Here is a 139,743-nt window from a genome sequence, read left to right on the forward strand (position 1 = left end):
TGTCCACGGTTCTAAATTTCTGGCTTTGTATACGTAAAAAACTGAACCAAGCGAATTATGAATACGAAATCATTATCTGAATGTTTTACATTTCAAGAAGTTTCGCAAATAACGAAATAATAACAATCTGATGGTGCAAAGTCAAAACTATATGATGGATATGGCAACACATTCCAACCATAGCCTGCCGAGCTAATTTTTAGCCGGAGTACACCAGAGTAGTATCGTTGGGGTTGCCGACATTTGGATGTCATGGTGGGATACAATCATACTTTTTCTCGATCTGTGCAGCTTTCTGGTCGGCTTTTTTCTTGATTGCTTCAGTTTGGTTAGTTGTTGGAATGTCATAGGCATTCGCAATCTGGAACTAGGTTCGTATTGGTTTTGCGGGGTAAAAAATGTCCAACAAAATGTCTCCCGACGATCTTTTTTCGATGACATTTTAAATCTAGACTTTTTCAGTCGCCCAGTTATCAATCGTATTGCAAAAATGCGCATTTTCGTTACGTATCATATAGCAAATCGCACGATTTACTTGTGTTAGTGTGAGAAATTTCTTTATAATTCTAGGGAAACCTTAAAACATTGTTTTCTACATAACAAGTATATTTTAAACACTTTTCAATTGCAAGTTACTAGTATATCATCCAAGCTCTCTGTATCTCACGTGTTTGGTGCTATACCAGTACCGGCACTTGACACAGTCGATTACTCTGTGGGCGTTGTGATTCGGTCTACATCGAAACGGGCTTCGCCTGGCACAGTACTTCAGAAAGCGTATTGCTTCATATCCTTGTCCTTCTTACACTGGGACCTTTGAGTGAAAAATAGACTGAAATTTGACGAAATTTAGCAAACCAATGTTGTATACTATCGTTTCTTTTAAGGCTTTTTGTCACTATACACAGCATATAACTTTTTTTGAGCTTGCGTTGCGTTTTTTCTTTTGCGAAAATAAAAAAGAAAATATGACGAAAATGCTCGTTTTTTTTCCCATTTTTCAACCGAACAATTTTTCAGCCAAACAAAAACTACACAACCGATCGATATCGAATTTTTTTATTGAATGCTAATTGAAATACCAACTATCAAACAGCAATATGGGTTTGACTTTTTGGATACGTAGATATACCTAAAAATTCGACTATCGTCATTTGTCAGTAAAATCCGCAATTACTTAGTTGCCAACCGAATACATACTGACACTAATAATGCATTTAGTGAATACTTACAGACAATCAACGACTATTCACTGTTTCAGATTTAGAGAGAATAGCACTTAAGCCACAAATCTCTTCACAATGAATGATCATATTTTCAAGTTCAAGCACTTACCGAGCTGAAAAAACTGAAGCGATGTATAAGGATGAAGACATAGGTTGACACCACCCACGATAGCTGGCATCACATTCTCCATTTCGTATCATTCTGTAAGCTTCTGCAATAGCGAAGTGGCTTGAACTGCAGGCTGTGTCCACGGTATAAGATGGTGCGGTAAGGCCGAGCCAGTGAGAAATGCTGTTCGCCAACCAGTATTTACTGCAGCCAATAATTGGGTATCCAGCTGCCTAATTGGAAGTAAATTACGTTCATATTAGTCTTTATCTCTTATTTCTTTACTTTCCTTACCCCCTACATGTATATGTTCGTGCTTATGTATATGTAAAATTAAACTTTTTATTAGTTATAATACAAAAGAGTCTCAAACAATGTGTGTGTCAATGTGAATTAACTGTTTTCATAGCCTCGTCTAATCGTGTAACACTATCTAGTGTTTAATGTTTGCAACGTTCTTATCATTTCTCTATATTGGATATTTAATAAGTTCCGGCATGATCAAATATTTCGGAACTAAGACCACAGTTACCGTTATAATATTTCAAGAAATATATATTTGAAAGAGAACGGTACAACATTTATTTGTAATATTATTACGTTTATTTGTAATATTATTATTCCGAAAAGTTTCTTTTCCGTAATATTCGGCTGTTTAAAAACTGCTTTCATATCCTTAATATCATAAAGTATTATACTTCAGTCTTGTAATAAAGGATCTCGTTGGTCGCTTCAGAGTAACATGATCCTATGAAGACACCAGTTTTTGTCCCTCGCAATTCTTTAGGATTTACTCCAGCGTCGATAATCGCTTCGTAGGTGTGCTCGAGCAACATCCTGCACATGGGATCGGTAACATGCGCCTCCTCAGGTGAAATATCAAAGTATTGCGCGTCGAACTTGTCTGCATTATTAACTTTCCCCATTCGAGTTGGCATATCATAATAAACTATAAAAATTCCAAACGTTCATGTTCTGTACTAAGAATATAATCTGCTGAATTTCGATTATTTTTTCTTTTTGCCTTTTGCGTAGTATGTATTATAATTCGTGTGGTTACCATTACTCCACCGTCGATTGTCGTCCGAACCGAAATCCACTTTGTTCAAGAGATTTTCTTGCAACTCCTTCATATTGTTTGTTTCAGGAAACCGACCAGCGATACCGGAAATCACAATTTCTTCACTCGGAGGAACTTTTACATATGAGTTATATCTTCCGCTAGCCTCCATACTTTCGTCCCACTAACAGATCTTTTCGTACAGAAGACGGAGTGCAAAATGTTTTCTACTTCTTCGGACAGAAACAAATATAACGATCAAAAGAGGTGTTGAGTGAATCTACCATCTACAATCTACAAGCAATCTTCCCGCGTGAAAGAATTTTATTTAACCCATTTGCATCACAGCTCTAAATACGCAACTAACTTCAGAAATCTGAAACGTTCAACTGACAGTCGGCCTGTATCTTCGCGTATTAACGCACATCATTGACGAAGAGTGAACGTCGTCGTGAACGTATTGTTCCGCGGTTGCTGATAAGTGAACGTCGTGGCTCGCGGAATATTCCGCAGCTAGTAATAAGTGACGATCATTATGCGCGGATTATTCCGCTTGCGGATGCAAATGGGTTAATCAGAGACACGGTCGTATCTCGCGCCAAGTTCATGCGCAGCAACGGCGAGGCGGATGTATTTATACGCGACGTGTCTAAATTGGGAAATATCGCCGATATCGGATTTCAATAACGGCTGAATGGATTGATTTCACATTAAGCTTAATCGATAGCTTGGGGACGAATTATATAATGAAAGTAGTTTTATTTTTGCGCTACGTATCCTAGGATCAGAATTATTACGATGCACAGTGAAAAATGTGAAACTTCTTAATAAAAAACGTTGTCGTCGTCGGAATTGTCCTTTTCCAATTTCTAACACAAGAAGGTACGTACTAGTAACGCTTGCAGTCGATAACGCGCGAAGAGTGTGTACACCAAATCGCGTTTCAATCGTTTATTGAGTGTTATAGCGCAATAGTGTAAACTTTAACATTAGTAAACTTTAGCGCAATAGTGTAAACTTTAACATTAGTAAACTTTAACATTAGAAGGACCGGATTTGACGATTCCTTTAGAAAGATCGTAAGAGCCAATTTGGCTCCAAGCATACCTTTTCGTAAATTACAAATAGAAAGAAATTAAACATATAGGTAATTATAAAATTTAAAGTTTTAACAGTAATATCATTAACTTATTGAACAAAAAATTGTTAGTTATATTGAATTTTTTTTAGTCTTTAGTGAAAAACTAAACGTGAAGTACAACGCCGTTATGTACTACAGAAAAGGCATTTGTACATAATTTTCTTCGTACATTTACCGCATACAAATTTTTTACGCGAATAACATTTTCCAACTTTATGGTTTATTTTGCAGTTTTTTATCTGACAAAATGGTCGTTTGCCTGAAGCATCGTCGGATTCAGTTTCTTCTCCAGTTGTATTAAAATTTTAGGACTTTCGTCTTTGGGCAACATATGGCGCATTTAACTCTTCCGCGAGATTTTGTAAAAAGATTCTTCTTGATTTGTTTTATACATAACTTCTTTGTATATAATCCATGCATTTATAACAACAAAATCCAAACTATTATAACCAATATTATAAAAAATATGAACTGGCCAACGGCGAGATGTTATATATACATATCTATGTGTACATATGTATGTATTATATAATTGTTTTTCAAGCGAACAAATAGATAGATACATATGAAAATATTGATTTATCTATTTAAAGTCATAAAACATAAATAAATCCATAAAACATGTGAGAATGCAACATTAGATATAAGAGAGCCAAATTGGTTCCAACGGTCCTTCTAGATAATGTTCGTGCCTATTAACATTAGATAATCCATGCACTTATAGCAACAAAATATTGTAAAATCTCTGAACTGGCCAACGGCGAGATGTATATCTATGTGTACATATGTATCTATATAATTGTTTTTCAAACGAACAAATTGATAGGTGCACATAAAAATATTTATTTATCTATTTAAAATCATAAAACTTATAAATAAACTCATAAAACATGTGAGAATGCAATATCAAATGTAAGAGAATCAAACTGGCTCTAACAGTCTTTTTAGGTAAACAATTAAATAAAAATTTAACCATCTTACATAATTGAAAAGTTTTTATACCAAGATTAAGAATATGATAAATGATGAAAAGTCACAAAAGGATATCACGTGGAGACAAAGTTGAAAAAAGTTATAGCAGTTTGAATTTCGCGAGAAGCCAAATTAGCTGCCTCGGTCTTACTAGTGTTAATGCAATGGGAATGTAATTTGCAATGGGAAGTTTTACCACACCCGGCATATTCTCCAGATATTACCCCATCGGATTTTTACTCACTTCGTTCTATGTAGCTCAGTCTTTTTGGCACACGATTTCGCAATGTTGATAAAATGCAACAATTAGTCCATAAATTTATTCATTCTAAGAACAGACTTCATTTATCGTGGCATTCACCTTTTGCCTGAAAGATGGCAAAAAGTAATAAATAATGCTGGAAAATATTTGGTTAAAGATACTATATCATTTATGATAATACTAAATAAAGAACATTATCAAAAACTATGAAAATTTTTGCATTACCCTTGATAAGATGACGAGAAACGTGTAAAAAAGCTTCAGCTGATTGCACGCTTCTACGTATGAAAAAAAAACGTTCGAATACGCAGTGTAAAAATAGAAGGACACATGGAACAATTATTGGAAATAAAGTAATAATAAAATAGTATTAATGATATGATAAAATATTCGTTTGTTTATTCATCGCGTGCAATCAATAGAAGCACTCATATAACTCGCGTTACCAAAATCGAAAAACGTTTGTAGTTCTTAACATTGTAGTTGATTTTTTAGCTTGTGTTTACTAAGGACTTTTTACTCGCAAGGGGAATATCAGAAGTGGACCGTGTTTCTCAAATGCGATTTTTTGCAATAGATAATCTTTCATGTTTACGATAAAAATCTCAAACATTAGCTTCAGATTTCTTTTTTACAAATTGCAAAAAATATAAAAATATAGATGTCATCGAATCGACTAATCGCTTGGCAGCGCGATAGATTTTAAGGAAAGCAGGAAAGAAATGAAGTAGCAAAATGTTACAAGTATTATTTCTGTTTTTAATACTCTGTATAACGGAAGTCTATTACAAGTCAGTCTTTTAGGCTTTTATATTTTATATAGACATTTTTATTACGATAATTTATTTGATATAATCAAGCGTATATACTTACGATGAATATTGTTTTCAACGATGATATCAGAAGACGTGAAAAGCCAACCGATATGATTATAAAACCATTGTCACGAAACACTCGCGACAGAATGTTCTTAAACTCATATTGCACGCACATCTTATATACGTTCTTAAAAACATAGCGTCATGACAGAAATTGAAGAAGTGCATTAGAAAAGGTTAAAGGTGCGATATTCCTTTATGAACTCATTGTCTATTCGATTCTGCGAAAATGTTTAGTTAATGAGTCTAACGTACTTTGTACTACATCTTAATTTATAACATGACGAATTAAAAAAGTTCTGAATATATTTAAATAACTAATTCTACTCTATCTACTTTGCGCGATTAAAACAAAGTACAAAGTTTAATTTCCGCAATACCTTTTTTTTATCACGGTGGGGAAATCCGCCATTACTATCTGACATTAAGGCTATAATCGAACTAAATCCATCCCAATCGGTACGAGAGATTGCTACGACATTGAATACATCCCACACAAGCGTAGAAAAGCATTTGCGCCAGCTGGGATACATTTCTCGGCTTAATGTTTGGGTGCCGCATTAATTAACCGAGACTAACTTGATCACACGCATATCCATTTGCGATTCTCTACGGAAATGCCAAGAAAACGATCCAATTTTTGAAACGAATAGTGATGGGTAACGAAAAATGGGTCGTCTACGATAATGTAATACGTAAAAGATCATGGGGGCACAGCAACGAGCCACCGCAAGCAACCTCGAAAACGGGATTGCATCCGAAGAAAATAATGCTCTTCGTATGGTGGGATTTCAAGGCTGTTATTTATTATGAACTGTTACCGTCAGGCAAAGCAATTGATTCAACTGTATACTGTTCGCAATTGACGAAATTGAACCAAGCAATCCGCACAAAACGTCCAGAATTGGCAAATCGCAAGGGTGTCGTCTTCCACCACGACAATGTCAAACCTCATACGTCTATACCACTCGGAACAAATTGCTTCAGCTTGGCTGGGATGTTTTGCCTCATCCTCCGTATTCACCAGATCTTGCCCCTTCCGATTATCATTTATTCCGGTCGCTGCAGAACTTTGTGAACGGGAAAATCTTCAAGGATGAAGAGGCCGTTAAAAACCACCTGGATTGGTTTTTCGCCGATAAGCCTCAAATGTTTTATGAACGCGGCATAATGAAGTTGGTGGAAAGATGACTAGAGGTCATCGATAAAGTTGGCCAATATACAATTGATTAAAATTTATCTTGTGTATCAAAAAATTGTGTTTTATTCTATTCTAAAAAACCGAACGAACTTATTTGCCAATCCAATATTAAATAAGTTTAAGCTCGATATAGATCTTGGTGCAGTCTCCTCTCTTTCTCCCTCTCCCTCTCTCCCTCTCTCCCTCTCTCTCTCTTCCTTCCCTCCCTCCTCCCCTTTCTCTCTCTCTCTCTCTCTCTCTCTCTCTCTCTCTCTCTCTCTCTCTCTCTCTCTCTCTCTCTCTCTCTCTCTCTCTATTCTAGCATTCTCAAATTTATGTGATATTTTTATCCTGCTATTATGCACTATACGTATTGAATTTTCGAACTAAAAGCGTCCCGACAAAACCTTGTCTGAATTTCGAAAACGAATCACCCATCGATGTTTCTCTAACTTTGTTCACAGGACTTGTATTAAAGTGTGATATAATCACTAACCATTACGGATCGTTCAATATATGTATAAATATCTAAATGCTTATAACATTATAACAAGCGTTAATTTTATAATTTACTATTATTCGGCTCAAACAGTTAAACAAGTGATGTTTAAGTTCTGAATTTGTTGTTTCTACGTTCTAAAAGAAAAGGGAAAATGTAATTTGATAGATACGTCCTGAGGAGGAGGAGGAACGTAACTGGATGCTTGCTTTCGCCAGCTCCGATGTACTAGGAAGTCTGCGGTGCAGATCAAATATCGAAATGACTCCTTTATCTGGCATGGACGTACGTCGCTGGTCCTTTATTTAAGTCAGGGGACCGAATCCCTTTACCTGGGATAGGATCGTGAGCAACAGTTGAGAGAAGTGGGCTAGAGAGCTGATTTTTAAATCAATTATGGAAAATGAACAATTAACAAAATTTATTAAAATTACGGTAACAAACAGAATGGGAATAAAACTACAGAGATTTATCAACGGCGCGATTTACAAGATACAATTTACAAGGACGCGATTTAATTTCATATCGAATAAGGAAAATTGTATGTGTGCATTATACGTATATGTGTGTGAGGGATATACTCAGGAGGCAAAGAAGAGAGGAAGAAGAAGTAAGAAAAAGGGAGAAAAGTGGATCCAAAGAAGATTAAAACGGAAATATAAATAAGAGTGTAAAAAATAAAACTTATTGCTGCTTCTATGGTATTTGTTGGAGATGAAGAGAGTAATTGCTGCGGGTCTGTGGGGGTGGATGACCCAAGTTCTGCGCCGAGAATCAGGGGCTCGTTTCAGCTGGATTACTCACAATGGTCCAATAGTACGCGAGAGCGTTACACAGAATAATCAATGACTGGAGAAACACTAATCTGTCTAAGCCACTAGTAGGCTAAATTGTTAGAGAGACCCTGAAGGAGTGCTGAAGAGGAGCTTCTGATCTGTCTTGGCTGCTGGTCTGACGGAAAGTGACATAGCCTTTTTTTTACTCAAATCGTCACCTCAGTTGAGAGGATAGGATTTTGGAAGTTGATCAGGGATCTAAGGTTTATATCCAAATATGGTCATAGGACTTTGTTGCAATGATTTTTTGAAGTGGGATTTCAATAGTGCGTTGCAGTATCTCAAAAATAAATATTGTAAGAGATGGGATACATGTGACAGTAAAAAGATTTCAAAGTTTCGTTAGGTTTAGTTAGAGTTGGTGCGCAATAAAATTTATGAAGGGACGCGGAAAAGGCATGAATTCTTGAAAATCAAAGGCTAGTCACGTCATGTAACAGTATGAGAGATTGACCGGTCGGTCCATCTTCAAAGAAAATTGTTGTTCTGAAGAAGGAAGTTATTAAAAATTTTGGAAGGGAAACGCCTGGCTAAAATAACTCGGTAGAACTTCTGGAGGAAATTAGAGAAACTCAGCAATTACGCTTCCAGAAGGAAGGACAAAAAAAGAGAAATCGGTATATAACGTTATCTCTCATCCCACTCATTCCTCATGCTTGAGGAATCGTGGGAACGTGTTTGTTAAGTAAGAACATTTGAACGTATAATGAGTAATATAAAATTAATTCGCTTTACTTATAAAAAGAATTTAGAGTACGCGGAGTCCGCAGGACGTAACAGATAAAAGAATTACCTATTTCTCTTCTATACTGTCTCTGTCTACATCGCATAAAAGTATCGCGGAAATTGAAATTTGTACATTCAGTCGCATAAAGTAGATAGAACAGAATTAGTTATTTTAATATATTCAGAACTTTTCTGGTTTGTCACGTTATAAATCAAGGTGTGATGTACGTTAGACTCATTAATTAAACATTTTCACAGAATCGAATAGACAATGAGCTCATAAATGAATATCACACCTTTAAACTTTTCTAATGCACTTCTTCAACTTCCGTCATGACGCTATGTTTTTAAGAACGTTATACAGGGTGCACGATTTATCTGAAGACATTGAAATATCTCGAGAACTATGCATTGGATAAAAAAAAGTGGTTAATGAAAGTTGTTAGTCTCGAAGGGGGACATCCAATGATACCAAACTCGACCTCCTACCCCACCCCCTGGGGGTGGGGGTTGGGGACAACTTTGAAATCTTAAATGGAAACCCTCATTTTTTATTGCAAATACGGATTCTACGCCACAAAATACGTAAATTTTGTCCGAAACTTTTTTTTGATTCGTGATAGATGGCGCTATAATCGCAAAAAATTATATTTTCTGCAATTCTCCAGAAATGATCATTGGGTTGAGAAATAAAAAATACCTGTTCAATATTTTTAAAGAACATAATAAAAGTTATTCCCCCCCATCCTCTCGGGGTAGGGTGGGTGGTAACGTTCAAATCTGCATGGCGGTTGCCCAGCGCATAACTCAATAGCAGCACGGGAAGTATTAGACCGTGATTACAATGGTCGGTGGATTGGCAGAGGTGGCTCGATTAATTGGCCTGCTAGGTCGCCTGATTTGACATCGCCGGATTTCTTTCTGTGGGGTTACCTAAAAGATAAGGTTTATCAACAAGTGCCAACAACTCGTGAAAACATGGTAGAACGCATAAGAAACGCTTGCGCTGAAACTCGCGCAGATATGCTTCTATCCTGTGTACAGTCATTTGAAAAAAGGACAATAAGTGTATTGAAGTTGAAGGTAAAAATTTCGAACACTTACTCTAATTAATTGAACAGTGAGAGGCAAGGGGACTCACATTAAAAAAGCACCTGAAGGGAACATAAAACTACTACGTCCTCGTCGTTGTTCCTGTGTAGCGCTAAAAGTAGTTTCTCGGAAAAATTCAACGCTATCTATCACGAATGAAAAAAATTGTTTCAATAAAAATTTCACGTACAATCTAATTCTGCAATGAAAAATGTGGGTCCCCATTTGAGATTTGAACGTTATCACCCACCCTACCCCGAGAGGATGGGGGGGGGGAATAACTTTTATTATGTTCTTTAAAAATATTGAACAGGTATTTTTTATTTCTCAATCCAATGATCATTTCTGGAGAATTGCGGAAAATATAATTTTTTTGCGATTACAGCGCCATCTATCACGAATAAAAAAAAAAGTTTCGAACAAAATTTACGTATTTTGTAGCGTAGAATCCGCATCTGCAATAAAAAATGGGGGTTTCCATTTAAGATTTCAAAGTTGCCCCCAACCCCCACCTCCAGGGGGTGGGGTGGGAGGTCGAGTTTAGTATCATTGAATGTCCCCCTTCGAGACTAACAACTTTTATTAACCACTTTTTTTTATCCAATGCATAGTTCTCGAGATATTTCAATGTCTTCAGATAAATCGTGCACCCTGTATATCAACTAAAGCTTTGGAACGTTTTGCTGTCAACCGATTTCTTATCTCTGAGTGTACGTATCCCCAATATGAAAACAAACGTTCTAATTCTGCGGTTGATGCCGGTATGTCGAATAATTTAATTGCCAGTTTAGATAAATGAGGGACATGGTTTTTTGATGTGGACCAAAATATATGTGGATCTTTTATATTCTTAGTAAATATTTTTTCAAAAAATCCTGTTTTAGCCTGGAATGTTTCTAATTCTTTTACACCTATTTCATTTGAATGTACTTTAATAAAATTAATTGCCCATTCACGTTGATCATATGATAATCTTTGGCCTTGATACACTGGATGTAAGAAGTTAGCTGCAAAACAAATGGGTTTTGTCGCTTTTTGTATGCGAGCTTCTAGAAGTGTGTTATAATTATCATTATTAGTAGAAAGATTTAGCGTTAGCCAATGCTCAACTGCATCAGCAATATTCGATGATGATCTTTGACATTTGTTTACCAATTCACAAACTGGATCGAATATCAAAATATAATCCTGTAGATTTGTTTCAAATTCTGAACTCTGAAGCAATGCATCACTTTCGTTGTTCGTGTTAAACTCGTTTCGTGTTAAACTTTATTTGCTTCTCTTGTACGACTGTTCGCATAATATCTAAATTTTTCAATGCACATTTGAACGAATCACGATGACTACACCAGCGTGTTTCACATGCTAAAACAATTTTTGATCCACCCCTCTTTATTAGTTCGACTTCTAAATTCGGATTTTTAATTTCTTTTAATAAAGCATTAACTTTAATTGCGAAGCTCTTCTGTACTACAGATTTAGCTAAAAGATTGGCACTGTGACTATTGCAAGTGGTATGCCATAAGTCAATAGACTTTCCCATGGCAATCATTGACGAGACATTATCAGAAACAACAGCGTATATAGTCGTGCCATACAAGTCCATAGCTTCCATAGTCCATAGTTCAGTTACTTCGTTAACTATCTTTTTTAAAGCTATTGCAGTTTCTTGGAGGCCAGAAAAGTCGTAGGACTCTAGAAAAACTTGTTGCTTTTTGCTCGCATTGTATAAAACGCAAACAATATTTTTTGTATTGGCAGGGGAATTTTTCCAGCCATCAATTAAAAGTACTGATTCTGTATTCTTCAAAGACTCTTTTCTAGCGGCCATCATCTTTGTATGAAATTTATCCAAGATACTTGTAGATAAAGTCTTCCTTGTCGGCAGTTTATAAGTCGGATTTAAAATAGATATAAAATTTTTAAAATGTACCGATTCTATGACAGAAAACGATATATTACAACCGAAAAAAAATTTGGCCAATGCTTCGTCAATAGTATTGAGGCCGTCGTTAGAAGATTTTTGCACATTATCCGACGCAGTCTGAGCTGAATCGTTGAGTGATGAGTGCATTTACAAAAAGGCATAAACATATTTCATTTGAAATTTAATATTTAGATTGTAGTTAAAGCCTAATTTGAAATATATGAGTTGACTTACATTAGTTGTATTGCTCTTGGTGACTTTCCGTTTTTTAGCCTTATTATTACTTGCTTGTTTATTATCATTACAAACCATCCTGAAAGTTAAAATATTTCATATATTTTTTGGTTTAAGTATAACTAAACATAAGAGATGATTCAAATAGTTTTGAAATGTAAAAATAGGGGAGACCGGGATTAAATGATACACGGGACACGTTGTTATATTTAACATTATTGCAAAACGACAAAAGATAATAGTGCATAAAAATATAGTATTTTCGCAAAAACATTGCGGTGATGTTGCAAGTTATTTCAGGCTACATATTTTTGTATTCCATTTGTTAGTTTCGTGTAAAACAATCACAGAAAAAAATTGTATCAACCAGCCCCGGTCTCCTCTACAATAAAAATATAATACAATTTTAAATATAATATAATTATATACAGGATATATACAAACCTATGCTTCTGTAATCTCTCACCATCACTTTTTATAACCGTTTGGCATATGAGACAAAGCACAAACATTTGCCCATGATCATGAAAAACATGAAATTGGGAATATAGTTCTTCGCTGTCTCCCATTTTTTAATTTCTTTCTATATCCAGATGATATCTGGATATGGTAATGAATCTAATTCGCGGTAAATAGGATTGTAGAGTTAGGGCGGATTCACATTTTGGCAGAAAAGCGGAAAGCAGAAAGGCAGCAGCCAATCAGAACTCGCGCTGGTAATATAGTAAAAGAAAGCAGAAACCAGCGCGAGTTCTGATTGGGCGCGTTCAGCGAAAAAAGCGCTCAGTGAACAATTAGCGATTATTGGTCCTTACTTTTAGATCTCGAAATCTAGACTAATTACGTCGACGAATTCCTCAACTGTTGTGCAATTATTGAGTTCGTTGAACGCACCCATTGACTGCTGCCTTTCTGCTTTCCGCTTTTCTTCCAAGGTATGAATTCGCCCTTAGAATGGGCATCACATGGGTTTTCTGCGTTTTCTGCGTTTTCTGCATGTTTTCTGCGTATTCTGCGCGTTTTCTGCATTTTATGCGTATTATGCGCAGAATTGTGCATAATACCTCCCTGCCGCGCATATTACCCAACCCTGATGCGCAGGCGTGCTCCGCAGACGGAGCAGTGACTTTCATACTTCTCGAGTCGGGATGCGTTCCGAAAGTTGCAAAAAACGGGTACTTACTATTATGTCCGCGAGTGTATGGTCGCGGACATAAAGGTTGTCACTTTTTTCTTAATGACTTTCGGGACGCATCCCGACTCGAGAAAGATGAGAGCTGCTCAGCACGCCTGCGCAGTAACTCACAACGAAATGCGAGAAATATATGTGGTATGACATAAGTATGTCAACAATCATTGCGTTCAGCGGAGAAAACCGCTCAGTGAGCGATTAGTGACTAAAAAGATACGATTTCACTTAAAATTTAATATACATACCTGTTTAAGACCTTGCAAAAGACGCATTCCCACTTGAGTGATTTGCACTATGTATCTATCCCTCCGCTGCTGATTTTTCAAAATGTAAGAATTGGGCGCTTTCACGACACTCAACGGTTGAGCAACTGTTGAATAATTTGTCAACGTTATTGGTCTGAATGTAAGGATCTAACAGTAAGGACCAATAGTCACTAATCGCTCATTGAGCGGTTTTCTCCACTAAACGCAATGATTGTCATACTTATTGGATTGACATACTTATGTCATACCACGTATATTTCATTTCTCGCCTTTCGTTGTGAGTTACTGCGCAGTACCGCGATTCTGTAACTCGTTATTGGAGTTAACGACACTTTCGTTATCGTTGCGCAGTTTTTGTATACCGTAGAAAAGCTGCGCAACAATAACGAAACTGTCGTTAACTCCAATAACGAGTTACAGAATCGCAGCACAGGCGTGCTACGCAGGCGGAGCAGCAGCTCTCATCTTTCTCGAGTCGGGATGCGTCCCGAAAGTCATTAAAAAAAAAGTGACAACCTTCCCCTAACAGCACAGATGTTCAGAGGACGTCCAGAGTACGTTTTAAGGACGTCCTGGGGACGTTTCTTCATCCTCAGGACGTCCATAGGACGTCCCCAGGAGATTATGTGCTGTCTAGGTTATGTCCGCGACCGTACGCAAATTCAGAAAGCTCCTTAAATTACCCGTATTCAAGTTAGCATAAAAGTACACACTCCGAACAAGTGCGCCTAATAACAAAAAGTTACTAAGCACTGGGACGGAGCAAATACATGTCAATCAAATTCGCCATTAATTTGCAACGGTTTGCGACAATTCAAACGCAAACGGAACTGAGAATAGCTGTAGTTGGTAACGCTAGTTCCGAAAGTTTCGGTACGCTAAAATTTTTGCCTAATAGAATACTAATGATTCGTATTGAACTGTATCGGAAGTTCAGTTCAGTTCAGTTCAATATATGGCTTCGGACAAATTGAGGTACGTCCACACGCCATTTTCCAGCTGTATCGGAAGTCCGATATTGCTCTTGAAATATCGATACACAGTAATATTGAAAAGAAAAATATCGATATTTAGATCCAAAAGTATCGATATTTTAAAATATCGATACTGTATCGTCCATCCCTAGTTTGTATGCACTTTCTCAGAGGGGACGTCGAGAAATACGTCGCTTGTCGGAATCCAGCGACAGTCCAATGACTGCTCTCAGGTTTCTGTATGCGTGCATTCGATTGTGTGAATGGCATCGAAGCATCTATTGTATGCACCGAGTCATCTATTGAAAAAGAAAAAGAATTCGTGCACTCTGAAGACAAAAGTACAACTTAGTTCAGTTAAAAAGAACAGACCCATCCATTGAAAATATCCACCTTTATGGCTATGCGTGTATATATAAAACGTGCAGTGTACATATAAAATATCACTTCTAATTGGGAAATTACGTTTCAAAACAAATACACGATGACGTTACACGTATGTTATTATTGTGGGACTTGTTATTTCTCATTATATGTCATGTGTTATGTTACCTTTTAGTATATCATTTGCAAAAGTTTGATCTAAATTGCGTTTTTTATTTTTACATTAGGTTATATAAATATATTGTTACAGATATTAAATAGGCTGTTGGCCACTACTAATCACTATAGGAAACCTCCCGGTAGAGGACTTTTCTATTGGCTAACAATAATATTCAATAAGTATTGAGTGATATTTTTATACCTTGTTATAGACATGTTGATTGTAATGTTACTAGTTTGCTATACATAATGTGCAAGGTAATTATTATTTTCAGTGTTGACAGAAAAAGAGTTAAGTTAGTTGGTCCAGACCGTGCCTGTGCTGAATGGCTTTTAAGGAATGGTGCCAGTGTCCGATGGAAAGGTTTCACAGAATATCTAAGTGATTATAATAATTTGCCTACAGAAGATACTCGATGCTATATACAAGGTGTAGATGCTACAGATTCTGGAATTACTGATGTAGGATTTCCACATTTTGGTTAGTATCTTAACAAAAAATTATACTTTATTTTTTAATAATATATTGCAAAGAAGCATACAATTATAAAGTTATATGTATGATGATTCAATTTGAGATAATATGTTAATGAAAATCTTTATTAGTTAAAAGTTTATTCAAATATTTGGCATTAACTAAAAGTATAAATTATATTTTATACTATATAACTAAGATTATCAGAAATTATTCTGTTTTCCCACTGCTTACTTAAAATTTACTTATATATAATGTTTAATTTTCTGTAGATTATAATATAGGTATATTATAAAAAGATCTTGCAATATATATATTTGTAAAACTTTGCAGAGGGTTGCAAATATATCGATGAGATAAAACTTATACGTTGTGTTTATATAAATAACACTGCTTTACCATTATTGTCAATAGTAAAGAATACTTTAACTACTCTTGAGATCAGAGATTGCAAGAGTGTAACCGATGATGGAGTGCGCAGCTTAAAGAATTTGAAGTATATATTTTATATCAATTTTACGATATACTTATAGGTTATTTTCTACATTTTCTCATATAAAAATATACTATAGTTGGATATTAAATTTTGTATTTGTTTTCTAGAAATCTGAAGATGTTGAAGCTAGCTGGTATGCCATATTTGGATGATAAAACCTTGCTCAGGAAAGAACTTGAAGAAGCCTTACCAAATTGTGTAATAGAATTGAAATAGATTATATAAAGAATAAATTATATACATGTATTCTAATAGTATTTATATAAAATAGTCTAAATAATCTAAAATAAAATGTCTAGATTTCTTATTACTAGAAAAAGGTATGTATTATTAAGTATTTAAAGTTAAAGTGTTATTTATATTTTTTTTTTCATATTATAACTATTATGCTATAAATCATGATATTTTAGCAATTAATCTGTGATAATTTTATAATCCGTTATATCCATTATTTTTTATGTAAGTTTTGAAACAATTCTCTAATTACAATTATCCAGTAATCTCTACCTATTTACTTGTTTATATTGTAATAATTTTTTTTTTAAATACATTTTTTCACATGCATAAAATTGCATTCAAATATTTTTAATATTTAAATAATTATAAAGTAATGTCAAAAAATATTACAGTTAAAAACGTCACATTTAATTTAAAAGAAAAAAAATAAGTGATAGAACATTGACGAGAGATGATCATGGATTATTATTATATATGAATAAAACATACATTTTTTATGGCTAGTATATGCATTCCTAAGCGCAGTTATATTACTTTTTTTAGCAAATTGTCCAAATTACATAGCAATTTAAAATACTTGTACAACACATTTTATATAAAGAATGTCCCATTTTAATTATGCATCCCGATTAACATCGCAGAAAGTGGTCGGATGAAAAAATGTTTTAGACAATAGTTGTTTAGTTTGAAGGGGGACATAAGACAGTGATATATCATTTTGTTTATAAGCACCATTTTTGAGATCGAGAAGATCACTTTTTTTAAATGGAAACCCCTATTTTTCATTATATTATCTTTTTTTACCAATCCTTTTTACCAACAAATTTCCACAACTTTTTTCTATCTTGCATATTTTCAAAGTTATTCAAGTGGCCTGTTTTAGATGCCTCACCCTATGTGTATAATACTTACATCATAGTAGCAAATATTTACAGTTTATAATATCATCCCGTTACAGTTTAAAGTGTCAACAATTACTTCGACACTCATATGTAAATAAATTTATATCCGTTATCAGTCTCATTCGAACTACCACCCGGTGAATGTTAAATTTGTATTTAATTATCTTTACGTCAGGTAAAGATGCCAATTTTTGTGCTATACTTCTAAGTTAATATTATAAATATAATATATTTGTAAATGTGTCAACAATTATACAGGCATATTATAATGAGTGCAAGTAAAAAATTGTATACTTATAAGTTAACTAGATCGGTAGCAGAGAATAGTTACGATCAGTTTTTCAATCCGAACATTTGTCATGTCTGCAAATCGCTAAACGGAGGCAAATTAATACCATGTTATCGGTGCTTCATGATCTTTTACTATAACGACGAGCACATGAAGATACATGAAAAAACACACCTGCCGGTATGCACAGTTAAAGGTAATAATAAAGGATCTGGACTGGGACACTAAGTGTTACAGCAACTAAGTGTTACATTTCGAAGAATGGATAGCATCGCAGAAGGAACTTACGCAACTGATTCAACTGGAGATATCACGTTATTTAGAACCATACGAAGTAGAGATGTGCTTGTACGCAAAATCATGTATCATTTGTCACCAACAAGTCAATCTGCAAACTTGCAACACCTGCTATTCCGCCAACTATTGTAATGATCATAAACGAAGCTTTCAAAAGCAACACATGTTTTGCTGCAAGAAGTTGTTGATATTTCTGAATATAAATATCGCGAGGGTATATAATAGAATTTGTGATTCATTTCTAGACAATTTGAAGCTCCCCTATTTTGTTGATATGGGCATCCTTTTAATGACATGGTTGCATTTGTCGATAAATACACGACCACAATAGCTATAAAAAATAAAGATTATTGTGTAAATGATGCCTTCTCTTGGAACATGGAAAATTACGTATATACGGATTATATCAGATCCGTTAACACTATACTATGCATGGAAGAAATTCAATTTATTACATTTACTAAAGAATGTTGAAGAATTTACCGTCCATATTATAGACGCAAGTATCGTAGATGTAAAAAGCTTAAAAGCTTGAGAACTTCTCCTACATCTCTTTCATAATATAAAGAAACTGTATGTTGTAATGATCAAGCCAGAAATAATCTTCGAGTCAAGTGAATACGACAACCTCTGTAACAAATGCTCCATACATTGTCAGAAGTTTTATGTTCAAAACGAACCTGCTTCATATCACGATTATATAATTATGAATTACATAAGCAACTCAATGAAAGATTAAAACTGATGCAATATATGATTGCGGTACAGTTTGATAACTTTATTATAAATTACACATAGATACTTGTAAGGTTAATCAAGAATTTCTAAAGAAAACCTCGTATTAAACGGCAAATAAATGTTTTCTTCCTTTTTTCTCCAAAAATATGCAATATTCTTCAATAAATATATAATACGTGCGATAGTTTAATGTTTATTGCGCATTTGATGTTAGAATTTTACTAGCGATCGTTAAATACGATCGCACAGCGCAGACAGGTTTATCTATTTTTTATATTGTTTTATTCTTTACAAAAGAAGAAGAAATTGTATCTATTATTATAATGCTTTTAGAGTCTAACTGTTTGTCTGTCCGAATTAATTATTTCACAATTATTTATTTCATTGCATATGTATGTTGCGTGCTCAATATTTGTGAGCATACATATGTATTTAAAGGAAAATCATAACAATATATTTAACAATATATTTATATAAAACAATATATTTATATAAAACATTGTTATTTTTTTATGTAATTAATAAACGTTATTTTTAAAGCTATCACCGACTTAACATGCCTCTTAAAATCGTATGCAGAATTTTGTTATCTCTGCTGAGGTACCGAACTTCCAATATTATTTGTGTACTTATATTACAAATCAGGCACTTATACGTCACAATTATAACAATAAATGTATCGTTGCGATGTATCGTTGAGTAGTAAACTGCTCAAATTTACCGAATTCGATATGAAAAATTTGTTACGATCAGTTTTTCAATTCGAATATTCGTTACATTTGCAAACAGCGAAATGAAGACAAACTAATACCACGTTATCGATGCTGCATGATTTTTTATTATTACAGATCAGCATAAAGCGACACATCAAGAAGAGCGCCTGCATATTTACAAAAAAAATTATAGAAAAATCAAAGTGGAACTCCAGCCGTCTTGTTAACTGAGAAAAGTAGGAAGTATCGTAGAAAATATTTATATAGCTAATCCAAATAGGTATAGCACGTAATTTAAAGTTGCGAATTATAGTTGTTTGTGCACGCAAAATCGCGTTTTATTTGTCGCCGACAGATTAATCCGCAACTCTGCAACAACTATTGTGATGATCATTAGGTGAATCTTAAAGCACAACCTGTTGCATAGACATTGCTGGTCTATAGATGCTGAACATAAATTGCTGACCACCAATTGCTCACCACCGACAATCGCATCTATAGCTCATATTGAGAGAAATTAACACTCATAGAATTTCCTAAGAAACCTTTCGATAATACGATTTATTTTTTTTGCAATATATGTAAGAGACGTAAACCAATATGAATTCTGCTTTTCTACTTTTAATTAACTTTTAGAAAGTGGAATATCATAAAATAGAGGAATACGGTTTAAAAAAAGTAAATAAATACTTATATACCATGAAATATATAAGTATTCGTAATATAATCGTATAAGTAAGTATTCGTTCTTAGGCTCCACTCTTAATTATACAATACTTACGTTTTTGCTGAATCCTCCGTTACAATCATAGTATCGGATATCTCATATATTGTTATTTCAGCATCTGTTATAATGGATACTCGTTCTCGTGGCAATGAGCAGCATGCAATTAAAGGTTTATTTTTGTAACTTATAATGTTAAAATAATTTGTAAATCCAGCGTTAAATCGATGCGAACTATCTTATTACGAAATCTCACGACTTAATTTTCCTTAATAAAATTTTTATTTTCCTCTTCGTTCGTTGACACACTGGTTTTTTTCCTTTGTTTTATTCACTTCAAAGTCATAGGCAAATTAAAAAAATGTCAATATCCCTTGTCACGAATTGTTCTAATAAATTTTATTATTAATTTATTACATACTTATCGGGGTGAAAGATCACCTACATATCTTTCATATAATAGTATATCGTATCTTTCATATACAGTTTTCCATAAAAATGAGATTATCGAACATACGGTGTTGAATTAAAAAAATTTTTATATTTCCTCATTTATCACATAATATCTGTTTTATTTTAAGATCATGAGACATATTTTACATTCAGCTGTTCTTTTATAATGTGATTACCAATTCGTCCGAAAATAAATCAATACTAATAATTTTGGAAAAAGATTTACAATTTATTCTAACAGCTATTTTTACGGCTCAATAGAAAAATGAAGAAATACACGAGATTGTGGTATTTTGCAAACGCAGTGCAAATGTTCACATTATCTCTTTTCGTTCTGGAAGAAATTATTTATATTTTCCTTCTTGCAACTATATTCCGACGGGCATTGCTCAGCACTTCCATACTCGATTGCTTTCCGCAACTCGGTGATCGTCTTATCATAATCGTGTTCCACGGGCAAGCTTCTGTGGAAATACAAGATTTGCATATCAAGCTTCGCCGTTTTGACAGCAGTATGCCAAAGCTTTAACGCGTAACTTATTTACACGCAAAACTGGCTGTTTCTGTTTTTCACCGCATTACTTTTCCAATATGATCTTGCACGAATACTTTTTTCCATACGTACTGTGGCATCAATTTCATAGTTTGCAATAGCATCTCCGCCGCTCCGAGATATTCCGTCGCGACGTACGGCTCTTCGCAAGCTGCTCTGTATAAGCAGGTATCTCCGATTAGATATCCAAGAGCCAGCGCAATCTCACCCTCCGACACGATGTTCTCTGGAATTGACGAAGAAACTTTTATAACTGCGACCCTCGTAACTTAACCACAGCCGCACTCATATTCGTCAGGCTCCTACTTTACGGCGCAACCGAGACATTGGACGATCGGACGTAATGCAATGGCAATGAGACGATTATTATTAACGTTCTTTGTTCCGTTATATCGTCGCGATTGCGTCGAACTGAGAAGAAATGAAAGACAACAAGAAATATCGACCCTCAAAAAGTCAGATGATTAGCGGTTACGACATTTTCATCTCAAGAAATTTTGTATTCAATGGAAAAATGAACCTCCTGAGAACTGCTGAAAAACCGCTTCTCGTATCGAACATACGTCGCAAAGCTCATCAAAGAAAGAAGTGCAACGTTTAATCATCTGATTATACACGGTGGGTCGACTGGACGCATTGCTATTGATTGTGAAATTCTCAATTGGATTTTGAATTGGAACTATTAACTATACTGTTTATTTTATTTCTGTGTTCTTTCGTGAAGACATTTTTTTAACTTTATTGGCATTGAATGACATTAACAAAGATTAATTTGAAAAATAGATTTTATTTAATAGAGATAAAAAAAGATGAATTTTTTTCCTTTTTTCTTTAGGAGACCGTATTAAAGTATAAAAGAGTTATAAAATATCAACGTTTTTAAATAATTAGGATTGTTCAAAGCAAAAACTCAAAAACTGAAATGCAGTGCAATTGATTCTGATGATGTGTCGATGTGTTAACAAAAAACGTGTTTTACAGTTGTTGAAATTACCATCCTGTAGCTCACGACCCTTGTAACCGTGATTTCCTAGATAGCTGGCGCCGAATACGACCGCTTTAAGTACCAGAAGTAGCAGTAGATTCGATAGATTTAAATTGAGCACCTGTAAAGTCATTATTATTCTTTAAGGGTTAATTTCACTTATCTTTGCAGTAAGACAATCAAAAACTTTCATTAAAATTGCTGTAGAAAAAATTTACACTTCTAAAGATCTTATTAACATTTTTACAAGAAAAATTGAAATAATTTATTAATATTTTTAATGCAACGAGGAACTAATCGACGACAATATATTAAAATTCAGAGAGAAAAAGTAAGCAAAAACGATATATGTACTTATAAATAATATATAATTATATATAATATAATTAGGATATATAATATATAATTCTGATCACCTGGCTGCTGGACGTCGATCTTTGCACGAACTCCTTTGCTATCTCAGCCAACATGGAGCCACCGTACTTCTTATCACTGGTCTCCTTAAAAGCATCTCGACTCTCGGTATTGCGGGCGCGCACGACGCATATTGCCAATGCGACGACCACAAACACTCTCGCGTTAATTAACATTCTTTTTTATTATTACGCAAACGTGCGTAATCAGCGAAGCAAAGAGATCTCAATGAATCTCAATAATATAGTTCAGATCATTTTCTGCGATTTGTCGCGTGAATGAATCGTAGGCAAATTAATCTCTCTCTCTCTTTCTCTCTCTGCTTCTCTCACGAGATATCGAATCTCTTGCAAACCTGGTAAAAGCCTGGTAAAAGGGTAATGTCTTTCGCGAAGTAACACTCAGCGAAGCTCGAACAATCGCTGCACGTTGCCGGAATGTTCCAAGTCGAAGTAATGTTCCAATGTCACAACATGCTTTTATACGAAAGCGCGTCTCTCTCTCTCTCTCTCTCTCTCTCTCTCTCTCTCTCTCTGTCTCTCTCTCTCTCTCTGTCTCTCTCTCTCCCGCGACAAAGCGTGAAGCCGTTCGTTTTATCTATGTCCATCTGAGTCGGCGGTCGGCAGTTGTCATCCTTTGCTTTTCACCATTGTGACGATAGACCACGCAACCATTAATGACACTCATTAGTCCGGCTCCCCGTCGCGGTGCCCTCCGCCGGACTTTCTTCGCGGGTTGACGGAAATAAGCGGTGAAAGCGCGCCGCTTGCGAACTTTTACCCGATTCGCGAATGAAAATTGCCGACGCGTCGGCGGAATCGAACGACGCGCTCACGCGAACTCGTTCGAGAGCTCCTTCGTTTACGAGGACCCTCATTATCGGCGCCACTTCCGTTCCGCGAAGCGTGGTTCCATCGCAGAAAAGAGAAGTTCGCACGACACACCGCTCCGCGACGACACTTTCCACTTCATCCTCGCTGAGCGTCGAGCGTCCGGAACGTCGAGGGCGAGTTTCCTCGAGCGAAATTCTGGCCAATGTGGCTAAACAGCGAAGTAAACGATCGCACGAGTGATCTCGCGAAACTGCGGATTATCGATCGCGGCGCTAGTAGACTCGCCCGTGCTTCCCTCTCTCTCTTCCTCCCATCATCGAAATTTTATTTTAATATATTCGCGAAACGCGAGCGCGAAGCCCCCGTCCGGAACGCTGTCTTCCACAGTCGTAGTAGGCGGAATACTTGATCAGCCCGTAACCGAGAGTCGTCCTAATCGCAGGTCTATAGACTACCTCATCAAATATGGATCGCGGGGGTGCACTTGCGCGAGCAATTTGTTCGCGTGGATGAAGCTGCTCGAATATGCACGCGCCGGCTCGACCGGGCGGAAAAACAAGCCGACGAAAAGGAAAAAAGGGAAGCGAGGGAAAAACGTGCTCGCCGAGTTTCCGCTGCATACCTAATGTGGGAGCCGACTACTGAGACCTCATTAAATAGTTGCTGCGCCCCGTCGCTCTATTTTCGTTTCGCCTTGTCTTCGTCATGCCCCCGTCTCCACCTTCCGCGTAACGCGCATCTCCTACATTATTTATTCGGCGCGATCTTCCGAGCAGCCGCGGAAATTAAACGTCTTACCGCGAAAAAAAACTTTTTTTTCTCTTTTTTTTTTTTTACGATACTAGGAGTCGTTATGAGATAATTGTATTTGGATCGATTGTACGCCGATGCTTAACGACGGTAACTGGGAATTTTAGATTGCGAAACACAAATGCGATGATAAAAGATGCGATGATACTCTTCATTTCATATGTCTCGAAAATATATTTTGCCTTTATAACAATCGATGAAATCGATCCTCCTGTCGGATAATCGATGCAGATGTCGAACTTATTTCGATCGAGGTTTTAGCCTTCGGTCGAGAACAATTTATTTCACCGCGTAGATGCACGACATATAAGCCACGGACCTCTTCAGGATCTAAAATCGATACGCCAATTCGTTTTCACCTTTCGAACTAGATTCTTGAAAATTACACGTGCAAGAACACATTGTTTCTGATTGACACGATGAGATTTCCCATATTAGTCGAGATATTAATGAGATATCAAAAGGAATCGATTTTCTATCAGACAATTGATAATTCCTCCCTCCTTCCTTGCTCTCTCGCCGCGACTGTTTTAATAATTCATGACGTCAAAAGCAAAAAATATGCCAAATTTTTGTAAGGGAGAAAAGTAAATTAAAATGAAAAGATATATTTATGAAATGATATTTGCGATCGATCGAACAAATTTATTTCTGTCCTTTGTTCTGATAATCAATTTATAACTAGAAAATTAATATGATATATAATCTACCTTCTAACTACACAATTTTGTAACATTAGTTTTACAATTATTTATCGATCAGTAATCGAAGTAAAAGGAAAATTTTCGGAGTATTTTACAAATCTGCTCGATTGGTCGCGTGTCATTTAAGAATATGATTTTTTACTTGATTATATTTTATAGAAATTTTGGGCGTATATTTTCTCATACCCGATCTCTTCAATCAATATTACCATAACGAATAAATAAATAAAAAGTGTTAAGAATGCGTGTTTATAGGTAAAAAAGAAACATACGAACAGATTTAAGATAACACAGAAAGGGAAATGGTGAGATTTCATCTAGATCGCAATATGTCATAATTACCTCGCTGTAAAGCTCTCGATTGAAAGAACAGAACCCGCCGGCGCTGATGTGCAATGGCGACCGAGTTCGACACATGATGATCATCAACGATCTCGCTTCGTGCGGCGACAGATTGTACCAATTGCAATCATACGCAGCATACCCAATTTTCGTGCTCTGAAAGAATTACATAACATTCCCATTTTTTTGACATTTCATTGAGACAAATTTTGAACTTCATTCAAATGTGTACGTGATTTCTCACTTAGCAAGCTATTCATCACCATTTATTTCTTTTCTAATATTTCTAATTATTCGTTGTAAGATTTCATCAATTCATCGATTTCAATGAATTAAAGTATGAATAAAGTATGTTGTAAATTTGTAAGGTCATTGAGTCAAGGTTTATTGAAAAAGTTATCAAGGAAAAAAACTTAAAACTGTAAAAGTCGGCATTCTTTAACGATTTATATATGAAAGGAAAAAAGGATCTCTCAGGATCTACAATTGAAGTGGAAATCGATAGAAATCCGTACGCTATTATTATCACGCGCCATATTGAACCAAAACGTTTGAGCATTTATTTGTTCAGCTGATTTAAACATGAAGCATAACAATATTTGCGCGATGATAAACCCCAGTCGATTTTCAATTTGGATTATATATGTTTAGAACTAGTTCGACTGCTTGATACCACAGAGACAACATACAAAATATCATATATCAGGAGAGAGAAATCGTGTAACGACGTATCTCAGTCTCGTTTGTTAGCATGCAAAGCGTTACGTGTATCGCCTTAATAGGAAAGCGTGTTTAATGACTGCATTATTTCATACCACGGCCAGCCGTCGCGTCGTGACAAACCGATTTCACTTTCTAGAAAAGCGTTCAGCATTTTCAGACCTATATGATTTGTCGTTTGAGACAAGACGGTTTCGCCTAGTGTAGTCCATATAAATCGGACTGTTTTTACATGCGAGTACCGAGTATCCGATTCGAATTCGTGCGGATACTACTCGAATATTCGAATATTATCCGAAACAAGATCGTGGTACTTCAAGTACTCGGATAAGTCGCAAGATAACCCGGCAGTATACGGGGAATTTTATTGACGTTATTAGTTTTTAAGAACATGCTGATCGATAGTGATCCGAATCGATAATCGTGAGATATCGATATTCTCGTTCCATTACCTCAATAAGTAGCCTCTCGCCGATGTAACAATATAAGTATAACTGCAGCAATATGTAGATCACGTAAAACACCAGGAAGATGAATTGAAAGATGACGAGTTCATTCGCTTCATCGATTACCGACTGTGAAACAGCGAAGAGTCGTGTGAGCATGTCGATTCGTCTCTTTTCTCCCTTCACCCGTCTCTTCCATTTCGGTCACAACTTAATTGTTCTTTCTTCGTAACTCACCGTCAGCGCCTGAAGACACTGGACGCAAACTTGCAATGAGCATCCCAACATTTGCATGAGCAACATCTTGTTGAAGGAGTCTTCAATCGTTCCTGCAAACCTTATGGAAGATACTATGGCGGAGACAATAAAAAATACCTTAGCTTTAAGTCTTGTACTTGTTCGCGAGGAACATAAGATATACCGCTAATTATTAGCGTATTGTTAACCTTTCCGGTACGAGCGTCGATTACAGTCGACAGACATGAAACGCCACTTCTCGAGCCTTTCACTTTACTTAAGCTTCGTAAAGCATCCCATATCCAATAAGAAACTTCGAGTTTTTAGCGATACATTTCCTTATTGGATATAGAATCGTAAAACTCATCGAAGAAAAGCATCGCACAATCTCGAGTCATCCGACTCACATTTTAATTTTGAAGATGTTAGCTGAACGTTCAAAGCAGACAATTTCATTGCGTCTAAAATAATGTTTTGCAACAAAAGTATCTGCCGCAACGAAAAGGTCAAAAGCTTCCCCACTTAACTTTTCCGCTATTGCAGGTTGATCCATAAGTTTATGCGGATTTTTAGACGAAATTGGAATGAATTTTATTTTTGTTAAAAACAAGACAATTTTAATCGACAATACACTGAGAAAAAATTGCATTAAAATTAAACAAATATTTGTTCGAATACAACTGTGAGTGGATTTATTCAAATTAAGCGACTAATTTCTAAAATGAAATGAAAGAGGTTCTGAATGTAAACTTTTTCCTTGAATTTTAGAAAATAATTGCTTAATTTAAGTAAATGTATTCACAGTCGTATTCGAACAAATATTTGTTTAATTTTAATACAATTTTTTCTCAGTGTACATGTACAATTCTGTTGGACAATCTTTTACTACCTTTCACGCAGTTTCATAATTTCCTTCTCGTAAAATTCTTCTGCTTGTCCAATGAAGAAACGTCCCAAGTGATTATTCACATCTAAAGAAGTGAAATTTATACCGTCAGAGAATTTCGTAATGTGCGAAACAGATGACGTAAAACGTCCTAGCCAAATTCTGTCAGTTTTTGTCGGACCTACAACGACATTTGAGGTCTTGCATTGTCTTGCGTGCTGGAAGACGATACCTTTCTGATTGGTTAATTTGTTTTCTGGCAATTTTCGTCTTCAACGTATCCAATTAGGTGCAGTATTTATCCAAGTTTGGTTGTTGGGTAGCAATTCATAATATATAAATTCCTTTTTGGTGCCACCAAATGGAAAACATGATATTTTTGGATACAAACTTGGCTTAGAAACAGATGATAAAAGTTTACTTCGCTTATTCTATGACCGTTTTCATTAACGTAAAAAATTAACTTCTCGCCTCCCGTCGTCACCATTAGTTTAAAAACCGGTTCGGTTTCCTTGCACCTGCAAAGTGAATTGCAGACGAATATGATCCATTAAATGTCGTTCCGTCAAATGGTGCAGCATGCAACAACAACAACTTTTTCACCATTCCGATTTAATTTAAGTATCTCGAAACTATTGATTGATCAATGTTCAACTTCACCGCAACGTTCCCAGTTGTGACGTGTCGATCAGAATCGATTCAAGTGATTATTTGCTGGAGATCCATGGTTATCGACCACCTACCAGAGCAAGAAGCATCTCGGACACCCGCTTTGAAATTTCGGAAACCACTTCTGGCTCTTCTCCCCTTTACGACTTCGCAGTAAAAAGCACAAAGCATCGGGAAAACTCATTACTGCCTTCCTACATTTTCAAGCCGCAACGGAAACAACTATACTTTTAACTGCAGTTGTTACCGTCTTTTAAACACTATCACTCGAAATAAAAAACTGGCAAAAATCACCAAAGCATAACCGACTGTGTGGAACTATTCTGCCGATAACAACATGCGGATACCAACTGGACAAAAATCCACACGAAATTATGAATCAACCCAATACTTGTCCCGATCCCCGATCGCATTCTTCCTCACCTGTTTAGATATTCGTGCTTCCTCACGATATTCCCTAATTTCCCTCGAAATTCCGCCCTCCTGACGGCCTGTAGGCCCGTCAGTTCCCGGCGCAGATTCGACAGCTGGCCGCACGTGTGGAGCACCAGCATGGCGATGAAGGTATCCACCGCCGTGTATGTGTTCGCCGCGTACATAGTGGCCACGAACTGTGCCAGAAAGGTCAGCTCGTAGGAAGGGCTGTTGGTCCAATTGTAAGGGAAGTACGCGGGGAAGAACAATTGGCGGCCGTTATGCCGGATCATGAAGAATCGCAACGTGATGTACATCACCACCACAAACTGAACCAACAGCACGCTGTTTCTGGACAGACTTCTGCTGGTGCACGCGATATCTAACATCGTACTGCGGTCTTGCTTACTCACGATCGTGTTCCAATCCCTCGACATGCTCGTCACGAGTGACTTCAGGGCTGTCATGGAATGTTGAGGAAGATTGAAGCGGCAATTTTACACGTTTATATAGCCGATTTCCTCGACTCGCGATTTCTTTACTCTGGTAATCGCTACTCGAGAGATCAAGTCGCTTCGCTGTGGCCGAAAGTATGGAATACGTTTTCGATAGACGGTACTCCATATTTACGGCTGAGATGGGACAGAATTTTACATGAAGAAAAAAAAGCGAGGCTTGAAGTTTGAAGCGAGAATTGAAATTTTATCGTCGTAACAACTAGGATATTTACGTCTACCCTTAGACCAGAACGCAACGGTCTTCAGTAGCGAGATTGTGATCGTTATGTTCGCCATGGACAGGTTTTCTAGCATCAGGTCGAAATCGCCCCAGATGAAAAACAAATTGATCGACTGAGGCACACATATGAAGCAGAGCATCGATATAACAGGAGCTAACACTCTGTAACTCGAAGCTTGGCTGAAGTTCCTTTCCTCCGGCCAGAGTCCCATGAACGTCATGGTATGGCGATTCCAGCCGTACGAGTAGTCCAAGTCTATCTTTTTTTGAACAAATGCCAAATGTTAGCTCTCGCGATGTCCTAGCGCTGCACCGGTATATCTGAACGTTAGGTAATCCATAGACAAAAACGATGTATCTATGCTGAGAGAACAACCGACCTCGATTGATATCCATGAAAGTTGTCACGACAGCAACGTTCAAGTAACTGGCAGAATCCAATTCTCGAAGCGCATGCGATCCTCCGTGACGCATGCTCGTCGAGTGTACAGGGTGTCTGACGATCGCACACAAAGCTCTCGTGTATGTGTAAATTGGAGCAAACTGAATAAAAATTTATTCTATCATTTTGCAAACAACCACGTGAAATTTTGAATTACTAATTAAAGAATATTTATGAATGATTGCGTATAATTATGTACCAATCTTCTTTAATTAATAACTCGGAGTTTTACATATTTTTTTTCTTTTTCGCAAGGTAACTTTTTTTGTTTGCTTTGATCTATACGTACATGAGTATTTTCTTCATGGTATTTTCATTTACATGACATTTTCAGACACTTTGTATATTGTGCGCTTTGAGAAGTATTGTTGTGTAAATTTGTGTGTACCAATATCATTTCGAATGTATCTTTCAAACGTAACGCGAAATAAGATTTGATAATGCTTCTATTGTAACGTTCTATTATAACTATTATAACGATTGTAATATAATTTTTATTAAGTTATTATAATGCAATAGTTATAATAAATAATAAAAATAATGTAATTTGCACAAGCATATACGAAGCAATAAAAATCCTTGAGCAAAAAAATCAAAAGAAGAAACGTATTTGCTCATTGTGATAATATGATGGGTTACCAGAATCATTATTCAAGAATAGATTAAAGATCATTCTTGTTGCTAATTAATGAATGCTAATGACCAGAAAGTTGCAACACCCTTCAACTTGATGGGTTTTCAAAGTAGGTGAAAATCGTGCGTGAAAAGTTACAAGAACAATTTCCTTTTCGAAAATACTTCGAAGAGATGCATCGCAACTTTTTCTCGCTGATTATGCAAACAAAAAGAGTAACAATTTATCATTCTATACTATAGCCTATATTTTATCGAGAATGATTTTATAGTGAGAAGGTTCCCTCTATCGGAGAAGTCAACAAGTGAAAGCCAACAGCGCACGGGACTCACGCGGTCACTGCGTGTGTTTTGCGACTATCGACCGACGTTAAAAAAAGAAAAAGAAAAACAATATTCATCAAATTTCTGACAACATATTGTTATTATTGCCGCGTTAATTGCGTTGCAGATACGCTAATACACTAATGCCATCTCTTGGATTCGTCTGGGACATACATATCGATCGAGAAATATTATTATTACTACGTAACACAGTTTAACGGCAGTGCATCTCGTCAATCCTAGATGCAACTTGTAACATTATTACTGTTCGGTCACTTTGTCGTTCATCGCCAATAGCACCGATACATAACCGGCAGACGTTTTCAAGATCTGAAAAGAAACCGGATGAGACTTTTGGAAAAATTAAATGATATTTATAAGTGTAAGTAAATTACAGATTAAATTGAAAGGAAAGAAAGAGAGAAAAATCCTAAAAAGCGTCGATATTTTGAACATTTTTTTATTTATTAACACACCGACTGCCACGTTGATTATCATCGATTATTTCAAAACTCAATCAAAGTTAAAGTAATCAGAGTTGCGAAATAGTAAAGAACTTGTTTTCGTCCAGTTTGATCGGCTGTATTTGCACACAAACGGCTGTACGTATTGCTCTAGACACCCGGTATATTAATCGCGCTTTAAAAGAAGAAAACGCAAGCTGACACAACCAAAGAAAGAACAGACTTAATTATTAAGCAAAGTGTCTTCGAATAAAACTTACGGTACTAAACAGTTCGAAGGAGAACGGGCTGAACTTTCCCGCCGTTAATTTGAACGATGTATTCGCTCGCATTATGATGATTGTCAAGGAGATCGCCTTCCTCGGCGGTAAGTCATACCACTCGCAATCGAACGCTGATTGCGCCACGTTTGTGCTCTGTATAAAAAAAAGGATCAGGATGAGCGCGGGAGAACAGTGAGAGACAGAAAAATCGAGCGATTATCCGCCGCTGATTCTCGCGAGAATGGAGCTTTCGTCGATGACAATTCTCGCAAGCCCGTAGCAAAGTTGTGGAGGAGCGAGACGTCGGCGCGCGCCTTTTGAAATTTTCTCAAGGCAGGATTCAATCTTGAAGAGAACGTCCGAAGAGAACGATTCGATTCCGAAGATGGATCAAAGCTCGCGAGACATTGGATACGTTCAGCAGAGAAAGCTGCTTTGTAACTGTTGTAAAATTCGTTAATCTAATTGGTGCATGTTTTTAGATTCAGCCAAATTTAAGAGCACACGCCAATTAGATTCACGAATTTTACAACAGTTGCAAAGCAGCTTTCTCTCTGTTGAACGCAACCATTGTTCGCACCAAAGAGACATCGTTCGTGCACTTACTTCAGCGAGAAGCTGCTCGCCGATATAACAGTAAAAGAAGAAGTGTATCGTCGTGTACAGTACTTGTATAACGAAGTACATCAAATCAGCCACCCCCTGGTCTCGGTTCTACAATCACAAAGTGTCACGACACACGTGTACTGAAGCGGACATCCAGACACGGATATTCTCCAAAGATCAAGCGATTTATTCTGTCTGACTCACTGTAATCAAGCGGTACACACTTATACAGAACGTCACTGTGCCGACCAACGTTTGCGCGAGCAGAGCGATATTGAAGTAATCCTCGACGACGGTAGCATACCTTGAATCAAGTCATAGGTAACGGACTCAACTCGTCCTCGACTGTCGAGTTCGTCGAGTTCACTATCTCTACGGTAATGCATGTTACAGTACGCATCGGTATAACGCAGCTTTACGAATTATCGCAAAAAGTGATATAGAAAAGAAAGAAATATGATTTTAGCGTGATTCCCATCGCGATATGTTCTCCCTGCAGGACTGTGCGCAACAAGAAAGATTCGATGTCGCCAACCTGTGAAGCTCTTCGTGCCTGTGTACGATCAAGCCCAGTCTCTCTTGAAAGTTGACGAAGTCGTCGTGCCGGGTCGCGTCCACCAGGTTCCTCATGTTAATGTTCAGCACCGCCAATTGGCCGCACAGGTGCAGCGTCAGCATCGCCAAGAACGTGTCGAAGCACGAGTAACCGTTAGCTACGATGATCGCGCCTATGGTCTCGCCGAGCCACGTGAGCTCGAAATTCGGGCTCTTATTGCAGTTGTAGGGGAAGATCGTCGGAAACGGCATACCGTACAGTTTCACCTCGAATGAGTGCTGCATATTGTTCCAAACCGACATCGTGGTGAAGGTGATCAGCAAGAGGTACGTGAATGTAGAGCTCAGAATGGATATCCAGCGGCTTCTCTTGGCGCTTATCAGCATCGCTTGCCTCTCCACTTTCGGTATCGGCCGCGTCCAGTCGTCCAGTATCTGACGAACCAGCAGCGTCAGAGCTTGGGACAGATCTCTGTTCGATACACTTCGGCCTGCCGCTTACAACAATCCGCGATATTTGTGTGACATTGAGATTAACCCCTCGACTGGCAAATTGAACTTTTCAAAAGTGTTCAGACTGGCGAAAAACGGATTTTTAAAAGTTAAGCAGTGTCATAAAACTTTTGTGTCTAGATATTTTTGAGCTCACTATTTACGAGTGAAGACAAAATTTTTCAGATTCAAAATGGTGGACCCAAATAAAATCGTAATTTATCTCAGCAAGATAAAACTGGATGTGTTATGACAAAAGATAAACACTGAAAACATACAAAATTTTTATCTATAAAATCTACAAAATATCGAAATAACGAGTAAACAAAGCTTATAACGACAAGTTATATAATATGTGGATAACATTTCATTTTAGCCGTCTACATTGGTTTGAGAACTCGCCATTTCGAGATTTTATTTAAAAAATTCTTCATTCAAGAGCGATTTTGAAAACCTCAACGTACGATATTTCAAAATTTTTCTAAAACTTCAACATTTTTTCGATTTTAGCTCAGCTATATTGTATTCATCATCTTGAATTTTGAATTAAAAAATTCACCATTGAATAGAGAGAACCGGAGAATCTTGAAACACTCAATTTTAAAGATGTTGAACTACCAGAATTACTAAGACGCACTTTTACGTTTCCGCCAATCAAGGGACTGCTTTGACTAGAAGGACACGAAATTAAAACGCATGCAAATACCTTCCCCGTGATATCGCAAGAACAGCTGTTTGACGAAAGCCAAGAAAGTCGGCACGTTCACCGACAGATTATGTATCACTTCGTTCAGATTTGTGGGCACGATGAACAAGTGCGCGTTCATTGGCAGGCACACGAACAGCAACGCGATGGTGGACGTCGACCAAAAGATCAGCTTCGAGAGGTGCTGCTTTGCTCGTGAAGTCTTGGTCGGCTCGGGCCAGACGCCTAACATCCACATATTGTACTTGTTCCAACCCAACTCGATCTTCATCAAATCCATCCTCGGCGAATCAGAGCTCAAAGCTCAATTTCAACGACCTGTCGCGATCCTCGATCTTGTAGCTTCGCGTTTTGACTGCCAACGATCACTTCATCACTGAGTGTACATCAATATACATATGCTTGATATGATATATTAGCTTCCGGTATTAATTATTTCTGACGTCAATGACAAGAACGGGAAAAGAAAAATAGCGAGAAAATCAGCAGGACAGAGTTGCGAATGTTGGAACGTTGGAACGTTTAAGCGAGGGTTGCTGAAGCCCGATCTTCCTCGGCAAAACGGCAAACGCGCAAGCGCCAGAAACGTCGACGAATATCGCGAAGATAAACTTCGCCGACTATGCGCTCGGTAAAAAAAAGCAACGGACAGGTAGCTCAACGTTGTTGTTTTTTTCTTTTTTAGGTACCGCCGCAACCTCGTCGTTTCGACGACTGACCGTTCCCTTCGAAATCGCCCCAAAGGGTTGCTCATTATGCATGCTCGTCGACGATACGAGAAAGAACGCCAAGATCGCTAGCGGTAAAGTTTCAATCGTCGATCCAGCCCGGCGGAATAATTTAGACACTGCACATGCGGACGAGAGGGCCGTGTCCTCCGGCTGTAGCGATTGCGTTCTCTGAGGAAACAAGCGACTGAAATCCCTGAATCGGCGAGGCGACCTCTCGTGTGTTGTTTGCATCCGCATTTATTGCATTTATAACAGCGTGATGTTGACGTACATTTCGAGGAAAATATCTAAGCGCATCTGGAAAACATCCAACACGTTGCGACATGCGGCGGATCAAAACTGCTCAACCACGACAATCATGCGTGACGATCGTCGTCGTAATCACGATCGATATTATCCGGCTGGAGTTACTCTTTGCTATTGGTTACGGTCAGCAGCACCGACAGGTAACCGAGTGAGCTTCTCACGATCTAGAATGAGATGATAAAATTCGATGCGACGAAAAGAAAGGAAGCGAAATATTAAGTGCGTGAATTAATTCGGTCCGTTTTTTTTCTTCCAAAAAAAGACTTTAGTATGAAAAAACATAAAAAAGTACACTAATCAAAGTATTTGCCATCGCTTGCTATTATTTTTTCCCATCTGTCTGGCAATTGTTGCATTCCGTGACGGAAAAACGACTCGTCCTTCGAAGCGATGCATTCATTGAGCCATTTCTCTATTTCTTCATAATTGTTGAAGTGCTGGTCCGAAAGCCCGTGTGCCATCGATCCGAACAAGTGATAATCGGATGGAGCAATGTCTGGTGAATACGGCGGGTGAGATAAAACGTCCCAGCCAAGTGCTTCCAAGGTGGCCTTCACAATCTTTCCAACATGTGGCCGAGTGTTATCGTGCTGGAAGATCACTTTGTCGTGTCTCTTTGCATATTCCGGCCGCTTATTCTTCAATGCGTTGTTTAAACGGATCAATTGTTGTTGATAAAATTCGGCAGTGATGGTTTGGCTCTGTTTTAAGTTTTAAGTTCATGATACACTACACCCTTCTAGTCCCTCCATATACAGAGCATTACTTTCTTGCCGTGAATATTCCGCTTTGTGGTATCGATGTGGATGGTTTTCCTGGGTCGCTAATGGATTTCCTTCGTTTGGGATTATCGAAATATATCCACTTTTCGTCTCCAGTCACAATACGATGCAAAAAACCTTTTGTTTTTTGCCTGGCAAACAAGATTTCAGACATGACTTTTCGCCTCTCGATGCCTCTTTCTTTCAGTTCTTTCGTATGGCACCCATCTTCCTTCTTTGTAAATCTTTCCCATGGCTGCCAAACGCACAGAAATTGTTGATCGATCAACATTCAACAATTGCGCGAGCTCATGTTGCGATTGACACGGATCTTCATCGATTAGCGCCTGCAATTCCTCGTCCTCGAACTTCTTTTGCTGACCCGGACGAGGTTTGTCATCGACACTGGAATCATCATTTTTGAAACGTCGAAACCATTCTCTGCATGATTTATCGGTGGGAGCACTTTCATCATAAGCTTCTACGAGCATTCGATGAGCTTCAACGGCTGTTTTCTTCAAATGAAAACAGAAAATGAGAACTTCCCGAAAATGATGCTTTTTTGGCTCGAATTTCGACATTTTCGAATCAGATAAACACAATGTTATTGTTACAAATCCAAACATTTATCAACTGAATATTACTGCCAGATATCAAAACTAAAAAATAAAGCCTTTTGCAGACATTAGAGGTTATAAAGTTATATAGTACAGCAATTGACCACCAGATGGACCGAATTAATTCACACACCTAATATAATACAATACAAAAAGTGTGTTGGAGCGCACGACGCTTACGATATCTTGCTATCGGAAAATTAATTGAGAAAATGTACTAAAAGCGACGTTTTTCAAAATTGATCAAAAGCTTGACAAGTAAGTTTTACAAATTTATGATTTTCGGAGGAGGACGTCGAGATGTGGTTTAACGGACTGTTTGCACGTCACGATCGTGAAAATTGCACGCGATCGTTTTTGTTTTTATAAATTTTGACTCGGTATTTACCTTACTGAACATCTGCAAGGAGAACACGCCGAATTTCCCGGCGGTTAAACAAAGCGGCATCGTCGATCTGTGCATGATCAGCAAAAGGTTTCTCGCTTCCTTCCCTGGTACATTGAACCAGTTGGATTCGTACGCGGAGAATCCTATCTCGGTGCTCTTAAATGTCACAATCGAATCAATTATAAAGTATACAATTTTTCGATTTTCTATGGATCTTTCTCGAATCACCGAATCAGTATAAATCGGTCACACTTTGTGACAAAGCAACTCTTCCGCGCAACGATGAGAATTTCTCAATTGACGAGTCATTTGTTTCCGTGGAAAATGCAGTAAAGTTAACTTCAATTAAAGAACCAAATCGATTTCTTTATGATCGATTCAGTGTTCAATATTTAACGCATAAATATTAACAAATCAGTATCCTTGTTTAAAAAAACAAAAATAATATCGCAATTATTAATTGGTAAATTAAAGAAATTATTACATTCTGGATTTATGTTTTCATCTCGCGTAGGTATGTGCGTTGTTTGTTCCGTTACGTTCTATTATCGCACTAAATCGATCGATAATTATCATGTTCATATACACACGCACGAGGAAAGGCGACTAAAAATATTGATCCTCGAAAGACTTGCATAGAAGATATCGCTTGAACGCGTCGCGCTTGCGAACTTCATCCGATTTCGATTGATTATTATTGATCTCACTCTTCGTCGTTCGATATTATTTAACGAAACGTTCTTTAAGCCTTAGTCTATCATCGTGATATTAATTGAATTAAATACTCGATTTATTCTATTCTGAAGAAGAATAAGTAAACTTTTGTTGCTCTTTAAAAAAACTTTTGAGAAAGAATAAAAGTTGTGAAATATATTAATCTTCACAAATAATTACAATCCCTCAAAAGTGAAAGTGAGAAACTAAAATTGAGTTCAGTAGACTCTGATGATCGAGGATCGAATTTTTTTATTCGATTTTTCTTTTTTACCCGCGATGAGCGGTGCAAGATCGCATTACTCAAATAAATAAATAGAAAATAGCATTACTCAAATGTACGATATACTACTTGTGCATCTTACCTGCACGAGCAACATCTCGCCGATGTAACAATAAACGTACAAGTGAATTAAAATGAAGGCTACAAACATGGCTAGAAAGATTAACTGGAAGGTTAATGATTCGTCTCTGCCGTTGATTATTATCTGAAATATTTCTGCTATTAATTGTACTATTCTGCTTCGCTACGACAAAGCAGATGGAAAGCTGATAATTAGAGAATAAAAGAACACAAGGCTAACACTTGTAAAAGATCCGTACGACTGGAGAAAAAAATATTTATTCCTTCATATCGCTCATAAGATATCTAATTAACAATAGGCAGAAAATTTAATTCAAATACAACTAATTAAAAAAATAAGAGGGCCAATGCGGATCGAACGACGGATGCGATAAGAAAAATACTAAAGTATCAAAATGCGATGATAAGTGTAAAAAGCGAACTATGAAAACTGAAGGTGCCTCAAATTTTCACTCACATTAAAGACCTGGAAACCTTGAAAGCACAACTGAACGGTACATGAAAATATTTGCATCAAGAGCACCATATTGAAGGAATCCTCGATCGTTTTCGCAAACCTTAAATCATTGACATATTCGCTGATCAGTGATGAGAAGGGCGGTGACGGCACAAACAAAGGGCAAGAAACATCCGTTTTTGCTCCGTCAGTCTGAAATTACGAACCAATTCAGATGCTCGTGCCTCTTCACGATTTGCGCCAGCTCGTCCCTGAACTCCTCGACCGTTTTCACTCCGTCGGCGATGTTCTTCAGTCTCTCTCGCAGAGAGAGAAACTGACCGCAGACGTGAAGCACCAGCATGGAAATGAAACTGACGGTGCCGGTGTAGGACGCAGTACTGCTGTAGGCCGACAGGATCTGACCCAAGCAGACCAGCTCGAAAATCGGGCTTCGACTGACGTCGAAAGGAAAATAGGCCGTGTATATCAAGGGACGGGCAGGGTCGTTCCGCTGCAACCTGACGATGACTGAAATTCTAAGCACGATGTAAAGAGTCACCATGGTCTGCGTAAGTACCGTGCACCAGATGGATATTTTCCGGGCGACCGATGCACTCCTCAGCATGACCACCTTCTCGTACAACGTCTTCGACGCATGCCAATCTTGGTAGAAGAAGTCGACCAACGGCTTCAGGGCTTCGGGAAAATATTTCATTTTGCATGTCTGGATGAAAACACGGGCTTTCTTATTGCCTTCGAAAACACCAATTTCTCCCCGAACCACTCAACCTGATTCGATCGCCATGGTCTCGTTTCTGATCCCACACATCCCGGTGCTTGATGAATATTAAGCAATAAAATAAGAAATAACTCACATAATCCTATAATATAAATCCTAACAGGTAGCTGAAACTGCTCAGAAAATAAACACGGAATCTAAAAACTAGTAGCTGACAGCTAACGACTAAGGACTAATAAATAACAACTAATAACTAATAAAAAATTAGCGAATAAGTAATAATAACTAATAAAACTCGAGATGATACATTGCAAAATTATGTATAAACGGTGACGAAACCTTTTCGACGAAGACCTCTTCTCTGGTATTCCATTATTATCCAGATCTTACGAAACATCGCTATATTTGCTAATAATACTCTTCACCTTCGTACCTTTTCTGTGATGCCACATGGTGAAGGCTTTCATGAAGGCGTTCGTGACCGGAATGTTCGCGGTCGCCAAGTTCTCAGTCATCATTTCAGCGTTGCCCCAAATGAAAAAGAGATTCACCGATTGCGGTATACATATGAAACCCAACATGAGGAAGCTGGCTATGAGAAATCGACATCTGGAGAGCCCGCCACTTTGGCCAGGACCCTGCAGCGGGTCAGGCCAAATGCCGACGAGGCCCAAATTCAACCGATTCCATCCGATCGCGAAACTCAAGTCTACGCAAATGGAACTTGCTTAAAGATTCGGTAAAGAAAAGTAAGTTTTCGATATACGCATGACGTATGTATCGTGAGAACTGACGTATGTCTCGATTTCAGATATATAAAATATACAGGATGTTCAGAAAAAGAGTTCCAAACTTAAAGGGTAAATAGTACTCATTGTACTAACAATAAGTGAAAATATATATCTGGCAAACATAGGCCGAAAAATTAACCCTTTTATAAGTGTTACAAATGTTCCTCGGCCTTGGTGACGCAAATTATTCGTGTGCGTTCCATCGATCACATACACGAACGAGTATTCTCACCATTTATTACTTCGGCGTTTACAAAAGATACTGTCTGCGTGACAGCATTTGAATAGAACATTCTTCGAAAGATGAATTGGACGAGGTGGACCAGTTGCATGTGTGTAGAAATGAAAGGAGGACACCATTTATTAAACAAAACAATAACAAAATATATTTGTTCGTAAAAACGTTTGTAATGGTAACGTAATTCTAATGGCTTGATTTTTTTACCTATGTTTACCAAATACTTTTTACTCAATATGATGAGTGCTACCTATTCTAAAAGTTTAGAACTTTTTTTTCGAACACTCTATACATAACCGCGAAAAATTACAGTTTCGTATAATTTCGCAAAACGATTTACACGAAGCGCATAAGCACAGCTATAAGTCCGTTCTCCACCGCGCGTACCTTGATCAGCATTCATTGATACTTAACGGATGTCGACGGCGCAACGACTGACATAATAATTTTGCCGTCGTTTTTCCATTCCCCTTCTCTCAGGATCACGCATGCTCCGATGCGGAAAGTGAAGTTACCCTGCGTGTGCTCTAAAGTTAAGCCGCAGGAAGATGCCACTTTGTGCGACGACGCTTCTGAATCGATCTGTCGGCTGAAAACTTATTTATGCCTGCTCGACAAAGTGCGTGAAATTCTGATCGCGCGCAAGTAAACGCACATCGACAGACGAACGTTATCGTTTGATCGCTTAATAACGAAGCGACATAATTTGGGTAAAGAAATTACGTTGTCGTTAAGCGGAGATAAATAAATAGCTTGTATTCTCGCACAGGAAGTGTATATTTGTTAAAGTAAAGAATGTTACGCGTATATAAAAACAACTTATTCGTTAATCGTGAAAGTCGCTTGACAATCATTGTGCTTGACAGATATTCGTGTTCGCATTGTTTCCATTTTGAATTATATCCATCAATCTCTCATTGCCAGCAAAGCAGATCCCATTGACCTCTTCACCACCTAAAAGGAGTTAAATTCACCAAGTGAAATAATTTTTATTGTCGTACACTGTAATAATGGCAGAGACAGTCACGTCGAATGTAACGTAAAACGCAAGCTTGATGTGTTCTTCGTACAAGTAACAACTTAACGAGTCGTACATACAAATAACTTGCGTTATCAAAATCGAAAAACATTTGTAACTCTTGGAGAGGTCGATATTTCGACTTGTGCTCAGTGAGCTCTTTTATTTAGTACTTTCAATGAGTACTATCTACCTTGTAAGAGTATAGGGCCTTTTTTTGAACACCTTGTACATTTAAATAGCTACCTTTGTTAAGAAATTATGTCAATTATGAAGCACACGCGAAGATCAAAAGCGAGAGAATATACGCGCGAGCTGTTTCACTTACCGTGAAAATCTGAAATATTTCGAAACACAGCTGAAAAGTAGCGGCTACTATGTGCACAAACAGTGCACCGCACTGTAGCAGTTATCGATTGTCTTTTCGTATTCCTTCAAAATTCCTACATTATTCGCATGCCGTACAATACCGACTTATTAGGTATATCCGAATAAAAATTCAATAGAGTGTCGTTAATTGCCAGCCAGCGATATAACTATCACTTTCGCTGCCTTAAGATTTTTGTGAAATAAGCTTAATTAATAAACGTAAGCTTAATTGGAATCTACACTGAATTTTAACATGCTAGTGTAGTGTAATATAATATGATATAATAACTAGATTATATATTATTGGACAAAATTTTAGGATAAATTATATTGAGTACAAAATTTTTGGATTTCGTGATAAAAAAAGCAATTTTATTAAAAACTATTCATTTATTTTACCAAGTAATCGCCATTACTTTCTGTTATATCTGGCATATGATAAACAACAATATAAAGTGCAAATTACACCTTGTACATAATTAATATATTCGTCAGTTATATAAATGTAATATTTCATTTATATTTCATTTGTTTTCCCTATTATTCTGTAGAAAATATATTGAATAAAAAGTGTATTTTAAACGATTGACAAAACAAAAATTGAACTATCCTTTGTGTTTTTCAGCTTTATATTTTTCAGCTACGTGAGTGAAGCGAAATATATGGTAAATTTTTGTGATTAACAATGAGATATCAAGGAAATAGCAAAGACGGGCTCCACATTTCTTTGGATGAACGCCGCACGTGGAGTAAATTATTCGACAATTTGCATATATTTTACCCTGATTAATGTCACCGCGAATAACAATTTGTGATGACCGTTTTTCATCGAGATCAAAGAATTTACTTAACATATTTTTGTAATCGCACATAAATATCTTCTCATTGCATAATTATTTGACGGCGCAATTATGAAACTTTAATCGGACATCGCGATGTGAAATTTTCTTTCTATTTTCACTTTTTTTCAAAATTTGTTCTACTTTTGTCAACACACATTGAAGTTCACGGAAATAATCGTTTGATTGATTGTGAATCGCTCCTCACGACCACGCCGAATAGTGATTTCGCGCTTGCTCGGTGCATGAAGGGTTCAACCCCCACTTTTACCTACCCCTTTTACGTACGAGTAGATAGCCGATAGAATACCGCACGATCGTCATACGTTTGATTAGCTATCGCGAGGGAAACATTTGTTCTCTGGCCGTGGCCGTAATCTCATGTAATAAATGTTATGTAATAAAAGTTAAACATATGTGAATATATAACTTGAATAACTGTATATAATGAAATTTAAACATGTATAAATATAAAATTCGAATAAAATATATTTTTGAGAAATAATAAAAACTATATAATAATAATAATGTTTCTATAAAATTTACAGTACAATATATTATATCTTGTAAAAGTAAACTTTAATATACAATTCTATAGCCATGCAACTGCATGCAATTAAGTAAAATTTTATTAAAAAATTCAGCTGAATCTGTTGACTGATCGATTATTAATATAAACATCAATTACATCAAACTATTATACATCAGATTCGGACAAAAATTTCTCGGACAATTGTCGTCGCGCGTTGGAGAGATGATTTCGAAAAAGGTTAATGCTATATTACATATAAGTGCTATGTATATTACATATATGATAAATGGAAACCTGAAAAATCTGATATGATTTTAGTCAATAAATAATATCGCCTAATTGATTAATTGGCCATACATCTATTTTTACTGTTAGAAAATTGTTACTTACTTTTACCGTGATACCAGGTAACGACCAGTTTGCAAAATGCCATAAAGCTAAAATTAGCAGCGGCAATGTGTTGCATCCATAAGGTCAAGTTACCCAAAAGACGTACCACGTTCATAAATTGCGGTAGGAACACGAAAATGCTCAAGAGGCACGCTGCAGTCATGAATCTTAAATTGAGCCGACGAAAATCATTCAAAGAGGCACCTGGATCAGGCCCTATGCCTAGTAATCGCAGGACTTGGCGACACAAGGCGAAAGTGTGGTGCAAATCTAGTAGAGGTAAATTTCAGGAAAAAGCATCATCTCTCGTTATATCAATATAAAATTATACACGTATAGATAAATATTAATGTCAACGAGTAACGGAATATGAGTCCAAATATAATATACCATTATTTCAAAATAAAGTTTGAAATATTTCAATATTTCACGTATTTTTCTAACTATATTATTTCTCGCCGCGCGGATATCATTGTTATTATTTTTATGTAAAACTTTCGAAATTAGTTTTAGGGAAAAAAGGTTACTACGTTGATTATTTCTTCATTTTTCGGAGTGATACACAGTTCTTGATTTAATTGTACTGGATGAAAACAAAGATCGATTCGTTCATGATAGCATTTCGGATAGCTTATTTCTCGCGACGTATCGAACTTTGCTACGCAAAAACATTTCAGTGAATCTCTACCTCGAGTAAAAGCGAACATTTTTTGTTAGTGTACAAAGCTAGAATAAACTTCGGTACCAATTTGTGGAAACTTTCGTGGAAACATAAAGTTCTGTGACGGACCTATGGATTTATCGATGTAAAACATGATTCTTGCAAGTTTGACAACAAGGTTTGACAACAAAATGATAAAATAAAATTTCCTCCTTATGTAACATAACCATTAGTTATATAATGTTTATTTACATTTCTTTATTGAAATCAAACAACGTTTGATAACATTAAATATGATTTCTTAGAAATATTGCATTAAAATACTTCTCAAGCAAGTAATACAAATGAATTACACAAAGCAACTTTCCGTTAACAACGAAATATTAAGAAAACATGATGCAAATTTAGCAGAGGAAAAAAATACTAAGAACTGAAAATACATAAAACCTTTAGTGCCGTAAAGAACAGCACGTTTGACGAAGTGTCAAATATTCGATACTTGATATTGTATTCTTTTGATTTGCTCTCTGCGTTTGATATTACGTGACAGAAATTTATAATAATTTACAGATTGATCTTTCTTACGAGATTCGAAAAATTAGTGAAAACCTTGGGAAAAAAATTTCAGTTATAACACTCTATGACGTTACATAAACTGCGTTGCATTACGTAAGAATTTCACTATACGATTACGCAATTTTAAACAGAATGTCGCGGTAGATAACTTTCTCGTTCTTTTGTTCCAAAGAATCTTGTTCTACCTTCGTTGACACTCATTGAAGTTCGCGTAGCGGAAATTATTGTTTGACTGAGTCGTACCTCGCGAACATGTCAAACCGCCGTGATTTTGCGCTTGCTCAGTACTGCGAGAGAATTCACAATAGCTACCAACTGTGAATATCTTTTGTAAACCCTTTCGGATGACAATCGATAATAAGATACACGTCACGCAATTGTCATATGTTAAATCAGTTCTTGCGAACATCGAGCTCGCTCTTCTAATGTAAGTAAAACATTCACTCGATGAGGATACTCGTTCACTAACATCAAATATTATCCTTCTGAGTCAACTTGTTTCAGCGATAAGGCGAGAAGAAAAGAATTAAATAGTCTTATGTTTTTTTAAGGATAGACAATTTATATTGGAACAGAAAGGAGTCATATCGTCAGTACAAGTCATGTAGCATACAAAGAGTGCGTACAAATAAATTTATTCATTTAACGTAGGAAGAAAGTGGTCAATTACGTCGAATTATTACGTTATCATCATTATTCCCTCTAATCACTCATTGATAGAAACGCAGACAGGTACCCCATTGACGATTTCACCGTCTGCAACAAAGAGTAAATTTTTGTTTTTAATCTCGCATAAATTCAGAACGACAGACAAACGCATCCGATATCTTACCGTTCCGAACATCTCTAATGAAAAAATACCGAATTTTCCAACTGTCAGTTTCAGTGGAATCTTAGATCGATATACGATAAACATCAAATCTTTTGCATCTCTCGATGGTATGTCGTACCATTTGCATTCGTATACGCCGTACGCTATATTGGTACTCTAAAAATGAAATTTTCGCGTCACACAAGTCGCTATTGAGAAATAGAGCTCGCTGCTTACCTCCGTCAAAAGTCTTTCAGCTGAGTAGCAGTAAAAATATAAATGCGTCAAAACGATCGTGACATAAAATACAAGAAAAGCCATTTTTATGATGGAGACGTTCGCATTTTTATCCGTAATTATCTGGAAGTAATATAATTTCGATCTCGGTGGGTGCACATTAAATATTAAACGGTCTCATGGAGATTTAGCACAATTATCTCTCTACTATAATATTTTAATATTAAAATATATCATATTTTAACACTTCTATACGTACAGCTATAATTTTTATCTATACTTTACTATAACTTTATATGTTTTGTACCATATTTTTTATACCATAATTTTTGATACTTTAAAATTTGAATTATACAGGGTGTCCCATTTAACCTGACAAATAGTAATATCTGGAAAACTACATGTCGGATCAAGAAAAGTGGGTAATGAAATTTATTCGTCTCGAAGGGGGACATCCAATGATATTAAACTCGACCTCCCACCCCACTTCAGGAGGTGGGGGTGGGAGGTAACTTTGAAATCTTAAATGGGAACCCCCATTTTTTTATTGCAGATTCGGATTCTACTCCACAAAATACATAAGTTTCGTTCGAAACTTTTTTTTTATTCGTGATAGATGGCGCTGTAATCGCAAAACATTAAATTTTCTGCAATTCTCCAGAAATGATCATTGGATTGAAAAATAAAAAAATACCTGTTCAATATTTTTAAAAATATTTTTAAAAAACATAATAACAGTTATTCCCTTTCATCCCTTCAGGGTAGGGTGGGTGGTAACGTTCAAATCTCAAATGAGAACCCACATTTTTCATTGCAGAATTAGATTTTACGTGAAGTTTTTATGGAAACAATTTTCTTCATTCATGATAGATAGCGTTGAATTTTTCCGAGAAACTACCCCGATGGTGAGAGGCGAGGGGACTTACCTAAAACAAGCACCCCGATGGTGAGAGGCGAGGGGATTCACCTAAAACAAGCACCCCGAAGGGAACAGAAAGCTACTACGTCCTCGTCGTTGTTCCTGGGTAAAGCTAAAAGTAGTTTCTCGGAAAAATTCAACGCTATCTATCATTATATTCACGTGACAATACGTCGTTAAGATATATAAAAATTAAATTTACCGTGAATATCTGAAAAGTTTCAAAGCACAGTTGAAAAGTGGCAGCTATCATATGTATGAATAACACCGTACTGTAGCAGTTATTGATCCTTTCAACGCTCCTTGAAAATTCATATAACTGATTTTTCAACGCTATTCATTTTTTCATTCGACTATGAAACATCGACTATGCCGTCGAGAGTCGACAGCCGCTCAACGCTCATATTCCCTTATCTTATTATTAATAACATGACTTCCGAAATGATATCAGTGATATCCCAAGTAATCCTCCACTTTTTTCAATAGCAATATTTTTATTATTTATGTTAATATGTAATTATTTCATTGCAGAAGCAGCACATGAAAATGACTCTTACATAAGTACTCTCGTGGCTGTCACTCTCGGTCGTTAGGCAATGTTGAGCGTTAATCAGTCAAAATCGTAATATAGTAAATTATCTTAAAACAATCAACAAGTTATTAATCAATTGTCATATATGTAATTATGAATAATTTAATCGATTGATGAAATTTTTCATTGATCAGTGTAAAACCAATCCGATCGAAGTAATCGATTGAAGCAATCATTCGATTTAATCATCATTTATTCTCCGTTAATCTTTATCATTTCAGTCAATCAACATTTCAACCGTTCAGTGCCCAACATTGCCGTTGGACAACTTTACGTGGCAAGTACGCGCTGTACCGAGATGATCAAGTCACACACCGAAGTTCACCGATGTACCTAATGAGATGCTCGTGCCGTACGACGATCGCGGTCAGGCTTCTCCGAAACCTCGAAGAAGATATAGATTTCTCAGCTAATTTATCGATCGTTTTGTTAAGCGTCGTCCGTAAATTAATCAGCTGTGAGCACACGTGCAACACGAGTATCGAGACGAAGCTGTCGACACTGGAATTCACAATGGCCGTAAATGCGCCGCAAGACATTTGTATGAAAAAGGTAATTTCGTAGTTTGGACTTTTCTCGTAGTCATAGGGATAAGCGAAATGATAGATAAGCTTCCGTTCAGGCTGATGTAAGGTTCGGTGAAACTTTATGAGGTTGAAGATTACGTAAAACATGACCGTGATCATACAGCTCATGTAACATCTGAGAGACAGACTTCTTCCGCGCCTCGCGATCTTCAACATCGTATTTCGTTGCCAGGTTTCCTTCGAAGTCGCCCAGTCGACCGTGATTGATGTTATCAGCGTACGAAGTGCTTTCAGATAGAAAAGTGATGCATTAGGTCAGTCATAAATTCGGCTCGACTTTTATTAAATAACATATATATAGTATATCTATATAGATAAAGATGCTGATTTTTTACAATTTGCTGACAATTAGAGAGTCCGACCGAAAGAACTTTCTTTGAATACCGGCCGAAACCGAAAACAAATATTTCGTGTGTGTCAATTTGAGCTGTTATTTGAGAAGTCAAGGTCGAAAGCATTCATGGGAATCCTAAAAAGGCCACGTAAACATGCGCGGGTATATATACTGTATGTTTTTCTTTCATAAAAGCATGATTTAATTATTGAAATAATAATTTTATACATATTTTCACAAACCCAATATTACAAATTATCCGCTCTTCCTTCTACAAACTCATATACTCATGAAAGCGAGAATAATATTATTTATTTTGCTCTGTAATAAGTTATAATTTAAGCAATTCATGTCGCATAAAGCATAAAGTATACTAATACAATATCGCTCTAAAAAAATAAAAAAAATAAAATAAGTACACTTTTATCTGACGAGTTTTAGAGATGTTATATTTGTAAAGAAATGATATATTAAACATTAGACGAGGAAAGATGAGTTATAAAAAATGTTAACCGTAAGTGAAACTGGGGCTAAATGTATGTGCGTGGATGTATGTATGTTACAAAATTCCAAAGTCGATCACGATAACATAAGCCAGTATTGTATCACACGTAAATTAAAGAAAAATCTGATGTTCCACATTATTTTACGGAATAAACAACATCGGTTAATTAATTAATGAATTAGATATCTATTTAATTTATTGATAGAAAGGCAATGATTACTTACTTTCATTGTAATATCGCGCGACAACTAGCTTGCAACATGCCAAAAAGCTGTAATTAGCGCTGGCGATATGTTGTATCACTAAATTCATGTTACCCCAAGAATGTATCACATTCGAGAATTGCGGTACACACACGTACATGATCAAGATACACACTATGATTATGAATCTTAACTTCGACCGACGAAAGTCACTCAAAGAGGCATCTGGATCGGGCCATACGCCTGCTAATCGCAAGAATTGACGACACAAGGAGAAAGTGTGATGTAAATCTATCAGAGATAAATGTCAGAAAAAAGCATCATCTTGTTATATCGATATGGAGCTACACTCGTTCAAATAAAATGAATGTCAATGTAACGAAATATAAGACCAAATATAATATCATTATTTTAAGATAAGGATTGAAACATTTCAATGTTTCAAGTATTTTTCTAATTACATTGCTTTTCATCGTACGGATATTATCGTTATTGTCGTGCAAAATTTTTAAAGTTAATTTTAGAAAAAAAGATTACTACATTGATTATTTCTTCATTTTTCGAAATATTACACAATTCTTGATTTAATTGCACTGAATGATGACAAAGACCGATTCGTTCACATATGGTTCACATATTTCAAACGTTTATTTCTCCCAATTTATTTCTCCCAACGTGCTTCGAACTTTGCGAACGCAAAAACTCTTCAGTGAATCTCTATCTCGAATAAAAGCGAATATTTTTTTGCTAGTATACAAAGCTGAAATAAACTTCGATACCGACAATTGTGGAAACTTTTGTAGATGCATAAAGTTCCATAACCGATCTATAGTCCACTTGTAATGAAACACGATTTTCGCATAGTTTATGGCGAAGCTATAAGATCAAATTCTCTCTTTATTCAACATAAACATTAATTTTCATACGACATTCATCTACGTTTGCCTTTTTAAAGAGGCGGTTGATGCTTGATAGCTAATATTAAATAAATAAAGAAAAAAAAATCGTTTGAAAATATCACATTCCAATACTTTTCAAGCAAGTAATAATAATAAATGACATAAAGTAATTTTATTTTATAACAAAATACGAATAAAATACTGAAAACGCGCGAGAAACATTTTCGGCCGCAAGGAACAACGAGTCGTATGAACAAAAAGATATTCAATAAATATTTTTTTTTATTTCGGTTTACTATTACGGTTATAGACACACCGCTTGAAAATAATTTATAATAATTATAATCATAGGTTGATCTTTATCGAGATCCATCGAGGGGAAAAAATTTCCGTTACATATATAATACACTCCGTGATGTCGTGTAAACTGCATTGCTTTGCATCGTATAAGAATTTCGCGGCACTATTATGTAATTTTAACGGTACGTCACGGTAAACAACTTCCTCGCTTTTTAGTTTTAAAGAGACTTATTCTACCTTCCTTGACATTCATTGAAACTCACGAAAGGGGAATTATTGTTTGACTGAGTCGCTACTTGCGATCATGTCAAACAGCCGTGATTTTGCGCTTGCTCAGTACTAACAGGATTTACAATGGCTACCATCTGTGAGTACCTTTGTAAACCTCTTCGGATAATAATCGATGCATGGCATGCAATCGTCATACGTTAAGCCAGTTGTTGCGAACTCGCCGAGCTCGTTCTTCGAATGTAAGTAAAACGTTCACTCGATAAAGATACTCGTTCATTAATATCAAATATTATCCTTCCGAGTCAACTTGTTTCAACGGTAAGGCGAGAAGAAAAGAATTAAATAGTCTTGCGTTTTTTTAAGGATAGACAATTTATACTGGAACAGAAAGGAGTCGTATTGTCAGTACAAATCATGTAGCAAACAAAGAGTGCATACAAACAAATTTATTCATTTAACGTAGGAAGAATGTGGTCAATTATGTCGAATTATTACGTTATTATCATTATTCTCTCTAATCGCTCTCTAATCGCTCATTGACAGAAACGCAGATAGGTATCCCATTGACGATTTCACCGTCTGCAACAAAGAGTAAATGTATTTTTAATTTTGCGTAAAGAACGCGTAAAGAATCTCGCGTTTAGAACGACGAACAAATGACATATCCGATATCTTACAGTTCCAAACATCTCTAATGAAAAAGTACTGAATTTCCCAATTGTCAGTTTAAGCGGAATTTTAGATCGATGCGCGATGAACATCAAATCCTTCGCGTCTCTCGATGGTATGTCGTACCATTTGCATTCGTACACGCCGTATGCCATATTGGTACTCTAAAAATGAAATTTTCGCATTACACAAGTCGCCATTGAAGAGTACAACTTGTCGTTTACCTCCGCCAAGAGTGTTTCAGCTGAGTAGCAGTAAAAATATAAGTGCGTCAAAACAACTGTGACATAAAACACGAGAAAAGCCATTTTTATGATAGAGACGTTCGCGCTTTTATCCGTAATTATCTGGAAGTAACATAATTTCGATTTCGGTGGATGTACATAAACATTAAACGGTTTCGTAGAAATCTAGCGCAATTATTATCTTAGTATAACATTTTAATATTAGAATATACAATTTTTTAAATATCTCTATACATATAGCCATAATTTTTATCTATACTTTGCTATAACTTTATATCTTTTATACCATATTTTTTATATTATAATCTTTAATACTTTAAAATTTAAACTTTATAATTCCAACATTCTTAAAAATCTACAATTTTAATACTTATCTATGTTTTTTTTTATAATATGTCATTAAAATATATAAAAATTAAATTTACCGTGAATATCTGAAAAGTTTCAAAGCATAATTGAAAAGTAGCAGCTATCATATGTATAAATAATACCGTGCTGTAGCAGTCATTGATCCTTTCAACGTTCCTTGAAAATTCATATAAGTCATTTTTTAAAGGTATTCATTTATTCGGTACAGATCTCGACTGCGCCGTAAAGAGTCGAGAGCCGCGCAGCGCTCACTTTCCCTTATTCTATTATTAATAAAGTGATTTCCGAAATAATATCAGTGATATCCCAAAATAATCCTCCACTTTTTACCAATAGTAATAGAATTTTTTATTATTTATGGTAATGTGTAATTATTTTATTGCAGAAGGTGCAGCACATGAAAATGCCTGCTACATAAGTACTTTCTGTGACTGTCGCTCTCGGCGGTTGGACAATGTTGGGCCTTAATTGATCAAAATCGTAGTATAGCAAATTTTCCTAAAACAATCGATGAGTCATTAATGAATTGTCTTATATGCAATTATGAATAATTTAATCGACTGATGAAATTTTTCGTTAATCAATGTAGGACCAATCTGATCAAAGTAATCGTTTGAAGCCAATCGTTCAATTAATCATCATTTATTCTCTGTTAATCTTTATCTTTATATCTTTATATTTCAGTTAACCAATATTTCAACTATTCAGTACCCAACATTGCCGTTGGACAACTTTACGTGGCAAGTACGCGCTGTACCGAGATGATCAAGTCACGCCGAAGTTCGCCGACGTACCTGATGAGATGCTCGTGCCGTACGACGATCGCGATCAGGCTTCTTCGAAACTTCGAAGAAGATATAGATTTTTCAGCTAATCTATTGATCGTTTCGTTGAGCGTTGTTCGTAAATTAATCAGCTGTGCGCACACGTGCAATACGAGAATCGAGACGAAGCTGTCAACACTGGAATTCACAATGGCCGTAAAGGCGCCGCCAGACATTTGTATGAAAAAGGTAATTTCGTAGTTTGGACTTTTCTCATAGTCATAGGGATAAGCGAATTGATAGATAAGCTTCCGTTCAGGCTGATGTAAGGTTCGATGGAACTTTATGAGGTTGAAGATTACGTAAAACATGACTGTGATCGTACAACTCATGTAACATCTGAGAGATAGGCTTCTCCCGCGCCTCGCAATCTTCAACATCGTATTTCGTTGCCAAGTTTCCTTCGAAGTCGCCCAGTCGGCCGTGATCGATGTTACCAGCGTACGAAGCGCTTTCAAATAAAAAATGACGCTTTGGATCAGTCATAAATTCGGCTCGACTTTTATTAAATAACATATTATGTATTATATAGTACACCTATAGACAGAGATACTGATTTTTCACGATCTGCTGACAATTAGAGTCCGATCGAAAGAACCTTCTTTGAATATCGACCGAAACCGAAAACAAATATTTCGTGATGTGTCAATTTGGGCTGAAGACGAAAACGAAAGACGAAGACGAAGTCGAAAACTTTCATGGGGATCCTGGAAAGGCCACGTAATCACGCGCGCGCATATATATATACCGTATGTTTTTCTTTCATAAATTTCATGATTTAATTCTCTTTTTCTGCAAATACATATACTCACGAAAGCACGAATAATGTTATTTATGTTCTGTAATAAATTATAATTTCAGCAATTTACATCGCATAAAGCATAAAGTATACTAATAGAGCAATATCGTTCTAAGAAAATAAAAAAAAATAGGATAAATACTTACAATTTTATCTAATGAGTTTTCGAAATGTTATATTCGTAAAGAGATGATATATTAAACATTAGGCGAATAAAGATGAGTTATAAAAAATGTTAAACTGAGACCGGGGCTAAATGTGTGTGCATGAATGTTACAACATTTCAAAGTCACAATAAGATAACTCAGTATTGTATCATAAGTAAATTAAAGCAAAATCTGATGTCTCACATGATTTTACGGAATAAACAACATCGATTAATTAATTAATGAATTAGATATCTATTTAATTTACTGACAGAAAGGCAATGATTACTTACTTTCATTGTAATATCGAGCGACAACTAGCTTGCAACATGCCAAAAAGCTGTAATTAGCGCTGGCGATGTGTTGCATCACTAAATCCATGTTACCCCAAGAACGTATCACATTCATGAATTGCGGTACACACACATAAATACTCATGATAAACACTGTAATTATGAATCTTATCTTCGACCGACGAAAGTCACTCAAAAGGGCGTCTGGATCAGGCCATACGCCTACTAATCGCAGGAATTGACGGCACAAAGGGAAAGTGTGATGCAAATCTAGCAAAAATAAATGTGAGACAAAAACATCACCTTGTTATATCGATATGGAGCTACACTCGTTTAATTAAAATGAATGCCAGTATAACGAAATATAAGTCTAAATATAATATCATTATTTTAAAATAAGGATTGAAATATTTCAATGTTTCAAGTATTTTTCTAATTACATTGTTTCTCGTCGTACGGATATCATCGTTATTGTCATGCAAAATTTTTAAAGTTAATTTTAGAAAAAAAGGATTACTACATTGATTATTTCTTCATTTTTCGAAATATTACACAATTCTTGATTTAATTGCACTGAATGATGACAAAGACCGATTTGTTCACATATGGTTCACATATTTCAAACGTTTATTTCTCTCCACATGTCGAACTTTGCGAACGCAAAAACTCTTCAATGAATCTCTATCTCGAATAAAAGCGAATATTTTTTGCTAATGTACAAAACTGAAATAAACTTCGATACCGACAATTATGAAAACTTTTGTGAATGTATAAAGTTTCATAACAGATCTATAGTCTGCTTGCAATGAAACACGATTTTCGCATGGTCGTACGGCGAAGCTATAAGATCAAATGCTCTCTTTATTCAACGTAAACATTAATTTTTTACTTTTATCTATGTTTGGTTTTCTAAAATGACGGAACATAATTGATAAATAATATTAAATAATTACATGAAACATAATCGTTTGAAAATATCACGTTCCAATGCTTTTCAAGCAAATATTACTAAATGATATAAAATATTTTATTTTATAACAAAATACCAATACAATGCTGAAAATGTGCGAGAAACATTTTCGGCCGCAAAGAACAATGTATCGTGTAAAGAAAGATATTCGATAATTGATATTTTGGAAATTTTGGTTTGCTATTATGGTTGCGAACATCGAGTGAAAATAATTTATAATAATTTACAGGTTAATCTTCATCGAGACTAATATCGAGAGAAAAGAAATTCCCGTTATATATATAATACACTTTGTGATGTCATGTAAACTGTATTTGTTTTGTATTGCATAAGAATTTCACGGCATGATTATGTGATTTTAACGGACGTCACGATAAACAACTTTCTCTCTCTTTAGTTCTGAAGAAACTTGTTCTACCTTCGTTGACACTCATTTCATCGTTGACACTCGTTGAAGCTCACGAAAGGGGAATTATTATTTGACTGAGTCGCTACTTGCGATCATGTCAAACAGCCGTGATTTTGCGCTTGCTCAGTGCCAACAGGATTTACAATGGCTACCATCTGTGAGCACCTTTGTAAACCTCTTCGAATAATAATCGATACATTACATGCAATCGTCATACGTTAAGTCAGTTTTTACGAACACTTAGCTTTTGCGTGTCCACTCTTCGAATATAAGCGAACTGCTCATTTAATGTCGCTGCTCATTCATTAATATCGACTCTCATCATAAAATATTGTCAAAAATTATAAGAGATATCGATTAGACGAAAAACGTGTAAGTGGATCATGTTTTTATAGTGAAAATTTGACTTACTGCTAATTATTTTAACTAATCACTAATTATTCTTATTCTTCGATAATATGGTTTTAAACCGTTTTCTTATGTTTGGTAATAACACACTAATAGAAAAATATAGTTGAATTAACTATAATCTCACTATATTTTATAGTTCATTTTGGTGTCAACCATATTTTTATAGTTCGTGGAACCTGCAAAATATAGTAGAATAAACACAAATATATAGCCAATGATTGTCTTAAATAATTGTTTAGTTACTTTTACCACATATATAGTAATTTCTCATTCACAAATATAGTGAGATTTAATATTCATATAGTTTGTCATTCATATTCATATTCATCTGTCATCATTTAGCAAATATTCGGGTAATATTGACTATATAAAAGAGTTACTTTACCTACCATTTTATATTTGTATCCATACAATAATTTTAGTTTAACTTACTATAATTCTTAATAAAAATATTATATGGTTGGTTATACTATGCCTATATCGTAATTATTACCGATATTACGATAATACTTACTATAAATATGATATTTCGGACTATAATTTAGTTACTATATCATTATAGTTCCAAATATCATATACTTTTCTCTCAGTGCATAGGACAAACCATGAATGGTCAAAGAGGAGAACAGTTCTCGTTGTTTAGAAATAAATAATTTACATTGTTCTACAGAAATGTGTATTTCTTTTATTAGAACAATATCGTATACAGTGCATATAAATGAAACTGTTTATTTAATTGTAAATAAATGGTGGTTAGTCGTATGCGGAATTAATATGAAATCACCTCTAATATTATTTCTTCTAATTGTTTATCGCCAGCAACATTGATAAATATCCCATTGACGTTTTCACTGTCTAAACAGACCAAAATAATTATGACACAATCCATTTTCCGTGTATGATAATAACAAACTCAATCACAAACTATCAGTTGCATCGATTTTAACCAACATAATTTGACAATGGTGTATAATTAAGAAAATTCATATATAATATGATAATTACATACAAAGATGTAAGAGCGAATGTACTTTTTCTAATTTAAAGAAATAGATATATTTGTGTATATAAAAAGCAAATTTGAAAAAGAGTGTGTATTTTTCTCGCAAGTATCTTACCATTCCAAACGTCTCAATCGAAAAGGTGCTAAATTTCCCAGCTGTCAGTCTGAGTGGAATTATAGATCGACACACGATGAACATTAAATCTTTCGCGTCTCTCGATGGTATGTCGTACCACTTGCATTCGTACACGCCATACGCCACAGCGATACTCTAAAAATAGTAAATAATAAAAAAATATGTATATCGCGTCGTTTAATTCATCATTCCTTACCTCCGATAAAAGTTTCTCAGCTGAGTAGCAATATATGTATATGTGTGTCAACACGAACATAACGTAAAACATAAGATATACCATTCCAATAGTCAAACCATCCGAATTCTCGTCCGTTATTTTCTGAAAATAATTTCTACCATTTCATTCGATACTCGCACTTAGTATATGGAAAATTTTGTAAAAATATCGTAAAGGCAGGTGTCACTTTGTAAAAGTACAAATATGAGATAATTTTTGGAAGAAACAATTCTGTTAGAGTCTAACCGAATTTCTCGTAATTGGAAAAAATAGTTCCCAGACTCGGGAAAACTTAATTGTCGAAACAGAAAGATTCCTTCAGAAAACGTGTTTCTATTTACAATTAGTCAATAGTCCTCAATTATATCGGCTGAATTTTAAGACGGCCGAATATGGGTCTGATTGCGGTGCAACTTTTCTCCTGGCCTGTATTCAGTTACCCAGACGGAGATTGTTTTCCCGCATGCAGTAATGCATAAAATTTGAATATAAGACGTGCGGATTCACTTACCGTATAAACTTGAAAAGTTTGGAAACACAGTTGAAAAGTAGTGGCTATCATATGCACCAGTAAAACCAAGCTGTAGCAGTTATCAATGATCTTAGCGTTCCTTAAAAATGCGTATGATCCTTTGTGTTAATCCTTCATGTTATATCACATTCTGAGATCTCTACAACATACCTGATGAGACTCTCATGTCGTAGAACGATCGCGGTAATGCCCTCCTTATACTTAGCGGAAGGTATAGATTTTTCGGCTAGCTTCTCGACCAAGTTGTTAAGTGTCGTTCGTAGATTAATCAGCTGCGCGCAAACGTGCAGCAAGAGCAGAGAAACGAAGGTGTCTACAGTAGAGTTGATAAATGCTGCGCATATGCCGGCGCAAATTTGAATGAAATAAGTAATCACGTAGTATGGAACCTTTTGCATATCATAAGGATAATCGAACTGATAGACCAACTTCCGTTCGGACAGACATATGTTTCGGTAGAATTTCAAAAGGTTGAAATAGACGTAAAAGATGGCCACGCATATGAAACTCATGTAACAGCTGAAAGATATGTTTCTCCCAGTTCTTGCAACTTTCAACATCGTATTACGTTCCCAGTTTCGCTTTGAAGTCACCCAGTCGGTCTTCAACGATGTCATTAGCGTTCGCAGGGCTTTCAGATCAAACGTGGTATTTCAATAAAAACATCAATTTCCGAACCATGTATGTAAATATGTCCCGTATTTACATGAAAAAATCTATATAAATATTTAAACCAAGTCGTGTTTGTATAATAAATTTTTGTTCAAAGCGAAAGGCCACATGAAGTGTCTCAATTAGAGTCGTGGTTCCCGATAAATAAAAATGATTGGTAATTTATTTATATGATTTCACTGCGAGAGATTGCCACTGAGAGAGAAATAGTGAAGAAGGGAGAAATTGTTTGAAAAAAATTGATCACTTACTTTCACCGTGATACCGGGTGACGATCAGCTTGCAACATGCTAAAAAGCTGTAATTAGCGCTGGCGATGTGTTGTATCATTAGATTCACGTTGCCCCAAGAATGTATTGCATTCGACAATTGCGGTACGTACACATATATGCACACAATACACACTGAAATCATGATTCTTATCTTGGGCCGACGAAAGTCACTCAAAGGGACATCAGGATCAGGCCATGCGCCTACTAATCGTAAGAATCGGCGACACACGGCGAAAGTGCGATATAAATCTATTAGAGGTAATTTTCAGAAAAAGCATCATCTCGTTCTATCGATATAGAGTTATACACTCTATGTAGATAAATATTAATGCAAACGGAATATGATTTCAAACATAATATCATTATTTCAAAACGGGGATTGAAATATTTCAATGTTTCAAGTATTATCCTAATTACATTATTTCTCATCGTGTGAATATCATCGTTAACGTTATATAAAACTTTCCAAGTTAATCTTAGAGAAAAAATTTACTACGTTGATTGTTCCTTCACTTCTTGAAGTACTATACAATTCTTGATTTAATTACACTGGATGGTAACAAAGGCTGATTCGTTTACACACGATAGGATTTCAAACGTTTATTTCTCCCGACATGTCGAACTTTGCCATGCAAAAACACTTGGACCTCTGTCTCGACTAAAAGCGAATATTTTTTGCTAGTGTACAAAGCTGAAATAAACTTTGAAGCCAACTTGTGCAAACTTTTGTGGATACATAAAGTTCTGTAACAGATCTATAGTTCGCTTACAATGAAACATTATTTTCGCGTGGTTTCGCGACGAAGCTATAAGATCAAATTCTCCCTTTGTTCAACACAAACATTAATTTTTGTGCGACATTTATCTACCTTTGCTCTTTTAAAATGGCGAAGCATAATTGATAAATAATATTAAATAATTACACTAAACATAATCGAAAATATCGCATTTCAATGCTTTTCAAACATAATAATAATAAATGACATAAAGTAATTTTATTTTATAACAAAATACAAATAAAATACTGAAGACGCGCGAGAGAGAGGAACATTTTCGGCCGCAGAGAATAACGGGTCATGTGAAGAATATTCGATAATTGATGTTTTCTTTTAATTTTGGTTTACTATTACGACTGTGTGAACATCGCGTGAAGATAATATAATAATAATTTATAGATGCATCTTCATCGATATCCATATCAAGGGAAAAAAACTTTCGTTATATAATACACTTTGTGATGTCATGTAAACTGCATTGCTTTGCATCGCATAAGAATTTCGCGGCGCTATTATGTAATTTTAACGGAATGTCACGGTAAACAACTTTCTCGCTCTTTAGTTCTGAAGAAACTTGTTCTACCTTCGTTGATACTCATTGAAGTTCACGAAAAGGGAATTATTGTTTGACTGAGTTGCTACTTGCGATCGTGTCAAACAGCCGTGATTTTGCGCTTGCTCAGTTCGGACCGGTATTGCTACCATCTGTGAGTACCTCTGTAAACCCTTTCGGATAGCAATCGATAACAAGATGCACGACATGCAATCATCATACGTTAAGTCAATTGTTGCGAACGCAGCGCCTTTTTCTTCAAATGTAAGTAAACTTATTCGATGGAGCTACTCGTTCATTCATATCTACTCTTACCCTTCATTATTGGCTGTTGTCAAATATTAGAGAGGATATCGCTCAGTCGAAAACATAGCAAATTGATCACATCCTTTTATTAAAAATTTCACTCATTGCTCACTGCTAATTATTTTAACTAATCGCTAATTATTCTCATTCTTCAGTAATATGCATTTTAATTATTCCTTACGTTTGGTAATAATATCGAATAGACGTGACGATCAAAGGTAGAATAAACAATTCTCGTTCTTCTTTGAAATAAATATTTTATATTTTTCTACAGAAATGTATATTTCTTATATAGGAACTGTATGGCATATAGTGGATATAAATAAAGTTATTAATCTAAATTGTTAACTTAATCATAAACGGTGGTGGTTAGTCGTATGCGGAATTAGTATAAAATCACTTCTAATATAAAATCATTTTCTCTAATTGTTTATCGCTAGTAACATTGATAGATATCCCATTGATGTCTTCACTGTCTAAACAGATTAAAATAATTGTGATACAATTTCATTTCTCGTATATAATGATAAATAGTCACAAACTATCGCTTGTATCAATTTTAATGAAAATAACTTGATAATTGTATATAATTGAGTAAATTATACGATAATCAAGTATAATTTAAAAAAAAATGTCGCGGAGAATGTTATCCTTTTTCTAATCTAAAGAAGTGAATATATTTTAGGTGCATAAATATGTTCGGTGTCTTATAGGCATATTCTTGATGTTTATTTACAAAAAACCATGTAAATTTTCGAAATAGTCCCCATTATTTTTTAAACACATCTCCCATCTTTCGGGGAGCTAGCGAATTCCGTTTTGATAAAGAGATGATGGTTTTCATTCAATAAAATCAATTATGCTTTTCTCGACCTTCTTGGGAAATTTTAAGTGAGAAACTATCAGGTGATGTTGCAGCGACCGGAACAGATAATCCGAGGAACAAAGCGTGGTGAATAAGTTGCACGATGGTGAGGTAATTTCCAGGGTTGCTTTTGTTGCACGAGGCCGTATTGTTGTGCAACAAAATCATTGCATGATTCCATTGATAAAAGGTCTTTTGCGTTCAATTATGTCAATTAATAATTTGTTGTACAGAAAGTAACGCTCAGAAGTAATCGTTCCACCGGATTTGAGCAACTCATAATAAAGACCACCTTTGAAACCTCATCAAATATGGATTGAATATAAAGACACCGAACTTATTCGTACATCTAATATTTGTGTAAAAATTGAATATAAAGCAGAATGTGAATTCCTCTCGCAGATATCTTACCATTCCAAACATCTCAATGGAAAAGATACCAAACTTCCCAGCTGTCAGTTTTAATGGAATCATAGATCGATATACGATAAACATTAAATCCCTCGCGTCTCTCGATGGTATATCGTACCACTTGCATTCGTATGCACCATATGCTATTGCGGTACTCTGGAAATAGTAAATAATAAAAAATACACAATGATAATAATATGATGTATTGTAATAATAATAGAAAAAAATAAATCGCATCGATTAATTCGTCATTCCCTACCTCTATTAAAAGTCTTTCAGCTGCATAGCAATACACGTATGCGTCTAACAATAAGAGCGTGACATAGCATATAAGGAAAGCTATTTTAATTGTCGACCTCTCCGAATTCTTGTCTATCATTCCCTGAAAATAACGTCTCCCATCTCGATCGATGCACTTAATATGTGATTAATTTTGTAAAAATATATAAAGGTAAGTTTAATTTTGTAAAGATAAATGAAATAACGGAGGAAACGATTCTGTCAAAATGTAACTGAATTTCCAGTTAGCCAAAAAAAAATATTTCTCCGACTTAGAAGAACCCAATTGTGGAAAGAGTAAGATTCCTAAAAGGAATGTTTCTATTCAATCAATATCTATCCGCTACCTTCACCGAATTTTAAAGTGGTCGAATGTACTTGTGAATGCGGTTTTAATCGCGATGACGGATGTTTCTGTTCACCGAGTTTTCGCCTGACGTCTATTCAATTATACAAACAAAAATTCTTTTTCCGCGTGTAGTAATGCATAAAGATTGAATGTAAGACGTGTGGATTCACTTACCGTGTAAACCTGAAAACTTTCGAAACACAGCTGAAAAGTAGCGGCCATCATTTGCACCAACAAAACCGTGCTGTAGCAATTATCGATCGTTTTAGCGTTCCTTAAAAATGCGTATGATTCGATGATCCCTCACGGAGTGTTAAATCACACTCCGAAATCTCTACAACATACCTGATGAGACTCTCGTGTCGTAGGACGATGGCGGTAATGCCTTCCTTAAACTTTGCGGAAGGTATCGATTTTTCGGCTAGCTTCTCGACCAAGTCGTTGAGCGCCGTTCGTAAATTTATCAGCTGCGCACAAACGTGAAGCAAAAGCAGCGCGACAAAGATATCGACGGTGGAGTTGATCATTGCCACGTACATACCGCCCGAAATTTGAATGAAATAAGTAATCACATAGTATGAAGTTTTCTGCATGTCATAAGGATAATCGAACTGATAGATTAACTTCCGTTCAGACTGAGATATGTTTCGGTAGAATTTCAAGAGGTTGATATATACGTAAAGACTGATCGCGCATATGAGACTCGTGTAACAGCTGAATGATATGCTTCTGCCAGTTCTTGCTAATTTCAGCATCGTATTACGTTCCCAGTTTCGCTTTGCAGTGATCCAGTCGGTTCTATACGATGTCATTAGCGTCCGCAAGGCTTTCAGATTAAACGTGGTATTTCAATAAGAATATCAATTTCCGAAACATTTATGTAAATATGTCACATATTTATGTAAAAAGAATTTATATAATTTTTATAATTTGATAAATGTTCAAACTAAGTCGTGTTTACACAAAAAAGTTTTTTTCGAAGCGAAGAGGCACACGAAGTGTCTCATCGAGTCGTGATTCCCGATAAATAGGAATGATTGGTAATTTATTTGTATAATTTCATTGCTATTGCGAGTGAAAGAGTGGAAAAAAGAGAAAAATTAGTTACTTACTTTCACCGTGATACCGGGTGACGATCAGCTTGCAACATGCCAAAAAGCTGAAGTTAACACTGGCGATGTATTGTATCATTAATTCCACATTACCCCAAGAACGTATTGCATTCATGAACTGCGGTACGTATACGTACATGATCAAAATACACACTGTAACTATAAATCTTAAATTGGGCCGACCAAAGTCACTCAAAGGAGCATCTGGATCGGGCCATACGCCTACTAATCGCATCAATTGGCGGCACAAAGGGAAAGTATGATGCAAATCTGGCAGAGATAAATGTCAGGAAAAAGTATCATTCTGTTATGTCGATATGGAGCTACATTCACGTAAATAAAATTAACGCCGGTATATAATTACTTATATTACTTTATAGTAATATGAATCCAAACATAATATCATTATTTCAAAATGAGGATTAAAATATTTCAATGTTTTAAGTATTTTTCTAATTATATTATTTTTTATCATGTAGATATCATCGTTATCGCTAAAATTCAATTTCAAAATTAATTTTAGAATATCGAAGTTACTATGTTTATTATTTCTTCATTTTACGAAGTCTTACACAGTTCTTGATTTAATCGCATTGGATGAAAACAAAGACCGATCTGTTCACGGTAGCACTTTAAACGTTAGCTTATTTCTCGCTACTTGTCGAACTATACCGCGCAAAAACACTTCAGTTTTTCTACCTCGAATAAGAGCGAATATTTTTTGTACACAAAGCTGGAATGAACTTCGATGCCAACTTGTGGAAACTTTCATCATGGAAGCATAAAGTTCCATAACAAATCTATAGTCAACGTGCAATGAGATACGAGTTTTGCGTGATTTATGACGAAGCTATAAGAGAGATCAAATCCTCTCTTTATACAACACAAACATTATTTTTCGTACGACATTTATCTACGTTTGACTTCTTAAACAGACGAAAAATAATTAATAAATAATATTAAATAATTATCCAAAACACGATCGTCTCAAAATAGTTCGTTTCAATATTTTACAAGCAATTAATAACAAGTTACGTAAAGTAAATGTCGTTTCTAGCAAAATATTAATACTATAGAAGACGCGCGAGGAACATTTTCGGCCGCAAAAAATAACGTGTCGTGTAAAGAATATGCGATAACTGATTTTTTTTAAATTTTAGTTTACTTTTACGGTTGTTGACTTCGCGTAAAAATAATTTATAATCATTATTTATAAGTTGATTTGCTTCAAAATCCATAATAAGGGAAAAATATTTCTGTTACATATATAATATATTCCGTGATGTCATGTAAACTATATTGCTTTGCATTACGTAAGAATTTTACGGCATTCTTATGTAATTTTAACAGGACTTCACGGTAAACAACTTTCTCGCACTTTAGTTTTAAAACGACTTGTTCTACCTTCGTTGACACTCATTGAAGTTCACGAAAGGAGAATTATTGTTTGACTGAGTTGCTACTTACTATTGTGTCCAGCAGCCGTAATTTGCGCTTGCTCAGTTCGAACAGGTGTTACAATGGCTACCATCTATGAGTACCTCTGCGAACCCTTTCGGATAATAGTCGGTAATAAGATGCACGACATGTAATCGTCATGCGTTAAGCCAGTTATTGCGAGCACGACGCATTTTTCTTTCGATGTAAGCAAACAAATTCGATGCTCGTTCATTCACATTTACTCATTATTGGCTGTTGTCAAATATTATTGAAAATGTCGTTTAGGCGAGAATGTGGCAAATCGGTCACATTTTTTATTGAAAATTTCACTCAGCTGTAATTATTCTAACTAATCGCAAAATTATTCTCATTCTTCAATAATATGCTTTTTAATTGTTCCCTTACATTTGATAATAATATCGAACAAAGCTGACGATCAGAAGGGAAAATAAAGTCTTGTCGATTTTCGAAAGAAATAATTCATATTTATCTACAGAAATGTACATTTTTTATATAGAAACTATATCGCATACAGTGTATATAAATAAAATTATCTTAATCATAAACGAGTGGTGGTTAGTCATATGAGAGGTTAATATGAAATCACTTCTAATAATATTTCCTCTAATTCTTTATCGCCAGCAACATTGATAAATATCCCATTGACGTCTTCACCATCTAAACAGACCGAGATAATTATGACACAAATTAAAGTATGATAATGATAAATAATCATAAACCATCACCTATGTTCGTTTTAATCAAAACAATGTGTAATAATTGGATAAATTGGTCAATTATCAAGTGTAATTAAGGATATAGAAAAAATAAAAGTTGGCCTTTTTCTAATTTAAAGAAATGGACATATTTGTATAAAAATTAAATGTGGAACTGTATATGTATTTTTCTCGCAGATACTTTACCGTTCCAAACATTTCAATCGAAAAGGTACTAAACTTCCCAGCTGTCAGTCTGAGTGGAATCATAGATCGATACACGATAAACATTAAATCTCTCGCGTCTCTCGATGGTATGTCGTACCACTTGCATTCGTATACGCCATATGCCATTGCAGTACTCTAAAAATAGCAAATAATAAAAAATATATATATAATATTTATACATATATCGCATCGTTTAGTTCATTCCTTACCTCTGTTAAAAGTTTCTCAGCTGAGTAACAATACATGTATAACTGTATCAACAAGAGCATGACGTAAAATACGAGAAAACCCATTTTAGAGCCAGTAGTACCATCTGAATTATTGTGCGTTATTTTCTGGAAATAAAATCGATCGAAATGAGAGATGCATTTGGCATAATAGCTAATTTGTCATAATAACTAATTTTATTAAAAACTTTATTTGATATTTTCATAAAAATATCGTAAGAGCAAGTGCAGTGTTTTGTAGAGCTAAATGAAAGAAACAATTTTTGGTAGAAACATTTTTGTTAGAGTCTAACCGGATTTCTCCTGTCTGGAGAAAATAGATTCTAGACTCGAGAAAACTCAATTGTAAACACAGAAATGTTCCCCCGCAAAATGTTTCTATATTCAACCAGTTGCTCTCAGCTGTCTCGATCAAAATTCAAAGTGACCGAATGCTCGTAGGAGCGGTTTTGATTGCTAATGATGACGAAGGTTTTTGTTTACCGAATGTTCGCCTGGCCTCTATTCAATTACACGGACAAAAATTGTTTCCCCGCATACAGTAATGCATAAAGATTAAATGTAAGACGTTTGGATTCACTTACCGTATAAACTTCAAAACTTTCAAAACACAGCTGAAAAGTAGCGACCATCATGTGTACCAACAAAACCATGCTGTAGCAATTATCGATCATCTTAGCGTTCCTTGAAAATGCGTATAATTCGATAATCCCTCACGGTATTAAATCGCAATCCGAAATTTCTATAACGAACCTGATGAGACTCTCGTGTCGTAGGACGATGGCGGTAATGCCCTCCTTAAACTTTGTGGATGGTATAGATTTCTCGGCTAGCTTCTCGACCAAGTTGTTGAGCATCGTTCGTAGATTAATCAGCTGCGCGCAAACGTGCAGCAAGAGCAGCGAGACGAAGGTGTCTACAGTGGAGTTGGTATATGCCGCGCACAGGCCAGCACACATTTGAGTGAAGTAAGTAATTACGTAGTATGGACTTTTTTGTATGTCATAAGGATAATCGAACGGATAAACCAACTTCCGTTCGGACAAACATATATTTCGGTAAAATTTCAAGAGGTGCATATATACGTAAACACTGGTCGCGCATATGACACTCATATAACAACAGAAAGATATGCTTCTGCCAGTTCTTGCTACTTTCAACATCGTATTACGTTCCCAGTTTCGCTTTGATGTCATCCAGTCGGTCCTGAACGATGTCATTAGCGTTCGCAAGGCTTTCAAATCAAACGTGGTATTTCAATAAAAACATCATTTCCGAACCATGTAAATATGCCCCATAATTACATAAAAAGAATTTACACAAATGTTCAAACTAAGTTATGTTTACACAAAAAAAATTTTGTTCGAAGCGAAAAGCGTCTCATCGAGTCGTGATTCCCGATAAATAGGAATGATTGTTAATTTATTTGTATAATTTCATTGCTACTGCGAGTGAAAGAGTGGAAAAAAAAGAAAAATTAGTTACTTACTTTCACCGTGATACCGAGTGACGACCAGCTTGCAACATGCTAAAAAGCTGTAGTTAGCACTGGCGGTGTAATGTATCACTAAATCCATATTACCCCAAGAACGTATCGCATTCATGAGTTGCGGTACGTAAACGTACATGCTCAAGATACACATTGTAATAAAAAATCTTAAGTAGGGCCGAAAGTCGCTCAAAGGAGTATCTGGATCGGGCCATACGCCTACTAATCGCAGGAATTGGCGGCACAAGGAGAAAGTATGATGCAAATCTAGCAAAGGTAAATGTGAGAAAAAAGCATCATTTTGTTATGTTAATGTGGAGCTACACTCGTGTAAATAAAATTAATTCCGATATGTAACGGAATATGAAAACAGACATAATATCGTTATTTCAAAATAAGGATTGAAATATTTCAATGTATCAAATATTTTTCTAATTATATTATTTCTCATCGTTATCACTATGTAAAACTTTCAATTAATTTTAGACAAACAAAGTTACTACGTTGATTATTTCCCTATTCTTCGAAGTACTACGCAATTCTTGATTTAATCGCACTGGATGAAAACAAAGACCGATCCGTTCACGGTAACATTTCAAACGGTAGCTTATTTCTCGCTAGTTGTCGAACTATACCACACCAAAACACTTCAGTGAATCTCTACCTCGAATAAGAGCGAATATTTTTTGCTAGTATACAAAGCCGAAATAAACTTCGATGCCAACTTGTGGAAACTTTCATCATGGAAGCATAAAGTTCCATAACAAATCTATAGTCAACGTGCAATGAGATACGAGTTTTGCGTGATTTATGACGAAGCTATAAGAGAGATCAAATCCTCTCTTTATTCAACACAAACATTAATTTTCGTACGACATTTGTCTACGTTTGACTTTTTTAAACAGACGGAAGATAATTGATGAATAATACTAAATAATTAGACAAAACATAATCGTTGGAAAATATTGCGTTTCAATAATTTTCAAGCAAGTAAAAACAAGTTATGTAAAATAATTTTTGTTCCTAGCAAAATATCAATAAAATACTGAAGACGCGCGAAAAAAATTTTCGGCCGCAAAGAATAACGGATCGTGTGAAGAAAGAGATACTTTTTTAATTTGGTTTATTATTACGGTTATGGACATCGCGTGAAAATAATTTATAATAATTTATGGCTCCATCTTCATCGAGACCCAAATCGAGGGAGAAAATGTTCCGTTATATAATACACTCCGTGATGTCATGTAAACCAGATTGCTTTGCATTTCGTATGAATTTCATAGCATTATCATGTAAATTCAACAGAAAGTCATTTACCGTTCAACAGAACGGTAAATAACTTTCTCACTTCTTAGTTTTAAAGAGATTTGTTCTACCTTCGTTGACACTCATTGAAGTTCACGAAAGAAGAATTATTGTTTGACTGACTTGCTACTTGCAATCGTGTCCAGCAGCCGAGATTTTGCGCTTGCTCAGTTCGGACAGTTGTTACAATGGCTACCATCTGTGAGTACCTCTGTAAACCCTTTCGAATAACAATCGATAACAAAATGCATGACACACAATCGTCATACGTTAAGTCAGTTATTGCGAGTACGACGCCTTTTTTGGATGTAAATAAACACATTCGATGAAGCTGCTCATTCATTCATATTTATTCTTACCCTTCATTATTATCTGTCGTCAAATATTATAAAGACTGCCGCTTAGGCGAAAATGTGGCAAATCGATCACAGTTTTTTATTGAAAATGTGACTCACTGCTAATTCACTGCTAATTATTCTAACTAATCACAAAATTATTTTCATTCTTCTATAATATGCTTTTTAATTGTTCCCTTAAGTTTGGTAATAATATCGGACAAACCTGATGATCAAAAGGTAAAATTAACAATTCTCGTCGTTTTTCGTAATAGATAATTTATATTTTTCTATTGAAATGTATATTTCTTATATAGGAACTATATTGCATACAGTAGATGTAAATAAAATTAACTTAATCATAAACGAATGGTGGCTAGCTATATGCGGAATTAGCATGAAATCACTTCTAATATTATTTCCTCTAATTGTTTATCGCCATCAACATTGATAAATATCCCATTGACGTCTTCACCGTCTAAACACACCAAGATAGTTATGTCACAAATTCAATTTCCGCATATGATAATGATAAATATTTACAAACGATCACCTGTATCCGTTTTACTTAAAGCAAATTAACAATTACATAATTAAGTAAATTATTTAATAATCAAATATAATTAAGAATATAGAAAAAATAAAAGTTGTTTTCCTTATAATCTAAAGGAGTGGGTATATTTATGTAAAAATTAAATATGGAATTATATGTGTATTTTTCTCTCAGATACTTTACCGTCCCAAACATTTCAATCGAAAAGGTACTAAATTTCCCAGCCGTCAGTCTGAGTGAAATCATAGATCGATATACGATAAACATTAAATCTTTCGCGTCTCTCGATGGTATGTCGTACCACTTGCATTCATACACGCCATACGCTACTGCGGTACTCTAAAAATAATAAATAATAAAAGTAAATGCATATATCGCATCGTTTAGTACGTCATTCCTTACCTCTGTTAAGAGTTTCTCAGCTGAGTAACAATACGCGTACAAGTGTATCAACAAGAGTATGACATAAAACATGAGGAAAGCCATTTTAACAGTAGAGCTATCCGGATTCTTGTCCGTTATTCTCTGGAAATAAAATCTCTCATTTCGATCGATGCACTTAGCATAATAACTAATCCCGTAAAAATATCGCAAAAGCAAGTGTAATTTTGTAAAGCTAAAGGAAAGGAACAATTTTTGGAAGAAACATTATTGTTAAAGTCTAACCGGATTTCTCTAGAAAGAATAGTTCAAGACTAGAATATAGTTTCTAGACTCGGAGAAACTCAATTGTGGAAACAGAAAGATTCCCCCCCGCGAAATGTTTCTATTCAATCCTATGCCCTCTGCTATCTCGACCGAATTTCAAAGTGGCCGAGTGTTCGTACGAGTGCTGCGGTTTTGATTGCCGTAATGGTGACGAAGTTTGTGTTCACCGAGTTTTCGCCTGGCCTCTATTCAATTACACAGACAGAGATTGTTTTACCGCGTGCAGTAATGCAGTAAAAATTGAATGTAAGATGCGCGGTTTCACTTACCATGTAAACCTGAAAACTTTGGAAACACAGCTGAAAAGTAGCGGCCGTCATGTGCACCAGTAAAACTGTGCTGTAGCAGTTATCGATTGCCTTAGCGTTCCTTGAAAATGCGTATGATTCGATGATCCCTCACGGTGTTAAATCACACTCCGAAATCTCTACAACGTACCTGATGAGACTCTCGTGTCGTAGGACGGTCGCGCTAATATCCTCCTTATACTTAGCGGAACATATAGATTTCTCGGCTAGCTTCTCGACCAAGTTGTTGAGCGCCGTTCGTAGATTAATTAGCTGCGCGCAAACGTGCAGCAAGAGCATCGAGACGAAGGTGTCGACGGTAGAGTTGATCATTGCCGCGTACGTGCCGGCCGAAATTTGAACAAGATAGGTAATCACGTAGTATGTAGTCTTCTGCATGTCATAGGGATAATCGAACTGGTAGACCAACTTCCGTTCGGACTGAGATATGTTTCGGTACAATTTCAAGAGATTGAAAGAGATATAAAAGATGGTCGTGCATATGAGACTTATGTAACAGCTGAAAGATATGTTTCTGCCACTTCTTGCTACTTTCAACATCGTATTACGTTCCCAATTTCGTTTTGAAGTCATCCAGTCGGTCTTGAACGATGTCATTAGCGTTCGCAGAGCTTTCAGATCAGACGTGGTGTTTCAATAAAAATATCAATGTCCGTACCATACACGTATATAAATATGTCCCATATTGACGTAAAAAATATTTACATAAATGTTCAAGTCGTGTTTACATAAAAAATTTTTGTTAGAAGAGACGAGACGCAGAAGCATCTCGATAATCAGAAATAATCGCTAATTTATTCGTATAGTTTTGTTGTCACTAAGAGAGAAACGGTGAAAGACAAAGAGAGAAAGAGTAAAAGACTTACTTTCACCATGATACCGGGTGACGACCAGCTTGCAGAATGCCATAAGACTGAAGTTCGCTGAAGCGACTTGCTCCACCATTAAAGTCATATTACCCCACACACGAAATGTATTCGTTATTTGCGGTATGAACATATAAAAGCTTATAATGCACACAACAAATATGTATCTCAAGTTCGGCCGACGGAATTCACTCAAGGGAACATATGGATCGGGCCACACACCTAGGAATCGCAGGCACTGGCGACTGAGGGTGAACGCGTAACTCAAATCTGACAAAGTTGAATTATTAGAAAGAAGAATTATTTATCTATTTGTATTGTTTCAGGTTTTCATTCTCGGGTGAGGAGACATTAATGTCGATAAATAACAGAGAAAGTGCAAGAGTGGTGTGATTATTCTAAAACCGGTGCTGTCCGGCACGCCGTTCGAAGTTGAGACTGTCTTTTACCAAGTCTATTTTTGTCTGCACAATTACGTTCTTTAATCGGACATACAGTTGTAAAATTGGAAACTAAAATTTCTCAAATTAATCTTCCGAAAAAAAGATTGTCGTGTTTAGTTATTTCTTCACTTTTCTAGGAATTGCAGAGTGTTATTTTTAGTCACTGTCGAAAAGGGACAGAAACAAAGAACGATTCATGCCACACGGGCACAGTTTAGCTTATTTCCCGCAACATGTCGAACTTTGCCATGCAAAAACGATTTAGTTAACCTTTACGTCGAAAGCGAATATTTTTTTGCTAGCACGCGAAACTGAAATAAACTTTTCTGCGGCAACTCTTGCGGGCTGTCGTGGAGATACACAGTTCTACGGCAGATCTATAGACCGTTTATAATGTATTGTTTATAATAGTATACTTTTATGAACTTTTACAGCAATGTATTAGGAGAAAATTACCCTTTTTACTCAATAATCGTAATCGCCAATTGCACGAAGATAATTTTTATTTGTATTTTCTTAATTGGAGGATATTTAACAAATAATACATTAAATAACACGAGAAATTGTTCGCTTAACAAATGTTTTTCTCTGTGTATGTGTGTGTGTGTGTGTGTGTGTGTGTGTAATATGTTTAAGTAATGAAAGAAAGAAATTTTTATGATTAATACAAATATGATAGTATCTGAGTGTTGCTTGAATGCATCTTTTCTGATTCTGGATGTGCAATTGACTTAATAAAAGAAAGGGTAACAGTCAGGTAACAGTCAAATAAGTCAATATCACGTAATGTAACGTAAAATTTTGCGGTATGAGCTGATTTGAAGTGTCAGAATTTTATGACTGACAACATATTAAGAAAAATACCGGAAACGAGACATATTTCCTCATGCAAAGAATAGCACGTCACATTGGAAGCAAACAATCCGTTAATTTATATCGTTTTTATTTATCGTTTTTTATCGTTTTTATTTATCGTTTTTATTTATCGTATTATATCGTTTTTATCAAGCGAATCGTAATTTTTAATTATTTATCTTAACCGACGTTCAAATCAAAAAGAACAATACCAATTTCTATCAACACACGTGATTTCTCTCTCACAAATAGACGCGTAATCCTTGTATCGCATTGCGTTACGGAACTACACATACTTCACGATGCGATTGAGCGAGATTCTAATTGAATCTCGCGGCGGGAACTTTCTCGCTTTCTTTTATTTTATTTATTTATTTATTTTTTTCGAATAGATTCTACCTTCATTAGCACTCATCGCACGGTTCGCGGAGCGGAAATTATTGTTTGACTGTCGCCCGTCACAATCAATTCAAACGGCGCTTGCTCAATGCAAGAAGAGGGCTCAATCGCTACCATCTGTCTGCACGTTTGCAAACCCTTTCGAATAACAATCGATAACGAAACGAGCGGCGCGCAATCGCCAAACCAGAGAACGTTAAATCAAATTTTACGGATATGTAGCCTGCTGTTGATCAAGCCAACTGATTCGATGAAGATACCCGTTCCTTAATATCGACCGACGACACTTCATGGCTGCTATCCAGAGCCAGAAGAGATGTCATTGATGAAGCGACGACACTCGTCAGAGACCGCTTAAAGACCACAAAAGACGTATTTTTGCACTCGCAAAAAAGCATGTCACCTCTCTCTCAATATTGACTCCAGGCGTCTGTTAAGACGAATTATCAACGCTATTGTACGATAAGTTGACATAATCAAATATAAAAATGTTAAAGTAAAGTAAAAGTGAGATAAAATAAAAACAAAAAGGACAACGCGTACGCAGTTTCAACAATTAAAAATTGTATGTAGCTTCATTGTAACAAGAATTACACCCAACGGCCACGAAAAAGCCACGTGTGTTATCTCATCGTCGTCTCTTTTTCATCCGATATCGGTCGATCTCGAGATGCGAATCGATATGCTTACGTCGACGATTGGCCGAAAGCGACTGTCATCGCGGAGCTTGCGTGTCTTGATCGCGCATCTCGATGGTTTGATCGTCAAGGAGAAATTAAAGCACGAAATGACATATGACGTAAATATTACGGTATAGAAAACGTTGAATTAATGAATAGAGATATGTAACGGCGCTGTCGAGCGTATCTCTGGCTGGCTGAAAGTCCGCAAAGAAATAACGTAAATAATATATCTGCATATACAACAAAAATAACACAAATATACTGAGAAGACTAAAAGCACTGAGAAGATTAAGAAGATCGATCCATGCAATATCGCTGCAGATCAGTTTTGCAAAAAAAAGAGAAAAAAAAGAAAATATCGGAAAAAGGAATATAACATCAATGTGATTTTTACCACAATATTTTTCCCGCGTGGTAATGATAAATTACGCTCGCTGAAAATTTATTTTTACATAAACAATTCTCTTTCACTGTGCAATTATAATTGCTAATACCGAGCATTTTTCTTAACGTAACTAACGAGTGCAAGTAACAGTCTTCGACTCGAGGATAAACAGAATTCCCTGACTTTTATTCTTATCGATTTCCAAAAGGGATGCACCGCGCGAAGAATGATAGAGCATTTAAGAAAGATTCAGGGGTCAACGTGGCGCACGGTAGGGCACGTCGGAAAGAAATGTCTGGCGTCTCTCTCACAAAAATATGATTTATTACTTACAGACACGATGCCGTACGTGCGTACAAAAGGACACAAATAAATATACCTCCTCTAGCCAGCGCGCTGGGGCGGCTTCGCCTGTGGATTAATAAGCTTCGCGTAATAATACTTCAATCGCTCCTAATTTCCAGCGTCAAGTCGAATTGCATGTACACTTGGCTGCAAAACGGTCTCGACGCAATCTAGTGTGAGATGCTCGTCGGACCACCGCGATTGAGAGACGCCGCGACTGCAACTGCGAGGATTCGGCTAAAGGACATGAGCATTTTTATTGTGCTTTCATCGATACCACGCAAAGGTACAATAAGTTTACGCGGTATTTTAATATTTACACCGTGTAAAACGCCGCCCCGGCTGCTCTCGCAACCGATCCAGCGCGCGAACGCGTCAACAGCATCTCTCAATTGCGACAATCCGCAGTGCGATCTCGTCTGGGGAAACCATGTGCAAACCGTCCTGGGGCCGAGTGTAACTCATACAGGCGCAAGATACACCTGATGGGGAAACGTCGGAACTCGACGTTGTTCAAGAATAGCACAAAGTGAAGCATTCGGCGGAAGCGTTCACCGACGATCGTGCGAAACGGCGAACTCGAGACTTGCGAGCGTACCGACTGGCCTCCCGCCGAAATTCTCACTTTCTCCCCTAAACTCTACGCTTAATCGTCTAAGTAACACGAGTGCATATTAAATAAGGTCGCCTCGATGGCAAGTATGTACAGTATCGGCCAGACGCCGACTCGACGAGGACGTGCTGTGGTCGCGAAATCGTGGCGCGAAATCGAAATGCGCTCGCTCGGATTTCGAGCGGAAGTCTTTCGTCTTGACTCGATCGTCTCAACATCTATGAAACACTTATGCCTGAATAGCTAAGTTGTAGAAATCGAAAGCTTACGCGAGCCGACCGAAGGGCTGAGACGCGGCTGCGAGCGCGTAGTGTAATTAGTGAAGAGCGGAGCTCGTCATTCGCGAAGAGGCAACGGTCACTTCGATTCTAATTCGGATCTCCTTCGGTATCATTCAAAACGATAAGACATTTAAAACATTTAAAACGATAAGAACGTCTCAATTTATGACAATTATTTATGTTTTCTTTGATAAATCAGTCAATATGAGTTCATATTTACCCAAAAACATGTGTTTTTGCGCTCTACATTTTATATATTGTCACAAAATATAACAAGTTTCGAATAAAGTCCAAAGCCATGGTAAAAAAACCCAGATATCTTGAAAATTGATAATTAATGTCCATTAATTATTTTAGTTTCTTCAAAACTAAGCTGCGAAAAACAATATCAACTGCTACATCGCTAAAAATATGATCCTCCAGTTATTTCTGGGAAAATATTATGAATAAATTCAGATAAATTAGAACGCTAAATGTTCAAAATCTCCGACGAAATCAATTTTGTGTACTTAACATTGTGAATTTATTAATTCATTTCCCTGATAGAGTCGCTCGGTCGTTAATTGGAACGTTCACGTTTCTGCTGAAAGCCGCGCGAAAGACGAGTCGATATTATCTTAAAATATCCGTTCGACCCTGAGGATTCGAATTAGTTTCGAAATCTTTATTGCCTTGTGTGACGAAGCGTTATATTGTTTATCAATTCGCATCACGTACTTGTAGCTGCATCTCACACTCTCATTGGCCCGCCTAAACCTCCGATCGCCTTCCTCCCTCGTTCAGTTTAAATTGAATAGCGCGACGGCATCTAGAAGAAGATGTTCCCCGGTCTCGCCTGCGGACACAGGAAGCTGGAACAGTCGTGTCTCCTGATGGCGTGCATGACCTCCTCGAAGTGGCTGGACACGTGAACGGCTGCCCCCGGCTGGATCCTGCAAGCGCAAGCGCCGGCGATTAGCTGGCGGAAGGATTAGTCCGGGCGGGTCGTTGGAAAGCCGGAGACACACTTCGACGAATGATCGATACCGTACGCGGCTAATTGCTAATTATGTGTTCACTGGCTCGTGAATTCTTTAATCCTCCGGCATTCCTCAGCGCGTCCCATTAACGATTTCTCGCTCCGATTAACTCGCTTTCTTTAGGGCGTACCTAAAGACCCGCGACTCGCTAAGAGAGCCGTTGCTCGACGTTAGAGAAGCGTTAGATCGCGACTCTCATCAGATTATGACGTTAATAGAGAGGCGTAGGCAGAAAGAGGGAGAGGGAGAGGACGCGTAGAACCGGAATCTGGAAGTAGTATACTGATACACTCGATATATTCGAGGCTTCGGTTCAACATTCGACATTCGAAGCAAAAGCTCAAAGCTTCGAGTCTTCGAACTCTACTCGAAGATTTGAAATATATCCAAGATGTTTTAGAAAACTAATTTTTACACAAGAACGCAAAGAACAGGATTCTACGCAGATAGTATCGTTCGGACATTCGAATGTTCACCCTTCGACTACCTCGTTCTTCGAATCCAACGCCTCGAGGCCTCGAAGAAGAACCGAAGATTCAAATATAATTCACACCTCGAGCGGGACCAGCTTTCAGTCTGGCTCGACTAACCGACTGGCGCTGATAAAAGCTCGGTGGGGCGGCCGGAGTGAACCGGAATCGCGTACGATTAAAAGAGAGAACGGGAAAGGCTGTGCGCTGTGCGCGCTAAGTGAATTATCACGTCGGCCGCGCGCGCGAGTTCCCCCCCCCTCCGTTTTCCTTTTTCCAGCAGCGCGTTTGTTTTTCATCCCGATCCCCACCCCCGCTCTTTTTCTTCAGCTCTTTCTTCTTCTAGCGCTCTTGTGGGTAGCGCGATAGCAGGCAAGCTATGCGCAGCGTGTGCATGCACAGTGAAACTGTGCTAAGAGGTAAAAGTCGAATCAGTCAGTAGGACGTCGCCGGCGAAAGCTGGAAGAAAGTTATCCGCGTTTAGCTATAGTTCCGTCCGACCGGCTGTTATCGCGCGTTGCCGACTCGCGGGATGGCCGATAGTCGAGACGAAACAGAGAGAAGATCTCGGCTGGTCCCTCGGCCGAAGCTGACGAGACCAGCCAGCCTGGGACGGCCCGGACGAGATACTCACAGTCTCAGTAGCGCCGCCATCTTCTTCTCCATGAGCACCACGGCGTCGGGGCCCCGCTGGATCATCGTGTCGCAGAATATCCTCTTGGCGCAAGGTGTATTCGTCCAGTCGCCTTGCACGTGAGCGACCTCGGCTACCTCCGCGTTCTCCAGATTCTGCAGCGCGTCCTCCAGCTCCTGATCGCTCTCAATGCTTCGCTTTCGCCGCCTGCTGCCCGCGTCGGTCGTCCCGCTCGACCCCTCCGCGACCTCTCCGCTATTCGCCTCCGCGAGATCACGGTCGAGAATGCGCGATGCGTCTCCCAGCGTGGGAAGAGCGTCGCTGGTCTCTTGGCCTGCGGCTCGTCGACTTCCGTCGTCTTCCGTCAACGAGATCATCAAGGTCGCGTCTCGCGAGTCGCTGACGACGTTCCCAGCGACCGTCGCGCTGTTGCCCGACTTGTCCTGCCGATCCGACGGGTTCAAGCCAAAGTTCTCCGATGGGGTCTTCGTCGAACCGCCTTCGAAGACCAGGATCGTGTTCTTATTCGCAATCCGTTCGTTCTTCGTCTTCGGGAACAAGAACTCGGTGATATCGATGCGTCCCTCGGCTGGCATGTCAATCTCCACGATCTCGCTGATGGGGTCGGCGCCTTTCCGCTGGAAACGCTTGCTACGTACAAGGTTCCTCATATCGGCCTCCTTCTTGAAGATTTTCAGGTAGTCGAGGCTCCTCCTCCTGCGCCCGCCGGTCTCCACGTAGTCCTTCTCGTCCACCAGCTGCTTGCTCTCTCGGTTCTCCACCCGCTCGGAGTTCTGCCTGTCCTCCTCGAGGACCAAAAAGACTCCATCGCTCTCCGCCGAACTCGCGCCTTCGTCTGTCTTGTCGTCGTGAGGTGGGACATTCCGCAGCACGTAGAGCGTCCCGGGCGCGGCTTCGTTCAACTTTGCGTTTCCGTCTGCGGCGACGAGCCTCAGGTTGTCCCCGGCCGCTTCCAAGGCTCGTTTGTGCTCGAGATCGAACTCGTCCGCGTTGGAGCGCTTCAGCACGTCCACGTCAAGGTATCGGCCGACCGCCACCGCGCCTATGCCAAGCGCGGCGCCGGAAGCGACCAGACCAAGAGCCGGTATGAGGATGCTGGTGCCCGAGGCGACCGTGCCGATCTTGTCCTGTGCCTCTTTGCCCTTGGACAGGCCGAGATTCTGCGAGATCTTGTGGGTGGCCTCCACCAGCGGGTCGATCACCGGCCTGGTGAACTGCGAGACCCGCTCGACGCCGGTGGAGAACTGGTTCTTTAGATTCTCGGAGATCTTCACCCAGAAGGGCGGCTCGTTCGGCCGCTTGAGACCGTAGAAGTGCTGGTTCGGGTAGTAGTTCTTCGTGGTGTAGCTGTCCACGATGTTCTTGTCGTTCAGCACGTACTTCTTCTTGTGGCGCTGCTCGGTGAAGGAGTGCTGGTTCTCCGGGAAGTTATCCGGCCGGCGTTTCTCGTTCTTCACGATCTTGGCCGGCTGCACGCCCAGCTCGGGGTGGGCATACTGAAGGACTGGCGCTCGTGCGCCCGGCTTCAAGGTCATGGGCGCGATCGTCTGGCTAGGCGGGGTGTAGCGCTGGGAGATGGGGTAGTTGGCGACGCTGTCCGGGTGCAACATCCGCTTGTGAACGCTCGCGCGATATTGGTCGTTGCGCGTTTCGTACACCTCGGCCTTCAGCGCCTCGTTCTTGTAGTTTCTCGGGTCCCACTCGAAGTATACGTTGCGGCCCTCTTCGTCGTAGTTGCGGCCGTACCTAGTGCGCAGAAAAAAGCGAAATCACGTTTGTCCTACGAGGAAACATGTGGAAGTGATTGTGACGGGCATTGAATATATTGTAAAATAAATAAGATATATTTATTTTATACATATTCTTTTTCAAATAAGTAAACACGAAAAACGCATTTTTTATGTTTATTTCTTCACACGTTGAAAGCTTGAAGCAACTCCTTGAAGGAAATCTAATAAGATTGGTTTTCATTGAATGTCTTCGAAATCGAGAGAGACGAGATAAGATATACGAAAAAAAATTCCAGACTTTTTGATGTTTGAAGTTTCCGATAATGAAAAGCATTTATATCTCGCAAAAAAGTTTTATATCTCTTTTTGAAAAATTTACATTTCAAATTAACATATTGAATACCATAATAAATACTATAAAACATATTAGATACCATAAAAACAAATGTGTAATTTAAAAATGTGTGAAATAAGAATATAAAATATATATTAACCCTTTGCACTCGGTATGCCAGCGCAGCTGGCATGAACACTTATTGCGGCAACTCGAAATGCCAGCTGTGCTGGCATGGAAAAGTTTTAAAGATAGAGAGCAATAAAACAATAAAAAGAAATTAAAAGAAATAAAGATCCTTTTTATAGTTTTTTTAGAAATTTAATAATTATATTCGTAATTATCGAGTTGATACCATAGAAAATCTTTGGAACATTTTCTTATTGATATCTCCTCATGCATATCTCATAGTTTCGAAGCTATTCGCTCACAATGAAGTTTATCAAACGTCCTTCTCGAGGACTTTCCTCCATCCTTAACCTCTCATTTTCTCCACCCTCGTCACCCTCATCTTCAGTAAATCTGCAACACGCCAAATCTCATCAAGACTAACGTGTGAGCACTTTGACAATGACAAAATATTAATTTCGACCCACTCGTGCTTGTCCAATCGTCTCCCACCTCACCTTCGATTGACGTCCTTGAAGAATTTCTCGAAGCGCAGCTTCTTCTCCAGGTTGTCATTGGAATACGGGATCCCGACGGTGGCTTCGGTGGCGGGCGTCGGGCTGCCCTCGGCTACCAGTTTGTTGTTGATAACCCGGGCGTTCCTCCAGGTCTGTATCTTGTCTATGGGCTCGTCGGGCACCCTCGTGCCATGAATAACCGGCGTGCCGTCGCTGTCCAACGATAAGGTGGATCTCTTCGGTACCGTCTTCACGTTGATCTCCGACCTGATGACCACCTCCGGCGGCACGGCCTTGCCATCGCGGTTCTTCGACAGGTTCGCACCGATGTTCGTTCTCGTCAGTGGCCGGGACTGCCGTGGCACGTATGTGTAATAAAGTGCCCGCTCGTTCTTGTCGTCACGATCCTCAAGCTCAAGGTTCCTCTGGCTCCGATCCTGGAAGTGCCTGGCGAACAGGATTCCGCCAGTGAATCCGGCCTCGTTGAACCTGTCGTAGTTAAGGCTCTCTTCGCCCGCGGTCTCCGGGCTCGTCTGCAACGGCTTCCAATTTCGATACTCCTCCACCTCCTTATCCTGTCCCTCCTTCGGCTGTTCCTGCTTCAAAACTCTGCCGTCCGCGTCCAGAGGCGTCCAATTTCCGTAGTCGATCAGGCTGACAGGTCGATCAGGTTGATTTCTGTCGAGTTTTACATCCTTCGCTCCCGAGGACTTGGAGAACGTCGCTTTGATCTGCTCCACCTGCGCCTCCTCGAGCCTCCTGGCTTCGTTCTTCTTCTCGGCGTCGCTTTTGTCGTCATCGGGCCTCGTGGAGTTGCTATTGGTCTCCGCAGTGCCGTTGGATTCTTCCTGAGGGAGTTGCGGCGTCGGTTTGGAATCATCGAAGCTGACTGACGACTTATCTCGCCGCTTCACGATCAAGGTGGCGAGGGTGCCCTCGCTCGTGCGAACTTTCAGCTCCTCCGTCTCGCCCGGCAGACTTCGGGAGACCTTCAGCATCGTCCGGGTGTAGCTCGGCCTAGGTAACTCGCCATCGCACGCGCCAAACGCCGTGATTGCGAGAAGCAGCAGCGAGACCGCCTGAAACCGAGGCGAATTGAGATCCATCTGGACATTTCGAGGAACTTCCAAGCAAGCATTCCCGAGTCCGGCCGAGGGCGGCTAACTTTCGTCGTCGACACGAGGCGACACGCGTCGTAACTCTTGCGCGTGCACATGCATCCGATGTTGCGTACGTACGTGATTGCGCCTGGACGATCGAAGCGCGGCGTAGGCGCCCGGCATGCGGAATGAGCTTGAAAAGGTTTTCGAAAGTTGGCCTTACGAGTTTCTAGAAATACGCAACTCGCCCGCGATCGCGCAAGCATTTGCATTCGCGACGTGCGAAAGGATATGCAATGCGAACCAACGGTAGGAGGGGATAATGGAGCAAAAGATGAGAGCGAAGAAATGTTGCGCATACAGCGAAAATATCCGGAAGAAATCAATTCAATAGACGACGCGATGCACAATCAAAATGTAGCAACTGTAAGCCGGAGCCAACGTTTTAGATCGGGACATGTAAGTAAACTAAGAACACGAAGAATTCCTCGGGTCTAATTTATTGCAAGCCAATTTACAGCAAACGATTCGCCTTGCAATTTTGGTAAATCCGTGACACTTGTAAGTAGCTGGATATCGATACGTGTAAAATTGCTGTCAGCAGACGGATGAAAGATTATTTCGAGATATCGAGTCACTTTATCAATGACATGTGAACACTGAATGGCTATGGTTGACACCCGTAGCGAAGAGGTTAAACAGAGAGAAAGGTCGCGTGATACGCGATGAAAAAGTTAAAATAAGCGAACCTACAAAAGGCGACGTAAAGTCGAGGAACGCCGAATAAAACAAGAAGCAAGCGCCTCGGACTGATGCATCGTGCATTGCGACATACGTTCTCGCTCTTCAAATTTTATAAACTCGTGACGTCCCTATGCTCCGTCTCTGTGCATGTGTCCGCGCTTACACGACCAATTGACATTTCAATTCTGTTCATTCACGTCGAGAAGAGAGTCCAAATTGCCATCGGAACGTTTACGAGCATACCTCCGTCCAACGTTAGCCTCCATTTATTTTTACACCACGACGACAGAAAAATCCCAAGCATTCAATTAAACGGGAATTAACGTCGCGAGGAATAACGAGAGGAAACGTCAGTCGTAACATCAGCCGAAGGCTTATACATTCTCAGTTTATTCGCATGCCTCCCTCCACCTAACGCTGGCCGTTAGAGGTCAACGCATAATCACTTCCAGGCGACCAAAAATCGCTAGGAAAACGACAACGCGACGCGCCGCGCCGCGCGACGGCGCGGATTTTCGCCGAGAGCGGCACGCTATCCGTGACGACGAGCGAATCGGCCGTGTCATCGGAGCGGCGGCAACGCCGGCGGCGCTCGCGCGACGAGAGAAATTTAATAGCTCGTGGAAATTGTCGGCATTCTTTCCCGCGATTAGAAAATAGCAATGCAGTAACCGAGGCGACGGGTTACTTTCTATTACCAAAGTGACGATCAGTCCTGATGGGAATTACGCGCGCGCCTCTCCCACGTGCGCGCGCTCGCGGACGCCACGCCGACGCGAGCGATCCTCGCGCGTCGTGCGAATTCTCGAATTATGCACGCGCGATTAGCGTGCACTTTCGTGCGTAACTTTGAACATCGGAGCGCCCAAGGCGCCTATTAACGAGAAATTCGCGGCGTCGTGTACTCGTCCGTCTCCTTCCCTCTCTCTCTCTCTCTCTCTCTCTCTCTCTCTCTCTCTCTCTCTCTCTCTCTCTCTCTCTCTCTCTCTCTCTCCCTCTCTCCCTCTCTCTCTCTCTCTCTCTCTCTCTCTTTCTCTCTCTCTGTCTCTCCATCTCGTCTCTCGTCTTCGTGTCTCTCGCGCGACGAGGAAAAAATACTTTCTAATCGCTCACTAGCTATGTACGCTTGTACGCTTTAGGACGAAAAGCCGGTAAACTGAAATAAAATCGTGAAAGGTGGCTGGACCGCGAGCACGCTCCGCCGGCAAGTGAAATGGAACGACATGCTTTCCCCGCGCGCGCGTTTCGCGCGAAACACACAACCGCGCGTTCTTTAACTCCTCTACTCGGCCGCGATGCGTATTCTGCCTGTACGCGCGTATGCGTGCGAGACGATCCACTTTTTCCATCCCGGTGACTTTCGATCACCGATTGTCAACTACTCGTATCATCGATGCCTGACACAATAACGAAGCGAACAGCCAGCCGCTCCTTTTGTACGCGCGTGCGTGCCCGACTCGTTAGGAAATTTCAACGACGACCAACCGCGGTCGGACGATCGGTTGGAAAGTTGTCTGATTTCAGTGGAAATTGAACAACGCCCGCAGTATTTTCAAATTTAATTATTATTATTATTTATTGTTAATAATATACGGGTCTGACCCCTTTCATACATAGTAGTTGAGACAATAATATAACGAGTAAGAAGATTTTCATACAAAGATAAAGAAACAAAATAAAAAAAGAAAAAAGGAAAGAAAAAAAAATTAATTAATTAAATTAATTAATTATTTAAATTATTTGTAGTAATTAAAAATTAAATTCATTAATAAATAATTCGGTTAGAATTGGAAGACGTAGAGACGGTAAGAGCATTACATGTGTGCGTATATATGGTGGACATAAAAATTTCCAGGCGGCATTGATGAAAATTAATCAATCGTCAGAAGGTGAATGTGCCAATTGGTGGCCGAAAACAATCTCATTGTGAAAATAAATTAATAAGTTGATAACAGGCGAGTTTTAAATACACAAAGTCGATTCTGTTGGAAGGTATGAACGTCTGGTGTTTTAATTATGCTACATCTTTTTCACATTCGTGAAAAGACTTCAGTTTATTTATAATATTTTCTCAGAAATAGTCGATGGAGAGAGCAACATGAGTTTGGTTTCGAAGAATTAATCCAGAGACGACAAAATTGTCCAATTCAACGGAGAGAATATTGAGGACTTGTCCGAAAGTCCGTCCAACTTTTTGGCCGTGTATCCTTTATTAATAGCAATGAAACCGCACATGTGTGCCGTATACAATCAAAATAGCCGACACCGTTATCCATCACTTTCTGCAGATAATTTCTGCCTTTCAGGAAAGTCTCCGCGTCTGCAAGATGACTCATCCCTCGGGGCAATAAAATCCGCCAGCGGTCGGATGATATTTTTTCACAGATCTCTAACAAGTAAGAAATCATTTCATTATCCTGCCGTTGAATAAGAATCTTTCACAACGGCGTTAGATCATCGTCAGTTTGTGAATATTCAAGTCGGTATTGTTTTCCAGTCATACATATCGCACGCTATTATGTAAAATGGTATATTTAATATCTCCCACACTTTCTCCCCCTTCTACCTACCCCTCCCCCCTTTTTCTCTCTCTTTTCATCGATGGGTTCGAGAAGCAGCTTCCCATAATCAAACAACGCCGAATTACTCCCGAACAAAGAGGCCAGCGTGGCGTAGCGGCGACAGCCGATTCGACTGAATTCTCATTGTTGCAGACAGCATAATAGATCTCGGCGAGTTAATTCGCCCGATGGACGACAATGCGTTACATTAAAGCGCCACGGAATCGCACACAGGCGCGCACATGGAGTGGCACCGATGCATGTCACCCTGCGGTTTCCGCTCCAGAAAGTTCGCGGGTCGACGTTAATTGCACGGCAATTAAGCCGATCTAGTTCCTCTTTTTCTCCTCTTTCTGCCCCTTTTCCCTTCCAATATCCGCCGGCGATGCGCGACGTTGACTCATCCGGAAACCGCCCACGAGCCTCGCCGCCGACCGATCGCGATCGATCGATCGTCCTCGTCGCGCGTGCCGATCGATCGCGGATCGAAGCACGGCCTTTGGATTTCACGCGATAACATCGAGCGCACAAAGTCACACATTCACGGTTCGTTATTCATATACAATGATCGTGAACGAAGGCAAGTCGAGGACGATTAATGTATACGTATGTGAGAGTGTGTGTGTGTGTGTGTGTGTGTGTGTGTGTGTGTGTGTGTGTGTGACGTAACACGAGCGCGAAGACTAATCCGTTACTTCGCGCGAGTTAATTAATCATAGCACACGTCGCTTTGGTTTTACCAAAGTCCCATTCATGAATCTCGCGAAAGAGGGGGAGAGAGAGAGAGAGAGAGAGAGAGAGAGAGAAATTATGTGTGAAATCATTAATGTCCCGTGGGTGTTCCGTGGAAGTAAAAGTATCATCGGCTTGTCGAAGCAGAAGACGAGATCCGAGCGAGACCGGCGGGCGGCTCTTTCTTCTGTGCACGGAAGAAAAAAATTGGTTGAATTAACGCGACGACGGACAAATGAAACACGTTTTCGTCGAGGTGAACGTAATTGTTGCATCTTGCGAACCAAATTCGAATCTAACTACCAAAAATTTTGGATTCCTTCGACCAGGACGCGTCTGGCTCGCGTTTCGTTCTCGTGTTAATTGCAAAGTTGAAACTTTGATTTCATTATCGATCTTAACAACTTCCTTTTAAGGCTAATTTAACAGTCCGAAGCCTGTATCAACCTCTTTCTATTGCATTTAACTCACAGTTTCACCGAGAAATTCTCTCAGAAACCTACAGGTGGCAAATCGAGCGTTTTCTACCATTTAAGGGCACTGAATACGACTCCAGTTTCTCTATAAATTAAATCCCCGTTGATTCTTCAGAATCGATTAGGCAGTTCGGTCGCAAAAAAGCGATCAAAATTTCGACTCGGCCTCAACGAACTTTTTCCTCCGCATCGCGGCGAGTGTCGATTCATCGATTACCGCCGAACGTTCAATAATCACGTTCGAGGACGAGCAAAAAATTTGGACCGTTTTGCGGTCCAGATTTTCCCGTCTAGCGGTTATCAAAAATTCGCACAATTTTCAATAAAAAAACACATTTCAATGCTTTCCAACGCGCGACGCTTCACATTTATAATTAGCGGTCCGCGAAAATCGGGAAACCTTACCTCGAATCTCCCCGTCGTCGTCATGTCCCCCAGATCTCCTTCCTAGCAGTTTCCAAGAGGAAATGACCAATACCGGCAAAAGACACCAAGTGCAAAGACACCAAAGCAGCGAAGACTACTTCTTCTTCTTCTTCTTCGTCCTTTTCTTCGTCCTCTTCTCAGGACCGCAAGATCCGCGAAAATCGCCGCGAGAGTGATCCCGTAGCGAATCTTCGGAAGAACGTCGCGATTACCGGGAGGTCTCCTCTCAAAAAAAGAGAGAGAAAAAAGAAGGAATCTCTCTCTCAAGGCGAAGAATTAGAGGAATACGAGAGCGATGGCGAGAGAGTGTCGAGAAGGAGAAGAGAGAGAGAGAGAGAGAGAGAGAGAGAGAGAGAGAGAGAGAGAGACAGAGAGAGCAAGAGAGAGAAAAAGACCGAAAGAAAGAGCGACAGCGCGAGCGAGAGAAGCGGAAGAGAGAAGACCGACGTCCGAGAGGGCCTGCTCCTGCGCACCTGTTGACTCCCGGAATATCTTCGCGAGACTGACGGAGGCGCTCAGCCGGCGGCTCCTCGTGCGCCCGAGCGACGTAGGAGCGACGTAGGAGCGCGACTTCTCTCCGACCTACTTCTCGCGCCCGCCTTCGCCTTCTTCCGTGGCGGCGCGAAACGTCCTCGCGCGGTCCTTCCGGGGGCCGGCCGGTCCTCCTCTTCTCGCGAAATAGCCGCGCCGTCGCGCGGGGAAACGGATGAAACGGCAATCAGCCCCGTTACTAATCGCGAATTACAGATGCGATTGTCGGTCGATTACAAATTACATCCGTAATTGCGATCGCAATAACCGGCGACGACGACGACGATGATGATAATAATGATGATGATGATGATGATGATGATGATGATGATGATGATGATGATGATGATGATGATGGCGACGGTGATGGTGATGATTTCCGTGCGAGATTTAGCGAGCGAGCGGCGTGGCGCTGCGGCGGCGAGAAAACTGTGCCTTAACCGGCAGAAAATCTTGTCTTCTTTTCGTTTCGTTCCCTCGCGCTCTTCGTTCTCACGAATATGTGAGAGGATGAGGGAAAGAGAGGGAAGAGAGAGAGAGAGAGAGAGAGAGAGAGAGAGAGAGAGAGAGAGAGAGAAGACCAGTATTTAAATGCATTTTTAAACCGATTTCGGTTCTCGATGCAAATGTCAGAGACACTGTTTGTCGGGACCAACAGATGCAAACAAGTACATAATTTGTATGCCTTTTATCGCGAAGTATTTTGATGGAAGGACATTCTTTGTTAACATTTTGTTTGTTAAAATTAACACCAATATTCCACTGATTGAGGCAGGCACGCAAGAGCGCCGTACGCGAAAACGCATGTCACCGGTCGAGAGACAAATAGGAGAGCTCTCACGTATCTCGATGAATTAATGTAGCGACTTTTATTTACACCACGCAAGATAACTCGCGAAAATGTAACGCGACACTTCCACTCGCTCCAATTGCACGAGTCATCGCGCGGAAGAGGATTCGCACATTCGGGACGATGACTGGACCCGGCCGTCGCGCTTTTATCTCCGCTGTTTCTTCTCCTTTTGGTACTTTCTTGGTCTTCGTATCTCGCACTTTGCTTCTTGGCACTTGGCTCTTGGCGCTTTCATGCATCTCGCGTTCACGAATCTCCGCAAGTTGCCAGATTGTTCGGAGCTCTTCGCGGTTTTTCAACGTCTGGCGTAACGACGCTGATTTCATTCCTGCGGTGTCTCGGATCCTCAGATCTCTCGGATTTATCGACTCTTAGAATACATAATTTATATTCTGCAGGCACATTCAGCTTCTCATGTCTCTCTCGGCTCGCCGCTATTCTGAATTTTTAAATATTATAATTCTCTGGTCAAGATCCTCCCGGTCTCTCGTCTCATGGCTTTCTGCCTTTTTTCTCCTGAAACAACGCTTTCGTTTAATTGCCGAAGCACATTTAGCGCGACCGTGTCCCTCAACGACTGCTGGAGAGCCTCGTTGTAATTGCAATAAACTGCGCGCACAGTCGAAACAAAAGAATGAACGAACTTTTTCTCCAAACGAGGCCGCTCTCGCATCGACTCGTGTCACTTTCCGTCTCTCTTCTTTCAATCTCTGCTACTTGTGCACGAATCGAGAAAATGAGAGAGCCTCGACTCTCTTCGAAATCCCCCCCGATCGTCCCTTTCCGGAAAAATCACCAAAGCGCAAAACGCACTTCGCGCGAAGTCTCGAATTTCAGTCACCGACCGCGCTTGAGTCTCTCATCACGAAATTCCGGGGGATTCGCGAAACTTCGCCGACGCGGCTCGCAGCCGGTTTAATTTTCAAGTTCACGAACGCGCGCGCGCGGGCCGGTCGGGCCGAGCCGGAAGAGACGTTCGTGAGAGGCCGCGGAGAGTTCAGAGACCCGCCAGTGAAAGTCGATCGGTTAAGTGACGGCGATGCACACCTGTGGTAACGTCCTATCCTGCCCGCAGATACCACGTTTCTCTGGCCGACGAAATCTCTTTGATCTCTTTCGCCTTGAATCGATTATCAGTTCGGCGTACACTCGGCGATACGCGGTGATTTACGGTGTGCGCGAATCACCGAGACGGACGATCGAAAACACATCGTTATTACAGACACGCGATATTCCTCTTTTCCCCCCGCCGCCGGCCATTTTTATTTCTCTCTCTCTCTCTCTCTCTCTCTCTCTCTTTTCCTGTATCTCACGGGAGATACTTAAAATTGAGAAAATTACCGGGGGACCACCGATTCTCGGCTGTATTTGTCTGAGAGGTCCCGACCTTTCGGTTTCTCGCGAGCGGCATGAGGCATCGCCGCGAGTAATATGGATCAGTAGGTAAGTGTGGCCCATAGTAACGCATAAACCGCGCGGAGAAAGAGAGAAATTGCAGTTTCCTTGAATGCAGCACGTGACTAATATAGCGTATTAACTCGCGCCTCATGGTATTATCGCAGCCGGGACAAATCGCGCTCGCGCGACCCTCAATCCTCCCCTCGCGCGGCGCCGACCGTGTAATTTCATGGCAATTTTTGTTCGCAGCGACCGCTCGGCGACGAAATAATAACGCGTGATTCCGCGTTATTCCAGCGCGACTCCGTGCTGAAAACGCGAGAGCGACTCGTTCGCGTTTCCCCTTCGCATTCTTTATCGCGACGCCACGATGAGGTGCGCTTTGCACGGTGAAAACATAGTTATTATGCGAATTTGTAGGGACTGTGTGAAGGAGCTGCTGCTACTATAAGGCCTAAGAGGCGCCGATAAGGTCAGGAAGTACAACTCGGCGATCGCTTTTTGCCGGTTTACGAGCCGTCACGACTCGTGATTTGTGCATTTGTGCTCTCACGTGATTGTCTCAGCATCTGCTCGAGCCGGACGTCGAATCGAGCGAAGAGAGAAGTCTCGCCGGTCCTCAGGCACGAATCACACACAACGAATTTCTCTTTTAACTCGGAAGGGTCAACATCCGGCTTTTCGCCGGGTGCGCCGCACGGAGCGCTCTAACGCAAACATCTCCAACTACGGAACGTCCGCCGCCCCGGCTAATTGAGTTCCCATTGAGAGAGTGCCCATTGAGCAAACTCAAATTCATTTTCGTCCGGCGGCTTACAAATTAGAGAAGGAGAGATGTACCACTTTCTACGCGTCTCGGCCACCGTCGATCGCCCCGAACGAACTTCTTTAAAATCCTGTTTGCTATCACGAAAGATCATTTGTAACGTCATTAACAGCTCTTGTAGCGGCAGTTGTCGCCGGCTCCACAGAAGCATGTAGCGACTTTGTGATACTTTCACTGTAAATAATGATTTTACTCATCACGCGAGGCTCCTGCTGTTGCGTTCTCTCGGTAGGAAAACGTTCAGTTGAATTTTTCAGTATCTGACTTTATTTGAATATAATGAAAGCGAATTAACGGAGATTATTACGCATACAGAGAATCTATACATATGTAAGAAACTATGTGACTCTCTCTCTCTCTCTCTCTCTCTCTCTCTCTCTCTCTTTGTCTCAACTTGAGCTTATGTGAGCGTGTTTGCAAAATTTAACGTGAATAATAAATTCCTTTATAGGAGACCGTCTGTTTTTTTAACAGCATCGCTGAAATCTAACAACTTGAACATCTTTGCAAAATTTAACGCAAATAATAAATTCTTCGGCGGTCTCACAATCCATGAATTAGCGACGAGCCTTAGCCTCGAAGAGCCCATTTGAAAACTTGACCTCACAAGGCCTCGTTGATTTGCATCCTTTACCTTCGACAGACTTTGATGTATCAAAATGTGTCCTCGAGGCAGATAGAAGTCGTAAAAAATAATATAAGCAAAGCAAAAAAAAAAACCTTACAAGACAGATAATAATTAAAAAAAAACGTAGGATTTTCCATCGGGTCAATCAGTCCAATCAAAAAGTTCGGTTCGAATTGTTGGAGACAAATGATTCGTCCAGTGAAAGTCCAACGAAACTTTTCGACCAACCAATTGTTCTTTAAATAGAACGGATACTGAAACGGATTCTGAAAAAGTTGTCATGAAATTACAAAGTCGTGAGAGTGAAGATAAATGAACGAGTCCTCTTCGAATTCTCACTCCATCGATATCACGCGGCACTTTTGCGCGGTTCGCCGATTAGACACCGCCGAAGCTACGAGTCTCACTTTAATTTCCACTCAGTTTTCGGTGCTCGAGAAGCCCTCGCGTCCTCGAGGTGTCACGCTAGGCTCGCAATCAGCGAGATCATTCGGCATTATGATCACGTATGTACACGCGTGCGTCTCATTGTACGGCACGTTACCGCGAAGGCCTCCTCCGCCACGTTTTCCAATATCGTCCGGCATCATTCCGGCACACACACTCGTTTTCCTTGACATACCTCGAAGACGAACCCACGCTCCGTCGCTGCGGACGTCCCACGTGCACTCACGTGTCTGCCACGACGAAATTTTTCAATGCTCGCCGCCGACAATCACGACGGCTGAGATACGTCGCAGGTACTTTCCGCAGTAACTTTCCCGGTCCCGATCGGCTGAGAGATTTTGGAGACGCCGCTTCTCCGTGGGACGGAAATAGTTTGTGACGTAGCTCGGGACCGTTTCTCCGAATAAATTCAAGACAAACGACAGAATCTTGCCCGGAAAAATACAAGATTTTGTCGAGTCGGGAAATAGAAAGGGAATATGGAAAGGAATAAAGTCTAAGAACTAAAGTTTTATTCTCGTTTAATCCTCGGTATGAAATACCGAATAGATTATGTATTTTGTTTTTGAATTAACATTTCAAGATTTTTATTCTCAAAAGTCTTCGAAAGAACAGAGAGACCAAATTACTTTGTTTTCTTTTTAGATACAATAAATCAAGCCTGATTTCATTACTACTGTAATAATATATCGAATATTAAAAATTTCAGCTTTGAAACAAATTAACAAATTGCTACAAAGAATTTCGAGTATTCGAGAGGAAAACGAAAGGTCCTCGTCAGATCTCTGAAAAAATATATATAACTGGTCGATGTAGTACATTTGTTCGCAAAGGCGATTAATTTTTCCAGATTGAATAATTCCGACTTCCATTTCCTTCAACAAGCCTTTCGCGTCAGCCTGATATAACATGATTGCACATTCCATACTGAAAGGATTAGAGGTCATTTTCTCCTCGATGCGCGAGTGCGCGCGCATCAAATTGGTCTCATACCTCCGCCGAAAGAAATTAGCGGCTCAGATCGAGAACCGTCGATGCAATCCTCGTGCACGCTCATCCGTCCAAATAAGCTCCGCCGTTCGCACACGTTGCAATGTGCGCTTTCACGACTACACGAGTCGCGTCGCTTCCGCCGGTGAAACTTGCAATATTAATAAGAGAGCCGCGCGCTCGCGCGCTCGTCGAGCCGTGCATTCGGTCGTCGCGCATTCAAGCGTGTTGTCTAACCCGACGAGGAAGACGAGCGGCGTCGATGATAAACGATGACTCCGTGCATCGCGACGGTATGCCGTCACACGATACGCATCTTCCACGTCTTAGCGACGTCGCCGAGCGGACAGGTTCAAGTGTAGAACCGTGAAAGCCGCGTGCGCGAGCGCGCGGCGGGAGATGTGTGTGCGTCCCAGAAAATTTATATAACAATATTGCGATTGCCCGTCGCGGCTGCCGACGCGGCGGTCGCCGCGGTGGTCTTCCGGGATCCATACGGCATAAGTGACTGAGAGGCAGACTTAAAGACGTCGGGGAGATATTTTACTTGTCTCAGAGGTCTTTAAGATTTACGTCTTTCGGACGTTCGAGCTCGGCGAAGAGAAAATTTAGCTACGTCCACCGACCTCATAGATTATTTCTCGCGATTTGACACCAAGAGAATGCGTCTTTCCTTCACGCGCGGAAAATGAAAGCTCAGCTCGTGTGACGGAGCGGTGGTAGTAATCGGAGGAAAAGTCAGCGGCGAGAAATGATATATTTCTGTCGAAAATATTTTGTCTGAGCACTTTCGGTCAGACTGAACTAGCTGAACTCGGTTGAGAGAGCCGAGGGAGCGATTGGGAGGGAGCTAATTAGGGCTAATTCTGCTCCTGCAGAAATCTTTCTGCTTCTGCAATCGAGATCCTGATTCTCCGCAGGCAACGGAAAATCCAGTTACACCAAGGAAGTTGTTCTTTCCGTGACTGAGTTTCACACTTTACGCCTCTCGGATTTACAGCTATCTTTTGTTTGCAATTGATTGCATATCCGAGAGCCTGGATAATTCACTTACCTCTCCGGGATAAAATTGCATGAAAAGCGTAGACGCGAAAGGAGGTACATCGGCGCGCGAAGGATGCCACGAAGCGGCCTTCGCTTCGGAAGCACAGCGAATCGTCGTGGCGCGCACCGTGACCGAGACCGAGACAATGTGTCGCGGATAATTATATGCGTGCAATTACTCCGGCGAGCACTTTGCGATTTAATTGTTGGCGCGATCTCTCCACGGGGAGAGAAAGAGAGGCCGCGCCGAGCCGTCGTACGAGACGGATATGCCGGTGGAAACGGCGTGAAATTGTCACGCCGGAGGGAACCAAGTGAAAACGGATCGTATATCGCGCGCCGCTCAGCCACGCAAGTGCTATTAACGTCGGAGAAGATTGAGCATTTGGCGCCTATCGCTGTTATAATTAGCAGCTCGCGCAAAACCGGATCCGCGAGACACGGGAGATTGTGTCTACGACGCCGGCGTAACGCCGTTTAAACGGGCATAAATTATCTCCGCGTATCCCCTTCTCGCTCTCGATCGGACATCCTGCGCGTACAAGTTCCTCGGATTCTTCCGTGTACAGCTTAGATCTCGATTAGATCGGCTCAATTTATCTCATCATCGATTATTCGACATCACTTGGAGATCCTATTATTCTCATCCCAAGCGTGAGTCTTCCGTCAACCTGAAATTGCAACGGAACTCGTCCTTCCTTTCATCAGCCGCCAGCGTCGGTATAAGTTTATGACAGTAAACAATAAACCTCATTTATGTATCCCAAGCATTGCACAGGATAAAAAATATAGTAATATATAAAATTCCAATGTAAATAAGAGAGAAATAAGAGAGAAGACGGAGAGAGAATTTTGGATTTCTTTTAAGGTTAATCTTGTGTTACAGTTTTGTACATCCAACGTAAGAATATGATATGTATTATTTTACTCAAAAAGCTTGTATTTTATTTTAGAAAGAAATTGGCGGAGGTACAAACGAAATAGCTTGAGTGTACTTACGCTTGCCAACTGTAAAGTAATATGCATAAACACTCGAAGCACTTCGGAGATATTTTGTTCAACATAAATATAAAATAGAAATAAAGAAAAAAAGATTGGGGAAACGTCAGACGGAAAAAATGGGAAGTGTTTGAGTTCTCCATTTAGAATCTTTGAAGGCTATTTTTTTAATCCAAATCTTCCTCGATTTCCTATCCGGAACTCGTTATTTTTTCCCGGGAAATCGATTTGGATTCTAATTAGAGCTAGGAAAACATTTTTTATGCGGGACACTTCACACGTCGATCGCAAATCGCAAATTTCGACAGCGCGTCCGTCTTATCGTCTCGCTCGTGACGCGTGCGAGGAATATTCAAATATCATTCTTCCTCTCTCTCTCCCTCTCCCTCTCCCTCTCCCTCTTTCTCTCTCTCTCTCTCTCTCTCTCTCTCTCTCTCTCTCTCTCTCTCCCCCGTATCCCGTGGATTAGAGAAGTATTCAGCTCGTGGGAAGAAACGGTGAAAGTTCTTTTTTTCTACGCACGGTACCGTTAGAGGAGGAAGCCTGCGACCGGTGAGGAAGAATGCGGGAAAAGCCGATAACACGGCTGCTTATTCGCGGTTTATCTCCCGGAACGTGGAATGTCATCTCCATTGTGTCCCACGTCATGCGGGGTGCAGAGAGGTCGCGGAAACGCGACGCTGCCGGCGCGCGGTTCCTTCGGCACGATTTCCTGGCTCGTGAAAATGAGGAAGAGAAAAGCAGCGAGAAGAAGGAAACAAGCGTCTCGGGGAACACTTGCCGTTGCGCGAACGCGCCGGAAAGTCGCGCGGCTCTTTACGAGCGATCTCGTTGCTCAGCTATGCTTGAAACGGCGAGCCGCGAGCGCGCGCCGCTCGGAGAAGTAGAACCGGCGCAAAAAGTGGCTCACTTTCGTTGCCGAAGTCGGCGACGTGTTGCCACCAGCGGCTTTCGCATTTCGGAAAGACCGGCGAGACTGCGTCGCCGACTTTTCTGGGACTGCCCGGCGCGATTGTGCCCTTGAGATTCCTCGCGTTTCCGCCTCGAATCCGCCGGCGTGTCGCGAGTTTAAGAAAGCCACGCTCACAGTGCTTCGCGTGAACGCCGAATGACGAATAACGAAGTCACTCTATTCTCGGCCAGAGAGACGCCAGGTGTGAAAAATTCCCCGGCCCGGAATAACGATGAACGACCACCAGGATGAATGGACGGCTCTGTGTGCGAGGATCAACGTGCAAAATGTCGCGAAAGGACGAGCGAGAGCGGGTCGTCGGAAACGGAACAGCGGTGTGAGTCAGCGGGAAGGAAATTTAGAACTCTACGAATCGCCCGTCGCTTTTCGACAAACGGCCGGAGAAAACGACTAGCGTTTCTAGCGAAGCTGATTAGATAAGCCGACCTGGAACGTTCCTTTGGGTCTGATTGGAATTTATTTCCGATTTCCCTAAAGCTGATTAAAATCGCCGCGTAGAAAATTTCCTGGAATAATCTCTAAAGTCGAGATCCGTTCTGATTTTTCAGAAGAACAGTGGGTTCCGATTGGGAAATTTACAAAGATTTGAATTGGAAATAAAAACGTTTCAACGATGCAATTTCAAATTGAAAGTTTAATTTTCTCTGCCAAGCGCTCTTTCGTACACGGATATTCTCCTTCTTCGATTTTGACTTTATATTCAAGCTGAACAAACGAATCTGAGAAACGCTTGGAATATTCGTTTACACTATACAAGTGTAAATCCTCAAAAAGTGTGGATACTGAAGAACCGTTTCAAGGATTTCGAAACTAACTTTTTTGAAGTAAACAATAATAGATATCTCGAGTCCCGAGTCGAAATTTCAGTTCTACTTTGAGCCTGCAAATTCCGTAGGACTTAAAGGACTACTGAAGGATCTCCATATCTGGAGTCATATAGGATGTAGTGCTCTTTTAATGCTACAAATTAAAACTTTGTGTTCCCTTAATACTATAAATCAGTACTATTGGCGTTTTTACCAACTTGAGGTTTAAGGGAGAACATACTGAAAGCCTTTGAATCTGACTTCAGATCTTATGCCGCGTCTCCAGAACGGTTGCATAAACTACGCTACAAGCATTTTCAGGAGATATAAAAAATTATTTAATATTCAATTACCTCTTATATATTCTACTTACAATTTTAAATACAACATATTAAATATTAGGAAGAATGTCAGAAACTTGAATTATCAATAAATATCTCTATTTTTCTTAAAGAGATTTTTCTTCCGATAAACAGTTAGCGAGATAGTGTGTGTGAGGTTGGCGGAAAATCATTTTGCGGAAAATCACAAATTATTGACAGTACTGTATTTCTTTTTAATAATTCTAGAATTCTGGATAAGTTAAACAAATAGTTCCGCTCATTAACGCAAAGAAATGGCTCCTCCGGACAAACTGATTTGCCAAGTTCACGCTGTGTATCACTTTGTCCTACATGATTTTCGTGCACATACATTGTCAGATTTCGCCAAATATATAGTTCTACAATAGTTCCGTAAAGAGTTCTGCTCCATAAAAGCAAAAAAGAATGATAATAATTAAGTAAAGATTAGCAATAATACGGTAATAAACTTACCGACTTGAGACGCTGTCAAAATCTCAAAGTTTTGATCTTTCCAAAAGAGTTCTCAAAGTCATGAGCATAAAAAAATATTTTCTAAAGAATTCTGTGCGCTAACAACATTGTACGATTTTTAAATAAATTAATATTGCCCGAGCGCTAGTCGTATTTTGAGAGAATAGGATGATTAGCCGAAATCTTGTAGTTCTTTTTCATCTAAAATACTTTTTGTATATTTCTCAACATATTACAGCATTTGTTAAAGAATTCTGGGCATTCGTAACGTTGTATAATTTTTAAATAAATTATTACTACTTGAGCGCGTTGTACTTTGAGAGAATAGGATGAGATGCTAACTAAAATCTCATAACATCTCGTTCATCTAAAATATATCTCTCATTTCATCTAAAATATAGTTCTCAGTTCATCTAAAATACAGTTCTCAACATACTAAAGCATTCTCTAAAGAATTCTGGACACTCACAACGTTGTACGATTCTTAAATAAATAAATTAGAGCTTGAAAACTATATATATATATATATATATATATATATATATATAACTGTTCAGTTCACTCAACTTTATTCTTTTTGTCCCTATAAAATGAACATCTCTTGTAGAGATTTCTATAAAATATGTTCATTTTATTGGAATGAGAAGAATAAAATTGAATAAACAGAGTAGTTACGAGCAGTTATAGAGCAGTATAAAGAAATATCTTTTGAAGCTTAACATCGATTCCGATAGAATTATAAGGCTAAACAGAACTCAAGCATCAGTTTCGATAGAATTATAAGGCTAACAGAACCTAAAAGACGTTCCTAGTGCTACGGTAGAATTTGTAGCACAAGGAGTATTATGTTAAAGCGTACAACTTAATACTTGATAGGTTTATAGCAGACTCTAAATTTCGACTCGGGGTAAAAGCGCGAGTTCCCATATCATTTTCTCTTCTTTCGATTCGATGAGGAGACGTTTGAGATGAGAATGGGACTCTCAATTATCAAAATCGTAATTTTCACTCGGCCTTAGTCATGGTCGGACAGGTAGGCTGGGGGCAAATTTAGGAATTCCAATCCCGGGATTGTATACCCGGGAAAGTTCTGAGAAATTTCAACGGGCGGGAGTTCGCGAGGAATGTTCAGAGAGATTAATTGTCGAAACGCGACCGACCGAGGACGACCAAGGAGGAGTCCGCTCGTTGGAAGTTCCCGACTGTTTTCTTTCTCTGAACAGACGATTCCGCCGTTGCGAGTGGATATATTTAGAGGATTGTCATCAATCGATCGGACCGTGCCGGCCGGGCCTGGCATTCCCGGCAACGATTAACAACGCGAGGCTCTCTTGCATTCCTGAAGTGAAAATGGAGAAGACCGGCTCGCCGCGACCCGAAACTCGACTCCTATCCGGCGTCCATCTTTACTACACTTGTCCCTGTTAATTGTCAATTATCCTTTTATTGGCGCATGCGCATCCTGACGTCCGCGCCAGCGCGGACTTTCGCCGCTAACGATACGATTAACATAAAATGATAATCCATAATTTATTTCGCATTGACGTTTTTAGCGCTGCGATCAATATCGCGCGTCAACCACAAAGTAGCACGTAGTGTGTCGTTAAATGAGTACGGTTAAATGACACATTTCCAACGGCGCACGAACAATCGGCACGGTGAACGATGATTATGCACATGCGAGCGTTGTCGCTCGATATAACCATCATGGAGACGACGGCGACGGCGACGGCGGCGGCGGCGTTCCATTTTTACCGTGTGCAAAATTTCAATAATACCAGATTCTCTTTGCTTACATTTTTCTCTCCCTTTAAGCGAGAATGCCGGGGAAGATCATTGTTTATTGCGACTTTCTAATCTACGGGTTAATCGGCATTACGTATCCTCACGGCGTGAGAACTTCACTCATAAAAATTCCATTGAATCGCCGCTCGCTGAAATTTTGCCAACAAATAAAAGAGCGAAATCTCCGATCGTCGATTTTCATCGATTTTCGATGCTCGATTAATCCGCACGAACAAAAATAGAAAGATCAGTCGCTAATGAGAGAGCGAGGAAAAGAGAAAGAGAGAAAGGGGAAGGGAGAAAAAGAAAGAGAGAGAGAGAGAGAGAGACAGAGGCGCACGTTATTGCATTTAGCGATCGAATTATCCGTCTTAACTCCGCCGGCAACTTGTTAATTAAAACTTGCGGTGCGCCTTATTGCGGTTCGGCCGCTTGTAATTATTGTCAATGGTGGCGTACGCGGCGCGTGTGATAATTGGTCGGCCGCTATCCGAAAGCCTGCGTGCATCCATAAATTCTCGGGGCCGCTACGCCGCCATAGAATAAGCGCCGACCTACTTGTACCTCCGCGACTACTTTCACTTGCGACGGGGACGAGGTTGGCACGGATGCACGGACGAGACGAATTTCCGAATAACGTACCTGCCGCGCGACGACAACGACGACGACGACGACGACGACGACGACGACGACGACGACGATGACGATGACGACGACTTCGTGGCGGGTTTCATTCTTAAAATCCAGTTTCGCGTGCCGGCGCGCGTTATTTCTTTCTTTTTTTCCTTTCTTCTCTTTTTGCGGGGACTTTCGCGGCTCGGCACACACCGCGAGCGCCGTCTGAGCGTTTGTGTGAGGATTGAAACGAGGTGGATTGTCAGCGCACGTGAATGCGACCCGCACACTGTCTTCGACGTCTCGACAATAAAATAAAACAAGAGAGAAATGAGAGAAGAAGGTCGATTTCTTCGATCCGAAGACGTCGACCTGCGTGATGCTTTTATTGATAAATATCGTTGGATTACATAATATACTTTATGTGTAACATTAAAGCTAGACGTTTCCTCTCCCCCTCTGGGATAAGAAGACGCGTCTCTTATCTTTACGTATGGACATGCTTTCTAGAGACAAGACGCCATGATACGCCAATCGAAGCGAAGAAGGTCGCGTGTGACGAGCTGATTCCTCCGGGCATCCTAGGCGACCGTTAACAGGTGAACGTCGTGCAGTCTTTCTTCTTCACAGCGTCCAACACTTGGCGAAGACCATTCCTCGTCGCAACGTCGTCCGAGATTCTGCTGAGGCGCGAATGGTGTGAATTTCATTATATAAGACTGATAAAAACCCGGCGATAAGAAGAAGCAAGCTCAGCTTCACGCACGTCACTGTCGCAAGGGACAACAGTAAATCCAATACTTCGCGTTCTAAAATCGCACGGGAAAATATTAGAGAGACACTTGACCAGAAGTGTCAATTTGATATGATAAGACGTTCCCATAAAACGAACGTCAAGCGGTGAAGAATGAGCGAAGATCCGAAGGAGCAAATCACCTAGTAGCCAAGTTCCACAGGATGTTCTGCAGGATATTGGATTCCGGCTCGTTGCCGGCCAAGATCATTTCGCAGATCGATCGATCCTCGCAAGTGGCCGATTGGTCTTCAAGCAGGCGGGTTGCTCGTTTATGCTCGACCGGCAGGTCGGCGACCCGTAGTTTTGAAAGGACAATGCTCGGCTGCCTGGTGGAGTTGATCCTCGATGAAAAAATACCGCTGGGCGAGCGTGTCTCTTAATTACATATGAAAGATGAGATGATAGCACTCACGTTGTCGTGTTGTTGATTCGCACGACGTTGGGTGTCAACGTCGCCAACAGCAGACCCAACGGCAGAAAAGTGCCGATCAGGCGAACGATTTTCTTCCACGGCGATAGTCTGCAAATAAAGCATTTTTGTTTTGTACTCGAAGAAAAAATAGAGAAGCAGATCATCTCGTAAATAACAACAGCGATATTTACTTGGAAATTTCTCCAGAATTTCGTGAAAATGTAAATAGAAAGGACAGAGAATTATTGTGTATTTATTGTATTATTATTATTTGGGTCTGCACAAATTGCAAAGGAATTGATTATATGATGACAAATGGTTGTAAATTAAGATGCAAGCAGCCTAAAAAATTATTAGCTAATTCAAAATAATATCTAAATTAAGTTTAATATGAAATATACATTTAAAAATTGTAAATGTATATTAAAATATACATTTTAAAATCGGAAACATGTATTAAGATCTAAAACGTATATTTTAAAATCTGAGATATACATTTCAAATACACGTTTTCAGATTTTGAACTCGAATATTTTCCTGTTTACATTTGGATATGTAATTGTGCTAAAAATATCCAGTGGGATAATTGATATAAAGATGAAAGCACAAGAAGAGTATTTAAAATAAATTTCTTCATTAAATAACTAAATAAATAAATAAAGTAATAAATAAAATAAAAGATGCAGTGCAATTGACGAATGAAGCCGGTAAGTGCATCTTACCGCATTAGAGACCCACTTTTTCATTGGCGGATAAGCCACCGTCGAATGCTGCGGCACCTCCGCATATTTCACCTCGTGGTACTCGCTGCTCGGTTGATAAAACTGGTAAGGGAACTTGCGCTTCCTCGTGTAAGTGGACTCCTCTTGCTGAAGAACCAACACGCCGCTCTCCGGCTGTTTCACTATCTCGTACGCGGTCTCGTGCGACATTGGCTGATGAGCGTTCTGATCGCCATCGCTGTAGTAACCGATGACGTATGGGGACCGCAAAGTATCCAGGTAAGTACCGCTCATCAGCTGTTGATCGGCCATTGTTTTGCCAAAAATTGAAGACGCGTCTTGCTCCACCACCGGCTTCTCGACGTTTCGGAAGAAGCTCTGGTCGACGAACACGTGCTTGACGTTACCATCGTCTACAAACGACGACCCGGCATACTCCGTCACAACTTTCTGACCCACTAAGGAATGATGAATGCTCGAAATTAACACCTTGAAATTCAAAGAGCTGGACAATCTGCCGAGACAAAATTTTCTCGAAATATCGAAAGCACTTAATTGTCCGAAAAAATGAAAACCGAGTACCAGGACAATTTCATTATCATCATCATAAATTTCTTGGAACAATCTTCCGATATTTCTTGAAAGTTGCCTTTCAGAGGATCGTCTCGGTATTTAGATTTCGGGATTATTCACAGAATTGCCTCAACACTTTTCCAACTCTCTAACACGTTCTTCCTTCGCAACAATGCACGTTCACTTACCGTCGTCCTGGAACTTGATTCTACTCGGTCGCGTCGCCTCGTCCAGGATACTGGATATGCCTTGGTACCCGTCCTGAAGAGCATCCTGAAAGAGTTCGCGCCGCGGGTCCAGCTGGACCTTGTTCTCGAACTTCACGTGCTGCACACTGTTGAAGGGATTCATTCGGATAACCGTGGACGGTTGCTCGATTTCGCCCAAGTGCGGGCTCGGACGGAAGTCTTGGGACGAATTCCGCTGGGGATCCTTCACGACGATCGGCGACATTGACTTCCGACCGCTGTTGGTAGCCGCCTCCGACGGCGTCGCGGTCGTTGTCGCCTCGCGAACGGCGTATTGGCTTCTCGACGAGGTCTCGCGTTGGGTCTCGTCGTCCGTCGCGTCGTCGGCCACTTTGATGCAGCTCGCGCGTGTCATAGCGATAATTAAGAGATGCAGGAGGAGGAAGCGACGCCCGACGAGTTTGCGCGATAAAAGCATATTTCGCGCTTAGTTGGACAGGCAATCGGTGCGAATCGCGTAATATCTGTGATTGGCGAAGTATACGACGACGACGAGCAGTTGCTGAAGACAGCTGTTACCGTCTGAAGCTGAGCCCGCGACTGAAACGCTTGCCGCGGACGCGCCGCGACTTGAACTCGCGGAGGAGACAAGTGACGCGGGCGCTTTTTTAAAAAGCGTGAACAAGGGAGCAATTTTCGTGTCTTAATCACCGTCCTCACTCCAATTGTTGTCGACGAGCCGCGCGCGCGCGCGCGGCCGTTTAGTTCGAGCAGCCTCGCCGTTGCGTGCTGCAGCCGCGGCGCAAAGTGCTGCATGCTGAAGTGCTGGAAAGATGAGCGAGAGAGGACAGCTTCGCGCGAAATCGATCGCCGGTACAGAGCCGTTCATCAATCGAAAAGCAATAAACAGCGACGAGTGAAGCGAGAACTAAAATGGCCAGGACGATTCGCTTCTTCCTTATTGCTCCGAATTGCCGCTGGAGAAAATGGCGCTTGGTCGAGACGTCTTCTTTGTTCTTCGTCAGACAATCGTCGACTTTCCGGAAGGAAAATGACGGGGATTCGGGCCTGTGTGAGTCTCCGAGGTATCAGACGATAGCAAAATATTAGTCCACGGGCTGCCATCTACTAACTAGAACGTCGATTGTCCACGCAAAGTGTCCCAAGATTGCGCGACTTTATTTGCAAATCTTCTTTAAGTTCTTAATTGATAACTCGGAATTTCACGTGGTTGTTCTCAAAATGGCAGAGGAGTTTGTTCATTCTTCTCCGCGTCTGTTATTATCAGACAACCTATATATCTAACTGACTTCAAAAATTGAGGATATTTATGTAAGTTAAAAGTGTACTGTTTGGGATATTTGGAGAATGGATATTACTTGAAGAACATGTCTCACAGGAGATGCTCGCCTTGACGGACATATCGATGACGTCAGAAACGTCGTTAATTTTTACGCTGCTAATCAATAAACATCGCTAATTTTCAGGATGTTACTCGATGCAGTTGATACGATTCATCTGGTGTGCGCGCTAAGCAGACATGAATTTAGAGCGAGACCTAAATCAGTTGCAGCTGAATCACACGACACGCGCCAAATTATATTTGTAATTGCGACTCGAGCGAAAAAATGGCGTCTCACTCGAGGTATCTCAAGTGTGTGACGACTTTATTAACACTCGTACCGCTGTCCTCAGCTGAGCCACGGCTGTTGAAGCGCCGGCGACGACGAGAATGAAAAACAGAACACGGCGAGCTGCTAAATTGCATAAGTGAGACAGGAGACGTTCCTCGCTCCGGCCGGCGCGCGCTGCCGTTCGCGGAATACGAGTAATGAGCGGAAGGGGTGAAAAGACTTTCTAAGTCAAGTTTTATCGCCGAGCGGTGAGAGTCTGACCCTGTTTCGCGGCGAGGTCATTTCGATATGTTCTATATGCTCCGCGATGTTGTTTCGGAATTCATAAATTTCACGGGAGGAGAAACATTCTCTCTATATGCTTTTCACGCCGCGCTCGCGTTTCACGTTCTTTTCGAGCGCCCACCTGTGGCCTGACGGCCGATCAATCGTCTTCGCGGAATTATGCATTAATGATCGCGAAACTACTCGGAAAGATGTGACTATAAATACCGCTCTATATCCCGTCAATGTGTATTTCTTTGTATTTCTCGCCCGCCGCAATTGAGCATAATATCGATTTTTCATCGTGGCGCGTTGTTGCCATTAAAATCTACTCCTCATGCGCGAGTTAAACCTCGACCTCTTATTTACCCAATTCGCTCACTGAGATTTCCATTCAGGGCACACTCAAAAAAATATTTCGCTGCTCCAGCTAGAATTCTAAACGTAACGACTAAAAATTTTCGCTGATTTTTGTATCTCCTAAAAAATTGTCTGTGATACACAGAATTTACAATAACAACAGCCTAGCTATAGCATCTGCAGCAAAATTTAGGTCCCGTAGCTAAATATGAATCACTACGTTAAATGAGAAAAATAATAATAATAATAATAACGATTTGACTGGGTGCCATAAAGAGATTTTCTTGCTAAATTTGACAAACGGTCAGTTATCAATTCCGTCTCTGTCATTTATATTGGTTAGATTCAAAACATATGCAATAGTATTTACCAGTCTTTTAACCATTTCGACTAATTTCTCGTACCTAAATAATTTTCGCTATGACTAGAAGATTATTTTTCTCATTGGAATATCATCGCTTACAAACATTGTCTAAATTCGCTGTATACTATCCGTCGTCTTCACTGCTTTATTTCTTGTAATATATTTTTGATGCACTCTTTAATATATTTAGACGTATCGTTCATATCTTTCTTTGTATCCTTTGATACAATTCTTCCCAATTAAATTGTATATAAATAAATAAAATGTATATAAGTAATAAAATTAAATCACAATGTCATGCCCCGAGCTAGCACGTCGTGCCGGGAGACGTTTCTCCCGGAGATGCGTCCCGTTTTTCCTCTTGTTGCCTTCTTGCGAGACAAATTTTCCGCTCGCGCGTTTTGCATGTCAACGCGTTATCCGATATGGCGATCTCCTCTGCGAATACTTTCCTCAAAACTTTCTGCCGATACGTGGATCCTCAACATCTAGGCTAGACCGCGATACCCTTTTCACCCCTTCCACTTCCTTTCATATCGCGAGCCATCTCGTATGCGCGACTCTCCCTCTGGTATGACCGACAATGAAAGTAGACGCTTGCTCGCTGCACTCGCGGACCATTCTTCCTGTTTTCAGCACCGTCATAGTCGTTTTCGCGGTTAGCTACGCCTAGCCTGACCCAATTCCGGTTTCGAGTAGACCGGCCGGCCGCGCCGCAACCGGAATCGGAAGTGAAAAATCCAACGCTGCCCCGCGCGACCACTTTGCCTTGACGATTGTCCACGTTTCGGAACCTAATTGGGCTTTTCTTTATTTTTTTTTCTCTACTTATACTCGGATTGCTATTCTTTCTGTTCAATCAGTCTTGGTCTTCAAGCACACGTATTTAAATTTTTAGCATAGAATATATGTACATGTATATTCCACGTTAAGTTTAATTTCTTCTATTTAATTTCTTCTATTTAAAAAGCGAAATCGTTAAGAAATTAAACAAAGAAAGAAATGAAAAGTGCCAAATCGGTACTCTTAGCCCACGCTCGATTGTTCACGAGGTTGTTCCACCGGCGATTAACACTGGGCAGCCCAAAATATTCTGCGATCGTTGAGCTCCGCGGTGCTTCTTCACACTCGGAAGATTAATTTCGTCTCGGAGAATGACGTCGTCGTACGACGCGCGAGAGACGCTCAGCATCCGCAGTGCGCGCGCCGCGGCGAATGTGGAAATCGGCGGTAGCGCATTTCTGCCGAGATCGGCGAGAAAAGAAATCGCGTCCGTTTCTGGGTCGGCGCCGCGCAAAAAATCCTACATCGGTGAAAATCTGGCAGAAGAATCGGAAGCTGCTCGTAAAACGGAAACTGTTAAGACTCGCCGCGCGCGTTTCACTCGGCGTGCGAGCGCAAAAATCATCGCGGAGATCGACGCGGGGCGGCGGGGTTAGCGAGCGGGGGAGAGAGGGGGAGGCAGGCACAAGACGAAAGAAAGAAAAAGGTGAGAGAACGAGACCCGAGGTTTCTGGGCCGCGAAAGCGCAAAAATCGCTAAACGACCGATTCTGCATTTGTTGCCGCCGATCCCGCGATCACCTATGTCGAAGAAGGCCAAATCGGCGATTTGCCGAGCATGAAAATGCGGCAACGACGGCCTCCCTCGTCCTTCGCGCGCGTCCCGCCGCAAAGCGTGTCCTTAATTGTACAACCATTCAGCCAGAAACTCCGCTTCCTGTGTACTCGCTGTGCGCTTTTAATTCGCCGATACATATACGTGAAATAATTAAATAGCTCGTAAATATAGTAAATATAGTAAAACACACACACACACACACACACACACACACATATGTACAAGGTTCTGATTAAAATTCCGCTTGGCCGATTACGACGATACGCCGACGATTGCTCGTGTAACATCCGCTGCGCCAGATTAGATTGCGCTGGAATTATTTAAATTATTTACTCCGCATAAAGCTGTGCGCAAAACTCTCTTCCCATTCGGATCTAAAAGAGAATGGCGAGGCAATAATCACAGACTTGATACCGTTGTCTCGCCTTTCATCGTTTTCAGTTATCATGTTGTTCGCATTGCGTACATCCACCCAATAAAAATGTTCTTAATGTTATTATCTTTTTTTCTACAATCTCCCAAACCAAACCTTTCTCAACTGCCAACTGTAACGCAGTGATCTCCGGGTGAAGTCACCGCAGCGACGTGCACAATTTGGTAGACAAATATCCTTATTTAATGCGTCGCTACGTCGAAATATATAACAAATTATATAATATATTTATTTGCCGAATCGACCGAAAAACAAGAAAGTCGCCTCGTGCAAAAGAAGGGCCAAAATATTCACGTACTCGATTTTCCCCCCGCTCTCTCTCTCTCTCTCTCTCTCTCTCTCTCTCTCTCTCTCTCTCTCTCCCTCTCTCTTTCTCTCTCTTTTTCTCTCTCTCTCTCTCTCTCTCTCTCTCAACCGAAACATCTCCACGACCGCGCCTAGCCCAGAAAAGAGAGAGCACACGCTCTCGTCGCCGCGGCCGCGCCGTGCGGTTCAGTTCCGCCGCGTTTTAAACGGTGAAAGTAGCATTTTGACAAAAGGTAAAATCCGCTCGGGAACGACACACACCGTCAGCCGCCGCGCCGCGCCGCGAGGACGCGCGACGTCTTGTCGTCACCCGGGCTGATTGTCACGAGCGTGCGCCGAGTGCAATTAGCGCGTGACGAGCGGTCTGGGTCTGTTTCTCATTCCTCGTTGTCGCCCGCCGTCGTCGTCGTCGTCGTCGTGTCGCGTCGGTCCGAATCGATCGATCGAGACCGGACGATTTTAACGGCGACGAGGAGCGACGATCGATCGATGACTGATCGGCGATCAAATCCGCGCCCGCCCCGCCGTCTCCGAAGACTCCTGCGTTTCCAGAACCTCCAGAAGGAGGCGGAATTCAATCAAATCGCAATCAAAACGCCGAGATATCGAGAAAAGCTCGGCCGTTGGAGACGATTTCGTTACGTTAACTCTCCGCATTATGAATGGCAGTCTCGAGTTGCCGGCTGGATCTTTGCCGGCCGTAAGTGTGTCTGATTAGAGACGCTGATAAGTGAGAAAGCGCATTGTCAATAACCCGTCGAGCCGATTGTCTAAATACTGATAAGACGCTCACGTCGATTGTCCCGATAGGAGAACATGGCGGCTACGCAGCGGGACTTCATTCGATCGACGAAGAAATCGTTAATGTCAATTTCCGAACTCGCGATCTTGACGCTGTCGTCCAATGCGGGAACTCGACTCGAGAGCTCTCGCGTCGGCCTTCTGGAATTCTGGAAAACGCGGGAGAAGCTCCGTCTCGCCTTCGTCTCCGCGATTTTTCGCGGCGCGCCGTTCGAAACTCGCCCGAAACTGGAGAAACGACGCGTGAGGCGACGCGTGAAGAATAGCGCTAAAGAGCATCCGCGAGATCGAAGATCGAAGAGAACACGAACACCCGGAGGAACCGCTATCCTCAGTAGTCCCGTATGACGTCCGACCGCGCGCGCACGCGCGGAGATATAGACGTCACTCAGCCGTCGGAACCGGCGACGCCGCGGCGTCGTCGCGATCCCATCGATCATCGATCGCGGCACCGGCGACTGACCTCGCCTCCCATTGTGTCCATTGTGTTCCAAGAACGATCGTTATCCAGGAGGAAAGAGAAAGACCCCTGCGGAGCCTTGTTCTAGGATACACCATGCTGCCGGTGCGCGGGAAAGAGAAAGAGTGATAGAGAGGGAGAGAGAGAACGAGTACGCCAGCGCGACGGAGAGAGAGAGAGAGAGAGAGAGAGAGAGAGACGCGCTTACTCGCGAGCGAACGGGACGGCTGCGCGGGGAGAGTAGGAGAAGAGACAATGTGGCGCCCGTTCTCCAGGTGACCAAGAAGAACGGCGGGAAGAACGGACTAGCGCGGGCAAGGATCGGAGGAAGATGCAAAATGGACCAAGCACCGACGAAGTGGGGATCTGGATTAAAAGCAAACGAGGGCAACGTCTCGGCAACAGAGCCATCTCGGACCTTGAAGAGTCGAGGCCGGCCGAGGCCACTTCCGTTTCCCATCCGCATTTCGTACGCAGCACGTTGGCTCTGTATTGCTGTTGTTGTTGTTGTTGTTGTTGTTATTGTTGTTCCTGTCGCTGTTACCGTTGTCATCATCGCTGTAGTCGTCGTCGTCGTCGTCGTCGTCGTTGTCGTCGTCGGCGACGCGAGCACGTCGCGAGCAGTTCCTGTAACGGATCGCACGTCCTTCTCTCTCTCTCTCTCCTGGAGGCGACAAGCCGCGCAAGCCGGGCCTCGTTGTTCATGTAATTGAAGGCGCCACGACTCGGACGATTGACACCGACACGGTCAGTGCGACAGGCGAGCGTTGTGTGGATTATTATCGTACCGTCCTCCTTCGCCGCTTATCGCGCGACGTTTCCCTCGTCACGAGAGTAGGACAACTCGCGGAGTAAGTCGATGCAAGACGATTGTGCGTAATTGCGGAGTGGGACAGCTCGGCTAAGCGGACGACAGTAGTCTCGGCGAAATTGCGACTCCGAGGCCGCTGGCGCCTTTGCCAGTCGGATTCTAGCTTTCCGTTCGTCTCTCGCGACTTCATCATCTCCCGATGCTGCGTGGCCGATGAGACTGGCCGCACAGTGTCGAGAGATCAGTTTCAGATGTTAAGAATTGACTTTCAATATCGCCGAGGAGCTTGTCCTTCCCAGCTCGGCGAAATCACGCTCGTGATTCCTGCTCGTTGCGAGTCTTCAGCAAGATCTTCCGCGCGAATACTCGCGATATCCTTTGCGGGGGGGGGCGAGCAATTGCGAGGTCTACCGGCGACGAGGGTCCGCGCCAACGAGAAGATCGCGTGGGCACAATTCGAAATCTACGTACGAAATGAAGCTCTTCGTGTTTCAGATGACGTCGAAGGGAGCGGTGTGCCTGCTCCTCATGGTCTTGATGTTCGGAGGAGCGCAGTGCAGCACCAGGTACTTCGTACAAGTGCGCACCAACGCGTCCGAGATGTTCAAGACGAAGGCCGACAACCTGAGGATCCTTCAGGACCCGATCGCGATGACGCCGAATCCGTTGTACGACAACACGCGTGACCAGCGTCAGGACGAGGACGAGAGGATGATCAAGGAGCTCTCGAGCGACCAGTACCATCGGAGGAATTCCTTCGTCGAGACCTCAACCTTCAATCCGGACGTGCTCAACAAGTTCCTCGAGGAGTACGCGAACAAGATCAAGAGCACTACCGAGAAAGACTTCAAGTTCCCTTACAGAATCCCGCAGCCAACCGCGGAGTCGCTCGTCCTCGAGGTCGACGACGAGGCCACTGAGGCTACCACCAGCCATGAGCAAGACGAGAAACCCGATGAAAATGCGAACGCTACTTCGATCGCAGAGGACGCGGTAAGGAATATATTTTCTGGCTACAAAGTAATAATGACTATTCGCAAGTGTCGTTGAATAATTATAAATAATAATTGAGTAATCTGTACACACTGTGATGCGCATAAAATACGTTTGAATTGTAAAGGAGGAGACGCGAGAAAAAATGTAAGACTGGCCGGCGATTGATTGAAACGCAGAGATTTTTAGTGCGTTCCAAAGCATCAATCGTATAACTTATCGTTACGTAAAAGAGAGAGAGAGAGAGAGAGGGAGGATGTGGTCGATGAACTCTCGTCGTCTTTCATTGCCGCTGATCCAGCTGACCGAGGCATTGAACGACACGTTGAAGAGAAACAAGTACTACGGTACAAACACTTACGAGGACAGGAACGGCTGGGTGACGCTGGAGGCAATCCCATGGTCGAAGAGCAAAATCTCCAAGTGGCAGGCCAACCCCAGCACGCAGCGACCTTGGCCGGAGATAAAGCCAGCGTGGGATAAGCCGAGCATGAAACCATGGGCCAGCGACTATTCCATCAGACCTACTTATGAAAACAACAAACCGTGGTGAGTGAACCGGCAACCGCCAATTTTCCTTTCACTGTGCGAGGCTGTGGACAATTCCGAAACGGGCTCATTACGGAGGGGGAGGCGCCTGCTACTTCGCATCCAATTGAAACTTTCTTTCTCGTGGCGTTTTAAGTTGGCGGTGCGGCTAATGGGGTATTGTATCCATTATGGTACGGGAGATGCTTTTTTCTAGCAGGAAGAGAAGAGAATATTGTTCAGTTGCTTTTTATCTCCTCTCACTTCGATCCTCCGGCCAAGTAAAAGAACCGAGGCAACGGATAAAAATGAAGCGGGATACGAGTCAATCATCATGTTTGAATTATTTATCGAGATTAGATCAGATTATTTGCTGACAATCTTTTCGAAGAGCGATACGTTTGTGGGAGTCTTAACATCTTATATTTTTTTCATGAGCTTTATGCCTTATGAAATGAAGTAAGACATAAAGTAACGTAATAAAATCAGGTGATAAATAAAAGGCAATAAATTACAAAAATATAACACGTTGTACATAGCTGTAGGACATTAATACTTAACTTTTGCGAGGATCTTACTTTGATTAGAAGTTAATCACTCGAGGTATAAGGGACTGAACTGAAACACTCCTCGGCGCGAAAATTCGGAAAGTGCAAGAGCGCTTTGTCGAATCCCAGGTATGACAAGCCGAAACCCAACTGGTCCGACAACAATGACAAGCCGTGGCAAAAGCCGGTCTCCCGTCCTCCTTACCACTCGGATGACGCGTCATCGTCCACCCAAGCGCAGAAGTGGCCGCCAGAGAGGCCGTGGAACAAGTACGATCCTCATCGTCCCAACACCGACATCATCACCGACGACAGGCCGGCGAATTTCCCCAGCACCTGGTCGCGGCCGCAGACCTCCAAACCGTCGTACCAATTTGTCGATAGGTACCCGGAGAAGATTCAGTCGGAGAACGGCAACGACTGGCACGAGTATCCATCCAGGTTTGACCAGGACCGGCCGCGACCCACTCTGATTACCGAGAGACCCAACTTTTCGCACTACCAATACATAAACAATCACCCGCCGAGTCATCCGGCCAGCGGCGACGGTCAATGGGTGCTCTTGTCGACCAACAGGGGATACTCCAAGTCCAGACAAAGGTCCATCAAGATCGACACGATGAACCCGGAGGTGTTCAAAAGGATCAATGCGACAACCAGTCACCGGAACGGCAACAGAGAAGAGCCGGATCTCGCGGTACCCGTGATGACCTCGAAACGACAGGTTAGGCTAAATGATCAAAGAGACTCAACTGTCGTTGCACTTGCGAGAGCGTGATGTCTGACAAAAGGTCTGAATTGAAACTCATTGTCCGACTTGTTGTGCCGCATAGCTTCTCTGAATTCAGCTATTAAAGGCCCCGCCCTGTTGTTTCACGCAAACTCTTCGAATCTGAAGAATCGATCCACTTGTTTGGGAGATCGGTCTGCAAATTAATGCTTAGCGATTGAATATTAAACAGACTCGACTCAAATGTCGTTTGGTCGAATCTACCTCTTTTTCAAATGAATGTTGGAACTGCTTTTGTCGAAGACATAGATAACTGGAAATTATTACGCGCTGTGGGGGACTCAATTGATCAGGTTTTCTCGATAAGATTTATCTCGACAAATTCAATAACAAATGAGATTGTCGATGAGTTATAATCGAGCGCAATGTCAATGTTGACGTTCCGTCGAAATCGCAATTCCGAAACAGCTTTCCCTTGCTCGCGTAAACTGCCGGCGACTCCTCGAGACTCGTCAGACGAGGTTTGCCATTAACGGCGGCTTGATGGAAAATCGTTTACCTAGGTTAGATTGACGGTGTTGCCGTCAATCAACGGCACGAACACAACGACGTCCCACGGGGGTCTACTGGAAGTCGAGAAGACGTTCAAGAGCGTCGAGCAGAGTCGCAAGGAGTACGAGATGCAGAGACTGACGACCGAGGCGAATACCCTGAAGAAAAGACCGATCAGGAACACACTGAGCGGCCAATCGTCCAGCTCGGCCGTTCTGGCGGCCGTTGGAGCAGGTGCGCGACTGTAACAAATCAACTCGAGCCATAAAACACAGCGAGACCGGGCGGCTTTCTCGACAAGTTGCAGCGTCGACGCTGTAGTAGCTCGACGTTGTAGCGACATTGTAGCTCGACAAACTGATACTAACCTCGAAATTGGCTATCGCAAGTTTGTTTGTAATTATTATACCCGCATGACGACAGGCATGCTGCCGGCGACGATGGCGATGATGATACCAATGATGCTGGGCCGTCGAAAGAGAGACGTCTTTTCGCTGACGGACCGCAGCAGCCCGGGCAAGTCCAACGACCTCCAGGTGGACCACCTGCGTAAGCTCACGGTGGAGTACAGCGCCCAACAAAGGAGATCAGCGAGACAGTAGGCCGGAATGTGAAGGTAGCGAAATTCCCGTTCGCGAGTCTAACGACGCGAGTCGGCGACGACAGTTGAATCAGTCGGGGCTCGGGGAGATGGGGAGCGAGACGCGGGGACAGCGTGCGAACGAAATCGAAACTTTCGGACTTCAGGGTAAACGAAACTGCATTGAAAGCCGTTCGGTCAAAAACCGACTCGCGCGCGCGCGCGGTTAACAAGCACCCAGACCTGCCCCTCGCGAGCCATTTTGCCGGGACCGCGTGACGGTATAGTCAGCTGGATCATAGATACCATAGCATTACCGAGCATGTTATTGAATAATCAATGTATCACCGTCCGCTTGCGTGCGAGAGCACGTAAGCATGATCGATCGGAAAACAACCGCCACCTGTTGCTGCCCCGGCGTTGGTCCCCGACGGAGACGGACGAGCGAAATTAGAGAGAAGTCCAAGTTACATACGCGCGCGACCCCACCCTGGGAGTCGTCGAGGACGCTTAGAGGACGTCCGCCACCCTCGCGTCCCTTCGGGACGATCGCGTTAATCGCGCAAGAGAAACAAGCGTTCGCAATCTCCATATATTTATTTACATAACGTATGTCAGGGTATTACATAGTTGCATACTTATTTATTTATTTATTCACTCGTTCGTTCGTTCAGCTCTATTTATTTATTTATAATATACACTACAGCTATAAGTGTTGCCCAATAATCGACTCCTCCGTACGTCTTCGCTCGTCCTCCAGCGAGAGGACGGGAGCGTAGCGCGCATACCAAAACAATTATAGACAGAGAACTAAGCGACAATAAAGGTCTGATCGATCCTCCGTAGGAGAGTGAAAGAAAGAGAGAAAGAGGCAAAGAGCAAAAGAGAGACTCTTCCGAAACCCCTCCACCAATCCCGCGCTATCTCCTCTGTCGAACAAATCGATCAACCGGAATGCGACGCGTCGCGAGGTGCATTGCGCGCGCGCGCGCGCGCGAGGACCCGAAGAGCGACGAGTTCAAGCTCGTCAGGTTCGCCGAACCTGCTGGTGTCGCCAGACAGAGAACGTCGCCAGTCGCCAGCGCGTCGTATCGCATCGTCGTCGATCATCGATCCCCCGCGCGTCGAGCACCGAAGATCCTGAAGAAGAAGAAGAAGAAGAAGAAGAAGAAGAAGAAGAAGAAGAAGAAGAAGATCCATATCGCGTATCCGGTACGGCGATACCTCGAAGAAGAAGAGACGCGGCGTTACATTCACCGAACGGGCGTAACAGTATTTCATGTTCCTCTTCATCGTTTTAGCTTTCTAAGTGAAAGGACGCGACGTCGCTGGTCGCGGACAAAAAATGATCGCCCGTGAAATCGCGTCCCGACCGAATCGACCGTGAAGCTGGCCGGGGCAGGAGGGAGGGGGAGGAGAGCTGCGTGCGCCGGTCGCTTCCCCGCGTTCCGCCCGACTACCGTTAGCCAGGCATAGTCGTGCGCTCCTCTTCGGGGTCGCGCTTTTGCCCGATCGCTCGATTGTCCGGCGCTCGGCGGAACGCACAAAAGCGAACGCGCCCGCTTCAGCCGTCATGACGATGGCGCACACGCACCGCTGCATCGTCGCGACCGGCTGAGGAGACCCCGATCGCCTCACGAGGAGTTACCGCCGCGTTCATCGAGTTCGCGATACATTCCGCTGCTCGCTCGCTCGCTTGCTCGCTTGCTCGTTCTCGACCTCCCTTACTCCTCGCCGTTGATCCTCTTCTGCACGTGACCGAGATACCGCGCGAAGCCCTCGCTGGCATGCTTGAGGATCGTCAAGCCCAGCCTGAACTTGATCTCGGCTACCTTCTTCACGAAGTTGAAGATGCTGAAGCCCTCCGCGGGCTTCTGTGTGGTCGAGCTCTCGAACCACTCGACGGTCGTCGACTCGGCGTCCTTGGAGCTGGACGACGTCGTGCTCACGGTGTGCGTCTCCTCCGTGGTATCCTTACTCACGTCGCCATTCGCTTTCTCGACGGCCTTCGGGGTCGACTCGCTCCCGGGGATTTTCGTTGTGTCGTGTGTACCCTCTAGGTTCTGCACACTGCTAGTGGTGGTGGTAGTGATGAAGGTCTTCATAGTGGACTCTTTTATGCGCGTGTTAGCCTCCTCTTGCCGTTTCCTCTTCTGCGCCTCAAGGTCCTCGACCTCGTTGATGCCTTCGCTATTGTTTCGCGTCTTCGGCTCGTCCCCGCCCGGTAGCGCCAAGTCGATAATATCCAAGATCTCGTTACTCAGGTCCTCCTCCTTCTCCTCCTCCTCCAGCTCATGCTTCGACGGTATCACCTGTATTACCGACTCTCTCTTCGGCCGCGAGAGCCGGCCGCCTCCTCCTCTGTCGGTAGACGCGGTTCGTTTCACCTTGAGAGACCGCGGGCCATGCTCAACGGCCACCGCCGTCGGCGTGATCTCGATCTCTTCATAGCCGTCGTCCGGCCTGACGGACGACGTCTCCGACAAGTGGACCGGACCGTAGCCATGCAGGTTGCCTGATCCCGGGAAGTTGAAGGTCTGCGCGATGTCCCGCTCGAACTGCGTTTGCCCGCTCTCAGTCGACTCGTAGCCGTTCCCTTTCTTGCTGGCCACAGATAGAGCAGCGTCTTTCATGCCGAACGGATATTCCTTGGGTACATTACCGACCACGAACTGCCGATTCGCCGATCCCGGGATTTCGGCGAGACCCTCCGCGTGTTTACGGTCGTAGTAAACTGGCGTGGTCTGCGCCTCAGAGTACCTGTTGTGGTCCGTGTTCCGATACTTTGCAGACTGAGTGTTCTCCACCGGCCTGTAGATGGATGATGTGGACACCGACGGATACCTGGGAATAGAGTTACGCTAATGCAATCCGTTATTCGACTTACGCATACGCTCTAAGTCGTGCGTTTTATATATCCGACTCGTTCACAGTCGCGCCTTTACTTATACTTTGTTTGCCCGAAGTACTTGACGTTTGTTATCAAAACGACTGGACATGATCGATACATATTCCTGATGTACAATCGACCAGAAGAAAAAGCTAATAAACACCAACAGAATCTCAGCTGCTTGATGGGGGAGAAAAGAATCCAACCGGAAACTTATATATCGCAGCCGTGGATTGGATAGTGACGTCAAAGGCGAAAAAATGACAGACTGAAAATTCTTGTGTGCCAAATAAAAAAAAAGCATTCATTTGGAAGAATATTTTAGACCGCTAGAGCATACTTGTAAAATGCTCGGAACATTGTACCTCTCTCTTGATAGTCAATCGTCAACCACAAAATGATTGATACCAGACCTAATCATGCGCATGCGCAATCATTCCGCATAACCAACCTCATATTACAGTCATTTTACCGTTGGTGATTGATTGTCAAGCGAAAGACGTAGGCGGTATTTTACAAGTACATTCTAACGACCTGAAGCATTCTTTCGTTCAAATATCTATTTTGCTTGGAAATGGCACGCAAGAATTTTAGGCGCTCGTTTATCTGCCTCTGACATCAATCCAAAGTTCCCCCGCGAGGGAGCCTTAAGATGTCTTTTATAAGTCTGGGGATGTTTTCGCCCGTATAGAACTCTACCTGGAGTCGATCCTCTTCGTCGTCTGCGCGTCGTACGCGCCGTCATAGTGCTGATAATGATAGTAGTTGCTGTTGAGGTCCTTCACGCCCGGATACTTGCTCTCGTGACTCGTCATACCCTGGAACACCTTGGACAGCACTTCCTCTTCGCTCTGACCGTAGTTATTGTCGTAATCCTCCATATTGTACTTGTAGTTCGGCTCCACCTCGTAGTTCCTGCGGGAGATGGTACCGCCGAAGGGGTATAAGAAGTACGAGGCCAGACCGAGACCGAGACCCACTAAGGACATTACACCGAAGCTCGGCATCACCTCGCGACTGAGAAAGTTGTAGATCTGCGTGCTAATTCCCTTCTGCGGTTGCTTCTTCTTCGTCTTCGTCGTGTTCGCCGCTATCTTAGTCTCAGGAGCGATCTTCGACTCCTGGACCGCATTGTCTATGATACTGGAGTCGGTGACGCTCTCGCTGGTCTCCATCAAGCTGGACATTATGCTCGCGACCGTCGTCGAGCTAGGCGCCACTGACGTAGTGGATGGCTTGCGCCTACGGACTTTGTTCTTCTTCCTTTTCGAATTGTGCCTCGGCCGTTTCGTCGTGCTCGATGCTATTGTCAACGATGGCGTCGTCGACGTTCCCGTCGTCGCCGCCGCCGTCGTCGTCATAGTGGCCACTTCGGTTTGCGTCTCTACGTTGATCTTCGTCAGCTCGGGATTGAAGTCGAACTTCAGGTCTATCCTGGAGTTGCTTAGCTCGTCGATGTTCTTCTCCACGATCTCGTCCAATTTGTCCTTGCTTATCTTCTCGATCTTCAGGATCGGCGCGTTCATCTTGATCGGGTCAACCTCGATCTGTGTGGTCTCGTCCACGGGCTTCTTCAGCTGTACCTTCAGCACATTGTTGACGTTTGTGCCGATCGGTTTCGATCTCACCGGCACTTCCACGAGATCCGCACCTGACAGGTTCGATTTGGAGGTGGTGGTGAGGGCGCTCAAGGTGGTCGCGGTGGACGCCGGTTGCAAAGTAGTCGGTGTCTTCTGAGTATCCATCAGCACCGAGGCTTTTATCTTGGTGACGAACATCGGCCTTTCCGTATTCTCCGGCCTGTTCTTCAAGGTCGTGATTATTTGAACCGGCTTGAACGTCACCTTTTCGATCTTACCGGTCGACGCGGTCTCGTTCTTCGTCGTATCAGGCTTCACTGTGCTTCTCCTCGTCGGGGTAGGTTTCGGTCTACCCTGTTGACCCGGTCTCGACGGTTTCGTCGTCACCGACGTTGGCTTCGGATGCGGAGTCGTTCTCGACGTGGTGACCTTCGGCTTGGGAGTAGTGCGTGGACTTTGACTCTTCTTCGTTGTGGGCGCGAATGTCGTCGAGGACACTTCGTCGTTCGTCGTAGCGCTCGCAATCGTAGTGCGCATCGTCTTCAGGGTAGTACTTGAAGAGGGTTCCACCTTTTCCAAGCTCTGAGTAGTGATCCTCTCCGGTTTTAAAGTAGTCGTGATCTTCTTCAACGTGGTTGCCGTCGGCTTTTTCGTGCTGGCGATTACCTTCTCCGTGGTTATAACGGGTGTCAGCTGCGGCGTGGTCTTCTCCGTGATCTTCTCAGGCTGCGGGATCGTCTCCACCCTCTCGACCGACGAGCTCGGTCTTACCGTCAGCCGCACCTCCGTTTGGAACGGCTTCGTCTTTTTCTCGATCCCTGTGACGCTCTTCACGGTCGTAGACGGTGGATTCAGTAGGATCCAAGTGGAGATACCACCACTGGTGGTCGGATGATTCTTGTAAGCGGTGATCAGTCTCGTCGTGCTCATCTCTCGCTCCAGTTCTTCCTCTGTTATGGCCATCGCCTGGCCGGGGTGGCTGCTCTCGAAATAGCTGAACTTGGAATTCATCGGCCTGCCGAAACTTACGCCCATAGACTCCAGGTTGCTGATTTCCGAGTTGATCTCTTTTATCAACGACGCGTCACTCTTTTCCGAGTTCTTCTGCATCGTTCCGGCGCTGTGCTCGGCTTTGATCAGCTGTTGACTGTTCACCTTCATTATGTTGTCCGGATTCGTGACGTTGAGCAGCTGAGTGGCGACTGTTCTCAAAGACTGGTCCATGTACTGCAGATCCTTCAAATCACGGTTGGTGTTGTTCGATTGCCCGCTGAAAGCAAATTCTGTTGTCAAATTTCATCCGAGAGGCAATTTGAATGGGGTGTCACACATTAAACTCTTTTTTTTTTTGCGAAAACATGCGACGTTATTGATGCAATGCATTACGATGGACCTTCGTATTGTCTGAGATAAATTTATTGCATATCTGACATATCATATTTTGCGATTAATATCATACAGTCCAATTTGGTTACGTTTAACTAGCCGTTTATATTATTAAGAGATTGAAATATTTGTTATTTCAATCGGGAAATTGACGTATTATGTTTCATAGAAATCCAAATAGTGTAAGTTAACTTGTAAACTGACAATGATTTTTATTAAACTTTATTAATTAAGTTCTTAATTAACTTTAGATTTCTCATGATCGTGTGAATATATCCGGTTCTGAGTCTGATTACGTAATATTAAAATTAATTAAAAGGTTATAATAAATAATCTATATTTTCATGACACAGGGAGGTTTTCTCTAACTGAGATGATCAATTTTTTATTTGTTCCAAAGTCATTAATAAGGTCGATCATAATTATCAAATCATTAAAAGGGGAACAATTAGAAAAAGTAAAAGAAACTTAATTTGTTGATTTCAAGTTCCACATTTGCTAACAATATTTGGTAACAGTAAATTTTAGGCCACATACAAACTTTCTTCCTTTTTTTATGAAAAATTATCTTCCAAACTAACGACTTCGATTAATATACACGTCTTGTGTACACATTGACAGATCAATAAATTTTAACCTTAAAAAAGCAACGTGCATTAATTTTACAAAAGAATAATTATATTCCAGCTATCGAAAATATCTCTACATTTTTTTGCTTTTTTAAGTAAAGCGGGCAGTAGCAGGTTTCATTTATTACAAAATAATTTCAAACAATGTAGCTTTTTTCGACATCTCGGACTGCACACGAAATTATCCAGACATGTTGTGATGCTGCGTATTCATTTTTCGGTTATTACAAAAAATATACAGCTTACAGAATAATTCATGGTATAAAGACATAGGATATTTATCTTTATCATTTTGTCGTTATAAACAATTCACAAACAGTTAGCTGTTTAAAAACTTTCGATATCAAGATTCTGAAAAATATAGCATCTCTTTCTCTCTCTTTCTGTCGTTTCGGTTTTCCCTACCTTTTCTACGCGATTTGCAGAGTACAATCGCTTGTAAAATAGCAACGTAAAATATGATCAAGCTGATTAGGCTAAAACGAAAATCTCGAAGTGACAGAAACACTGTAATCTGAAATCCTAAATTTCGGTAAAAACGGTATTCTAAATTTAATAATAAGGATCACTTTATGAAGTCTACTTTCAATTAGCTTTCAATTAAATAACGAGAAATATAATCACGTTCACAACCAAATACATTTCAATTACACGATAAACGATACCATAGTTATATTTCCATATTTATCAAAAATATAATATATCAAAGGTATTTCCACGACAAATCTTTTTCCAGAAATTTTTCCAACACGATAAATCGGTTATATAAGTTGGAGCGGGAGACGACAGGATCAGATGTAAAGTCGAAGGAAGAAGAAGAAGGTGGGTATATGTATTTTTACATATATAAAAAACATACAGAGGGCATGAAGAGTCACAAAGTCGGCCATAAGAAGATATTAATCATTGTGTTTCGAATGGTTTATTAGTATTACAAGTTTCGTTGGCACAAGTACCGCTAATGCCCTGAAATGGTGTAAGCTTTAATTACGTTAAAGTACCGACACGCAACAGGGAGAGCGCTAATAGTCGTAAAGCTAGATATTGCCATCGGAGTTCATATTGTACGCGCATACACGGCTGATACAAGCGGAACGCTATTCCACGCACTATTCTACACATGACACCGCAATAACGACGGATTAACAACAGCGGAATAACTTACTAACGATAATGATTGTACTGATTATCGCCAAATTGCTGGCTGCTCGTGTTAGTCGACGGTTACTCGGCGGTTAGGCGGCTTTGAATACACACTATGCTACTTTTGGCAAAAGTCAGGGTTGGCATGTTTTAAAGCAAAAGTTTTGAATATGTTTCAAGCATTTGATAATTTTAAACATGTGTTTCTTTTAAAACTTATGGTTTTTTGAGGTGTTGTAATATAAATTCTGAATGTAAAATTATTGGTGCTATAAATTCATCTCTTCACAAAATATCTATTTTTTTATATTCTTGCACATACTTATAATATTACACTCAAATGTCACATTATTGCAGGATTATTAGAAAAAAAATTATTACATATACATGTATATATGGTATATTATATCTATTGACTTAATAATTCACATATTATGTGTGTGTACATATATATATTTCGTAGTATTTATTTAAATAAAATGGTTTAAAAAAAAGTTTTCTTACCGAACTACCGATTACACTCCAAACCACATCAAAAGTCAAATGTTCAAACTGTACTAAAAAAATCAAATGCATATATGTTTAAAACATGTTTCTCTGATGCCCGTTTAAAACATATCCAAAACATAAAAAACAGTATTAGACAAAAACATGATGTTTTGTTTTTTTTTTATTCCAAACATTCAAACAGGGTTTTTACCAACCTTGACGAAGTTATAAAGCTACCACAAACGTCGCACAAAAAAAGGAACGTCGTAAACCTACTAGCACGCATGATGCGATCGAGGTCATTCGCGAATGACCTCTCCAACATGTGGACGGATGTGTGATGCGAACTCGAAGATACTCGTCGTATTAGTCGTTATTAATACACACGTCGATCGCGCGAACTTCATTGTGAACGAACGAAAGCACTCATGCGCGAGTCCGGCTGCTCTCCTTCTCGAGTCCCACTTGACTCTTCTCTCAGCAAGTTTCATTCCCGCGTCTATTCTTCTTCAAGAAAGAGAATCAAGTCCATCCAACCTATCTGTCTACTCCAACTACTTTGTCGACTCCTAGCTAGAAGACTCTGGCTAGAAAAGCACACTCGCTTCATACGAGCTTCCCCATCAATCTACCCGAATGTCCGTTTGAGAAACACACGGTCGACCGCGCTGGCGGAAGTAGCGGAAGTGGACGATGTGACAGCTCAAGTTATATACATATAGTCGTGTGTACACGAGAGAAAGAGAGATCAGGAGGATTGAGGAGTTCACCTCCTGCGCTTCCTGCGCTTGCTCTTCCAGTCGTTCAGACGATCGTACTTTTGAATCGCCTGCCAGACGAACTCCTCGAGGCTCGGCCTGAACCTGACAGTCACCTTATCGGCGGCGCGGCCGAGGTCGAAGGCGTTCGGAAACGCCCACGGGAAGATGAACGCGGCGACGCCGAGCACACCGGCCGCCATCGCGGCGAACGGCGCCGCGGCCAGGCTGAAGAAGCCGTAGCCCAACGGGTTCAGGAAGCTGAAGTACGTGAAAGTTGAGGTTATCGACTGCAACACGCCTCCGGGCGTCATGTCGAAATCCTCGTCATCGTCGTCGTCATCGTCGCCATGGTGCGAAGAAGAGCCCACGGGACCGTGCGACGAGGATGAGCCGGGCAAGTAGCCGTTGGACGAGCCCGGCCTACTCGAAGAACTCGGCCGATTAGGCAGATTCGGCAGAGAGGGAACCTGCAGACTACTAGAAGGTACCAGCCCGTTATTCGCCAGACCCACCGGTACGGTCTCACTCAGCGTCGACGGCAACGGGGCGACGGGCACGTTCACCGTAGCCGGCGCGTTCCCGGCGGACGAGCCGGAAGCGGAAGCCCCATTACCGACGTCGCCGACTCCAGCACCTGGCGGTGCCAGCGCAGAAATCGACGCGTCATCGTCCACACCGGGGCCGTCGGCGGATGAGCTAGCGGCGCCGTCCTCCACTGAGCCCGCCGTTGTTTCCGTGTCCTCCGACGGGGCATACACGTTGATGTGAGTGCCCTGGAACACCTCGACGGTCGACAGCTCGGGAGAAACCTGAGCCCCCGGACTGACGACGGGGTCTTTCTGGGAGTCGTAGTAGTCGCTTTGCACCACAGGGTACGGCGACTGGAACGAGCCGGAGGAGGAGCCGTATGTGTCGGCCGCCGCGGTCACATAGCTACCGGAGGACTCTTGCAGAGGGAGGTCGTCGCCGACCTCGTCGGCGTACTTGTCGCTGCCGGTCGCGTCGACGTAGCCTTGGGTCGCTAGGGTCGGTTGTTGAGCCTCGCTCGGTACCCCGCTCGGCTTGAAGACATTCGTGTTGAGGATGTGGGAGTTGATGATGATGTTGAGGTCAGTGCAACCCTCCTTGCTCTGGATCGTGTTGTTCACACGGGTGTAGGAGTTTATCATGATCGTCGGGCATTTGGATTTATCGACCGCTGGCGGGAAAGTGTTGGTCTCTTGCTTCGCAGGCGCCTCGTCTTCATTCTTCTGGGAAGTGAACATTATGTGAACATTGGGCCGTTGAACTGCCTCCGCGGAGGTCTCCTCGGAGGAGGAGCCTGAGGATGCCGTCTGAGGATCGGTCAGGGTCGAGTCGGCCACGCTCGACTGCGGCACTTTCATCTGCGTCACTGTCACGTTCGGCTTCTTCAGGCCGTCGTTCAGGATGTGCACCACTGTATTCTGCGACACGTGCGTCGTGGGCTTGTAGACCGACTGATTCTTCGGCAAGGTTACCTCGGGCCAACCGTTGGAACTTGAAGCATCGGCGGTGAAACTTGAAGAAGACGTTACATATTGGGGCGGATGCACGGCCCAAGCTGGTGGACTCGGCCGTCGATTCGACTGAATGTGATAATTTATCTTATCGAAACCCTGACTCGTAGGCGCATCTTGAAGCATCATGGTCTCCTGGTTGCCGTCGTGAACGCCCATGCTCAGCGGACGATTCGGCTCGAGGTTCTCGTAGATCGACTCGAGCACTGACTCGATCGGTTTGTGAACCCCATCGTGCTGATAGTGTTGTTGATGAAGTAAGAAATGCGTGTGATTCGGCACGACCGGCGGTATCCTCAGCCACTGGATGATCTTCTTCACGCTGGAGTCGAGCACCGGGTCTGAGTGGTTAATGTAGACGCCGTGCGGCGGCAAGATTGAAGCCGTCGCCTGCTCGGCATCGTAAACGCCCGATTCTTGACTGGACTCCACTAAGGACGCGGTGTACTTCTCGTAATTGTATAGGTCCTCGATGTCCTGCAGAGCCCCGTTCGGCCAGTTCTTCGAGCCGACCTTACGCACAGATGTACCGCTACCGCGTTCATTTTCCAGCGAGCCGCCTCGGTCGCCAACACTCGCGCTCTGACTCGGCAACTTCTGCCCAGAAGCAGAAGAGTGACGATCGCCCGTCGCCTGCTCGGGCTTCTTCCTCGCGGCTGTCTGCGTCGAGTGGTCGCTCTTCATCGGCTCTGACGTTCCGACAGCGGTGAAGCGAACGTCGTTGTTCGTCTTCAGTTTCGCCCAGTTCTTGGGATTCAGCGCGACCTCGCCCGATTTTGGCCGATAACTCTGCGGACCGCTGACGCGTGACTTGACGACCTCAATGGGCCGCGAGTTCGAGCTGGGGGACGGCCGTCGAAGCCTGACGAAGTTTCTGTTAGACTTCACCGTCTTCCTGCGAGACGCGGGTCGACCGTGACTGCCAACTCCTGATTTCGATTTCTGGATCAGGGTCGGCCGCGTCTGCGCCGACTCGCCTGAATTATTCAGGCCGCCGCGTCGAACGTTGCCGACATGGCCAAGCGGCTCGCCAACGAATCGCGACTTCAAGTCCTCGTAGGAGGTTACGACCGAACCCGCTCCGTCCGTTATTCTGTAGAGCGAACTGCGGTTCTCATGAATCGAAGATATCGCGGCACTTGCCCGACGATTGCCCCGAAGGTTGAACATTCTCTCTGTCAGAGAGGATGAAGAAGAAGAAGAAGAAGAAATATGCGAGCCCTCCTCTGCCTTGCGAAACGATACTCTATTTCCAACAACCTCATCTGAAGACGAATCAGACCTAACCGCATCTAACGTCTGATTCTTTCCAGCATCGCCGACCTCACCACCCACATTTGCAACATTCCCGCTTCTCTCAAGGCCAGACGCGCGACCACCCGAGGAGACAATTCTCACGGGCGAGTGTCGCTCTGGAACGAGCATCGATTTGTAACTCGGACTCGAAGTCACGCCGGACTTGGACTTCTGCGAACCACCGATTCGCGCTCTTGGAGAATGACTCACTCCAGCGAGGTAAGGATCAGCTTCCAAGCTGGGGCTTGTGTTCGACCTTGAGACGGATCTTACCCAATCCGTCCTCTCGTCCGGACTTCTCCCAGGATTAACGAAGGGGCCCCGAAACGCAAGTGCAGCCGCCTCGCTTGAATCTCGAATAGCCGCGATCTTCGGAACCCCGCCTGGCGCCGAGACTGTCCTCGAAGGACCGCCTTCAGCTTTAAATTCGGACAACATCGTCCAAACGTCGTCGATCTTGGAACGACGAGCGCCAAACGACCGCGCCGACTCGCTCGGCGCAGAATCGCTCGCGCGTGAACCGACTGCGTTAAGCTCGCGCGACGAATCGATACTATCGCGGAAATGTGTGATATACGACTTTCTATTACTTCCGGAAGTCCCTGTATACCTGCTATCGTTCTGAACAATGTCGTGAGACTTGTTCGACGATCGGACGGCTCTCCATCCCGCGTTGCTCGCTCCCGTCGCTTCCGGCTGTGTCGCCACATCCGCGTCTGCAAAATAATGGAGCAAACTGTTACACAAGTATAAATGCTTTATTCATCTCGCGCGTAATCGTAAAACAATACGAGCTTCACGCTCCATTTAACCCTTTAACGCCTACTGGTAACTATAATATACCAGAAACGCATTTAAGAATCCATAACTTAGTGAAAAAAGGGAGATATTTTCGTTTTCTTTGCACCACTGTAAAGGTGAATTCTTCTTCTAAAAAATGGTATATAGATTGTATGTAGATTCGGTTTAGTCTGTTTTTAGCTCAGTTTTAATGATAACATGTTTTGTCAAATTCCAAGTAGGCATAGTTACGTAGCATTGTTACTGACATCTAGAAGTGCACTATAAATGAATAGATTGATATCTGTTACAATTTTATACATTTGGAAGCTTTCTCAGATGCAAAATGTGAAATTAAAAGAATAGAGAAATTCAAAATGGCGAATCCAATATCATGGACACGAAAATCAAGAAATCAACCTATTTTCGTGAAACCTGGTGACCTACAATTTTTTATGCGACGAAAAATGAAGGGACGATTGACTATCTAAATGGTGATCTGTAAGATATTCTCCTGAAATAGTACGCTTGACGCTCTGAATGATAAACTTCACTCACAGATATAGCAAAGTTTCAGCTCAAAAGCTTGTCAAGCTGACTATCAGAGTTATGTCGTATAGATTACCCTTCATTTTTCTCTGTATAAGTTGCTCACTTCGTATATATCCTTTTAGGATCCAAGTCATATTTACCAATAAACAAAAAACGAACGATAAAAAAACCAATATAAAATTCTGATATTTTTTTTGGTCATCACTACTTATAGTCTCAGTTCAGAAAAACTCAAATTTTATTCTTAAAACACCTATAAAAAAGCCGGGCGTTAAAGGGTTAAGTGCGTATGAAAGTTCCGTTGCTTTAGAAACGCTCGTGCAGAGGAAAGACTGGTTGAATCGACGCGACGAGACGAACCAACCGAGAGCGTTTTGGTTGTGAAGGGAACAAATTTTCTAATCCTGATGAATCAAATTCGACTCGCAAGAACCAGAAATCCTGTCTCCCTCCACTTCCTGTGAGCCGAATTAAGCTTCGAGAATCACAAGTTTCCTTCTGATTGTTGTGAAGCAAGTTCGGTTCTAAGAATACCGGGAATTTTGTTTCCTTTAAAATACGACCGGCACATTGATTCAATCAATCTCTCTTCACCGTGAATGAAGAGTGTGCAGATTGAAGGACAATCGGAGATTCATCGAGCTGTGATTATTTGTCGAATAATTGCTACATATGTCAGCCTTGGACGCGTAACGTCAGCGAGGGATTCACAACGTTTATAATAATAATAATAATGGGCCGATAAGCACGATTCGGTCGCGTCAAACCGCTAACGCGACGCAACGCCGAGTTTCGCAATGACATATTTTCTAATGGTCGACAGGGAAGCGTTTCCCAATATTGAGACATTCGGTTCTGTAAGAAAAGTGACGCAATGTTGATCACGCATCACGTTACGCAGAGCACATTGACGTTATCGCGCACGTATAAATAACAGATTAGGAATCGAATACGCATGGTTCATTAGCCGTGATTGCGCCATTAAGGAGGCATCAATTTCGCGTCGGAAAACATCGTTTCCGAGGTCTCGACTCGTAATGTTAGGTGATTTCGTCGCTGAACGTCATCGATCCGTTGCGTTTCCCCTTCTCGTAATCTCTTTCAAGGTATTATCGCAGTGCGGTGTCCTGTGTGAAACCTACCATTCCTCTGAGGCCTGGTGTCGCCGGATCCTGCGACCAGCAGGACCACCACTAACTTGAACAGCTTCGTCCGCATTTTTGCACTGAAACAAAAATCGAGACAAAAACATGTATTCAACGTAGAATTTGGTGACGAAAGAGAAGAAAGTTATCAAGATTTATAATTTAGCGGCGACTCAAAGGACAATTAGAATCCAAAAGTGCAAGATGTAATTATATTTAATGTTGACCGACTGAGTAAATTTGTCGAGTAAACGGAAGCAAACATTTCCTATTTCGAAACTTTACTTCTACATCAACTCTGTAAATTTTACTAAATTTGAAAGACCGCGCGATGCAAAATCTCGATATCATTGTAACATTAATATGTAACTGTTTTAATAATAATACAGAAATTTTATTGTACTTTGATACTGTAGAATACTACTCGATGATTTTTTCTACGTCGCAGGTGAAATAAATTTGTTGCAAATGTTTTTATTATTCGCCATCTTGATTTTCTATCTGCATTCAACTTTTTCATGGTTTTAATAAACTGATAGTCAGAGTATAACTTGTTTCAGTGAATAAAATAAAATAGAATAAATCAATTTTCAAAGCCATTTACACCAGCATTGACAAGGTTTTGAAGTAGGAAGCGAAAGTTTGGTCATTAATTTATTTAGTCCATTCATATCAAGTAAAAGCAATTTCACGTCAAATTTGCGTCAATTTCACACAATAATAACCGAGTATCAACCGAGTATTAGAAACTGGTTATTAATAATTAGATAATTATCTGCAAATATTCTATGAAAGAAAAGCATTATTTTACAATATTATAAATCTTTTGAGAATGTTGCGTTACACGTGGAAAGACGCGCAGAAGACAACACGAAGACAACGTAGAAAAGTAAAAGACAACGCAAAGGCAACGTAAGATTCCGCGAACGGAAAATCGCGCGTACGCCAGGGCTGTCCTCGACACGGTGACCTAAACTCAAACGCTGAACCTGATCTTGAGCAACGATCTAGATCTCGTTGCGCGAGAATGGACTGACTGTGTGTCGTCGAGAACCAGTCGATGAAGAAGGAACTCGTCATTCGCAAAAACGGATTCGCGCGATCGAGCGGACGCGCGGTTGACCGGACGAGCGATCGTACGCGCGGCGTAAGAAAGACACGCGTCCATCGGAAGTGGTGGAGCAAGTGGCGGAAGCCGAAACCCCTGATTTTACGGCGACGAAGACGCGACGCTTGCATTAACATTCGCAGGAAGTAATGAACGCCTGTCGCAAATACGAATTTGCGTTATGCGCCGTACCGCGCGTTCGCGTTTCCACGTGAGTTCTCGCAACGCTCTTCTCATTCTTTCTTCATAAAGTAACGCGTTCCACGGCAACGATTAACGTTAATATTTGCGGAAGTAATAAGCAACGAGCGATATCGCAACAAAGATTTGCAGGTACGCGGCGGTGTCGAAGTTTCCGCGTTTCTCGTTGATCGTTTCCTGCGATCATCGATCGATATTTCAATAACAGAACGCGTATTCGATAATGCGTTCAATCCGTGCAATGCATTCGACAACGCAACGCGTTTTATCGAGTAAAGTGATGGGTGCGTTAATTAGCGAAAGTGTCCCAATCCGAGATAATTTAATATCTGTTTTCCTAAATGAATCAATTAATACGGGCCCATGTTTATATATTTTTATTCGAAAATTCATATGTTGTTATCACTTGTAGCAAAATCTCAAATAAGATTGAAAAGTATATTAAATGCCGGAACGACATAATTACAAGCGTATTGCCGACGACGACAGTTGGATTAATTACGTCGCCTTACAACTTGATAGTTAATATTAAATATACTTTTTTGGACACTAGATGCTACTGCAGTCATTTCTGAACAAGTATCATAAATAAATTGAAATCTTTGCATAAATTAGAAAAATATAATGTAACTAGCTTGACTTGTTAATAGTTATCATGAGTGATTTATTAATTTATTTCCACGATGAGATTACTTGATTGCTAATCGAAGCATTCATCTCATCTGTTTTTCTTTGTCACCGTCGGAGCTACTCTCCGATCTGTCTTAAAACGACACAAACGAGGCGAATAAACAGATCGCAAGACGCGCTCGCCGAGGCGACGAGACTGACGCAATTGTCACGACGGGACAATTCAGCAATTCCACGTGGGCCACGCGACGCGAATCTTTTATCGCCGATTTACCGGCGAAGGCCTCGCTCGAACAGAACCGTTCGTATTCGATCCTCACTCCAGACGGTTCCAAACGTCGACGCACGTAGAATGCAAACGGCGGCATCATTCCATCCTCGTGGGCGCAACTGAACGTTCAATGCGATTAACGTCGACGTTAATTGTCGACATTGACAGACATTTGCCGAGCGGGCGAATAACAACGGCAAACGTCGGCTGGACGACGCGGAGCGCTCTTTCCTTCCCGCGCGTTCAAGTCTCCGCGTGATTGCACGCCCCGGGGGGCTAAAACGAAGCGTCTCGCTGCGTCAGCAGCGCCCGAGCCCGGGATTCCGAGCGAAGCGTCGGCGGCGATGGAATCCGTGGAATTCCCCCTAGCGACCGACTCGATTGTCACACGAGCGTTCTTTACCGTTGCATTTTTTCGTTCATATTCGTGTCCGCTAACGGTACCGGGCGTCGATCTTCTTCAGGCATCCTCCACGGGCACGTGACGCCCGTGCATCCCGACGCGAGCATTCGAAGTGCCGAAGCGCAGGAGGCGTCATTCGCCGGCGATGGAACAGCCGTCGTAGAATCCGACGCGTGAATTCTACGACCGGCGGCGGCGGCGGCGGCGGCGGCGCGTACCGTTAACCATTTGAATGTTACTCCGAGCCGGAAAGCCGTCCACGAAGTCGCTTCGTCGAGTAGCGGATACGGGCCCGGTATAGGCAGGCTCCGAATTCCGAGCGAGCAACAGTCGATGCACACGCACGCGCGTGCACCTTCCCCGCCCCCTCTTCCCGCCGGCGGTCAAGAAAATTTCTCGGAAACCACAATCGAGATCTAATTTCCGGAAAAGATTATGGACTCTGGCTGAGAAATCCGCGGAGATCAGCGGGAATTCAGCTTCAACAAGTCTCAGACACGTCTGGAACACGCGGATCTAACCGGGAGATTCAAGCGGACGTCATTTGTTTCTCACGAAATTTTCTCCATTGTACATTAAATTTGAACGAAGCGTGTGAAACTTGGAGGTATTTATTATATATTCTACGAGATATAAATATGTAGGAAACGCGATATAAATATGTAAGATATGTAAATATGTAAAATATGTAAAAATATATAAAAATATGTTTAATACTTTAAATGTTTCGTTTTTTTATTTTCTTTCTCCATTTTCCATAATCTGTTAAACTAAATGGTTGACGTAGAAGCGAGATACCATATTTAATTTCATGAAAAAGGAGACGTATTTTTTGTTTCTTTTTCTCTGGTGGCCGGAAATTTTTTCCTTTTTATTATGTGGCCTAAAAAGTGATCATTATAAAAAAACGCGATTTCTTATAATATTTCAATTCTAGACAGAGAAGGAACCCAATTGGTACCATCAAGGGGACTTATTTTTGAACAAATTTGGTCACTCTAATCGAAGCGAACGCTGTATATCTGGAAAGATCTTGAAAAAAAAATGTTACACATGTTGTTAAATGAATCGATCTCCGCTAGCCAAAGAGAAATACGATCTCGTCGTATGATCACAGCGATGACGATCGCGATAGCGATCGAGGATCGCCGGCAGTTTCGCGAAACCGTTGTATACAACAATAATTGCCATTATATGCGCGGCTCCTTTTATTTACGCACTGACTATTTTCGGTGGCAAGAGCGCGGCGGCAATTTCCCGTAACATTGTAGCGTAAGTAGACGGAAATGGACGCATCATGCGCCCGCGAGGAAACGCAGTCTCCTCCGCGGTGTTCATTTCAGCTCGGTTAAATGTAGTTAAATGTAACGCGAAATATAATACGAGCATGAGTCTCGCGGAAATTGCAGCGGGCTAAAGAGGACGGCGATAATATTTTGTCGGTCCATTAAACATAATAGCGAAACATCGTTCCTTCGAGGCTCAGCGAGCGAGCCAACGTCAACGGGAAGAGCAGAACAGCAGTTCAATCGGCGGAAAATCGCCCGAGCCGCGTGTATCTCAAGCTCGAAGCCGATAAGTTCATCCGCTCGGGAGTGCCATCGGAGGCGCGTGTGGGCTCGCGGTATCATCGCCGAGGGAACGGGTCTCTTTCCGGAACGCTGAGCCTCAGCGGAAAAGATCGCGCGCAATAACGACACGCTATTTAACAAACAGATTCGCGCTCTAACGAGCCACCTCGGATACCGCCGGCTGAAATGAGAGCGCGGATAAGGAACGCGCGAAATTAACGGGAGCGGGCGATCGTCCGGGAAGGAACGAGGGAGAGAGCATGTCGATCGTTCGAGCCGGTCGAGTCTTCCTCTTCGCCGCTTCGAGTCTTCCTCTTTGGCACGTTTACGCGCTTTGGATCGTTTACGCGCCGCGTCGTTCGCGAACGCACCGTGACCATCTCGCACAATAGGACGTTCCCATGAGCGCGCGCGCATCTCTCTTCGCTCTTCAACGATCCTTAACTCCTGCCATTAATAATGATAACGCTCATAATGTTTCGCTATCGCGTCGCAAGAGCGTAACGGCTTATCTCGCGGCCGCGCGCCGCGGCGAAGCCGGGCGACTTCGTCATGGGAGACATTCTCGTTGGAGCGTGAAACGCCGAATAATTCAAGCTGTCCGCGGGGCGGCAGCCGAAGAAGGAAACTCGACTATAAATTGAAAGTACTCGCGTTCGTAAGAGAAAGACGTAGCGACCATTTTCCCTTTCCTTCGGAGATCTCAGCCGCGTTAACGCGGCTTGTTCGGCTGATGCGCGTGCGAGCGCAAGTTCGTCGAGGCCGATTAATTTCCTAGGTCGCGCGGGCCGGCGAGTTTGAAGGAAGGAAGATGGTTCGATTAGTAACGGTTGATGGAGAGATCTCGCCGGCTGATCGAGCAGAAGTGGAACGCCCAATGGCGCCGATTAACGTAATCGTCGCGATCATCGCCGGATCTTTTTGGAGCGTGGCATCGATATTCGCTCCTATTTCGCCCGTCTAATGAGACAATGAAACACGATGCGTCCGTGAAGTTATCATCCATCGTTAAGTATAACGTAATGACGTAAGAGGCAAAAGAATCTCTCTCTCTCTCTCTCTCTCTCTCTCTTTCTCTCGAGGAAGCGAAGGCGAGCGCAATGAAATAAATACGAGTGCGATCCGCCAGCGGTATTCTGAACCTGAACCCGCGCGACGTTCCTTCTTTTTCTCGCGACTTCGTCGTAAACTTGTTTGCATTTCTCGGCGAGGTAACACTCGCTCCCGGGCTGGATTAAGGAAAAAGCGCACGATGCGCTGGCCGAGCATGTGGGATCCTGCATCGCGTACGTGTCGTTGCACCGTTTCTGTTCGTAGCACAATTCTACGATGCAATTCTCTCCCCCTCTCATCCTTCAGCCCGACTTCAAATTTCCTGATAGGTGTACCATAAGTCTCTCTCTCTCACGCTTTACATATCACCGAGCAAGCTTACGCTCGTGCGAAACATCGGCACCGGCCGCGGGGCGAAGCCGCAGGCAGATCGGCCAGCTCGAGAACTCGAGCCGTGTGCACGCATGAGAAATCATCGACAATCATCCAGGCAAACTGATCGTGACCTTACCTATATCTGTGGATAAACCGCTGGACCTCGCATCGGACCGCACACGAGACGCGATTTGCACACACACCCCGACGCGATCGCGCGACGAAAAAGCGCGAGCGAGCGAGCGAGCGAGCGAGCGCGCGCGCTTGCGACCGGCGACCGCGACGCGACGACGAGCACGCGAGACGCACGCGACGAGCACGCGACTTTACTCCACGCACCGACCACTGCGAGACCCTTCCACGCGTTGAACTCTCCGAACGGACACCTGTTGGGCGAGAAGAAACGACACCGGGGGCGCGACACCGGAGATTCACTCGCTCGCTCACGCGTTCACGCGCCGGAGAAGCACGAGGAAACACTCGCTCGGCAAAGGCACAGACGAAGCTGTCGAGGGAGTTCCCGGGGGGGCTCCCTGGCGAAAAGAGGCAAAGAGAAGAATGGCACGAGGGACGGAGTGGTCGGACGGCGACGATGCGCGCGCGGTCAGTGTCGACCAGCCGGACGGTTCTTCGACAATGGTGCACGGCTGACTGGCTGCTCCACGAGCTCCGTGCTCGTCGCGAACTCAGCCTGGAGAAGGTTTAGTGGGCAGGAAGAGCGTCCGCCGCCGCCACCGCCGCCGCCGCCGCCGCCGCCGCCGCCGCGGCCGGCGCTCACCTAGCCGCGAGGTAAACCGACGAAGAAGGTGGAGCGCGCGCGGGCCTTAGGACCCGTTACTCCGCTGCTACGAGATCCGCCCGAGTTGAACAACCTTCGGCCAGATATAACGCGCGTATGCTAAGTGCGCGCATGCCGCGAGCGAGCGAGCCAAAGGGAGAGAGAGAGAGAGGGAGAGAGAGAGAGAGAGAGAGAGAGGCTCTTCCGCCGGCGCGACGATCGAAGTGGGTGAACCCGCGGACGCTAATACGGTATCGCGGGTCGCTCCCGAGGCTCCGGCAGAGACGCGGCTTGAGGACGTGAGCGGCACGGATGTGGAGCCGGCCCACCTCCGCGGAGGAGGACTCGTCCTTTTGTCTGTGTTTATGCGTGACGCGTGATTGCGACACGACCCTGGCAGGAACGCGGACGGAGCCGTTCGACGGCCGTCTGGCCGCCGTCGAATCCGATCGCAGCGATGAGACTAACGGGCCTCCGCCAGGCCATCCGGGCCCGGGGCCGCGCGTTTCGGAAGAGATCCGGCGCAAACGGGTCACGACTCGCGAGCGCGAGCTAGTCACCATCTGATATGAATCGGAATTCGCCGCGGCCGCGGCCGCGGCGATCAGGAAGAAAAGTGAACAGCTGAACTTTCACAATAACGAGAAGGGGCGCGCGGGAACTGATACCGCGCTGATATGCGATCGGTATAGTACGGGAGCGCGCGTCTGTGAAAGTTCATTCTGTATCATTTGTTACTCGCGCGTGCGATATCATTGCCGTTGTTACTCGAGAGCGATCCGGCCGACGACCCGCTCTCTCACTCTCTCTCTCTCTCTCTCTCTCTCGTCCTCCGCGCTTCCCCTGCGTTTCCGCGAGGACTACCGGGGAGGAATGAGTCTCTCCGGGCGTCCGAGAAGTCGGGCATACAAAGTAACGTCGATTATCCACGCCGGCTGTCAGTCAGTCGGTCAGTCTACTTCGATCCAGTTCGTCCATTCTGCGCGTGACAGCTTGATGGGGGACTGGGGAGACACTGATCTCGGCGATGATGAAGAGCGTGCGACACGCTGAGCGACGATTAACTCGCGGGATTTCTTCGGCCGCCGCCGCGCCGTAGCGCGAAGATTTCAACCGAAGGGGAGGAGCGCGCATGCCGATGTGGCGGAGCCTCGCGTGGCGGCCGCTCGACAGCTGGAAGCTGAAGAACGGAACACGGTACTCGAATGTTGCCGCTGCGCCGTCGTGTGGAACCGGTTCGTAGGAGGAGAGGAACCGGCGCCTCTCTTTCCCAGTCGACAAAGGCACCGCGCGTCCTAATGCCGCGGACGGGACGTAGTGCGTGCCAGTGATCCACTTGCCGCGTCTTCGCGCGCGCAATCGGACGACCCTCGGGCGCCTCCTGCTGCTGGAAGAAACTGCGAGAAACGAACGACGAGCGCGCGGAAATCTGCTCTTCGATTATTCATGAGAGAGAGAGAGGGAGAGGGAGGTGGAGAGCAGGAAATCCTTAAACCTTTAGAATACGTTGCTTAAACAACGGAGTGAAATCACTGAGGTCTCCCCAACTAGAAATTTATCAAAATAGTCTTTAATGTGTATTTTCTGGGATACGTTAATATTATACAAGGTGAGTCATTTTAAGTGTGTTACCTACTCCGATAACTGTCTTATTTTTTATTGTAGAAACAAATGTTTCAGACAAAAGTTGGCTGGTTTCAAGGGGGACACAAAACAACTATATCAATTTATTTACAGATAACGCCACTTTCGAGATATTCACTGATAATTGCTTTTCTTACATGGAAACCCCTTAAATGGAATTTTTTTATTATATTATCTTCTTCTGCCAATTAATCTTAATAACTTTTGTCTAAAACATTTTCTTATTTGCCTAATATCTTTTTAGATATTTAAGAAAAACTTGGTAACTTTTTCAATATTTACGATATCTCGCTATTTGTCGGAAGAAAAAATAGTACTAGACTTTTTTTATTCTACTTGGTCTCAAGAATATATTGTTACAATAGTGCCCTGACTTTTGTTGATTTGATGATTTTGAAATCTTCAAAAGTCGATAAGTTTTGTCTGAAACATTTGTTTCTACAATCATAAATAAGAAAGTTATTGAAATGGGTGCGCGCAACACATACTTAAAATTATTCACCCTATATAGAGTTATATTATATTATTTAATGAAGTTCACCACATTTATTTCTACGAACTCACACAAATCTTGTTATTACTGATAAAAGAAATGTGGCTAAAGATTCGAGCATATCTTTTGCAAGCCGCTTATCTGTAATAAAATTACAGACCATGGCCGGCCGTTAATAAATGGATCACACAGATTACATGAATCACACAGATTCAATTGTTTTTGAATCGTAAACGACGGAGGAGGGGAGGGTCGTCAAATTCCCTCCGTCAAAAATTCATTGAAGTAATTTTTAATGTGTATTTTCTAGTATTTTAATATTATATAAAATTATTATATTATTTAATTAAGTTCACTCAATATTTATTTCCATGAATTCATACAAATTCATACAAATGAATTCATACAAATTTTGGAGGACCCTCTCTCCGTATTCTAAAGGTTAAAATCAACCCACCCGTTGCGCAAGTTTGCGCGCAACGTTGACAATTCGTTCGTAGATACTGCCAAGTGAAATGAAAAGAATCCATTCATCAATGGCCGCTCGTAGTGTATAATTTTATTACAGACTAGCGACTTGCAGAAGATGCTCGAATCTCTAACCATGATCCTTTCATTGATAATAACGAAACAGTGCTTGTTTGAGCAAAGTAAGCGCCACCGTTATCCGCCATTCCTCAGGTGATTGCCCCGATTCCGCGTCTGTCAAATGACTCATCTTGTGAGTCGATGAAATCGCTAACGACTCGACGGACTTTCGCAAACCCCTTCCCGAGTGGGAAATTTCTTGGGATCTGATCGGAGCTTAGTCTAACTTCGCCAAGTTCTACGCAGATTCAAGTTAGAAGTTGAATGTTTCGCGATCTTAAGCGAGAAAAATCCAAGGAATCCGTGTCGGGAGATTTACAACCCAGAAATATTCTACGCGGGATATTCAGCACGATTTTATCGTCACTACTGAATCGACATGGTAGAATGTCAGACATCTCCAAAAGCCAAGCAAGTTGATACTTGAAGGGTTGGTACTTGAAGAGTTAAAGAATTCGCAGTCAGATGTTTTCTTTAAAAGCGCCTTAGGTTTATCTTCAGGTGCTTCGTAAATTCGCCATTAAAGCGGTATCTTTAGACAAGCTCAAGATCTACATACAAGGTGTTTATTTCAAAACTTTCCAGCTAATTATCTCGAAAACTATGAAAGATATTAAAAAAAGCTAAAACACGTGTTCCATGAAAGGGAAAGAGAATGGCATTATCAGTTTTTAGAAGGCGTTTTCTAGGTTATTCGAAGGTCAATCTTGTTTTTTAAATGGAAACCTATATTTTTTATTGCGGGATATTATTCTACGTAAAAAACCAGCAACTTTTCTGTAGGAAACATTTTTTTATCTGAGCACTATGTTGGAAAATACTTAAGAAAATAGTAAGGCATAGTTAGTGCGTCAAATTTGTCATTTATTAAAACAAATGTTCAAAATGTTCTCCGTTGTTTGCTAAACAATAATAAAGACGATTTTGAAATTCTGAACGAACACTTTGGAAGGTATCTGTTGGAACAGCTCTACATTCCTGTACAATTCTTTGACGCAAATCGTTGATATCGTTTTCCGGCGGAGTTTTATAAATAGCTGATATCCCTTTAGATACTCTCCGATACAAGTTTTACACTTGACTGAATAATACACTATGAAAGACAGAAAGGAAGTGATTAAGTACAACAAATAAATGGCCAAAGAAAGTCAACTTTGTTTCCGAAAGGTACGTGTTAGTTACGATCAGGAAACATCAACGATTTGCGTCAAAGAATTGTACAGGAATGTAGAATTATTCCAATAAATACCTTCCAAAGTGTTCGTTCAAAATTCCAAAAGCGTCTTTATTATTGTTTAACAAGCAACGAAGAACATTTTGAACATCTATTATAATAAATAACAAACTTAACGCGGTAACTATGCCTTACTATTAAGTATCTTCCAACATAGTGCTTAGACAAAAAAATGTTTCCTACAGAAGTTGTTGATTTTTTTTTTACGTAGAATAATATCCCGTAATAAAAAATATAGGTTTCCATTTAAAAAAACAAGATTGACCTTCGAATGACCTAGAAAACGCCCTCTAAATAAAAAACTGATAATGCCATTCTCTTTCCCCTTCATGGAACACGTGTTTTAGCTCTTTTTAATATCTTTCACAGTTTTCGAGATAATTAGCTGGAAAGTTCTCAAATGAACACCCTGTATAACAGTTGACTATGATGATAATCGCATCAGATTTAATATCCACGTCTGTTTTGCCTTCAAACAGTCCAGCGCATCGCGAGATGAGTCGTTCTCACCCGTAAAGAGCCCGAAAAGCAGCGGCGCGGCCGCGAGGAAGCGACGCGTGCGGGCGAAGACCCGGTGCGCCCGGCGTCGCGACCGATGAAAAACACGCCGGTAATTACGTGGTGTATTTAGCGAGAGAACCAAAAAATCGATCGCGCACGCAGCCGGAAGGTAACGTAATAACCGAACGCGCGTCGGCTGGCCCAGAATCATCCTCCGCCTCGGCTCTATGTGGGACATAGCGGCACTTCTTGCGGATTTAGATACCTTCGCCGGCTGACAGCATGCTGGCGTCGCATCGACGTCATCGGTAGGGAACCATTTTTGAATTAAGTACACCGTCTTGGAGCCAGATCAAGCGGCCGATGCGTCGCTCTCGCGATGGAAAACTACGGCCGGTCGAATCGACGATGCGTTGCGGCTGACGCGCGCGTCGCACGAATCTCAAATAACCCGTTGCGCTCGCTGCTCTAATTAACCCGACGAGTGCCGAACAATAGCACCTGAATTATATCTTTTGTTCTTGCGTTTCCGGACGGAAGGATCTCACTTGGTTCAGTCGGTCCTACGAGAAGAGACCAAACTGCTGGTCGTTCCATGATCATCCGCGCGTGTCGTGACCGGCGAAACTTGAATCTCTAAAATTTGTATCATAATAAAATTGAAAGGTTTTAAAGTGACGGAACGTTCTAAACTCGTTGTCAGATAGTACATATTAGAGGGGTGCTATTCAAAGACAAAACATAAAAACGTAATGATCTTAATCCTGACTTTGATAGTCTAGCCTAACGACGAACTAAGGCTATGCTATTCAGAGACATTTCTCCGAAATAATTTAAATCTGGCATCTGGACCAATGAAATTAAATCCTTCGGGCGGTATTCATAGTAGGATCTTATATTTAATCATCTAAAGTTTATCTTCAGATACTTCGTAGCTGCAATACGATCACCAGGGAACTGTCAAAGTGTGACTCTTGAGGTTCGCGTTTACATTTTGAGACTCTTTTGTTTTAATTTGCGACAGTAAAATTATTCCCAATAGATACATTAAATAAAATGAAGCGAAGTAAGAAGGCTAATTGGATCACAGAGGAGAAAAGTTTCCCGACGGACTCGATATTAAAAAAAAGAAAAAAACATTATCGAGGTATATAGACACAAACACGAGTAAGGCCGAACAAGAAAGTTGGAAGAACATTCTTGATGATCAATGGATACGTCAGGGCGTATATATACGCTTGTAGCAGTTGAAAGGTTAAACCAACCGTAGATTACAGGTAATTTAGTTAATCTTACAGATAATTTAAATGTAAGCTGGATGTCTCTGAATAGCATTCTTGGAGTTTGCAAAAGCTCGTTGAATGTTTAATCGTACTTTCTTTTGTTAAAGGTTACAGTTGTTAAAGATAAAAATGAAAGATAAAAAGATAAAAGATCTGCCTTACTTTGTAGATTACTCTTATACGCCTCTATCCTAAACTATTTCTATTGAAATTTATTTCTATTGAAATAAATCAATTACATATTAATCAAGGGAGTTTATGCAATTAAAGCAATTACCATCGTTCCCCATCTTCCTGCCACCTTTCAGAATGTTATATAATTATCTAATTATGCGTGGATAAAATGACTTATCACTGCATTCATGATGAAATGATTGATGATCGCGTATCCCTAATATATTCCCTCTTACATGTAATTATATTTTTATCTTTATTTATATCTGTGGAATTTTTCCAATGCGCGATTACCTACTGGCTGACCGATGAAAAAAACGCTAACACATAATTGCCTAATCACCGGCACGTTTCGGCTCGTCACCGAGAAACGAGTCGCTCGTTTACTCGGACGAGGATACTCGACTCGAATCGAGATCGACGGGATCGCGACATTTCCGGGCGGACGACTTAACCGGCGTGCCTGGCGTACTTCATCTCAACGCGGCACCTCGAGCCGGCAATTGCCCGGAACCGCCGAGCGTGGATTGCGATTATCGCTGAGGCATTGGTCGTTGAGCTCGTAATAAAGGATCGCTCGCACAAAGAGTTCACCACGGATGAATGTAGGGAAAACGGAAAAGCAGCGGACCTGTCGAGCGAGCGAGTGCATCGTTTGCGTCCCGGAAGGTCGCACCGTCAAAACTCCTGATGATGAAAAGCATCAACCTTGTAGACACATAGGATAGACTCAGCATGTCATAAGTCCTCCTTTAAGACATAAATCGGCTTTGGCAGAACGGAGAGAGAGGCAAAACATCGGTGAATCTCTGTCCGTTGTGTTGCGCACACATTAGTGACAATCATGGCCGGCAATTAACAATGACCTGAATGTACCGTAGAATATTGTGCATAATTGCATAAATTTTGCTCGACATTGTATTCTCCCCGAGACACTATTTATAATTAATCAATTAATGTAACTGGATTAATTTGAGGTGAAACTTTCATCGGAGTCGCCAAACATTCAGATTTTAATTGACGCTCCAGATTTTACCAGCTCAATGTCCAGCTCTACCCAACTGATGCACCAGCTAATGAATATGCAGTTGAAATAATATTAAAATAAATAATATTTAAATAAAATTAATTAAAAATTAGTTAATTAAAATAAAATAAATAATATTAAAATAATATTTAAAATGCCCAAGTTATACACTAAATGTTTATTTTAGCCATCGATAAGAATATTCTTCAAGATAAGATGTTCCTCGAAGGTGATACCTTTACAAACTACATTTTCAATTTTCCTTTTGTCGTTGAAAGTCTTCGACGTTACAGATCTGGCAACATTCTAAATTCCACTCAAACAATAAAATAATTCGCTCGTGCATTTTTCTAGACAACAACTAGATCCGTGCGGCCGTCCGCCAATACTCGTCGAC

The 139,743-nt window shown here is 41.4% G+C and overlaps 17 protein-coding genes and 1 non-coding gene across 24 annotated transcripts in view; 2 read left to right on the plus strand and 16 right to left on the minus strand.

Annotated features, from left to right (window-relative positions):
* Positions 1–1,001: 1,001 nt before the first annotated feature.
* On the minus strand, positions 1,002–4,844 carry LOC105188624 (fatty acid synthase-like). Its single transcript, XM_025297229.1, has 4 exons — positions 4,753–4,844; positions 2,396–2,628; positions 2,034–2,284; positions 1,002–1,568 (listed from the first exon to the last, which is right to left on the minus strand). Exons 2-4 carry the CDS (start codon positions 2,565–2,567, stop codon positions 1,332–1,334), a joined length of 660 nt encoding a protein of 219 aa, XP_025153014.1. The 5' UTR covers positions 2,568–2,628; positions 4,753–4,844; the 3' UTR covers positions 1,002–1,331.
* Positions 4,845–11,227: 6,383 nt separating this feature from the next.
* Positions 11,228–12,761, minus strand: LOC112588205 (uncharacterized). Its single transcript, XM_025297207.1, has 3 exons — positions 12,587–12,761; positions 12,143–12,221; positions 11,228–12,055 (listed from the first exon to the last, which is right to left on the minus strand). Exons 1-3 carry the CDS (start codon positions 12,709–12,711, stop codon positions 11,228–11,230), a joined length of 1,032 nt encoding a protein of 343 aa, XP_025152992.1. The 5' UTR covers positions 12,712–12,761.
* A 1,964-nt stretch (positions 12,762–14,725) lies between these two features.
* LOC105191285 (ATP synthase subunit s, mitochondrial) lies at positions 14,726–16,399 on the plus strand. Its single transcript, XM_011154579.3, has 5 exons — positions 14,726–15,070; positions 15,209–15,297; positions 15,393–15,598; positions 15,926–16,088; positions 16,196–16,399. Exons 1-5 carry the CDS (start codon positions 15,059–15,061, stop codon positions 16,302–16,304), a joined length of 579 nt encoding a protein of 192 aa, XP_011152881.1. The 5' UTR covers positions 14,726–15,058; the 3' UTR covers positions 16,305–16,399.
* A 4,136-nt stretch (positions 16,400–20,535) lies between these two features.
* On the minus strand, positions 20,536–22,915 carry LOC105191286 (uncharacterized). The gene is made up of 4 exons (XM_011154580.3): positions 22,396–22,915; positions 21,989–22,100; positions 21,067–21,220; positions 20,536–20,905 (listed from the first exon to the last, which is right to left on the minus strand). Exons 1-4 carry the CDS (start codon positions 22,567–22,569, stop codon positions 20,761–20,763), a joined length of 585 nt encoding a protein of 194 aa, XP_011152882.1. The 5' UTR covers positions 22,570–22,915; the 3' UTR covers positions 20,536–20,760.
* Positions 22,916–24,181: 1,266 nt separating this feature from the next.
* Positions 24,182–29,441, minus strand: LOC105191306 (odorant receptor 13a). The gene is made up of 6 exons (XM_025297228.1): positions 29,185–29,441; positions 28,464–28,914; positions 26,486–26,585; positions 26,255–26,377; positions 25,083–25,238; positions 24,182–24,366 (listed from the first exon to the last, which is right to left on the minus strand). The coding sequence occupies exons 1-6, from the start codon at positions 29,411–29,413 to the stop codon at positions 24,316–24,318; spliced, it is 1,110 nt and encodes a 369-aa protein (XP_025153013.1). The 5' UTR covers positions 29,414–29,441; the 3' UTR covers positions 24,182–24,315.
* Positions 29,442–30,696: 1,255 nt separating this feature from the next.
* Positions 30,697–32,920, minus strand: LOC109504626 (odorant receptor 4-like). The gene is made up of 5 exons (XM_025297226.1): positions 32,460–32,920; positions 32,129–32,228; positions 31,925–32,032; positions 31,316–31,471; positions 30,697–30,921 (listed from the first exon to the last, which is right to left on the minus strand). Exons 1-5 carry the CDS (start codon positions 32,864–32,866, stop codon positions 30,853–30,855), a joined length of 840 nt encoding a protein of 279 aa, XP_025153011.1. The 5' UTR covers positions 32,867–32,920; the 3' UTR covers positions 30,697–30,852.
* A 634-nt stretch (positions 32,921–33,554) lies between these two features.
* On the minus strand, positions 33,555–34,607 carry LOC112588208 (uncharacterized). The gene has a single exon (XM_025297227.1). The coding sequence runs from the start codon at positions 33,955–33,957 to the stop codon at positions 33,643–33,645; it is 315 nt and encodes a 104-aa protein (XP_025153012.1). The 5' UTR covers positions 33,958–34,607; the 3' UTR covers positions 33,555–33,642.
* A 22-nt stretch (positions 34,608–34,629) lies between these two features.
* LOC105191307 (odorant receptor 13a-like) lies at positions 34,630–40,190 on the minus strand. Its single transcript, XM_019845129.2, has 7 exons — positions 40,153–40,190; positions 39,170–39,445; positions 38,222–38,693; positions 38,016–38,115; positions 37,560–37,682; positions 36,481–36,636; positions 34,630–34,878 (listed from the first exon to the last, which is right to left on the minus strand). Exons 1-7 carry the CDS (start codon positions 40,166–40,168, stop codon positions 34,816–34,818), a joined length of 1,206 nt encoding a protein of 401 aa, XP_019700688.1. The 5' UTR covers positions 40,169–40,190; the 3' UTR covers positions 34,630–34,815.
* A 4,531-nt stretch (positions 40,191–44,721) lies between these two features.
* Positions 44,722–47,559, minus strand: LOC105191308 (odorant receptor 22c-like). Its single transcript, XM_011154620.3, has 5 exons — positions 47,043–47,559; positions 46,320–46,419; positions 45,199–45,321; positions 44,983–45,138; positions 44,722–44,906 (listed from the first exon to the last, which is right to left on the minus strand). The coding sequence occupies exons 1-5, from the start codon at positions 47,450–47,452 to the stop codon at positions 44,853–44,855; spliced, it is 843 nt and encodes a 280-aa protein (XP_011152922.3). The 5' UTR covers positions 47,453–47,559; the 3' UTR covers positions 44,722–44,852.
* A 2,066-nt stretch (positions 47,560–49,625) lies between these two features.
* Positions 49,626–54,547, minus strand: LOC105191309 (odorant receptor 22c-like). The gene is made up of 7 exons (XM_019845119.2): positions 54,502–54,547; positions 53,114–53,383; positions 51,846–52,326; positions 51,108–51,207; positions 50,662–50,784; positions 50,446–50,601; positions 49,626–50,347 (listed from the first exon to the last, which is right to left on the minus strand). The coding sequence occupies exons 1-7, from the start codon at positions 54,515–54,517 to the stop codon at positions 50,294–50,296; spliced, it is 1,200 nt and encodes a 399-aa protein (XP_019700678.2). The 5' UTR covers positions 54,518–54,547; the 3' UTR covers positions 49,626–50,293.
* Positions 54,548–55,573: 1,026 nt separating this feature from the next.
* LOC105191310 (odorant receptor 13a-like) lies at positions 55,574–59,130 on the minus strand. The gene is made up of 7 exons (XM_019845126.1): positions 59,095–59,130; positions 57,715–57,984; positions 56,942–57,422; positions 56,771–56,870; positions 56,239–56,361; positions 56,022–56,177; positions 55,574–55,758 (listed from the first exon to the last, which is right to left on the minus strand). The coding sequence occupies exons 1-7, from the start codon at positions 59,108–59,110 to the stop codon at positions 55,705–55,707; spliced, it is 1,200 nt and encodes a 399-aa protein (XP_019700685.1). The 5' UTR covers positions 59,111–59,130; the 3' UTR covers positions 55,574–55,704.
* Positions 59,131–59,673: 543 nt separating this feature from the next.
* On the minus strand, positions 59,674–63,824 carry LOC105191287 (odorant receptor 9a-like). Its single transcript, XM_011154581.3, has 7 exons — positions 63,791–63,824; positions 62,387–62,656; positions 61,620–62,100; positions 61,449–61,548; positions 60,906–61,028; positions 60,647–60,802; positions 59,674–59,846 (listed from the first exon to the last, which is right to left on the minus strand). The coding sequence occupies exons 1-7, from the start codon at positions 63,804–63,806 to the stop codon at positions 59,793–59,795; spliced, it is 1,200 nt and encodes a 399-aa protein (XP_011152883.3). The 5' UTR covers positions 63,807–63,824; the 3' UTR covers positions 59,674–59,792.
* Positions 63,825–64,357: 533 nt separating this feature from the next.
* LOC105191311 (odorant receptor 13a-like) lies at positions 64,358–68,001 on the minus strand. Its single transcript, XM_011154623.3, has 7 exons — positions 67,863–68,001; positions 66,487–66,753; positions 65,751–66,231; positions 65,582–65,681; positions 64,980–65,105; positions 64,750–64,905; positions 64,358–64,504 (listed from the first exon to the last, which is right to left on the minus strand). Exons 1-7 carry the CDS (start codon positions 67,876–67,878, stop codon positions 64,451–64,453), a joined length of 1,200 nt encoding a protein of 399 aa, XP_011152925.2. The 5' UTR covers positions 67,879–68,001; the 3' UTR covers positions 64,358–64,450.
* A 446-nt stretch (positions 68,002–68,447) lies between these two features.
* Positions 68,448–73,271, minus strand: LOC105191312 (odorant receptor 9a-like). The gene is made up of 7 exons (XM_011154624.3): positions 72,259–73,271; positions 70,562–70,831; positions 69,826–70,306; positions 69,657–69,756; positions 69,082–69,204; positions 68,863–69,018; positions 68,448–68,604 (listed from the first exon to the last, which is right to left on the minus strand). Exons 1-7 carry the CDS (start codon positions 72,272–72,274, stop codon positions 68,551–68,553), a joined length of 1,200 nt encoding a protein of 399 aa, XP_011152926.2. The 5' UTR covers positions 72,275–73,271; the 3' UTR covers positions 68,448–68,550.
* Positions 73,272–73,627: 356 nt separating this feature from the next.
* On the minus strand, positions 73,628–86,030 carry LOC105191288 (uncharacterized). 2 transcript variants are annotated; one of them, XM_025297205.1, is made up of 5 exons: positions 85,912–86,030; positions 85,418–85,627; positions 79,400–80,478; positions 76,689–78,455; positions 73,628–75,497 (listed from the first exon to the last, which is right to left on the minus strand). In XM_025297205.1, the coding sequence occupies exons 2-5, from the start codon at positions 85,439–85,441 to the stop codon at positions 75,374–75,376; spliced, it is 2,994 nt and encodes a 997-aa protein (XP_025152990.1). In that variant the 5' UTR covers positions 85,442–85,627; positions 85,912–86,030; the 3' UTR covers positions 73,628–75,373. The 2 variants fall into 2 exon arrangements, with proteins under 2 accessions (XP_025152990.1, XP_011152884.1); XM_011154582.3 differs by lacking the exon at positions 85,912–86,030 and having other exon boundaries at positions 85,418–85,767.
* Positions 86,031–98,554: 12,524 nt separating this feature from the next.
* Positions 98,555–101,420, minus strand: LOC105191313 (uncharacterized). The gene is made up of 5 exons (XR_003112661.1): positions 100,823–101,420; positions 100,095–100,567; positions 99,357–99,464; positions 99,085–99,270; positions 98,555–98,828 (listed from the first exon to the last, which is right to left on the minus strand). It is a non-coding gene; the product is annotated as an uncharacterized LOC105191313 (transcript).
* Positions 101,421–107,390: 5,970 nt separating this feature from the next.
* On the plus strand, positions 107,391–112,053 carry LOC105191291 (uncharacterized). Of its 5 annotated transcripts, none has more exons than XM_011154584.2 (6): positions 107,391–107,828; positions 108,388–108,885; positions 109,187–109,434; positions 110,091–110,685; positions 111,255–111,477; positions 111,667–112,053. In XM_011154584.2, the coding sequence occupies exons 2-6, from the start codon at positions 108,388–108,390 to the stop codon at positions 111,843–111,845; spliced, it is 1,743 nt and encodes a 580-aa protein (XP_011152886.1). In that variant the 5' UTR covers positions 107,391–107,828; the 3' UTR covers positions 111,846–112,053. The 5 variants fall into 5 exon arrangements, with proteins under 5 accessions (XP_011152886.1, XP_025153008.1, XP_025153006.1 ...); XM_025297223.1 differs by lacking the exon at positions 107,391–107,828 and adding an exon at positions 107,862–107,932; XM_025297221.1 differs by lacking the exon at positions 107,391–107,828 and having other exon boundaries at positions 107,986–108,885.
* The window catches only part of LOC105191290 (uncharacterized), a 31,300-nt gene continuing 3,501 nt past the window's right edge, over positions 111,945–139,743 (minus strand). The window contains exons 1-5 of one of the 2 annotated variants that reach the window (XM_011154583.2): positions 131,761–132,330; positions 126,010–126,092; positions 124,146–124,251; positions 115,413–117,563; positions 111,947–114,667 (exon numbers count right to left, since the gene is read on the minus strand). In XM_011154583.2, the coding sequence (XP_011152885.2) occupies positions 113,548–114,667; positions 115,413–117,563; positions 124,146–124,251; positions 126,010–126,085 (3,453 nt within the window). In that variant the 5' untranslated portion in view covers positions 126,086–126,092; positions 131,761–132,330 and the 3' untranslated portion in view covers positions 111,947–113,547. Of the gene's footprint in view, positions 114,668–115,412; positions 117,564–124,145; positions 124,252–126,009; positions 126,093–131,760; positions 132,331–139,743 lie in introns of those variants that run through there. The other variant, XM_025297220.1, reaches the window with a different exon arrangement.

This window comes from Harpegnathos saltator, unplaced genomic scaffold, assembly GCF_003227715.2.
Source record: "Harpegnathos saltator strain DR-91 unplaced genomic scaffold, Hsal_v8.6 scaffold173, whole genome shotgun sequence".
Taxonomy (NCBI): domain Eukaryota; kingdom Metazoa; phylum Arthropoda; class Insecta; order Hymenoptera; family Formicidae; genus Harpegnathos; species Harpegnathos saltator.

Excerpts from the sequence above, each read along its gene's own strand:
- LOC105188624 (XM_025297229.1), bottom strand. The coding sequence starts at position 2,567 with ATGGAGGCTAGCGGAAGATATAACTCATATGTAAAAGTTCCTCCGAGT. Across the intron at positions 2,285-2,395 it reads CAATCGACGGTGGAGTAATG|TTTATTATGATATGCCAACT; the intron begins GTAACCACACGA and ends GAATTTTTATAG. Across the intron at positions 1,569-2,033 it reads TCCTTTATTACAAGACTGAA|GCAGCTGGATACCCAATTAT; the intron begins GTATAATACTTT and ends ACTTCCAATTAG.
- LOC112588205 (XM_025297207.1), bottom strand. The coding sequence starts at position 12,711 with ATGGGAGACAGCGAAGAACTATATTCCCAATTTCATGTTTTTCATGAT. Across the intron at positions 12,222-12,586 it reads GAGAGATTACAGAAGCATAG|GATGGTTTGTAATGATAATA; the intron begins GTTTGTATATAT and ends TTTAACTTTCAG. Across the intron at positions 12,056-12,142 it reads CCAAGAGCAATACAACTAAT|ATGCACTCATCACTCAACGA; the intron begins GTAAGTCAACTC and ends GCCTTTTTGTAA.
- LOC105191285 (XM_011154579.3), top strand. Across the intron at positions 15,599-15,925 it reads TGTAGGATTTCCACATTTTG|AGGGTTGCAAATATATCGAT; the intron begins GTTAGTATCTTA and ends AAAACTTTGCAG. Across the intron at positions 16,089-16,195 it reads CGCAGCTTAAAGAATTTGAA|AAATCTGAAGATGTTGAAGC; the intron begins GTATATATTTTA and ends TTTGTTTTCTAG.
- LOC105191286 (XM_011154580.3), bottom strand. The coding sequence starts at position 22,569 with ATGTTAATTAACGCGAGAGTGTTTGTGGTCGTCGCATTGGCAATATGC. Across the intron at positions 22,101-22,395 it reads GATCGACGTCCAGCAGCCAG|GTGCTCAATTTAAATCTATC; the intron begins GTGATCAGAATT and ends ATGACTTTACAG. Across the intron at positions 21,221-21,988 it reads GGGTCGTGAGCTACAGGATG|AGAACATCGTGTCGGAGGGT; the intron begins GTAATTTCAACA and ends CGTCAATTCCAG.
- LOC105191306 (XM_025297228.1), bottom strand. The coding sequence starts at position 29,413 with ATGACGTTCATGGGACTCTGGCCGGAGGAAAGGAACTTCAGCCAAGCT. Across the intron at positions 28,915-29,184 it reads GTTCTGGTCTAAGGGTAGAC|CCCTGAAGTCACTCGTGACG; the intron begins GTAAATATCCTA and ends ATTCCATGACAG. Across the intron at positions 24,367-25,082 it reads ATCGAGAGCTTTACAGCGAG|ATCCTGAAGAGGTCCGTGGC; the intron begins GTAATTATGACA and ends TATCGATTTTAG.
- LOC109504626 (XM_025297226.1), bottom strand. The coding sequence starts at position 32,866 with ATGCTGATAAGCGCCAAGAGAAGCCGCTGGATATCCATTCTGAGCTCT. Across the intron at positions 32,033-32,128 it reads GTGTGTACCGCTTGATTACA|AACCGAGACCAGGGGGTGGC; the intron begins GTGAGTCAGACA and ends TTGTGATTGTAG. Across the intron at positions 30,922-31,315 it reads CCTTCGAACTGTTTAGTACC|ATCTTGAAAACGTCTGCCGG; the intron begins GTAAGTTTTATT and ends GTTTCTTTTCAG.
- LOC112588208 (XM_025297227.1), bottom strand. The coding sequence starts at position 33,957 with ATGGATTTGATGAAGATCGAGTTGGGTTGGAACAAGTACAATATGTGG.
- LOC105191307 (XM_019845129.2), bottom strand. Across the intron at positions 38,116-38,221 it reads AGGCACGAGCATCTGAATTG|GTTTGCGAAAACGATCGAGG; the intron begins GTTCGTAATTTC and ends CAATGATTTAAG. Across the intron at positions 36,637-37,559 it reads GCGAGATGTTGCTCGTGCAG|AGCACCGAGATAGGATTCTC; the intron begins GTAAGATGCACA and ends GTGACATTTAAG.
- LOC105191308 (XM_011154620.3), bottom strand. The coding sequence starts at position 47,452 with ATGTTGAAGATCGCGAGGCGCGGAAGAAGTCTGTCTCTCAGATGTTAC. Across the intron at positions 45,322-46,319 it reads AAACTTTTCAGATATTCACG|ATAATTACGGATAAAAATGC; the intron begins GTAAATTTAATT and ends TATTACTTCCAG. Across the intron at positions 45,139-45,198 it reads CTGAAAGACTTTTGACGGAG|AGTACCAATATAGCGTACGG; the intron begins GTAAGCAGCGAG and ends TTTCATTTTTAG.
- LOC105191309 (XM_019845119.2), bottom strand. Across the intron at positions 52,327-53,113 it reads CGCTCGATATTACAATGAAA|CGCTTCGTACGCTGGTAACA; the intron begins GTAAGTAATCAT and ends TTTATTTGAAAG. Across the intron at positions 51,208-51,845 it reads CGGCACGAGCATCTCATCAG|GAACGTTGAAAGGATCAATG; the intron begins GTACGTCGGCGA and ends TGAATTTTCAAG.
- LOC105191310 (XM_019845126.1), bottom strand. Across the intron at positions 56,871-56,941 it reads CGACATGAGAGTCTCATCAG|GAACGCTAAGATCATTGATA; the intron begins GTATGTTGTAGA and ends CGCATTTTTAAG. Across the intron at positions 55,759-56,021 it reads CGATTGAGACGTTTGGAATG|ACAGTGAAAACGTCAATGGG; the intron begins GTAAGATACTTG and ends TGGTCTGTTTAG.
- LOC105191287 (XM_011154581.3), bottom strand. Across the intron at positions 62,101-62,386 it reads CACCCGGTATCACGGTGAAA|CCTTGCGGACGCTAATGACA; the intron begins GTAAGTAACTAA and ends TTAATCTGAAAG. Across the intron at positions 61,029-61,448 it reads AAAGTTTTCAGGTTTACACG|GGAATGATAGACAAGAATTC; the intron begins GTAAGTGAATCC and ends CGTTATTTTCAG.
- LOC105191311 (XM_011154623.3), bottom strand. Across the intron at positions 65,106-65,581 it reads AAAGTTTTGAAGTTTATACG|AAAATAACGCACAATAATTC; the intron begins GTAAGTGAATCC and ends TTTTATTTCCAG. Across the intron at positions 64,906-64,979 it reads CTGAGAAACTTTTAACAGAG|AGTACTGCAATGGCATATGG; the intron begins GTAAGGAATGAA and ends TGCTATTTTTAG.
- LOC105191312 (XM_011154624.3), bottom strand. Across the intron at positions 70,307-70,561 it reads CACCCGGTATCATGGTGAAA|CTCTGCGAACGCTAATGACA; the intron begins GTAAGTCTTTTA and ends CTGATCTGAAAG. Across the intron at positions 68,605-68,862 it reads CGATTGAAATGTTTGGGACG|ACGGTGAAGACGTCAATGGG; the intron begins GTAAAGTATCTG and ends TGGTGTGTTTAG.
- LOC105191288 (XM_025297205.1), bottom strand. The coding sequence starts at position 85,441 with ATGACGACGACGGGGAGATTCGAG. Across the intron at positions 78,456-79,399 it reads TTCAAGGACGTCAATCGAAG|GTACGGCCGCAACTACGACG; the intron begins GTGAGGTGGGAG and ends TCTGCGCACTAG. Across the intron at positions 75,498-76,688 it reads ATGGCGGCGCTACTGAGACT|GATCCAGCCGGGGGCAGCCG; the intron begins GTGAGTATCTCG and ends TTGCGCTTGCAG.
- LOC105191291 (XM_025297221.1), top strand. The coding sequence starts at position 108,367 with ATGAAGCTCTTCGTGTTTCAGATGACGTCGAAGGGAGCGGTGTGCCTG. Across the intron at positions 108,886-109,186 it reads CTTCGATCGCAGAGGACGCG|CTGACCGAGGCATTGAACGA; the intron begins GTAAGGAATATA and ends CCGCTGATCCAG. Across the intron at positions 109,435-110,090 it reads TATGAAAACAACAAACCGTG|GTATGACAAGCCGAAACCCA; the intron begins GTGAGTGAACCG and ends GTCGAATCCCAG.